We start from the raw sequence: 137703 nt of genomic DNA, 5'->3' as shown, positions 1-137703 counted from the left end.
TGGAATTTACTACCTTTGCACATTTGTGTTATAATTGTAAAGAAATAATTCAATAGGCAAATTAAATCCTATTTAGATCACACCTCACACATAATGGGGATTCACGACTATACAAAATCGTATAGGCTACCTTGTCTCATTTGAGGTTGTCGGTGTCTCCCAAATGTCTCCCAAATGTAGGCTATCATCCAGGCTATGAAATCCACGTGATGGACAAATCTTCTAACTTGTCCCATTTCAGATCGTCGGTGTATCGAAATGTATCATCCATATGAAATCCACGTGACGGACATCTGCCATTTTGTCGGTGTAATCCAAAAATGTAGGCTATCATAGATAAGAAATCCACGTGACATCTCCCATATGATCTAATAAAAATTAAATGTGTACCGACGTAGACGGTTATAACGTTGCAATTGGATATAACATTGAATAATAAGTTAAATAATTAAATAAATATTAATGATTCATGAAAAAATAGTCACGTTTTAAAAAGTCTGACGTAGCAGTTTATGACGGTTATGCCGTAGCAGTTGGATGTGGATGTCCTTCACGCTGTAATATAGGCTAATAATATTATTATTATAATTATATTAATGAAATAAATATTAATGAATCATGAAAAAAAATCCAGATTCATGAAAAAATAGTCACGTTTTAAAAAGTCTGACGTAGCAGTTTATGACGGTTATGCCGTAGCAGTTGGATGTGGATGTCCTTCACGCTGTAATATAATAATATTATTATTATAATTATATTAATGAAATAAATATTAATGAATCCACCTTATCGGCGTTAAAAAAAGAAATATCGCATGAAAACCAACCGACGTAGACGGTTATGACGTAGCAGTTGGATGTGGATGTCCATGTCCTACAGGCTGCAGCCAGACATTATAGCCCCCGGCTCCAGACGTCCAGCGCTGGATGCATTATTAATGATGCCACAGAAACTAAACCTGCCCGCCCGGGAAACCATGTGTCAGGAAATAAAGAGACAGGAATACTGCTGCCGGTTACAATCATAGAATGAAGCACAATATGATGTCAGGAGTAAGAGCATGGCTGAGGATGGGATAAAACTAAACTTAATGTTGCACTGCTGAAGGACCAGTTCATCACCCGAGTAAGTTACGAGCACGACATAGAGTGAAAACTGTAGTGTAGTGTATAGTAGTAGCCTGTGTTAGCCTACTGTATTCTAATGTCAGAATAGCATGTGATTAGGTTAAGTAGGCAACATTTACCCATGTGGTTACTGTACAATTTTGAAATATTTCACTTGAGTATTTTACATCATCTGCAGGCCTACTTCCACTACAATTTAGAACCAAATAGGCTACTTTAGATTTCATTAGGCTACATTTATTAGACAGATTTAGTAGAGGCTATAGATAATAGTGTGAATTAGGATTGTACATGCAAAACACATTAGCTTATGAAATATGAAACAGAATATCTCCCAATGGCATAGAAAAATTAAAGGCTGCCAATGTTATTCCAGTAATATAATCTACATTGACTTAACACTGGCAGAGACCATTGTGCTGCTCAATGTGTACTTTTGATTTTGAAAGATGTTGACAACACTTTTTACTTTTAATGTAATATTATAATTATTTATATTGCTACTCTTATCTAAACTTATTTGCGTATTAAAGACATCTTTACCCATAAACATCCTTCCCACAAACACTTGAAACTCTTGTCACACAAAGCTCTGCCCACACAATGGCATGATTGTTAAATAATAGACTTAAGCTTAGCACCTTTTGATCCAATGTTTGTCATCTCACAAGTTGTGTTGCCAAGTGACAAACAGGTGATGCATCCTTCTTTCCAACCCCGTCGTGTCTTTAACTCAGGTGAGGAGAGAGTGACATTTCTCTGTTACAGACAGAGTGTTCCATGGAGGGAGAAACTGAGGAATCAGATGAGGATGCTCAGGGAGAGGAGAAGCCCACTGTGCTTTGGGAGAAGTGCATTCAGCATAGCATCTTCGTGGACCTAAGTGAGGATGAGAGCTTCCACTTGAGTGATTTGGAGAGCTCTTTAGCCTTACAACTGTCCCAGGCAGAGTCTGCTGCTTCGGAGGCCAGCATCCATCTCAGTGGTATGTCCGTCAACACCGTTTAGTATTTCTGTATTTGTATTGGACAGCAAAACGTATGTGAAGTTTTAATTTAAGATCAAGCTGCAGTTTATTTTGAGAGCATCGGTGGTGATTGCACGCTTGAACTTGAATTGTAATTCAAAAGACTTTGCGGAAGGATGTTAGTTTATTACAATAGGCAATAAACTATTATTTTGGTGACACATTTTGTGTAAAAACCCAAATTTTCAAATTAAAAAACATTATGTCTATGTCTATCACAAAGTAACAGAAAAGTGCCTCTTTCTGTTGTTGCTTGTGGCGCAAACACTTTAAACAAAGTAAATGTAAATCAGTTAAAGGGATTCATGTATGGCATTTTTGGCAGAGTCACAGAGTAAGTTGGATCTGCCATGTTTAATGGTGGGCACAGACTGAGGCTTATATCTATGCAAATCCTCTCATATTGTATCTATGTTATTTCAATTGCAGGGAGCGCAGAGCTGTCAGCCTTGGACGTCACTTCCTCAGAGTCCAGTATTGTCAGCAGTCAGAGTGAGAAGGTTGTGGAGAGCAAAAGCAGCATAATGCATGTTTCCGCCCAAAGACCAAACACCATTCAGGATGATAAACACGGGCTTGAAGACCCGGGGCAAAGTACTAGTGACGAGGATCAGGAAGACTTACCCTTTGATGGTGACCTTGGAAGCCCTTACTTCAACCAGACGGCTAACTCTGAGGGCAATGTGAGCTCTGACGGGAGAGAAACCGTTCATGGAAGCCCAGATGTTCCTAGTTTGCTTGAATGCAACACAAGAAAGCGAGACCATAATATTGAACGATTAGTTTCTCTTAAATGTAATGCTGAGAAACCAGCAACTTTGTCACTGCAGGATCCCAACACTACACAAGACAACTTTTTTGACACTTCCAAGCCAAGCGATGTTGCCCCGTCCTGCCCTGCAGACATTAACCAGCTGTTGCTGCGACACTTCTCCAAAGAAGAGTTGATGCTTTCAGGCAGGCTGATCGAGGCAGAGACACTGCCAGAGGTGTCCCTGCTGGAAAGCGTGGATGACACTGTTTTTAGCTGGGCTCGAACGCACCACAGCGCAACAATAAGTAGTAACCACCCAAAGATCCCTGCTTGTAATGAAATGAATGAGAGTTTCTGCTCTGGCACGCCTCATGAAAAAAGTAATAACAGTGCATCAAAAAGTTTAAGGGTTGAAGCAGAAAGGATGGTTGATAAAATCGCATCCGCTGCTACTGATAGCATTACATCCAGCTCTGCAAGTATGGACTCCAAACAGGGCAGCTGGGATACGAGTGCGGAAAAGCAGGAAAAGGCAGAAAAAGACAATCAGGTCCAGAGAGTCCCGCTTGTGCGCACCAGATCTTTCAGCGAGATGAAGTATGGCCAAGGCCAAGTCCATTATCCACTCCCTGACTTCTCCAAGGTTGCCCCCAAGGTAAAAATCCCTAAAGCTCCAAGTGGACCAACCAGAGCTGTCCCTCAAAGCCCCAGCACCATGCACAGAGCCCAGTCCTCTCCAGGCATCTTAGAGGTGATCAGCAGAGTCCTGGAGGATGCAGTCCAGCCAGCAGAGAAGCCCTACATCTTCAAAGACGAGGACAAACGGGAACCTCCGGAACTGGTGCATCACCTGCAGGTATAAAGCATTCAGAATGTACTTAAATTGCTTATACCAAAGTGGTATAATTATTAATTTTGTGTTTAGTACTAACATTTTTCTCATTCCATCTTCCTTTAGGCTGAATATGATAAATTACTAACCAAATATGCGGAAGCAGAGAACCTCATAGATAAAATGAGAATAGGAACCAATGTAAGTAAAGTGTTGCATGGAATGAAATCAACTATAACTCATCATATTTGCAATGCAAGTTACTAATTTATGGATTTCCTTTCACAGGCTCAGCCCTCTTCCGAACTGATGCTTTATTTAGAGTGTGATGCTGATCATCAGGGAAACTTACCTGCAGCTGAGGGGAGCCATCTTGGATCCTTGGCTCCTCAACTCCCCCCATCAGGTACGGTGTCTCCATGTCTGACATCTGATATTATGACTTGTTTCGGTAACTGCAAATTACACAGTCAAGTGAAACTGGGTTCCATAGAGACAAATGGAGTCAGATGACACCATTCTAGTTACGCACACACACATCTTTTTTGTTTTGTTTTCGGAGCAATTTAATCAATTAGAAAACAATGGCTGTGAACTGGATGACCTAGACACAACAAACAAAAAAGCACTTTTGATTTCTACATAATATTTTTTAAATGAGATTAACACTAATTGTGTACATCATGTGCAATTTTAAATTGTCCACAAAACTCGAATATACAAAGTCTTTGCATGTATACAGTTGAAAAATAGTATGCACTACCAAGGATATTGATGAGGTAAAGACTGATTAGAAAAAGGAAAAAAATCCTTTGATTCCCCTTGTCCGTTACAGTTAGTTGGTATGATACACTGGGAAGTCTAGTATTTGCACACACTGTTTAACCCCAGTCTTTGCTTTTGTTATCAGAAAACTTTAGTGAAAAAGGAGTAACGACCCCCCAGAGCAACATTAAAGAGGCAGACCCAGCCTCCTCCAGCCAACCGGAACAGGGTCCCAGTGATGGGGAAAGTATGACCGCCGAGCTGAGAGACATCGTCAGCCAGTTCATGCAGAAGGTAAGTTGTGAAGCTGTGCGAGGATAACACCGGGGCCCTATCATCCTAAACCGATAATGGTCCTTCTTCTATACAGGTGGAAGAACTGAAATTCAGCGTAACCAGCATGTCAGTGAGCACAGCAGAGCAGCAAATGGTAAGTGTTGTGTACTTCCAATATGCACGTCTCTATGTAACTCACAGGACATCTCGATTTGTTTGTGTCTGCAAGATGCATTATAGTTTTTGAGTTCAGTGTTGTTCCCCGTTTTTCTTCAAAATGTTCATATGTGTAAAATGTGACAATTGTCAGATGCTCAGGAGCGTTGTGGAGGCTCAGGACGAACTGGAAAGAAAATACATCAGCAAGAAGGAAGAGCACCGAGCTCTAGAGATGCAAAACTACATGGGCCTGTCCAGGAACACTGGCACCTTTGACCCAAACAGGTTACAGAGACCCCGCTATTGGCACCTGTGTTGAGGATGCGTCAGTGAAATACATCCATTCCATTCATGAAGTACATATTTGTGTGTGTGTGTGTGTGTGTGTGTGTGTGTGTGTGTGTGTGTGTGTGTGTGTGTGTGTGTGTGTGTGTGTGTCAAAACGTGTGCAGGCTGTTGGAGGGGGACATATTCAGGATAGGAATGCTCCTTGAGGACATAAAGGAGATGATAGACAAAAATGTGTGTGAGCAGATTTCTCCACCCCACTCATCTTCCACTCCCACACCCATGAATGAGAGGCTGCACATGATGCCCAGTCCTCTCCGCATGCCCACACCCTCACCTCCACAAACGCTGCATGAGGTAATCACATTATAGACAGACCCATTGCCTCACATACTTTCAATAACCTTCACAATTGTTTGCTACAGTCTACCACTTGGTCCACATTATATTTAGTTTTTGATAGGATGCGATAAAATTGTGTACAGACATTCATGGAGATCAATATTTTTTTCTTGAGCGCTACCATGATTTTTTATTTTTTTTGCCTGTATTGAAATGTTTCAGTGGGGATAACTGGTGGTGAAGGGTGATAACATTACAGCAGTGTGTGTGTGTGTGTGTGTGTGTGTGTGTGTGTGTGTGTGTGTGTGTGTGTGTGTGTGTGTGCGCGTGCGCGCGCGTGTGTGTGTGTGTGTGTGTGGTGGGGGTGGGGGGGGGCACACCATAGGGCAGTGGGTGAGTTGATCATGAGTCTGTCGTGTTAAAAAAATATTCTGCCATCTCAGTCCATGTAATATTATGCTGACATCAAATAAGAAAAATAAGATAACTCACTGTAGAGTAGCTAAACAATTGGTATTACAGTTTCCACTACAGATACTATATGATTTATCTGAAAAAAAAATGTGGATGAAATCCCAAGCTACAAATACAATGACAATGATGGTAAAAAGAAATAGCATATCAATATTTTGAAATACGAGATTTTATTGATTGATGAACACAATTCTCCAGGTATTCTAATCTCACTATAATATTTTAAAGGGATAGTTCAGTATTATTGAAGTGGGGTTGTATGAGATACTTTTGCATGGCTAGTCTGTTCCCTTATGGAGAAGTCAATCAGATCAGTCACGATAAGGAGTTTGGGAGAGAGTTCGCTGTAGCTGTTTCACCACATACTGTACCGTATATAAATCTTTACCCAAAAAAATAAATATTGTTTGATTGTACGCTAAATGTTGGATTTTTACTGCTTTAGTGTGCCTCCAGACGGCAGTTTATGTTTGCACTTTTTTTCAATCGTAGTTGGGCCATGTATTACTACGCCAGCCTGCACCGGTTCAGTGCAGCGTATCACTCCGCAAATCAGCAGAGCTACTGCAGCTTTTTCAAGAGACACAAGAAAACAAAAATGTGTGAAAGTAACAACATGCCAATCACTGTGGACACAAGAGGATACTTTAATGAACCAGAGTAGAAGAATCTTGTTGTCGTGTGTCTATTGATTAAACCACGGTAGCTCTGAGTAGGTGTAGTCATACAGTGCAGAACTATGCTTGAAAGAAAGTGCAAAAGTAAACGGCTGTATGGCTGAAAACTGATGCAGTGAAGAAATCCTACATTTAGCGTACAATTGAACGGATATTAATTTTTTAGGTAAACATTTACATATATGGCGATAAACCATTTTTCTGCTGGCCCCCTCTTCAACAATCCCGACTTTCGCTTCAGTGACTTCTCCCCCAAACTTCTTAAAATGACTGTGCTGATCACCATGTTCATAAGGTAACAGACTAACTATGCATAACCTACTTCATACAACCCCACTTCAGAAATACCGAAATGCTTCTTTTTTTTTTGGACAAGCACATTCAGCCAAACTGTTGGCCATAGTGTTCTATTAACAAAACTTTAGCTACTATCTTATTTCAGAGGTTTAAACATTTTTAATTCAAGAAAAAACAAATTCAAAAGAGGAAAGAAAGTCATAAGAAATGGGATCAGTGCTCTGTCTGCTGGATATGTCATTATCTTGGCAGTAGGTCTTGAGACCTTGAGCACACTTTGCATTTCATCATTTTTTTGAAAAGTGCTTCCCCTACTCTAATGACCACACGTTTGTCAGCCTCTGCCCGGGCCCTCAACTCCACCTCCTCCCCGAGCATTTGACTGAGCCATAATATGTTGTTAGAGAGACCTATCTTATTATTTTCTTCCATTTTCAGCCTGATAACAAGAGTTTTCTTTTTAGCTGCATGGTTCTTGGAGGCCTTTTTCCATTTTTCAGATTCTTGGCAAAGATCTTCCAGGTTTTCAAAGTCCCTCTGGCTGTCTGTCTCCTTCTGTTCCATCAGGTGGTTTTGCTTCTGAAGCAGGTCGGTAATTTCCCGTCGGAGCCCATCCGTCTCCCTCCTCTCCACCATGTACCTGTTGGTTGCGTCCTCAGTGCTCTTCTGCATTGTGGTGAGCTTCTGCTCGGCTTCACAGGAGCACCTCTTAGAAACTTTGAGGACTCTTTTCATATCCTCTATTTCTTTGCAAAGTGCATCTGCAACCTCGATAGCCTCAAATTTGTCGGCCTCTGTCTGGGCCTTTAATTCTTTTTCCTTCTTAAGAATCTGGTTCAGCTCTAGGATTTCCTGGTGGAGGCCTTCCACCTTTGCTTTAAGCTCAGAAACGAGCATCTGGGTTGTTGTACCTGAAATGTTGTGAATCTCCTCCAGTTTCTGCCTAGGTTTGTCTGCTGTATCAACAGCCTTGCCTGTGTTGGCCTTTAAGTTCCTCTCTATCTGGATCTGGCTGTTGAGCTCTTCAATGTTTTTAGCGAGAACTTCCTGCTTCTTTTTATCCAATTGGACCTCAGATGAAAGCCTCTGATATTCAGCTGAAAGCTGAACCTCCAGGTTGTGACCAGGTGCCTCCAAGGCCAAGGAGGACACCATCTTTGCACTGTTCGTCTTGTCGGCGCTCATGTTAACTCTCAGAAACTTTTGCTTCAGTTTTTCAATTTCATGACTCAGGGCCATTTTCTTCTTCCTCTCTGTTGTGAGCTGGTTTCTGAAGTGCAGTTTTATCTCTGCTGTCTCCAGCTGGAGGGTATTGTGGTCACTGCAAAGGACCTTGAGTTCATTCTCATACATCTCTAAGAGATCCACCGTGTGCTTGTGGCTCCTCAAGTACGCCATTTTCGGGAAATCTGCAGTTAGGTCACTTGGAATGTTTGTCTTTGCTAATAACTTAATGAAAGCTATGTCTCACACGCTGTAATACATATTTGTGTCTAAGAAAGACCTGGGGGTTTCTTCTTTGGAAGTGCTGATACTAAACTGCTGACAGCAGTGACGGACTATGTGTGTTGTCTGTAGAATTCTACAACATGTTCTTTGATCATTAAGAATTCCAGAATGACTTACAATGACTGCTTTGTTTACATAAAGTCTAATATAGTTGAAAACACATTGATAAAATGTTGCTGTGTGCGGTGATTATACTGTACTTGATCATCTTGCCCAAGATTTCCACTCCTCACGTCCAAGCGTGATGGAGCTATTGTGCGCTTGAAATGCTGAATGAACACTTCACTTGCTTTTCGTGGCCACTCCTCCATAGTCATTATCGGCTCTTCATAAATATACTGTCATGCATACCCAATACTTGATTGAATTTTTTTATCAAACAATCTTTTTTTTTTTTACCTTTTTTGTGAGGATACAATGAGAAAACTGAGCCGTCAGACATGGTGACAGGTTTACATTGTGGAATTAAAGATGCAGCATTCTGCAGATTCAAAATAGATCAGGAAATCACTCGATTTACAATTAAAGGCCTGCCCAGTCATTGTAATCCAGAACACTTTTTGTCAAAATCAGCAAATATCTTCTCACCATCCGCTACCTGACCGCACTGTGTGCACGCTGAAAAAAGCTGGGTGGCTGCGTTAGCAGCAATCTTACTGTAACACAGTGGCTTAGAACAAGCACCCAACCTCGCTCTGAGTGTCAAATATTGCCGCAGTTAGTGTAAACATAAACAAAAGTTCCCGGAAAGTCCCCGCTATCAATATATTGTGAGCATTAGCATTTTAAATCTTATAATCTCCCACCTATACTAATTAATAAAATGTATTTATTTAGTTTATAAACACTTATTGACTGTATATACGTGTGTGTGTGTGTGTGTGTGTGTGTGTGTGTGTGTGTGTGTGTGTGTGTGTGTGTGTGTATTCGAACCTGTGTTGAGGATGCGCCAGTATCATGTTAATGTTAATACATCCATTCATGAAGTACATATTTGTGTGTGTGTGTGTGTGTGTGTGTGTGTGCGTGTGTGTGTGTGTGTGTGTGTGTGTGTGTATGTGTGTGTGTGTGTGTGTTTTGTTTGTGCGTGTGTGATCACACTAACCACACATCATCTGAGTGGCCTGTCTCATGTTTCAGGACCCTGTTGCAGGTTTTTCCACTGTGGGTTATAAAACAGAGACATGGAGAGAAGAAAAAGAGGAGGAGGTGGATGAGGCCAGTGCAGGTTATGGAGTTGATGGTGGTGAACTTATTACAACTGACTCTTTACTGGGAAATATTGGACACAGCAGCCTCCATTCAAGGTACTGAAAGGTGGAGTCATTCTCCAGAATCGTCGACTCCACTTTTAATATATAAAACATTTCCAAAGTGAAAATAATCATTCCCTTTTTATGATACAATACTGTATTTGGTTTGGTTTCAATCTTTTTTTTCTTCTTTTTTTATATGATATTTAATGATTGTGAAGAATGAATATCTTTATTTTTAGTTTTGGATATGCAAGTGGATCAACTTGAAATGAAGAACTGATGTGTTTCACACAACAGATCTTCATGAGAATAATGTCATCAAACAAGTTTAAATACTGTATATATTCAGACATAATAACTTATTGTCAATGCCTATTGAGTCTAGCTATTGGTGTTTTGAGTGGTACTTGCATGCGTGTTTGTTCTCATATAATGAGCACGTTCTCAGCCTTCCCATGGGCATATACTGTTTCAGGTGAAGTGAAGTTTGGTGTTAGGTTCCGCTCCTGGTTTGAGTCTCTGTGTGCTGGCTCTCTCGTCTCTCTTCTCTTTTTAGGAGCTCACAGGGCTCTTTAGAGGGACTGATAATCCAGACACCGGAGGCTGAAGAGGAGAGGACCTCTGTCTCATCAGAGGCAATAGACCACAGTAACATTTTAGCCTACTTCAGTCAAACCAGCTTACCCTCGAGACAGACGCAGTGGACACCAGACAGGTCAGTGCTGTGCTATTAAAGTCTACCCGACCATATACATAGATGTAACTTCATTGGCTCTTTTGTGGTTTCTATATACTTAGTTTACTCTTAATTATTGCATGGCTCACACAAATAATCTGTGTTGTAATCCTGTCCCAGTGTAAGTGACCCTCACCTGTCACCTGCTCTAAATACCTAAATATGTTACTTGTTGTTGCAGTAGTGGCAACCCGGAAAGTGTCCTGAACCCAGGGTGTGAATGTGATCGGCGTGATGGTTTGAGTCTGGCTGTGGAGGTCTCTTCCTCCTATGATGAACCCAGAGACGCCCACAGCCTCCCAGAGCCTCCTGTCAACACCTCATCTGTGTCGCAGCAGGTCAGTCACAGATAATAGTTGGCTTGTTTGAAAGGTTTATGGTAGTGTTTCAATAATAATGCATAGGTTACTTTATTTGAACTACGGCTCTTTTTTTGCTCACTGTTTTTGTTGGTTGCAGGGGATCGTGTGCCCAGAGACAGACAGTGGGTTTGGGAGCTCTTACTTGAACCAGTCAGCTTCTGGATCATTTCATCCTCATGTCCCCTCAGAGAGGTACAAATATTTTTCAAACAGCAGCAATAAAAATACTTTCAGTAGACCGTGACCAATCCACAGTCACATCACATACGTCTAACTTAAAGGTGGAGTAAGCGATTCCAGAGGACGTCAAAATCACTTTTTTTTGTCAAAATCAGTGAATATCTCCTCACAATCTGCTACCTTTCTGTACTGTATGAGCATTGAAAAAAAAACTGGTGTTATACACAGCCAAGGCTCTGCAAACAGGCATGTAAACAAAAGGGTCCCACTTTAGCTAGCAACATGCCAGTTTACAGAGCCTAGGCTGTGTATTAATTTTTTAACGCACACACACACACACACACACACACACACACACACATACACATACATACACACACACAGCACATACTGGTAGCGGACTGTAAGGAGATATTCACTGATTTTGACAAAAATGTATTTGGACAATGAGCATCTCCATAATCACCTGTAATGGATTAACCCAAGTGTGACCTATATTCATCTACAGTTTGCAGTCCCAGAATGATGGTTTAAGTAACTCGGACAGCGAGGGCTCCTGCTCCAACCTCCAGACCGCCATCCATTCAGCCAGCATCAGCATCCAGCGGTGGGCCAGCCCCCACCCATCTGTCCAGACACAGTCCTGTGGTGCAGCAGCAGCAGTGGAGCGCTGGGTGGAGAGCACCACTAAGGAGCCTTCTGCCCAGCTTGAGGGTGAGCAAACCTTTCTTCAGAAAGAGGTTTTATTTCATCTCATCTGGTCAGTACTGAAACTATGTGAACGCTTCTTCACCACAGATCCAACAGGACCTGAAAAACTCCATCAAAATGCATCGGAACCCGCACTCAGCACCAGCATGGACACAGAAGACAGAGGCAGCCCGCCATACTCCTGCTCTTGTAATAGGTCAGTAGATGACTGCTGAAAAACTCAAACTTTAAGCAGTTGTTGAACCAACGTAAATATAGTTTTAATCTACTTTTTCTCAGCTATTTCTTTTCATGAACATTAATTATATGTATGTGCATGTTTTCATGCGTGTGTGTTTAGTGAGGCTATCCTGGCCCTTCAGTCAGAAGTATCCAGGCTAAAACAGGACCTGCAGGAGGGCTTAGTCCAGCTGCCTCACCTAGCACAGAAGATGGACTATCTCACATCCAAATGCAAACAGGATGGTCAGGAGCGCAGATCTAAAAGCAGAACCCGGACCCACAACAGATCCGCCTGCAATAGGTGGGGAGCTGACTGATAATAGTCTGACAAATACAGATACTGAAAATGAGTTATAGGTTTTGAAAAATATACCCTTTTTATTCTAACCTTAGTGTCTGGAAACCATTGAGTAGCCGAGGGAATGTGAGCAATCTCAGGTCAAGTCAGGTGAGAATAGAGGACTGGATCTCTTCAGATGTGGACCCCAACAAGACCAAAGGTACTCCACCACAACAACAACACAGTAATAATTGAATGTCAGCAACACACACATGTCAAAGTGTTTCTGTGCATTTCTATCTGTATATGTGTTTGCGTAATGTGTATATTCCCTCCATTGTCTACCATGGTTTAACTATGGTCTCTTCAGGTACAGACAGTGGTGACACAGACAGCTCTGAAATGATGTTGCAGTTCCACAGTTTGCCTGTAGGGGGCAGGATAGACATTGGCAGTGTATGCTCAGCACCAGAGTTGCAATATAAACTGCAATCCAATAGAGGTGAGAGAGAATAGAGTGTGTTTTCACAGTGCTTTACAAAAACTAATTGTTTCTGAATTGTTTTGTTTTCTGGTATATAATTAACATGGGGATATTTTATCCAAAATTGAACACCAAAGTTTGTTATGTCCCGTAAGGGTCAAAAGGAACTGGCTCGCTGCGAACATCTGGCCTGAAAAGCTCCATTTTTAAAGGTCGCCAAGAGGAGGCTTCTGACAGCCATACCAAGCAGAGACAACAAAGTAAGGGATTTGATCAACAGATGTTTACATTATATACTATCTACATTTTGCTGTAATTTCCATTGATTTGATGAAACAATGTCTGCTGTCCAACTTATATATGGCAGATTTCAACTTCTTCCATAATTGGTTTCAGAGCATATACTAGAAAAGCACAGGAGTAACAGCCCAGACACAAACAGCAGGCAGTCAGTCATCAGTGCTGTGTTAAAGCAGGGCAGAAACAATTCACTGTCCTCAGAATCAACACCATCATCCTCATAAAAGTAATTTCTTGTAACTTAAAAACAGAAACCAGGGCTGTGTATACGTGCAGTATTTTGTTTTATTTGTGTACATACAGTAGTAATTCTCACGTTTCCACCGTCAGCAGCCGTCACAGAGAGTTTTTACTCCGAGGAGAGGTGGTCTCTTTTCTCCTCTCCATCTCTTCAGAAGCCGCTTCTCCAGGTGGGCTATGGCTCCTCCAGCAGCCTGCCTGCAAGGTAAACAGACACACCGTTTACTAGACTTTTTCCGCATTTAGAGGAATTCAATTATTCAGTACTGTTTAAGTGGAATTCTTCCCTATCTGTCCTCAATTCAAGCTATAAAGTGAGGGAGCCGCCTCTTCAGTCCACATACCACCACAGAAAGCGCTCCACCCAGTCAGACACGGCCCTCCTGCCCAGCAATGTGTACTTCCAGCGGACGCGGTCCCCGACTCCGGGGCCTTCAAACACTGGCAGCAGGCCGGGCAGATGCAGGGGAAGCAAGGTGATGTGCAGAAAGATGTCTCATCTTTCTGCATGCACATATTCTGCTGAGATCTGCTGTGTAACCCCTAAAAAAAAGAGCCTAAAAATTCAGCTCAATGAAAAGTTTGCTAATGTGTTCTAGGAGGACGACATTAACAGGACATTAGACCAGGCCATTGAGGTGGCCCGCAGCATGAAGAAGACCACAGACCGAATGGCAAAGAGGCTGTCTGCTGACCTGGCCAAGGCTCAACACAGCATGAAGCCGCTAGGGGGCAGGAACCGCCACGTATTATAGCAAAGCAGGGTACGGATCAGCTATAATATCTGATGCCTATTTAGATTATTGTTTCCTTTGTTTTCTATGATGATAAGGGAATGTTTCTGATTTATATTCAAGTTATTTAAGGACTGATTTGTTGTACATTATTGCTTTTGTACATGTTATATTTATGATTTAAAAAAATCACACTGTAAAAATAAAATGTGGATATTTTAACCATGCCTGTGTATAGTAAGATTTGTTAAGCAATGTGATACTTTTGCTGACTGACTGTGTGCTTTTTCTATTAATTGTCTCTATTCTTCATACTAACCGGCCATTTCAATCCCCCTAAAAAAACAAGATTTCAATTTACTTCAAACCAATATGCAAAATATATAACCAAACAGATAGCGTGTATCTATAAAATTCTGACATAAGATTTTTGGATTTAGGGCAAATGTTAGATCAACTTAAGTTCACAGTACTGTTCAGAACGTTGTGTATTTCATCAGTAAAGTATGCATTACTGGAAACTCAAAAGGGGAAACAATATGATCCAGTTGTGACCTTTAGTTCGGGGGATGCATAACTAACACTGTACAATGTCACTCAGCCGGAGGGGGAGGAGATACAGTTAAATCAATTTGAAACCTGGGTCAGATTGGTAATATTACATCTCAGGAAAATCCCTCTCTGTCATTTGTCTGAATAAGTATCTATTTTTTTCCTTTCAGCCGATATGCTCACTTGATGCCTCTAATGCCCATCACTGCCGGCCTGTGGGTGCAAGCGAAGCGGTTTCTTCTTACAGACGAACTGTTCCACAACTTTGGTGCTGTGTTGTGTTCAGCTTTTGTTGTGGGGTATCCACTTTCACTGTTGTTCTCAAAGCGAGTATCGGGGAAGGAGATGTATCCAAACAACATTCCTGAACTGTTCTTTCGGATTGTTTAGATGAGTTTTTCAGTGCTCACCAACGTGTAGGCCATCAACAGGGCAGACTGGTGTGAAGAAAGCAACAGAATCTCAAATACAGAATGTGAACCTATTATTTTAATCTTAAATTGACCACATATTGAAAAACACTGGAGCATTATCTGTATGGTAACCAATTAGACTTCTGATCTGGGAAATTTGATCATCTCACACACAAGAGTTTGTCCATAGCTGGTCCTTAGGGATTCTTCCCAGCCCAGCTTCATAATACACACCTGACAAAGATACTCAGCCACTGGGGAAAATAAAAGCTTCTATTGTTTGCACGTGCAGTACCGTGCATGAAATCTTTACATAAAGTGAGGTCAAGTTCCCTGTCATATAGCACACCGTATGAAGTTACAGTTAAACAAATGTATGTTGTCGGTGGACACGGAAGCTAGCTTTGTTTCTGTGCTATCCATTTCAAATGCTATCCATTATTGACACCCAACCAACATCTAATATCTGTATTTATTTACAGTAAAACATTATTAAATGCTTTTATAGATTAGTTCATGCATTTCAAATACCTAATAAGAAATGACTAATTACTCAAAAAGAAGTTTCATCTATCACAAGATATCATGGAAGAAGAAACCAGGAATTGTTTGGCAGTAACTTTAAACAGGTCAAAAGACTTCCTTCCAGACACACCAGCAACAGAAGTAGGCCATCACTCATATCATGTTATCTTTTTATGGCATGAGGCTGCATGTTTTTTTGCCAGGGATGTTTAGAGTATAGTTTCTTTGGTGATTGCAAAATATGTCTGACCGCAAGACAACAAAACGATTCTCACCATTTTTGAATGTTAAAGACATGTCTGTTAAAACAAAAAAGAAAGAGGTTCAACCCCAGAATTGCTTTTGTCTACATCTCGATATGATCTAACGAAGGTGAGCTTCCTCCTCTTGTTCGTGATAGGACACCCACACATCCCTGAGGGGAGGAGTTACAGCCTTTGAGATAGAGAAAAAAAAGTCAAATTTAAGCCTGAGCTGTTACCCTGAAGTCATTTGAAGAAACAGCATCAAACATCTCGCCTCCAGGCTTTGGCTTAGGAGAAGAAAGAAACCCCCTATAGGCATGGGAACGACACGTATGAAGATGCTAAAACATTTGCTTTTATTGACCATCATAGAGGTAAGAAATCCTATCTTAAATGATCTTGAATGGTATTTTAACATAAACGAACAAGTAATGCCTATGTATTTGTTTTTGTAGTGGTTGACATGTTTTCCTATTGTTGGAAAAAGTGAATATATTATATAAGATAGTTAGATAGTGGTAGCTAGGAAGGTAGGAAACATGAACACAGGCTCTTTTGAGTGTCACTGCTTTCAACAAGTGCGTGTGGCATGCCCAACCTTAGCTGAATAGACAAATTCATTCCGACCTGAAAGAAATACCTGCACTGACCAGTCCTGAAATCTGTGTTGAGTGAAGGTAATGTGCAGCCTGCTGCCTCTCATGCTCTGAGAACATGATACAGGGCCTAATTTGCCTCAGGATATAATGTGGAATACCAAACGCTTGCTACCCTTGGAATGATGTCCTTGTCTTTAAAAAAAACTGTATTTCCTGTCATTTTCCTATTAATCATCAAGTAATGTCTTATTCATTACCTTACCATGTTTTGTCATTTTCAGATTTGTGCGGCTGAAAATGGTAAATGATTTTCTTTTACATAAGTCTTGAGATACTTTATGATGATCTAACACCCAAACACAGCACAATTTATTTTATTCATTTAAAATGCAAATTATGTTGAAAAAAATCCCAACTAATATATATATATATATATATATAAATTCTATGAATAAAGATTAACTCTTGCTCTGAAACAACACAAACGGACATGTAATAAAAATCATTGTTGTCTTTTCCGTCTCCTTCAGACATCAATCTGTCAGTGTTTACGGTCACATCTAAGAGTATGACAGTGCAGTGGAGCCGCCTGGTCGGTGCCAGTTCATACAGGATCACAGCAACACCCCAGAACTCTCCTGAACAGCCCGTCTTTGCTCAGTTCGGTGGCAACACCGTGATGGGCTCGGTCAACTCCCTGTCACCCAACACAATGTACACCGCACAGCTGGAGGCCATGGACAATGCATTCAATGTCCTCAGCAGTGCAGAGACGCAGTGGAAAACAGGTCGGTAACAACAGCAAGGAAAGGTTAAGGAGGGTAATATGACTCCTGGTGGCGATTACATTTTTAAAGTTACATTTTTGAAGGGTATTTTGGCATTAATTACTCATCATTTTCCAATGATATGTCAACCTCCCTCTGTGAGGATTTGCCATTCTCTGTTTTATATTGTTCTAAACTAGGCCAGACAAAACATTTGAAGACACCACCATGGGCTCTGGGCAACTGTTTAAATACATTTTTGAAAAATGTCAGCTCCAGCCCTAATTTCTAAGATATATACTCATATTGTGCATATTAAATTATAATCAGTAGAAAAATAATTATTTCTTGGTAGCCTATGATAGATTGTATTCAAGATTGGTACTCATACCAGGATTCTGACTGCAGTTTATGTTGATCTGAATGTATACTCACACACAACAGACATACAGCTAAAACCAAATTCAGAGCTGAACAAAGGTGACAATCAACAGAACTATACAAATTTAAAAACCCTCAACGACCACAACATCGAAGTCTATATTCAAGTCAAGTAGCCATAACTTTTTTTTTAAAAGAAGTAATGCAGTCAAAAGAACAAGAATTCTTCCTTAAATGTATCATGTGCCATAAGAAGAAACTACTCAGTAAAGTATCAGGTTAAATTAATTTAGTTTTATATCCCACACAAAATACAAACCCATATGTAACACTAAGTTACATTCCAACACTGCATTGAAAGTATATTATTATATGTAATAGAGTGCTTGATGTATTGGTATCCTAACTGCAATGTGAATGAAATGTGTATCACTTGTGTTCTCCAGCTCCTGAGATCCCTAGCATTGCACAGGCCTACTCCAAAAACAGCCACAGCGTCACTGTGGAGTTCACAGAGGTTTCTGGGGCGACGGGCTACCTCCTGAGGGCAGAGTCGGTTAACGGTGATTTCTTTTCTGAGACCTCTGTGACCGGCTCCTCGGGCACTGTGGTTCAGCTCCAGCCCTACACCGACTACAAGCTGAGCGTCATGTCCGTCAACACTGGAGGGAGGAGCCAGCCCTCACTCCCCATCGAGGCCAGGACAGGTATGGACAAAAAAGCTGATGAGTACTAGTCCTTGATACATTTCATACTGCAGCTAGAGAATTTTTCAAATAGGGATAGAATTTTTTTTTTTAAATGTACCCACTATAGCCACGCTTAACATATGCAACAATGACCTTCTCCATCCACCTTCACTCCAGACACTAGACATCTAGACATAGAAGCTGTTTACTCATGATGGTAATAACTTATCACCATCATGAGTAAACTTATTACTAATAAGTGAATGAAGAGACTGACATGCAGTCTTGCTGTTGTTCCTGTAGGACAATAGTTTTGCTATCTCGCTCCGCCGGCCAAAAGATAGTGTCATTTCACTGCCCATTGTCATTGAATGTCTACTCTTTGCAACCAACATAGGAGGGTTGAAACGCTACCCATGCTTCTGTACTGTACTATTCTCTAATTATGAAAAGCAAAACCATGAGAACTGGGTTGTCTCCCTGCCCCGAAGGAGAACTGAATGTAACATAATCACGGGGAAAATGTTCCCATTTCACACCTCATGGGGAAAAAAAGGAAGAAAGAAATTGGCAGGGGAGAGAGTTCTAGTTAGAGATCTGTGTTTATCCATTTATCTTTTTTTTCTGTTTACCCCTCATTACGGCCTACGTGCACCCTTTCACAGTGGTAATGGCGCCCAAGTTGAAGACCAGCTCCCCTGACAACAGCACCATTGTTGTTACTTGGACCCCGGTGGAGCATGCCGTCCTCTACACGCTCTGCATCATCAAGGAGGGCTCCAACAACCGCAGCAAAGTGAACACCACTAACCCCAACATGACCTTTGATAACCTTGAAGCAGGGACCCGCTACTGTATCAAGGCCACAGCCTGGGACGCTGAGGGTCGAGCTGGAGATGACGCCCAGGTCTGCCAGATCACACGTAAGCATGATGAGAATTCTGTACAATCTCTGTGCTATGAAACCTAGTGGGTAAGTTGGCGGTGAATACGTAGATGAATATATAGCAGATCTTGTTACCCATCTCCTCCTGTTTTTTTCTTCCCAGATCCTCCAACCCCATATCTGATCGACGTCCGGGTGCTTCAGGGTCGCGGTGTTGGGCTCAGTGTGTACTGGCTGGAGGTGCAGGGAGCTGATAACTACATGGCCTTTACCACTAATAGCCAAAACTGTTCTACAAATGCTACTGGTTCCTGCTTTATCACACCTGTGCAGTGTGGCCAGAAACACTCTATTACTGTCACAGCCTATAACACAGCGGGTTCCAGCCTCCCCTCAGAACCAATGGACTACATCACATGTGGGTACATAACCACAGCCACACAAAATAGTCCTATACATTTGACATCGCACACAAATTCATACATGTTTGAAAGAATAGTTGGAATTTTTCTTTTAAGGTTAAACAACACTGACTTCATATTCATGATACTTTACCTCAGAGATATATCTCTATACCACTCAGTCGAGTTATGTCATGCATAAGAAAAAAAATCACCATAAATCACATTGTATCTATATAATATGTCTTTTCAGTCCACCCCTACAACATTTTCAATCAGGGCATGTAGACTAGTTATTTCCCTGACATATGATTGAGCCCTAGAAATATTGATACGCCGGCTACCTCTTAGCTTAGCAGAAAAACTGGAAACAGAGGGCAACAGCTAACCTGGCGCTGTCCATTGTGGTTACATCATGGCTACCACCACCTTTAAAACTCACAGATGAAAAAGCTATATCCTGTTGTTTTTTTCATCATTTGAAAGGTGACTGTTGATAAAAAAAAAATTCAACTTTTGGACAAAATCAGGCTAGTTGAACCAATCTTCTCTTCTCAAGAAAGCTAATAGGCATATTTCCCAAAGACGTCCTTTAAAAAAAAATATTATTAACCTCTCTGTCTCTTTTTACAAACAGATCCATGTCCCCCAGAGAACATTTGGGTGCAGGAGCCCACAGCCGGCAACTGCTCAGTGGTGTGGGATGAGGTGTCGCTGGTGGATTACTACATTACTTTCATAAAAAGGGACGATGGGACGGAGAAGATATGCAACACCACCGAAACCACCTGTCCGTTTTTCTGCATGTGTGGCTACACCTACCTCACCACCGTCTTCCCAACCAACCTTGCCGGCTCCAGCCCTCAAGCACCCGTCCGCAACTACACAACCAGTAGGGCCAGAAGCACCCACACATAACACAACATGAATGACTTCTTAGTGTTATGTTCTAATCCACTTGAGTGTTTAAACAATTCATCAGAATTCACAAAGACCTTCTTTTGATTTGAAATGTTCACTTGTAGCTCAACAGCACCTTTTTGATATGAGAAGTTTGCCAAATCCACATAATCCTTTACATGCTCTATGACGGAGCATCCCTCAGATGACGGAGCATCCCTGAATTCTCCACTATGTCATTCACATACAAAAAAAATCCACAAAGATATTTTTGACATGTGGAATAATGAATACGTATTATTAACTTCCTTGTTATTAAGCACTTTCTAGGATACATGGAACGGGTTATTTGTATAAACGGATCAAATGTTTGCTATACAAATAAGTAGCTGCTCACAACTGAACACAACTTAAAGATACATTTCAATAAAAAATTATAGAAAAAATATTAATTTCTAACATGTAAAACGTTTTTTTTTTTTTTTTTTTTGCATTTTCCCTCCCCACCTCTGCCCAGTTCCTTGTTGTCCGGAGGATGTTTCCATAAACCTAGTTTCTACAGAGACCCTGGAGGTCATGTGGTCAAAGGTCAAAGGGGCAGAGCTGTACGAAACCACAGCAGCGCAGACCAATGACGTCATCCACTGTAACGACACAGCACCTGTGTGTGCGCTGTCAGATTTGAGGTGCAACACAGCTTATTCTGTGACCGTCACACCTTGCAGTGACTTACGTGGATGCAACCGCACCTGCACAGCACACACACATGAGACAGGTACTTATGTAGCTTTTTTGAAACACATGATGTTTGATGAAGAGGGAAATCTCACATCATGATAAATACACACGTCCATATTAAAAACATTAAGTGCTTTTGGTATGAAATCTCCATTTTCTGTCTGTCCTGCTGCAGCTCCGTGCGCCCCAGAGATCCTGAATATGACCAAGACCGGCAACTCCACATACAGAGTCCTCTTCAGTACACCTAACACCCCCAACACAAATTATACCATCACTGCCATTGGACACTATGAATCACACACTTGCCGGGCAAGAAACAATTCCTGTGAGCTCAGTCAGCTAACCTGTGGTTCAACCTTTGAGGTCATGGCAATGGCCACCACAGCTGTGGGGAGAAGTTTACCTGGATACAGTAAACTTTTGGAGACAGGTATGACAGTATGATTGGTTATCTCTAGGATAGAATGACAAGTCAAAACAACTCTATTCATATAGCCCAAAACCAAGTCTCAGATCATATTGGGAGTTATGTATTTTAATGTTAATTTATTCCTTTGTATTTACCATCAAAGCTGTCAGGTACAAACCATTTAACACATTTTCTGTCCATTTCAGTTATTACAGATTTTCAATAAGAAAATAAATGAAAACATGCAACTTCCAGATAAAACAGAGTTATCTATGCTTCTCCTAATACAAATATGAGTTTAGATAGGTTTGTTTAACCCTGTTTGAATGGATGTGAACGTATAATTAATTAGGGCTTGCTGCAGCAATAGTTCAATATTCTTATTATGTGCATTCACACATTGATATTTCTTCTGTATTTCCTGAGGTCCTTGCTGCCCTATGTATGTGAATGTGACCCAGGTCACTCAGGCTATGACCAACGTGACGTGGTCACCTGGTAGCGGAGCTCGCTCCTACATCACCACCCTGTCGTCCTCACGCGGACACGCAAAGTGCCACACTCTGGAAAACCACTGCCTGATGGGATGCATCACCTGTGGCACCAACTACAGCGTTAACCTGGAGGCCATCAGCAGCACGGGACACAAGTCAGAGTGCAAATATCATGGATTCTCATCCAGTGAGGACAAAATATATACTTATACCTTATACACATACAAACACATACACACAAAATATACATATGAATTCATATTAAGAGCTTGAGGTCAAGGGGGAGATATAAGAATAAATAGTGTTAATACGTTTCTTAAATCTTAAAGGATCACACTGGTAGTTTTGAATATTGTAGTCCATCACTAAAAATCAAACGTAGGCCTACTTTACTGCTATATATTGTGGTAAATATACATTGTTAGCAGTAAATATACTGCTATACATTGTCTAAACAATGTACAGCTGAAACAATAAGTCTATTAATCGTAGCTTGTTGACAGGAAATCTGCAAACATTTGAATAGTAAGTTAAGTCCTTTATTAAGCAAAAATGCCAGACATTCCTGGCTTTAGCTTTGCAAATGTGAGGTTTATTTTATATCGTCGTGAATTGAATGGTTTTGGATTGTTTGTCAGACAACACAAAACACACCTTGGGCTTTCTATAAACATCTCCCATTTGTATCGATTTTAATATTAAGGTGTTGCATGTTGCATTATTAACTGACAATGTAGCTTAATGATAATGATATCCTGTCTGATATTTTCATAGGCATGATAATATTCCCTTGTCCTTTTAGTTTTGCTTTGCAATGCTTATTCAAAATTTCAATAACTTATTCATTAACTTTTAGATCTTCTTCACGATCAATCTTAACGAATGTTTTAAATCAATCAGTGAATAAAATACATATCCCATTAGTAGAAATATATATATAAATAAATAATACATTTAAAAAGACTGATAGGCAATCTATAATAATAATAATAATAAATTGTAAGGAAATCAATTGCTGCTTGGAAAATATACTGTACATGACACATAAATAATAAGACTCCAACTTATAACTAGTTTTGGAAAAGATCAGCGGTAAGTTTGTAGTTATTGGGCAAAAACATCAACACCCTATCCCCAAGCATCATCCTTGACCTGAACACCATTATAAGCTTAGCTTTTTAAAACTCATTCTCTTAGGTTCCTGTTGTCCAGCGAGCGTCAAACTCTATCGCAGGGCCAACAACTCCCTCCGGGTGTACTGGCGCTCTTTGGGCCCTCGGATCCAGAACACAACAGTGGAGCTGTACGGGACAGGAGCCAACTACACCTGTATGGCAGCCGCCGGCAGCATATACTGTGATATCCAGGAGGAAACGTGTGGGGATGTCTACACAGTGCTGGCAGCTCCAGTGGCACTGGATGGAGTCAAAGTCAGCTTCTGTCAACCCAGGACGTACTCAGGTGAGTTATAGATATTAATAATATCCCTCATTTCGATCTGTTTTCACTATTTGTGTATGATTTTTTGGAACAAACAGCATCAATGTGTTATATATTTTTTGTCATATTCTCAGTTCCCTGCCCTGGAAGGAATGCAATTAGTATGGGTAAGTATCCCTTTACTTACAAACTTCTAACATTTTGCTACAAGTTTAATGAGAAAATGTATACAGTCCCTTTCCCCATGTTTCCAGTCTTTATGCCAAGCTAAGCTAACCGACTACTGGCTGTAGTTTCACATATACTCTACAGACATGAGGATGGGATCGATATTCTCATTAAACTCTAAGAAAGAAAGCAAAAATGCACTGTTATGTACTGTTTTTTCTTTTATAAATGCACTGCACTTAAATCCCAACTCTCTCTTTTTCTCAAGTGATCTTTGGGGCGAAGGCACCACCTTAATTGAGGTAGGTTCATCATCATGCACCGTCTTTCGACCCCACAGAAGCAGAATTATGTAATGACCCGTGACAAGCACCGTGCCTCCCTTTACACACTACAGCGTTGTGCGACAGAAAAATGGATTTAAAAAAATGCTCTCATGGGAAACATCTATTGTCTTCCTTCCCAGATTAAATGGTATCTGGTGACAGCATCACGAGCACGTATAGAGTGACTTTGCTTATAGTACCCTAGTACAACAATAGGTGTAAGGGAAGAAGAGAGACATACTATACGTACAGGTGCTCACAGGGGAAGCAGATCTCTATCCGCTTTTCCTCTGGGACCTCTGGATGTACAGTACGTGTATCTATAAAACACGCGTAGAAGGAGTGGAGCGTGACACATGTAAATGAAGATGGAGATACTGCAGGAACGTGGACAGACATCTTATTGTGTCAGTGATGAGTAGCGTTGAGATGACAGACATCTAAACCATGACTCAGAATGACAGAGCTGGATTCTGCGTTTTTATATGTATAAAGTTGCACAAAGAATATTATTTCTGCACAAAACAACTTCTTATTGATTATGATCATTTGTCTCTCTATCATCTTTCTTGCAGTTCATGGCCCCCACCACGACCACCGACCAACCAACGAAAGAGGACTGACTGTGTTAAGACCAATGGCAAATGTGATGATCCAATATACCCAGATTAAATTTCACTCTTGTTTAGGAATATCCCTTCTTTTGGTGGTTAGTGCTGTTGGCAAGAAAAAGCCCCATACAGTCTGATAAACTGTTTACTCTAAATAAATATTTTATGAAAAAGAAAAGCTTAAAAATTCAATTAAAACAATACAAATATATAAAAGAGGGTCTTTTAATAATGAACTAACATTTATCCAATGTAATTGAAAGAAATTCTCCATATTGTTACTTTTTATAGTGGGCCTGCAATTCTTCATATTTAATCGATACGCATTGGCCCTTTTATAGTGAGACCTGATGTCACCTGAACATGTAATTACATCTAGTAAAAAGGAAAAAGGAGCATGAATGGAACCGTTACTGTGAACCCCCTACATAATTATGTGATGGCAAAAGTCATATAAAGAAAAATGTGACTCTAAATTAACTAAGATCTTAGGACCCCAAGTAGAAGACCTCCACATGGCAGCTGTATGACATGTCTCCAAGCTGTGGAGCTCATAGTCGGGGCGATCCAGAAGAGGGTCAACAGTTGAAGTAGGGCAGCGGGTTATCCATCTCGTTAGCCTGGAGTCATGCGTGGCGAGTCCCGTGGATGATACGTCCGATCAGATTGCTGGAAATAGATTCAATGTAACCTCAGCTTTCATTGGAATTTGTTTTCTGTCTGTTGACAGACGATAAAAATAAAGAACATCTTTATTGCATTACAACACTCTGCACTGTCCATCAATGTTTCTTTGTGAAGTAGAGATGTTTTGTTGAGGTGTGAGAGGTTGGATACATGAGCTATATTCAGACCACGAAAATAAACCAGAAAGAGGAGCATCAGAGAAACTTCAAGAAACAGGTCTTACACATGTATATCTATTATGACATTTCTGACGGGCTGACTTTCACTGACTTTAAAAGTTTTATGACTGACCCAAGTGTCTCTGCTTGAGGTTACTTGAGGACAACCATACATTTCAGTGGTGGATGGTCAGGCAAGTTGGTTGATTGACTAATGACAACCACTCTAAAGAAAAGCACAACACATTGCTTATTACTTAATTTGGTTAAATTCCAATTAATCATTTTATGGCTTAAATAATTTTATTTTCCACTCTACGGCTTTGAAGTTCAGTTGCACACACTACATACCTACATGTAGGAAGGACCTGAATATCTTGAAATACGCTCATAATCTGGGCAGAACCTCATGGCACTGTAGTACATGTTGAGGGATTGGTGAGTCATCAAATTGCAATGAAGTAAAATGAAAGGAGGACAATGCCATTCAAATTCTAAGGACTTCAGTGCATTGAGTTAGCATAGTGACATACAGTATGCCACAAAGCAGTCAACGCAAAGCATTGCTGAAGCTGATGGGAATGTCATTAGTAATGTATGTATTTCTAAATTTTGACTGGATGATGGTGCTGGGTGAAAAGTTAAGGTATTGTCAACGTCATTACAATTCATCCTGATGGGGGCATGAATGTCAGTACCACATTTTATGGGAATTCATCCAATAGTGGTTGGTACATTTCATTTGTACTCACTTTCTGTATTGTATTCATTTGTATGTGTCCACATTTACCTATGGTAAATTGGGTTGACTCTGAATTAGTATATTTATTTCTGCAAGTATGATGGCCAGAGACCCCCAAAGGTGGACTTTAAGAATGTTTACCGTATTTCGCAGACAAAAGTTACTCAACACTCAGGCTAATACCTTACATGATATGTCCGCTCACAATAGGACGTGTAGTTCTGTAGACAGACACATGAAGCTGGATAGAGCTCAGAGAGGCGACAGGTGTGGACCCATTGTCTACATGTGTCTTTGTCATGCACTGCAACATGCAACAAACTATCACATTCATTTACGTAACACCATCAGAAAAAGACACTGAGCTTCAAATTCGGATACTTGGATCTTATGAACTGGAACTGCCTGAAGGCATACATTTTGCTTGATAAGCATTCTCTATCAAGCTATTGATTAAAAAATTAAAATAAAACATCAGAAATTTTGACAGAAATACACAATACAAATTTCTAATAATTGTTTTGGGGTTTTTTTTTACATCTGGAACAACACCTTTAAGGCGTACTTACTAGCTTCAACTATTTTACATGGTTGTGTATTTCGACCCAACAGCCCAAAGCACGAGTCACTTTATATACAGTATAAGGTCATTAGCAGTATAAAAAACAACAACAAAAAAACAACAACAATATAACCATATTTAAAGTTAAATAATTAGGCTACATAGGCATAATGATAATGAACTCTGAAAGTGTGAATGTTGGCTACTCACGGAGTGACACATCCTTTTCATACTAGTTTCATATTAAATAATGTCAAGAAGTGAGGTTTTCGCAGGAGTTTTCACAGATAATGGGTGGAACCTGAGATTCATTTGTTGACATATGTGAAGCTTTTGACATGGTATGAATCCTGTACGATAACTAATGATCAAATAGAACACAGTATGAACATACTGTAATAACTGCCAGCTATCCCAATATCTTCTGGTGGGTGTGCCCCAGGGATCGATCATAGGACCTCTATTATTCTGAATTTGTGTAAACAAAAGAAGAGGTGATATTTAAATGTTGTGATCATGATACTTTTATTTACTTATCTGTTAGTGAGGGGAATTTATTTGAGATTAAATGTGACTCGCCCATAAAGAGGCTTTTTGCTTATATGCTTTATGTCCCCAATATCGAAGAAATATGTTGTTAGTCCACAGTAAGTATTTATACCTAAAAACTAGACAAACTCCTAACCCTAGAACACTAATGCTAAATATTGTAACACAATCAGCAATGTCAGGTGTTTTTCACCTGATATAATATACCCAATAAAAATGCTTCTCTTCAAAATAGTTAAAGTACAGTACAGGAATTGTATTACATGAGTATGACTTATTCCTGGAATATGGAGGAAAAGCACCCCCACCTCCACGCACCTGACACATACTTTGTGTCCTTCTCATGATGACAAGGAGCCCACAGGCATCTCTACCTGTCCTCATTTGGGGCGTCCTGATTGGTTCCCATGAAGTTGATCTACAGCGTTGAACCTGTGGAGATTTCAGAAGAGCTTTTGAGTGCAGACCCACGTATGGATGTAATTTATTGACACTCTGAGATTAACAATGGATAAGATGTGGACATTTTATTCATCAGCTATCCTATTGTCTGTCATACAGGTAATCCTATATTTTTTTAACACATTTAAAAAAAAACATTTGTAATCATTATTTTGTAATACTTTCCAAATAATCTATTTTATTTATTTTTTTAGATTCAACATGTTTTGGCTACCGGTGAGTGTTCTGATACTATTTATTTGAAGGGAAACACTTCTGGAGACATTTTCTGTTGATAATTAATAACAATGTATAACATATTTTTCTCTCAACTCAAAATATGCCAAAATGGGGGTTTGATTAAAGCCATCTTGGAAATGTTGTAAGATTACATATTCAATACCAAATGACAGAAAATATGATGGAAAAAAAATTAGGAAAGTAAAAGCAACTGCTTGTAGTTAATTGTTTAAGCTATTATGAATGCCAATTAAGAAATTCCTCTATGTTGTTCCAAATGATTGGCCTTAGCTGGGTTATATTGAATGGTTAGATTGACTGAAAAAGACAATAACTCCTTGGGAGGTTTCAACCACCAGAGGGCCACCACCTCGTAAATAAGAGCGATCCCCATTCAGTCATTGCAACCCTTAAATATATGTATTAGTGCTAAAGTGCATTTAACTTATTTCTTTCTATCTTTCTTGAACATTTACAAAACAACAAACCACTCTTGATGTTACTTAAATTAATCCAATGAGTTACATTTCTGCTTAAATTCTAAAGGTAGGTATGAAGAGACATTTTGGACAAGAGTTATATTTTGTGAAGTCATTACGATCGGTAGAGTAAAGTAAAGTAAATCTACAAAGTTCCACATTGTGCACAGAGCTTAGGGCACAGGTATACGATTCCATCTTTATCATCAATCAATTAAGGGTAAAATCATCTAATAATAACGAAGGTGGTAAACGTTAAACGAGCCTGAGATGGCTTGGGTGAAAAAGAAACGGTTTGATATCAAAGCAAAAAAAATTAAACCAGTTGAGGACAGGGGCCACCTGTTCTGTCAGTCCAAAATGAAAGAACAACTGGGATAATTTGACAAATGTCCATCAGTGGCATTTTGCCAAAACATGACAGAGAAAGTGATGAGTTCCAGCAAGGTCACTTAAAAGTAATTATTTTCATAATCCTACATTTATATTTTTCAAATTTTTTATTTTTTTTCAAATTTTTATAAGGAACAACTATAATGAAATCAGTAAACTTATATTTTATTTTATAGAAAATAGCTCTGCAAATAATAAATAACCTGAACTAAACTGTTATATGTTAATGTGGAAATTCTAATAATGCTGCAATGCAATCTTGGACTGGGAACTCAGATTTTATTTGATATTTTAATTATGACAAATAGTAATACGATAATTTATGAAGAAGAAATCGCATCAATTTCATGGTTATTCAATACATTGGTACAATGTGGTTTTAATATGCTATGCATTTAGTTAAAAAGTGTGTATGTACATTTTCCAAGACAGTCCAACATGTATCATTTGTGCGTATGCATGGTCTGAGGAAGTTAAAAATTTGTTTTCAGAATACGAAGAAATTCAGGTAAAAAACTATTGATAAATCACTGATTTGTGTGTGAAACGTTCGTACGCACGGTTTAGGCATGAATCTGTGAGTACGCACTGTTAGTAAATTAGGTCTTTCAACTAGCTGTTGCTCTTTAGTGTGTAGAAACATACCAAAAGCCTTGTCCATCTTTTTTTTAGGATGTAATATTGTGTCAGTGACATCTCCTTCAGCATCAGCACTGAAAGTGGTGTGGGACAAACACAGTCAAGCTTCGTATTATAATCTGGAACTGGCAGTAGTGAATTCTACCGATATTGCAAAAGTGTCGGTGATGCAGGCAGCCCCCAGCACACAGAGGCTAATCCAGGGGTTGAGACCCGGACGTGTCTATCAAGTCACACTGAAGGTCTTTCAGTATTTCACTGTCCTGTGCACGGACCATGAAATAACCATGACAGGTAAAGACACAATTGAAAACGTAATCGGTTAAGGAAAACTGTCAAATCACTTTGTTGGAAAATGTTAAATCTTTTATGTCCTCCATTCCCACAGTGCCTGCCACATCCCAGATCACCTATTCCAAAGTTATTTCTAGTACATCCATAAGTTTTAGGTGGTCCAGCGTGATAGGGGCGGACAGCTACATCTTATTTGTGGAGAAGTTGTTTGCTGTTCCTGCAAAAATATTCAACCAGACCTTCACAACCCTGGGTGGACAGGTGGACGGCCTGACTCCCTCTACAACTTACAACTGCTACGTTTTCTCCTCCAACAGTGCGGGAAGAGGTGCCAAAAGTACTATAAAGACAATCACAACGTGTAAGTGCACATGACATGCTGGTGTTGGTGATTTTATTTCATTTTATTCAGAGGACAGCATTTATGTAATGCAGAATTATTAGTGTGATAGTAAAATACGTGATGTATTGTGTGACCCATTCCTTTACACCATAGGATATATGACAACATGAATAGTGGTTTGTAAATTCCTTACATTAACACCTGTATTTCCTCTTGGAAGTGGTGCCACCACCAACTGGTGTCACCCTTGTACCGACGGGGAAAAGCACAGCCCGAGTGACGTGGAACCCTGTCAGTAAAGTCCTGCTTTACCAAGTGACTGTAAGTGACAACAACCTCGGCAACGCTCCGGTCATCAAAACCACTTCAACCACATCCATGGACATCAGTGATCTGGAGCCCTGCTCCAACTACACAGTGGGAGTATCCTCTCTCAATGTCTTCTTAGTTCCTGGGGAGCCCTCACATGTTATACACGTCACCTCTAGTGAGTATTTTAGTAATATAATAAATTTTTCAGATTTAATTCACTCTCACTTTAACCCTTGCAATATGCATTGGCCTCACTTCTCCATTATTTGCAGTCTAACAGACCCTTGTCACTGCTTTAAAATAAGATAATAAATCATAATATGTACAAAATTGACCAAACTCTGACACAAACTAAACTTGCACATTTGATGAAAATACCAAAATATGTCACTTTCATTACATATCTTTTTGTTAAACAGACAATAAAATGTGTAGGATGTTATCCTACATCTTGACATTACTCATGTTTGGGTCTCTGTTAGGGGGCCCGGGTCAAACAGGACCACACAGAACATTGGAGTATCGCTGAAATATATTCTGAACATGTGTATTATCTCTGTAACACCTTTCCTTCAGCCATAAACCCGGTGACAGACATATCTGTGAACTACAGCTGCTCTGGCGGCATGGTAACAGTTACTTGGAATTTGGTTTTCGGGGCCAACTCGTACAGGGCCAGTGCTGTCGATGGCACCGGCCTGTCCCTCAACTGCACATCGTCCTCCACCAGCTGCCAGATCACCATGCTCAAATGTGGTGAGAAGTACTGGGTCCATGTCACAGCCATCTCTGACGACTGCGAGAGCATCTCCAACACCTCCAAGCTATTCGAGACAGGTGAGCGGGGCGACTGCTCTTGTGGAAACTACCTACGGGTTTGTTGGTCATTCCCTTTTAAAATGCTTGCATCGTCCACGCCTCATCCCCTGTGTGTACTGTATACTGTATGTATCCCATGGGTACATCACTTTACTTCTCACTTTCTCTCTCTCACACACACACATACACACACACACACACACACACAAACACATTTGTGCAAATACCCATTACCCTTTCTCCCATGGTGTCCTATGCTCTCTTCTCATGCTGAGCAGTGCAACACACCCTCTCATTAGCCACCAAAACTTGACATCCAACACCAGTCAATCTAAAGCTCTTTACAGTGTATTGGATTCAGGGGGTTATCTCAAAGGTCAGCTATGGTATCAGTCTGGAACGTAAAAAGATGAAAACGGACACAAATACAGTCCCGCCTGCGTAAATTATATAGTGATTCTACGTAGTACATACATTTTTGCGTGTTTTTTTTACTTCAATGAGGTGGTGAAAGCTACAAAGAGGTGAAATACAAAATAACTCAGGTTTCCCAGATGATATTTGTGAAAAAAACTGGATAATTTTGTATCCCGTGGATGTACTGTAAATGCTTGCTTTTAAACCAATACTGTATATCAGTGTCGATATAAACTCCCCTTCTCTCTCAGAACATGTTATTCCTCTCTCCTCATTTAGACAGTGTTTGGGCATATTGCATAACACTGGTTGCTTTTATGTTCTCCTCATTACGGTAATTGTGCTTCTTAAATCGAACTCTCTGTCTCATTTTCCCCAGTACCCTGTGCTCCAGCTCAAACCGTCACCAGTCATGAATGCTCCAGCAATGTGATCGTCTTTAGCTGGGAGCACACCAACAATACCCTGTACTATGTGGCAACGTCTTTGGACAACACTGGCAAAACAACTGAGTGCAGGACGGCAGACACCAGGTGTTTCTTCACTGACACGGGCTGTGGTCAGTACTACACGTACACAGTGTACGCTGTCAGCCCGGGTTGTAACAGCGAGGTCAGCCAACCCGAGTTCATCCGGACTTGTGAGTAGTATTTGATTGTTTTTTGTTTACATGGAGTGCTAAAATAAAGTCTTTGTTGTGATTTCCTTTAAATAATATATTTCAAATCTCATGGAGAGACCAAAACCAGCAATTAATAAATCCCTCTTGCTAAAGGTTTTGCCAAAGCCTGATATATTGAATCCTCTGTTTCAATGAGCCCAATTTTTATCAAAGAAACATTTAAAGGTGCTGCAAGGAACTTTCAGTTTTTGTTCATTCTTGCACCCCCTTTGGACGCCAGCTGTTGTTCCTCGTTGAGACTACACATGACAAAGGCATTAAGAAAAACTATATAAAACTAGCATTATTTGCACTGATGGTCTCGTTTGCTGTTACATGTCATTTATGATCACCAGAGGAAAAATTAGACTCTTTCAGAAATATGTAAAAGTTCTTCGTAGGACCTTTAAAATCGCATGAATATATCACTGTGTTGGACTTGGTGGAATGTCCATTTATTTTGATGAACATGGGCACTGTATTCATTTTTTCGGAAATTGATTTTACACACACTGTTCTGTATGCTAGATGTGAATGATAGTGCATGTTCACCATCTGCTGAAAATAGTCCCCAACAAATGCACTTATTGCTCCTATTTTCCCACCCAGCTCCATGCCTACCAACAAACATTAAGACAGGAGCCGAGTGTCAGTCTGAAGTTTTGACCACAACCTGGGACGCTGCAGCTGGAGCTCTTTCTTACACTGTAGAAGCCGAGGGGAACACAGGAGAAACCTACAACTGCTCCTCCAACACCAACAGCTGTGCAGTGGCCGGGGTGCCGTGTGGGCAACACCTCAGCGTTTGGATCGTCGCCTCCAATGACAACTGCTCCACTCCCAAGGTGCTGGGAGAAGTTGCTGAAACTGGTATGTTTCTGGGAGCTCTGTAAGAGACTTCGTGATAGTAGTGTAGTTCCTGAGATGAGAAAGATGTATAGCTACTTTGACTTGTTTAATGAGAAAATAAAACAACTTTCCCCCTTTTCCAGTTCCCTGTACTCCCACCAATGTCACAGCGTCAGCCAACTGCAGCAAAGACTCTGCAAGAGTACACTGGAAGACGAGCATCGGTGCTGTTTTCTTCATTGCTGTGGCTCAGGATGCAAACGGAAACTCGCACAGCTGTAATGCAATGGCCGACAACTGCTTGATTGAAGGCCTGAGTTGTGGACAGAATTACACTGGCAGTGTTATAGGCACCAATCTGAGATGCAACAGCACTGCCAGTGAGGAGGTCACCTTCATGACAGGTAGGTCAGACGGCTGGATTACATTAAATAAAGATTTTTTATATATAGTTTAATTTGTGATTGTGATGGTGACTCTAGATTTGTAATACTGGAAACTCTGGCTTATCAACCTCCTTTAGAAATGTCCTTTTGCCAGAGTCCGATCCACTGTATATCTAATCGACTAAATCCTCTACCTCTCCATCAGCACCTTGCTCGCCAACAATCGATCAGACATACCTAGACTGTGATGCCAACAATGCAATGATTGTGTGGCAGGACAATCAGACCACAGGCCTCTACACAGCAACCATAGAGGATCAGAGCGGAGATCAGCTCACCTGCACCAGCAACACAGTCAACCACTGTAAAATCAACTCACTGCCCTGTGGAAAGAGATACAACGTCACTGTCAGCTACAATGATGGAAGTGACTGCCCGTCTACCTCAACACCTGTCAGCATGGACTCAGGTAGTACGCTGAGAGGGGTGAACTGTTTCCGTCTTCAAGAATAATGAACATTACCAATTACTTGTGATGTATTGTTTCCCTCTTTCTTTAGTGCCATGCAGTCCTGAGGATGTGAGGGCCAGTGTGGCTTGTGCTAGCGGTGAGCTGGCGGTCACCTGGAACGTCTCTGTTCCTGCAGAGAACTACACAGCGAGAATCTCCAGAGGAATGGGTCAGCCTCTAAACTGTAACTCAACAGGGACAGACTGCACCGTGCATGGGTTGTTGTGTGGAAGCACCTACACGGTGAACGTCTACTCTGTCAGTGGGACGTGCTCGAGTCCGCCAAGCTCAGAGGTCACAGTGAAATCATGTAAGACATGCAGATTTCTCATCTTTAAGGATGTAGATACAGTAGTTGGACTTTCTTGAATGCGGTCTCAAACGTCTCTTTCTTCTTTTTTTTTTCTTTATTAGTGCCATGTCCTCCCACCAATGTGACAGTCGTAGAGACATGTGTTCCGGAGCCTGTTTCTGTGTCATGGGTAGCTAGTAATAATGCCAAATACTACAAGGCTGTGGCTCAGAGTAGCGGAGGTCACACGGCGGAGTGCACAACCAATGAAACTTCCTGCAGTCTCCCTGGACTTCAGTGTGGAAAGTTTTACAACATTGGTGTTTCAGGATCTAGTGACAACTGTACAAGTCAACTGAGTGAAACTGTCTCTTTGAACACAGGTACCGCAACACTGACCACCACGTCAATGTCATTAATAGATGGCTTAATAGGAGATTTCTGTTCTTTCTGTCCTACAGTGGTTGATGTTTACTTTGTTCCCTCTACAGCGCCATGTTCTCCTGTAAATGTGTCCAGTCAGCTGATCTGTAGCGCTGGTGCCTCTCAGGTGTACTGGGCTCAAAGTGTGAATGCACTAAACTATACTGTGAAAGCTACCAGCAATGGACAGATCCTCAGCTGTTCCAGCTCCAGCCCCAACTGCACACTGAATAACCTGGTCTGTGGCCAGGCGTACCACATTCTTGTGAAAGCCAGTGATGGAATATGCATCAGCAACAACAGTGCACCCTTCACTCAAGACGAAGGTACTGAGAGTGAGCTTTAGAGGGGGTGATAGGTCAATTATTTTCTACATTTGGACCCCATGTTTGCAGTCTATGCTTTGCTTAGTTAACCTGTAGTTTCATATTTAGAGTTCACATATGAGAGTGGAATCAATCTGTAAAGCTATTCACAGCTATAGAAATTACAGCTTCGACTGAGAAATAACATTGTTGACTAATTCCCACAATGTTCTGTCTCTATCAGTACCATGCGCTCCGCAGAACGTCAGGACATACCTGTCATGTGGCGCCAATGACTTGACGGTTAGCTGGAATGCTTCGGCTGTGCCCCTAAACTACAGTGCCATGGCTGTGCCTCTGGATGGAAATTTGAGTTCTGTCACCTGTAAAACTAGCGGTACCAGCTGTAGCCTCAGTCTTCAGTGTGGGCAGACTTACAATGTCTCTGCCAAAGCTTCGTCTGGCAGCTGCAACGGACCATACAGCCCCCCGAAGACCATTCAGACAGGTAATGAAGATGTTGATGATGAAAGGATAAGAGTTTCCACGGGCAATATTTTGGTACTTTGACTTATTTCATGCACTGTGGTGTCTTCCTCTAGCCCCCTGCTACCCTCAGGGCTTAACAGCAGTGATGGACTGTGGCACAAACTCTCTGCTGGCCTCCTGGAATGCCTCTCCTGGTGCTACAAACTATTCAGTGACAGTCACAGGCCCCAACAGCCTCTCTGCAACCTTCTTCTCACCAAACCTCACAAGGGCTGTCTCGGACCTGCAGTGTGCCAGTCAGTACAACGTCTCAGTGACAGCCCAAGATAGCCACTGCAGCAGCGCTCCGAGTCAAACTGTTATGACGACAGGTGGGGTTGGGTTTATAAGTTTTTAGCACATTTTCTGTCTAACACAAGCATTTTCTTGACTTAGAACCAGTGGTGTGACACATTTCTTCTAACTTCCTCTCCCACCAGGACCATGTGACCCCGTCAATGTGACCAGTGTGCTCCAGTGTGATTCAGACAGTCCTGAGGCAGCCACAGTGTTCTGGGAAGCCGCCCCCGGGGCCTTGGCCTATACTGTGTTCGCTCAGGACCAAGGCTCTCAGCATTCTACTTCCTGTAGAAGCTTTACAACTTCCTGTCAACTGAACCAGCTGCAGTGCGGGAAGGTTTACAACCTGACTGTGAAGGCTGAGGATGCCACATGTAACAGCACTGGAGGCATTAGTACGAGACTGATGACAGGTAGAAGACAGGAGCACGGGACAAATTTAAGCTTAACTTGAAAGTACCAAGAGAACATATTATAGGAATGTCTTAAGAAACTAATTTACCCTAACACTAATTATCTTTCTTTTCTTGCATGTCTCCCTTTCAGCTCCTTGCTCCCCCTCTCTCTGGAACAGCACCCTGATCTGTGGCACCAACTCTTCCAGGCTCTCATGGATGCCAATGGCCGATGCCACTGGTTATGTTGTTAATGCGACAGCTACAAACGGGCACACGGTTTTGTGCAGATCAGCTACTAGTATGTGTAACCTAACAGATCTCCTGTGTGGTGAAACCTACAGGACCACAATCACTGCACAAGGAAACCAGTGTGACGGTACACCTGGAACCAGCACTAACTTTACCACAGGTGAGTGTGTGCATGGGTGGGTGTGAGAAAACCATTAAATACATGTGTAGAAACAAATTTCTTGTTTTTTCCATCTGGTAAACCCAAACCTATGTACTTTTTTCTTCTTCTTTCCTTTTACAGCCCCCTGTTCTCCAGCTATCATATCTAAGCAATACACGTGTGGCAACAACATAGTGTTGGATTGGACTGACCCTGTAGGAAGCCTCAGCTTCCTGGCTCAGGTAGCAGGGGAAGGGTATCAAGAAAGCTGCCAGACCACAAATACCAGTTGTGTGTTCCAAAATCTTCCGTGCGGCTTGGATTTCAATTTAACAGTCCAGGCTCAGGGGGTGCAGTGCACCAGCATCCCAAGTGTCAGTGAATCTCTTGAAACAGGTAATTTCCCCACAAATACCACTTAGAAGTGGTTCATTCATTCATTCACACACACACACACACACACACACACACACACACACACACACACACACACACACACACACACACACACAATAAACAAAGCAATTGTTACAGAGGTAGCTACTGAAAAAGATGTATGGCAATCGATCAATATGCCTTTTTGTTACATTAGATTTATACCACCCTAATATTTGTCCACTGCAGCCACTACTCGGTTAGTTTAGCAGAAAAACTGAAAATAAGGGAAACAGCTAGCCTGGCTATGTCCAAACGTAGCAATATCCATCAACCAGCACCACTTAAACTCAACAATTAGCTTGTTGTATGGTCCAGCATGTAATTATGCAAAATGGCAACTTTATACTTTTTTTTGATAAATATTAAGTGTGCCTATCTATGAAGGTTTCTTTTACAGAGCCAAGCTAGCTGTTTCCCCGCTGATTCCAGTCTTTGCTAAGCTGAGCGAAATGACTGCATAAAGACACAAAAGTTGTAGCCTATTCACGAAATGTCAAACAATATGTTTAACTGCTGAACCTCACATTATGTCACTTAATGTACTGTATGTAAAAAACTTCTACTGTAATAATCCCCCCCCCCCTTTTTTTCACTCCCCAGTCCCGTGTGCCCCGAAGAACATAAGCTCCACTCTGGTCTGTCTCAATAACTCAGCCCTGGTCTCATGGGTAGGAAGCCCCAATGCTAAAGGATATAATGTGACAGCCATGGGTCAGGATGGACACGCACACCACAGCCAAACCAGCAACACCAGCTATCAGCTGACTGATATCCACTGTGGTGAAACCTATGGCATCACTGTCACACCGTACTCTGAGACGTGCACAGGAACCTCAAGTGCAGTTCACAGCTTTAGAGCAGGTGCAGACCTGATGGTTAGATACCCATATTCCATCTGTGGAAAAAAAGAGAATCACAACATTAAACCTATTTTATTTCTGCCCCTCTCTCCAGCTCTTTGCGCTCCCAGTATCGTCACAGTGTCTCCAGCGTGTGTGGACAGCACCGTGTCCTGGTCTAATGTAACTGGGGCCGATACGTACATAGCAACTGCAACTGCAGATGATGGACACAATCAAACTTGCAGCTCCGACAATTCAAGCTCATGCCATTTCACTGACCTCCACTGTGGGGAAACCTATGCTGTCACTGTTGCAACTATGGACAGAAACTGCTGGAGCAAGCCCAGCTCAGCCGTGCAGCTGAGAACAGGTGAGAGGAAACTACAATGAGAAGATTCTGAATATTAAGTGGATTTAATCGCAATCAAAAAGGAAGGTCAAACATATCAAACAATAGATGAAGTAATTGTGCAGAGAGAAACATTTCTTTTCACTATTCCCTCTGTATTATCCTAGGTTTGTGTCCACCTACTAACTTGAGGGGGCAAGTGAGTTGTGATATCAACACGCTGACCCTCACGTGGGACCAGAGTCCAGTTTCCGGGGCCAACTACACTTTAAAAACTGAGAGTGTAGGAGTCATACAACCCATTTCAGTGCACACTACATCCAACACCTCACACACACTGAGCAACCTGCTGTGTGGACATAGATACGCTTTCAGCATCGCAGTACAGGATGGAAACTGCAGCAGCAGCTACAGTTCACCCACAGAAATAAGCACAGGTAGGATGTGTTTTAATGGCAACAGCTTTTGAAGAGCTTTACCCGCTGAGCAAAAAAAGTTGACCACAGTCTAAAAATCAGTTTTCTCCACCTTCAGCCCCTTGTCAACCAACCAACTTGAGGGCTCGTGTGGACTGTGGGACAAACCGAGGGAACTTCTCCTGGGCTGGGACCGGTGGAGCAGATTTTTACACTGTTGAGGTGAAAGGAGAGCATGGCCACGTGGCATCATGCTCCTCCAATGACACATCCTGCTCTGTTATACTTCACTGCGGCCGCTCATACTCTGCTACACTGGTGGCTTCCACGGAAAGCTGCAACAGCAGCAAACATGCTGACATTCATTTTGACTCTGGTAAGTCATGAGATGGTTATAGACATATAAGATATAAGACACAGATGCAGACCAGTGGGCAAAGACAATCACAGACAATACTTCTTTCTAGATTACTATTTTCGATTATGTTGAAGACACTGGATTTTTAATTTGTTTGCAGATACTTTAAAGAACAATAGAACTTCTGCATGGTTTAGTCACAAATTTATCAAATCTCACAATAACAGCTTAACCTTTCTATGTACTTTATATACAATCAATATTTTTCTCTCACCTGTCCCTAGCTCCCTGTCTCCTAGAAGATGTCTCAGCAGAGCTACAGTGTAACACAAACGTGATGAATGTGAGTTGGACACAGACCACAGGCTCCGAAAATTACACAGCTTGGGCTATCAGCACTGATGGACACAGAGCCTCGTGCAACTCAACGTCCAACTCCTGCTCCGTTCTCGACCTGCAGTGTGGAAAGATCTACGAGGTGACAGTCACCTCCTCATCCATTCACTGCGACATCATTGCTGGCTCCGACTACAAGGTTCAGTCCGGTCAGTGTGGCACTTTCATGTGCATAACTTCAACATAAATGAATTGTTAAACCTGTTTGCTGTAGAATTAATGATTGTAATTTAACGTTCGCCCTTCTTTCATCCACCTCTAGCCCCCTGTAAACCTGAGAACACCTCCGTCGACCAAAACTGTAGCAGCAATGTCATGACAGTAAAGTGGAACCAGAGGAGCACAACACAGAACTACACTGTTCGAGCCACGTCTGCATCAGGTGTTAACTCCACTTGTGACACTGCAGAGAGCAGCTGCTCCTTCCTGGACCTGAGCTGTGGTCAACTCTACACTTTCACTGTGGTGGGACACACTAATGTGTGCATGAGCGAGATGACCACCCCTATGGAGAAGCTCAGAGGTAAACTCGATTTGAATTTTGACAACCAAAAAATTGTTCATAGTTCATAATAGTAATATAATACAATACTATACCGATTTGTTGTCAAGAGCTGGCTGAGAAGGGTTAGGGGATTGACACCACTCTCATGTTTGTCATGATTATGAGCTTAGAATACTGACTGGAAACGGAGGGGCGTAGATAGCAACGACCATAGGAGGTTGCTGTACCAAATAAAGTAATATCAGTGAGTTATAACATGTCAATTTGTGAGCTTTGAAAGAGCTGGGCCAGCTGTTTCCCCTTGTTTCCAGTCGTTGTGCTAAGCTAAGCTTACTGCTGGCTATAACAGCACACAAGGAGTGGTTTCAATATCTTCATGTAACTCCTTGCAAGAAATCAAATAAGCGTATACCCCACTATTTGTTTTATTTTAGTGTTCTTCTCATCTTTCCCTCTCTCCTTTGTCTAGCCCCTTGTCCTCCTACCAGTGTGTCAGTCAAACTGAACTGTACTACACGCAAAGCTCTAGTCAGCTGGAATAATGCAGATGCAGCCACAGCCTACAGTGTCCAGGCAACCTCCACCAATGGACACAACTCCTCCTGCAGCAAGATGGGCACATCCTGTTACCTCAACAACCTGGTCTGTGGACAGGACTACTCTGTTGTTGTAGAGGCAATGCATACTGGCTGTCCGGGACCCGCCAGTGCCCCTACTGCACTCGCTACAGGTGAGTACAACTCAAGCCTTCATCCAGTCAACACACAATTACGGTGATCACTAACCCAGAATTAATTAAAATTATGCCCTAGATCCTAGTCAGTCTTGAAAATGAGGACAAATTTCCTTTATTTGTAAGCATTAAATAAAAATGAAATTAATTAAGTTGTTTCAGTCAATCATTAATGGAAAAAGACCACAATCATCATCTTTTTTTTTTTTTTTTTTTTACGAAACTGAAACTACAGTATATATTTATCCTTCCAGAGCCCTGTGTCCCCATGAACCTCTCTGTCCACTACAATGGGAGCAGCACTGCCCAGGTGGTGTGGGGGTCGGTGAGTGGTGCCAGCTCATACTCTGTTCAGGCTGTGACTGAGCAAGGCTCAACGGCCACCTGTAACACCACAGACACCAGCTGCTTCCTGAACGGCCTGCAGTGTAGTCAGATCTACAACGTGACTGTGATGGCACGAAACCTGGCCTGCAACCACACTGTGGTTTCTGAAGCCTACCGCCACATGACAGGTTTGAGACCTGAACATTTCTATGGTTATGCTCTGTACTGGTGTGGGGTTTTTAAATATATGTTTTAATGCTTTGCTTTCCCTTCATTCAGAACCATGCCCTCCCACCAATGTTCAAGCCAGTATGTCATGTGAACAACTTACTGCGACTGTGTCCTGGCAGAAGAGCAACCTGGCTGTGGGTTACGTCGCCTACTTGGACAACCAGAATGGCCACGACACTTCCTGTGTTGGCAAGGACAACGATACCCTTTGTGTTGTGTCAGGACTTGTGTGTGGAACATTGTACAGAGTCTGGGTCAAGGCCTTGGGACGGCAGTACAACAGCTCTGACAGCACAGTTGTCTCTCTTACAACAGGTGAATACATATTCAATATTATTTACACATATAACATACATCTACTCTGAGTGGACCTTTGAACTGGGATTCTCTCCATCATGTATCGTTATACTGTAATATGGCAATGCTCCAAATGTTAAAGGTGCACTATGCAGTTTCAGGGGAGGGGGGATTTGTTTACATTTGCACAGCCTGCTGTAAGTTTACAAAACATATTTTCTCCACATAGAATTCTTAGTGTTGAATAATTAAGTAATCGATAATCCAAACAAAATCATTTGGAGGCACCGGGAACCAACCGTAAGACTAGAATATGTTTGTTAACTAAACTTTGAGTCCTGCTGGTGTGAACAACAGTGAAACAGTAACTTTTCAGGTAGCTTCTAACAGTGTTCCCAGGGATCAAATTTGAGATGTTTTGAATTTTCTGTGTGGAAAGTTTGTGTATTAAGTTAAAAGAATATACCTTAGAAAATGTTTACTTCTCTGAGACCCAAAAGTCATATAGTTCACCATTATGTCTATGTTTATTCTCAAACCCACAGGACCCTGCCATACGAGCGGAATCAAAGCCATTATGGACTGTGAGGCCCGCACTGCTGTCATGTCCTGGCTGCCAAGCGTTGGAGCCTTATCCTACGTGGCTGAGCTAACAGCTTGGTCGGGCCACTCCACCAGCCTCACCACCAACAATACCAACTGTGAACTGAGCTCCCTGCAGTGCGGAGAGAACTACAACGTCACCGTTAAGGTTCTGGGAGAGACTTGCAACCACACCTCTCAAGCGGCAGGATACCTCACCACAGGTAGCCTACAGTGTGTTCACCTGTGCATGTTTCCGTAACCATGTCAGCCATTGTGTTTGTAGCTACAACTAAGTTTACCCTCTCTCATCCCAGAGCCCTGTGTCCCCATGAACCTCTCTGTCCACTACAATGGGAGCAGCACTGCCCAGGTGGTGTGGGGGTCGGCGAGTGGTGCCAGCTCATACTCTGTTCAGGCTGTGACTGAGCAGGGCTTGATGGTCATGCGTAACACCACAGACACCAGCTGCTTCCTGAACGGCCTGCAGTGTAGTCAGATCTACAACGTGACTGTGATGGCACGAAACCTGGCCTGCAACCACACTGTGGTTTCTGGACCCTACCAACACAGGACAGGTTTGTCACTTTATCAAGTAGTGTGTAAAAATATTTCATAACACTGAACTATGATGAATATTATTTAACTTTCCCTATTGGTTATACTGTACGTGTGTGTTTTCCCTTCATTCAGAACCATGCCCTCCCACAAACGTTCAAGCCAGCATGGCATGTGAACAACTTACTGCGACAGTGTCCTGGCAGAAGGGCAACCTGGCTGTGGGTTACGTCGCCTACTTAGACAACCAGAATGGCCACAGCACTTCCTGTGTTGGCACGGACAACGATACCCTCTGTGTTGTTTCAGGACTGATGTGTGGAACAGTGTACAGAGTCTGGGTCAAGGCCTTGGGACGGCAGTACAACAGCTCTGACAGCACAGTTGTCTCTCTTACAACAGGTGAAGACATAGTCCGGATATAAGTAATTTCCTGTCGAGATTAAAATGTTTTTGTTGTTGTTATGCAAATTCCTAAACTTACTCATGCTCTGTCCTCAGCTCCATGTCTGCCCAGAGAAGTAGAGGTAGAGGTTGACTGTACCTCTGACGGTGCTGCCCTTGTGTCCTGGAGCGCTACTAACGGCACAGCAAACTTTTCCCTGACAGCCATTGTCAGTGGAGGTCTTCAGACTCTGTGTGAGACTCAGCAGAACAGCTGTAATGTCACAGGTTTAAGTTGTGGCGAAACCTACAACCTCACCCTCACCTCCAGCAACAAAGAGTGCAGCCTCCCAGCACCGACGCACGCTAACCTCACCACACGTGAGTGGAGTGTTTTACAGTAAAATCCTTAAGTGCCAAATTGTAGTCTGTCTGGGCGCTATATCTTCCGTTGGATCTTACTGTCGCCCTGCAATTCCTCTTGTAGGTCCCTGTTCTCCTCAGCCTGTGACTGTAGAACTGCAGTGTGGCTCCCACTCTCCAGTCCTGCGATGGGGGGAGATGTCTGATGATGAACTGTACTTAGCAAGTGCCATCAAGGCATCAGGAGGGGCGTTGCAGAAGTGCAACTCAACAGGCGATACCTGTCAGTTTCCCGGTCTGGAATGTGGAGAGATGTACAACTTTACTGTGAAAGCACAGAGTCAAGGCTGCCATAGCCAAGCCAGTGAAAGCGTTTCCATCCGAACAGGTACAGAACATTAGCAGGTTGAAATTCCTTATTTGTCAAAATATGACATTTTTATAAAATATGATGCAATATTATAGATTATATAGAACAGTATATACATTATTAAAATGTTGCTCCATTTCCATCAATATTTCAATTACTTTGAGGTTACGTTTTGTTGATAATATTATTATGAATATAGATGGAGGCTAAGGAATGTCAGAAAAAAAAGTGAGCAATGCGCATCACATTTTTCAATGGTCCAAGGTGACATTTTCCAACATCTTCTGACCAACAGTCCAGAATTAGTTTATTTTAATAATTCTCACATTTGAGAATCTGACAAGATCAAATGATTGGCATTTTTACTTTGACAACTACTTGAAACTACTGAATATCAAACTAGTTGCAGATGCATATTTCATGCATGTAGGCCTACTGCTAAACTAAATGTTTCAGCTTTTGTAGGATTTGTACTTCTAACCCAGTAAAGGATCTACTTCTACTACTACTTGCTCGATTCATCTCTGATACTGTAGTAGACTGACAATCACCTCAATAGTATTTCAGTCTATTTTTCTCTTTTTTGCTCCTCTCAGCGCCTTGCCCGCCTGTGATTATTTCCGCTCAGGCGCCTTGTCAGAGCAATGATTTCCAGATCTCCTGGCACCGAGCAAGTGATGTTGTGAATTACTTGGTAACAGCCAAAGGGAGCCTCGGATATGAGAAGAACTACACCACAACCCAGACCAATCTATCAGCTGCTTTACCGTGTGGACAGGAGTACAATGTTACTGTACGAGTAGAAGGCTCTGAGTGTAACAGCGACCCCAGCAGCCCTGCATTCTTCACAACGAGTATGATCATACATACATACATCATACACCACCATTTCTGTCACACACTTTGAGCATTGGATTTGGGCAGCATGTGTGTATTCAACTGTGTTCACCTCCACCCTCTCTCTCCCCAGCTCCATGTGTCCCCCGCAATGTGACAACCTCAGCACAGTGCCAGTTCGACACGGGCACTGTCACAGTCACCTGGGGGCCCAGTGATGGCACTGGAACCTACGTTGCTGTGGCAACTGGGCTTAATGGCCACACCCACCAGTATCTCACCAACAACACCTTCTTCACCTTGAGAGACCTGCACTGTGGAGAGGAGTACACTGTCACAGTGAGAGCAAAGGATGCCAACTGCACCAGCCTGCCTAGCAACAGCTCTGTCATCCATATGGGTGTGTTGTCTCATAATACATGATTTTCATGTCTGGTTATTAACATTGTTCATTCCTCATCAAATCATTCTGATGCATTTACTAACAACAAACAAGATATTCCAGCATGTTAGCCCACCATCATGTACTGTATCATACTATATGTATAAACATCAACACCATACCAAGATAAACAAAACCCTTCCACAAATAACACTCCAGGATATATCCCACAATAAAAATACAAAAAACTAAATATATAAACAGAACCCCCTATACACGAGACACAATTAACTAATCCAAACAAGAAAAAGAACAGAAAAGTTGAAGAAATGTATATATCATATTTTACTTTTCTCCTCCTTCTATGCCATGCTTTAGAGACACATTTAGAAGGACAAAATAGAATGATGTTTTCAGGCATTCATATACAGTATACAATCAATGCAACATATACGTATGCAACATAAAACACAGGAAGTTCACACTTCCCTGGATATGATTAGAACCCATAAATAAAATGTGCCAAAAATGAATTTCATAAGAACATACATTTAAACTATCAATTCAATCAGTACACATTGAAAATAACTGTTGCAACACATCATTTGTCTTTGTTTATTCCAGCTCCCTGTGTGCCCCGGAATTTGGCTGCCTCTGTGAGCTGTGATACAAAAGTGGTTTCTCTGGGCTGGGATGCCAGCAACGGGACAAAGTCGTACAATGTATCAGCAGTGGCCGGAAGCAGCATAGTTACGCTCACAACTAATGACACCACAGCTAGCTTCTCTGACTTCACCTGTGGACAAAACTACAGCCTCACAGTGACACCCAACAGCCAACCCTGTCCTGGAGACTCCAGTGCACCAGCCACCATACAGACATGTAGGTTATTGAATTCAAATTGTCAAGATCTAGTTTTCTTTCAAAGGAAAACAAGTGAATGAATGACTGAAATACAATAAGTGCTATAGAAGTGGGCTGAAACAGGTCTAACCTGTTTGTATTTTCTCTCAGGGCCTTGTCCACCTGCAATAGTCTCCACCACGCAGGACTGTCTCGCTGGCATCGTCTTGATAAGCTGGCAGGCCAGTTACGGGTCAGACTACTACACAGCCACCATGCAGACTGACACTGGCATCTCAGAAGTGTGCATGTCCAACTCTACTGAATGCAGTGTCCCTTTCCTGACCTGTGGGCACAACTTCTCTGTGTCAGTCGCCGCCTCCAACCAGCAGTGCAGCACCAACTCCAGTCACATGACCAGTCTGCAGTCAGGTAAGAGGCTATTTAAAGGCAGCTGGACAGCTTTAGTAATATTTGGTACAGTTTTTCTTTTTTTCTAAGGTTGTTTACATCCTATTTATATTATGAAAATAAGTGTTTCTTTTTTCTGTGACAAGCTTTTAAAGCACACTATGAAAATGTATAAGACACAGGGATTACTTTTCAAAGCTACAACAAAAACTATATGAATATTTGTCAAAATTCATCAAACGTTTTGAATCAATTGATTTTTTTTCTGTGTTCACTGAGAGGAAATTGATGACATACTAATTTGGGTTCAAATACCTGTAATTTAAAAAAAAATTGGGGGGAATGCCTTTATTATGACTTTTCAAGATGCTTTATTTGAAAATAATTTGTAATGTTTAAATACATCACATCTATTGCCAGATTTCATATTTATTCAGGCAAGATATAATATAATATAATCACGTTTCCAATATATTTTACAAAGCCAATACATTTGTGACTGTAGAAGATTTTACATTGTGTATTTTGAAAAAAGAAAAAAAAGTAATTATATCTAGATTCTATCTTGATATATTTATCTATATTTTCAAGAATCATTTTCAAACATGTTCTAAATTGCATGAAAACCTTCTCTTTGCAGTGCCATGTGTTCCCACTAATGTCTCCATGGTGATGGACTGTGCCAACAACAGTGCTCTTGTGTCGTGGTCTGCCAGTCGGGGTGCCGTACAGTACTCAGTGACAGCCCACGGTAGTCAAGGCAACGCCAGCTGCCAGACCTCTGACCTCAGCTGTAACCTTGACAACCTCACCTGTGGCACCAGGTACACTGTTGGGGTAGTGGCAATGGATGACAACTGCTCTAGTGTCCCCAGCCAGGCTCTGATATTCAGCTCAGGTAGCCTACGCCAGGAAACAGAAAATAATACAGTTGTATACTTCTGTGTTGTGAATGCTCAATTATTTCAGCTTAAAAATGAAAAGCTCAGTAATCAAAGTGTCTCTTTATTCACAGCCTCCTGTCCGCCCCAGAACGTGAGTGCCCAGTTGAGCTGTTTGACCAACGACGTAGCGATTTCCTGGGACGCCATGAGAGGAGCTGACCACTTTTTGGTTTCGGTAACAGCTGACAACGGAGGAGCAAGCAAGTCTTGTAACACCACAAACACTACATGTTCCGTTAGCAATGTGACCTGTGGAAATACATTCACTGTTCAAGTCACCTCTGTCGTGGGCACCTGTCACCAGCACAGTCAGACCCACAGCATTGTGTCAGGTATGACAACTTCATAGGCGATCCATCCTTGAATAAATGCATCCGTCCAGTCACCAATTTAACTTTAATGTTTTACTTTTTAGCTCCCTGCCAGCCCCAGGGAATCCGTGAGGATCTCGACTGTGTGACCAATTCAGCCTATATATCATGGGAAGCGTCTGCGGGTGCCGACAGCTACTTTGTGTCGGCTGAAGGCCTAGGCGGAGAGCACTATGCAACCAACTGCACCACTTCCTCCAACACTACCTGTGAGGTTGAAGACCTGGCTTGTGGCATACTTTATAACTTCAGTGTTACTGCCAAAAACAGCAGGTGTGAGAGCAAACCTAGTGACACCATCCACTTGCAGACAGGTAACAGATTTGGGACAAATAAATATGCTGATGCCACTCCCTTTTAATGTTAATTTAAAAAAGTCAAACACTGATCTTCATGCAGGCTTCAGTGTCAGTTCATGAAATATGCCTCCCCCCACCAGCTCCCTGCTCCCTCGCTGGTATCACAGCGGTCGCACAGTGCCACAACTCCTCCATCCTTGTCATTTGGGATCTGATGGAGGACAGCCAGGGAAACACAGTGTACAATGCCACAGCAGAAGCCAGGGACCGGACCTACCTTTCCTGCAACAGCACTGGCACTAGCTGCTACCTCCACGGAGCCCGGTGTGACCTCCATTACACCATCATTGTATCTACTTCATCAGACCAGTGCAGCAGTTTGAGAAGTCGACCATACAGAATAAGCATGGGTATGTATATATAGACATTAGTTTGATTTCAGTCATGCATTATATATGTAAATATTACGTAACAGATTTTTTTAAATACGAGCTTAGAAAGACAGTATCATTTAGCTAGCCTTCTTTTTGGCTTGTGCAATAGTTCAAAATTCTGGCGAATACATGTATTTTCTTTCTTGCCAAGGCTTTGATCAATACCACATCAACGTTTGTCTTGTAAATATGGAGCTTCTTCCTGCAAGCTTAGTATATAGACCAGAAGATCACCAAAGTCAGCCTGCTAGCACCTTATTCACTTATTACAGTGTAAAAAAACTTTTGATTTTAATAATAATAATAATAATAAACTTTATTTGTATAGCATATTTCATATGAGAAATGCATCTCAAAGTGCATATATAGCAATATAGAAATTAAATTCATGCATTACAAGAGTGCATTTTATAATGGGGTGCGAGACAGCTTTTTTGGCAAGTGCAGAGACTATTTCCCAAAATGTCTATTACTATAACTATTCCTTTAAAGCCCCCGAAGGCACACTATGAAACATTTTCATGAAAATACAAAGTATAGAGTCACACAAAAATAATCCCTCTCAATGATAAGTTCTGCCCCTAGAATGTGTGGGGCTGTGTTTATCTGCACAGTCCGATATTTATAAATATATTTTAAATTAACTCAGGTTTAAGGATAAAATATTTTATTCTGCTGTTTTGAAAACCTCCCTTGACTGTCTCGCTGTTTTCACAGAGCCGTGTCCACCCAAGGACCTGGTGGTTAATGCCTCCTGTGGGGACCACCGTGCCCTAGTGTCCTGGAGCCCCTCTCCTGTCGCTGAAACCTACCATGTGGTCGCCACGGGTGATGACGGACATGTGCAAACTTGCAACACCACCTCCAGTAACTGCAGCGTGTCCGAGCTGCACTGCGACCAGCAGTACACCATATCTGTGACAGCCAGCCACGAGAACTGCTCCAGCAAGGCCAGTCAAAATGCCACGCTCAACACAGGTATTTGTCTTTATATAAATATTTTAAAAAAGACTTGGAGGAATGCCAGTGTATGTCGACCCTGCAGTTCGATCATTCTCTATCTTTCCAGGTCCCTGCCAGCCCGATGGTCTCTCTGTCACGTACCACTGTAACAATCATTCTGCATCGCTGTCATGGACACCCAGAGATAACGCTGTGGACTACTATGGCTGTGCCCGCGCTGGAAATGGAGACATGCTGTACTGTCAGAGCACCAATCCCACATGTACTATCCAGGGCCTTGACTGTGGAGCAGTTTACAATTACTCCGTCCAGGCCTCAGATGGGACCTGCAACAGCTCCTACAGTGACCCAGAGCAGAGTGGAGCAGGTAGGCCTAAAGGAAGCCACGTGTTACATATCAGGGACTATAGCTTTGTAATGTTTGCCCTGTAGTCAGCCAGTCTGGAGCAAGCTTGTTGTCAAAATCACTTTTCGTAAAAACCCATGAATATCTCCTCACAGTCTGCCACCTGTCCGTACTGTGTGGGCACTGAAAAAAAATCTGGTTTTAATACACAGCCTAGGCTTTGCAAACAGGTATGTCAACAAAGGATATGTAAACAAAGGGGGCCCATCATAGCTAGCGACATGCCCGTTTACAGAGCGTAGGCTGTGTATTAACACTGGATTTTTTTTCAGCACACACAGTACAGACAGGTAGTGGATTGTGAGGTATTCACTGGTATTGAGAACAAGTTATTTTGACAAAAAGCATTCTCCAGAATCGCTGACTCCACCTTTTAAATGCCAAACATATTAAATCCTCTATTTTTCTCTCTCAGCCCCTTGTCCTCCTGACACGTTCAATGTGCAGCTGTTCCCGATGCAGAATGAAATCCAGGTGATGCACTTTGACTGGACGCAGGTTCCCTGTAACGACACCGAGTACTCACTGGAGTTAACAGGCAGCCTGCTGGGAGATAGCCAGGCCCAGTTCCAGCTCTCTTCCTATTGGACAAACAGGACGTACTTTGAGATGCCCCTCCCCTGCGGTTCAGCTTACAACGCCACAGTGCAGAGCAGGAACACTGCTGGGCAAAGCGACCCCTCTGTGCGTCTCAGTGGAACAACAGGTAGACTGCAACCAATACTAGAGTTTTTACAAATTTTTCACATCAGTGAAAACTATTTAAAAAACAATGGAGTTAGTGCAAATGTTTGTTTTTATACTAGCATAGTATTTACTGTATTAACAACAGTATGTCGATGTGTGCAAAGAGCAGGTAACCCGAGAAAATACTTTCTCAAGACTGACATTGTCACATCAATCATGAACTTCCATAATGAGACCTACATGTCAAACGTTTATGTTACTGTTCATGTGATGATACAAAGGTATTGTTGTAGGTAAGAAAAAGCCAGTTGATGAGGTATATATATTTAATGGTGAGTATGAAATCAAATCAAATAGTTAAATGAAGTCTGATAAAACATTCCCCTTTTTAAAATGTCCTTTCTTTTGATGCAATTCTGACATCTTAATGCAGGGCAGTCACAAGTGTGGGTCAGTCAGTCAAGATTGGGTAGCGAAGCGGCATGTTTTGTATAAAAACCTATGCAATGTAATGTAACCAGGCAGGAAATATAGCTGTCAAAAAAATGTTGGGGAGTACAGGGTACATTAGGCCTACTTTAGATTGAAATTAAGTGGGAGCAGAAGTCGTAGAAAGGAGAAATACTGAAGGGAAGTACTGTAGATATTGAAGTGCAGAATGTGACTGTGAACTTACAGTCCAGCACTTTTCCACACATTGTAAGAGTTCCAGGGCCTCTGTATTGTGCATTAAAGTTCACTTCTATGGCTCACTGGGACACTTGAATGGAACAGAGACCTTATTCATCTGATTGATTACACCGTTGACAAGCCATGTCTGCCAAGCCTATGGAAATTTTTTTATTCTTTAATCAGGGAATATTATGCTCCTATCCCAACTGTATAAGCCTTGAAAACACATTTTAGTGTGAGTAGCCTACATTCAACAAAAATAAAGAGCAGTTTTGATTATTTCACACAAGAGACTGATTTTGAAACTGGTGAAATAACGTTTCTGTGTACCTCCTGAATGTAGCCCCCTTGGCCATTTTCAAGGAGCATTATTTTAAAGTAATAGTAGGAAAGACAGGTTTGGAAAATCCAGCTTTCAGATGTTTTAACTTAGTCCACCTTCTTTTCTCCCAGCTCCTTGTCCACCATCGGAGGTGGTGTACAGTGGCAACAGCTCGTTTGCCACAGTTTCGTGGAATGCCTCTGTGTTTGCCACCACATACACAGTGTACAACAACAGTGTCACGCCCAATAATGCACTGTGCAACACCACAGGGCTGTCTTGCTCTCTGTCCGACATCGCCTCCTCTCACCTAGTGATCACAGCCAAGAATGCGGCTGGAGAAAGTGAAGCAACAAATGTCACCATCACAAATGGTAGGGATGTGTGTGAATGGAGAGGATGCTTAACCCTTGTATTATGTTCACTTTTTAGACCCTCTGGTTCTGTTCGGGTCAAATTGACCTGGGACATTATTTTGGTCTTAAAAGCACTACATTCATGTAAAAAAACATTCAAATCCTTTACATATTTGGCCTTTCAATTTAAAGGTTTTAAAGTAACTTTTTCTGACTCCGTCAAAATCAGTGAATATCTCCACACGATCTGATACCATATGTATGTGCTGGAAAAAAAAAGCTGGTGTTAATATACAACCTAGGCTCTGTAAACTGGTATGTAAAGAAATGAGGCCCACCCAACACGGCAGTTATCAGAGGCTCGGCTGTGTTTAAACACTGGATTCTTTTTCAGCGCATACACACTACAGACAGGGAGGGAGATTGTTTGGAGATATTCACTGATTTTTGACAACACAAATTCTCCAGAATGGCTGACTCCACCCTTAAACAGGATTAAACTCGACTGCTCTTTTGAAACTAAATGACACATTCTGCTGTATTTTTTACCAACTAATTGATCCAAGCTTTTTCTCTAGCTTCTGGAGCACGCAAGAGGAGAGATCTCAGGGAACAAATACCAGAGGATGGTGAGTTTGTGGGAACAACATTTGTAAACCATCCATTATTTTCATGATTATAACCACTTCTTTTCCTGCCTAACAGAAGGCCTCTCAGCTCCAACGCTGGATGTCAAACAAGTGTCAGCAGTGGTTGTCCTGGAGTGGTCTAAGGTAGATGCTGCTACCTATTACAGCCTGGTCATCAGGAAACAAGGCAGCTCCGGTGAGATTCAGGAGCTCACCGTGTACGGCGAGAGCATCTTTCTCACCGATCTGAGTCAGGACTCCACCTACTGTTTCTCTGTGTCTGCCACTAACTCAGCCACAAGTGGACCAGAGTCAGAGCCTGTGTGTGCGCAAACAGGACAAGGGCTTTCCCACTGAGGAGACACTAGTGTAGATTAAGCTTAAGGTCTGCGAACAGCTCCCGATTAAAATGTGAAGGTCTCACTGTCAAAGTGCTTTCGAGAAGTCTTTATCCAGAAACTTACAACACACAATCACTTTTTTAGATCTGGTAGAACATGGGGGTTAGCATTTCTGTTGCCTTATTATGAGCTGCAGTGATTTTTTTTTAAATTAACGCAAGAAAAAGGCAAATAACAGCTGCCCAAAGATTTTTAGGTTCCTTTATTTTCTCCTTGTGTAAAAATTAAAATTAAACGGGTACATCTTTTGTCTGCTGTTGGTTGGGGTTATCAATTTAGTATCTGGGGCTTTGTTCCTGGGGTTATTTTATTTGCTTTTGTAAATTATATTTTAGTCGTCTCAAAGGTAATATATCAGGAAGTGTTTAACATGTCCACTGTATTTAGTCATTTTTTCCATTTCTGAGGTTGCGTTCCGAATCGCATACTTTATACTATATAGTATGTAGAGAAAAGATTTAGGATGTCCCGATTCTTGTGGCCAGATTTAGGATGGTTAGAAGTACCCGTATGTCCTACTTCATACGGCCAAGATTGTTAGTGTTGAAAACTGCATCCTATTTGGGCGATTCTGACCCACAATCCAGTGCGCACGTGAAGTGACGTCACATCGACGAAGCCTCCATATGAAAACAAGCGTGGATGCGACGGATATAAAAGCAAGAGGCAAGATTATGATGAAATAAGAGAGTAAAGTATGTCCCAATAGTATACCTACTGCATCCCAACTAGATTATTTTTATCGTCGGATGTAGTATGTAGAATAGAAAAAAGAAAGAGTATGCGATTCGGAACGCAACCTAAATGTGTATTTTCAAGATATTATTTTTCACTTTTCACCATTCTAATAAAACTATCAAAAACATTGTTTGCATTAAGCGTTTGTTTCAACTCAATGACTGATACATTTCCATAGACATCTTTGCTTGTGTGATATCAGAATGCAATTTTTCTTTCAAAAGAGCAAAACATGTCGTTTGTAAAAGTGTTTTATTAGAAAACAAAATGCAACAGAGCAATAACCCAAACACAGCACAGGCAGGGCTCGGTGTGTGGGGTAAATGTGCCCCTTGCAGACTGCCCTTTGGGGGATTAAAACAATCTCAGGCTGTCTACACACGATCAGAAACAGAATTGCTTTGTGCCGGCTCTGGCCCTTGATGGTCTACATCACTAGTATGCTCACATTTGAACTTACGACCCTTCAAAGCATGTTTAACCAGAAAACAGCCGACCCAAAAGGTTTAATATAAAGAGCATTGCATACATATTGTAATAAAAGTCAGATTTAAAGATAAGGGCATGGGCTTCTGTGCAGCCTGAAACTAACCATTTTACCATACAATTCCGTATAAGTTACATAAACTATATTACAGTGACAGTGTTGAACTGAGCTTCCTTCGCTGGCTGCACCCAGACCCAACAGGAAATGCAACTCGGGATACTAATCGTGTGTAGACTGCGCCTCAGAGGCATTATGTACAAACCCATATCTTTCTGGGGCAGATAGACGAACCATAGAAAATTAAAATGCCATTTTTGCAACTTTCAAAATTTCAAGTGAGGACTAACAATGGTCTAATGGGGGAGTGAAAAAAAGGCAGAAAAACATGAACGTAAAGCAACGTTACATCGGGTCAACAACTCCAGATGTCCCTGTGCTGACATTACTTCTTTAGCACGAGGGACAAGACGAGACAACTGGGCAGTAAAAAACAAAGAAAAACACAGGAGAAGGGGAAGTAATATTGCTGACGGGGGTGGGGGGGGAGAGAGACATTTTACTCAGTGCTGTTTATGGTCATTGCTGGACTGATGATGGCTCCTCTCTTTGCTGCCACTACGTTTGTGAGGACGCGCCGTCTCCGCGTCTCTCTCCTCTCGTCTCCTGCTCTTTTCCTCCGCTCCCCCACTCTTGTGTTTCCTCTCCCTGCTTCGACTGCGACTGGACCTTTTGGCCTTCCTCTCCTCTCTGTGCCTCTCCCTGTCGTCTTTATGCTTCCTGTCATCCGTCTCTGCCCTGCTCTTCTTGTCCCGGGACCTCTCCCTCTCTACACCTCTCTCCTTATGGTGCTCCCTGTCCTTTCTCCTGCTGCTCTTCTCCTCCCCGCCGTCTCTCTCTTTGTCCCTGCGTTCGCCCTTTCGTTCCCGGTTGCTGCCGCTGCGACTCCGCCTGCGCTCTCGCCGCTGCTCTTGGTTCCTGTCTGCGCTGCGGGAGCGTCGCCTCTCCCTGTCCCCTTTCTCCCCCCTGTCCCCTTTCTCCCCCCGGTCCCCTTTCTCCCCCCTGTCCCCTTTCTCCCCCCTGTCCCGGTCCCCACCACCCCTCTCCTTCTTCTGGCGGTCGCGCTCCCTCTCCAGCTCTCGGTCAAAGCTGGGCCCGTGGCGCTCTCTCTCGCGGTGGTGGCTCCTGCTCCGAGATCGTTTGGGGGACCTGCGGGGGCTCGGTGTTCTTCTTGGTGTCCTGGTGAGAAAGGGACCGTTAGCTTCAGGCTGGGCACTGCATGTGAATGGTAAACTTTGGCAATATCTAACTAATTCATACTTAAGCATATCTTTAAAAACTAAAAATCTAGATGTTGGATGAGCCACAGATAAAAATCTTTCTTTATTTCATTTCTTTAAGACACATCATTTTTTATTTTATTGATTTAAAAAAAATACTACGTACAGGTCTTTAAAAAAAAAACACATTTTCAGAATGTTTTTAATTAGAAAATATATGACGTGCGCTACAGTAGGTTACTAACGCAAATCACACAACACATTGTGTTTGGTTACAATTGTTATTGATTTCTATTTAACTGCTCCACCTTCAGTTTCACTTTCATCTCAGCATCAAACTGCTTTATAAAATAAAGCTCTCTCTGCCTCTCTCACTCTATCTGTGTGCCTTGTCTTGCTGTCTCCACTGCACACTCAGTCACACGGACAGCATCGTCAAAAAAGAAAAGGAAAGGAAAACTCCCGTTGGCATCGGCTAAATAAAAATAAACTATTGTCGATTGTGCCATCAATCGCCGATGGGCACAACGCAAGTTAACACTCAACATTAAATGGATTGAATCATTTACTGTGTTACCTGGAGCGGCGGCGTTCCCCTTGCCTCCCCGGCTCTTCGGCCACTGCCGTCTCCTCCTCTTCCTCTTCCTCCTCCTCCTCCTGCGGCTCCTTCTGAACAACCTTACGTGGCCTGGCCTTCATCTGCACGTCAATAGCCTTCTGCACAGGCACAGGGATACGTGGGAACAGAGTGGAGAACCACTCCAGTTTGGTCAAGAAGGAGCGCAGCATCTCTCCGATGGTCATCACACAGCCACCTCCAGCCTTCACGTCCAGCTCCTACAATCAAACGGGGAGAAAGATCCATAGAAAAACTCTATTAGCACACACATAGGCAGGACGCAGAAGAATCTCATTCTTTTTTTTTTAACATGTACAATTTGTGATGACCAAGCACTGAAACTTCACCTCTGTTCATCTAGCTTAATTTCTTATATCAAACAAATGTGTATGTTTTACATGGATCATTCTAAATAGAGGAAACAAAACAATTAGCGTCACAAAACGTTTGCCTCATTTTAACTGTCTGGCATTACTGGAGTCTGTATTTACAATGGGAGCTTTACTAATGAAGCAAATGGTATTGTAGTTGTCAGATCAACCCCACTTTCCTTCCCGTCATCTGTTTTAAACGGCATGTTCAAAACGTGGTTGTACCTGCCATTTATAGACCAGAAATGAAGGGAAGCGAAAGCAGTATCTCAACAAACACTCAGAGACATCCACATTGAGCCCAAGGGACACAGAGAGGGATAAACCTTGGCTTTTTTCTTCAGTCTCCCAAAAGCTCAGTGAACTCTTAAGGGCACAACGAGCATACAATTGCCCACAGTGTAAGCACAGACTGGAGCAGGTAGGTAAGTGCGCACCAGTCGATGTGATGTCAACGTTATATGGTAGATAACAGCTGCTTTGCACTCACACACGCAAACCAACAGTGCTGAGATACAATATCCAATTCACCTGCTGCACAATGGACATCTAAAGGAAAAAACAGGGGAATTAACCAGTTGCGTAGGATTTCATATGATCAATTCAAATATAATGCAACAGAACATTAAAGGAGGCCTAGTTGCACAGCCTGCGATCAGAATATATTTGAATGATATATTGTGAAAAGAGCAGATTCATAAAACAGTGTACATGTGTTTTACAACGTGTTAAGTCTGTCTGAGTGTGAGTCTGCGGAAATGCTCCAATTGCTGTGTATGTCAAATTTAGTTTTGTGCAACAAGTCCTGATAAAACCTTATCAAATATGAAGGGCATGCCTTAATATAACAACGGCTAAAGGATTTACTCAGCAACATAATGTGGTACTTACCCTTATTAAAATCAGCAGCGGAGCAGTGAGAAAGTAACTTAGCTACTGAGGTTTAGAGGACAAGAACTCTGGACAATTAAGCCAAATGAAGGCAAAGGTGAAAAATCAGCTATGAGCATCACAGCAGGCAGCTTTAACTCGTGCTTGGTGACTGCGTATTTAATAGAGAAAGAAACATTAAATTATTACCCGAGGTGACATACCTCCTCATCATCCATGAAACCATCGTACCAATCTATCAAGTCTGCTGGGGGTTGAGTGTACCTGAGGGATAAACAGAGAGCATAACATGAGCATTTGTGTCAGTCAATATGGGCAATGATTAAAGTAAACAATGTCATGTTCCAAGTCAATTATCAGAGATATAATCATAACATTACAATTCATTTTTCCTTATAAATATTAGAAAAATGTAAGAGGCATTAATAACTACAATATCTATTTTCTCCCTTTGATGTTTGGCAATTTACAGGGATCTTGCCTTATATTAATTTTTAATAATCTAGTGTTTATAAAACATCTCAGTATTATGTTATTGTAACTTAAAATAGAATATATGCACTCAATTTTTGCATGTCTACAAAAACGTTTACACAGAAGAATTAAGATCCATACATCTCACACAAAGAATCATACCTTATGTACATGAAGCCAAGTGCTCTGATGTATGGAGAGTCTGAGTGAGTGATCAGACCCATCAGCTGTTTGCGGGTCAGCTTGAGAGTAAACAGTTTGTAAAGAAGACAGTATGCAGTAGACACAATACCACCAGTCCCAACTCCACGCACCTAGTGATGATGAAGACATTATTAGTAAAGCACATAATTGAACATTATTCACAGAGAACCTATTCCTAACGACTGACACTTTAACAACAATACACAAGTGGGGAATTACTATGAAGCAAGTACTAGTGGTACACCATGTTACCTTGTCCTACTTATAAATCAACCCAGTATCATCCAGAATGTGAAGGGAAACACAGATGGGGGAAAGACGGGAATTATAAAAGGCACGTACTTCTCACTTACCCCTCCGCACATTCCAGTCTGGCCCGCAGTCTTTCTGCTTCCCTTTTCCCAAGGTTCAGCATGAGTCACCTGTAGGCACATATCGAACAATTTTATGTCAGTCATCAACAACACGCACACTTATCTGCGAGATGTAACACACCGCAAAGATTCCGTTCATTTCCCTGATGACTTATATCGGGAATGCTAAGACAACCGCGAAAGTTTCACAACCCAACTATAAACACAGCTTTACAACCTATTAACCTGTCTTAATCTTTGTACATTTTCAACTATAGTGAGCCATTTTAAACTACCATAACGATGGTTCTGAAACTATTCCTTCTGGGTGAAGCACACGTAACGTTAACATCCTTTGTTTATAGCTAAAGCCAAAAGACGCTATTTATTTAACTCAGTCGCTAGGTAACTTGAGTTACATGGCTAACCAGAATAGTGTTCAACATAAATTTAAGCGCAATGATAAGTAAGCGAATATGTAAGCAAATACCACAGTTAAGTTAGTTAAAAAAATTGCCGCTCACTTGTCTCTTGTTATTCGACCACTAACTGCAGTACACTGACACAACAATACCGCTAGCTTGACTAGGCAGTGATTATCTAACTAGCATGCGGTTTAGCAATTGCTAATGCTACCTTGAAGTAGATTTCGTCCACAACTTCATGATAGGTCTTTAGTTCATAGAGTTGAACTTTGAAATACGGCGAAGACAACACATTTGTAAGAATCATTGGGTTGAGGTTCATAGTCTTTTCGTTGCCCCACAGGGGTAACGAATTTCCATGTTTTCCTGGCGCAGTCTTGCTAACGGCCTGTGTTGGTTGCTGGTTTCCGACGTTAGCCATGTTAGCTGAATCCCACGCCGCTGAGCTTCGTTTACAGTTAGCGTATTTCCCACTACAGATCCATTAATATTGGATAGTTAAATTTCGATCGTCAATTCCGTCCGTTTAGCTGTCCCCGAATTGTGGTTTAATTGACGATATCAACTTCCCGCCGTCGTTGGCCTGAAGTGCTGCTGCGAGGAGGAACCGGAAGTGTAAAGTTAGTGGTGCAGTGAGTGTGAGCGCTTCTGTAAATTACCGTTACCTCAACCCCGTTTAGGCTTTGTTTTTAGAATAAAACTATGTATGTAGCAAATTATTTAAGTTTAATGTTATGCATGCTTGCAAAAGTACAGATAATAAATGATTGTCGTACATTTATGATTTATGTCACGGTGATTCAATTTATTTAGCTTTTCATATAAACGTCTTCAGTAGCGGTGTACTTTGAAATGTTTTTCCTTAACCGGAAATGGTATTGTTAAACTTTTTAGTTTGTTTAATGTTATTTTGGAGCGTCCCATAAAGCCCTTAAAATGTGTGTAAATCTTTATTATACTATCTATGGTGTAAATAAATTAAAATAAAATAAATAAATGTAATCATGGTCTGATTATCCAGTGTAGGAAAATGTAATGATACCTTATTTCTCTTTTAATGTTCTAATTAATTTTAGGTCTGGGTCAAATTTTCTTCGACTCCCCTTTCCAAAGTGATCAGTGAAATGCAGCAATTTTATTTTTATAATATTATTTATTTGGCCTTAAATAACAATCCTTTTACCATTTTAAAAATCCTTTTACCATTTTAAAAATAACAATGATATCTGGGCTTTACACAGTTGACTTTCAATACATAGCTCACATACTATATGAATTCTTAAGTGGCAGCAATTATACACTTTACTAAGTTTGACACTTTTATAAAATCAGAGGTAAAAATACATTCATAACTTTTTACTTTCATACAACACACACACACACACACACACACACACACACACACACACACACACACATACACACAAAGTAGATACCATAGGAACAAATAAGGAACATTAAATCAAATTCATTGTATTTTAAATGCAGTCATCGTCCCTCACAACCAGGTGAACAGAGGTGTTTTCTGTAATGGGCTTGAGCAACCATCACACAATGGTGCTGTGACCTTTATACATTTCAAAGTGTCAGTTTACCTTACTTTAAATATATGGGACTTCAATGAACGGACACAGTCCCCCTCTTCCAGCCACATATTGTACAAGTTAAATGGTTAAAACAACCAAAATATTTTTTTTAGATGGATACATAAACATACTTTTTTAAATAACAGAAAAAAATATTGAATATTATTAAGATGTATGAACAGTACGTGTACAATAACAACAGTAACCCCTTGACGGATTTCATAAAGCACCGGAAGAAATGCCAGTATACAGTCACCAAAATGTTCCAATAATGTTGCCTTCATCTCCATGTCTTGAACACTAGGGGGCTCCCCTGGTCAAAGGACACTGTAGGTCAGATCCAGAAGGATTGCATAAGAAGAATTAGAGTCCTGCAGGAGCAAGTACCGACAACACCTCCACCACTCAGTCTTGTGTCTCCCACATCAGTGTAATATGGCACCATTTATGACACCCACACATGTTTCCACATGCCTAGCGCTGGATCACCACCTGCTCGAAGGCTCCAGCTGCGACCCTGATGAAGAATGCCAAAATATTTCACATGACAAAAAATGAGGGCCGCTATCAGATCTGGCTGTGGTGCATTCTTTTACATGCAGAACCAACATTTTGTTGTGAAACCAAAACTGTGTCTTAGCATGATATTTTGCACATTAGAAACAAACAATGTAGTTGATACAATGTATATGATAGAAAGATTCCTTATATAAATCCTTATTTAGCATATTTGAAATGAATTCATATTTGTACTAAATGATTGCTGCGTGACATCCACATTCCACAATGGCATAATCTCACCCACCTTGTGTGCTGGCTTCCCAAGGCTGTACTCCCACCAGGACCAACAAACAAGCTGAGCCCCTCCTCTGCAGCAACAGACAAATACATACCATATTAGAAAGAGGAAAACTGCCAACCACAGTCAGGGTTTGAAAAAGGCTCACACTTTTTTGGAAATTCTAAAAATAAATGGCAACCAGTAGGAAGACCTTGTTGTGAAGCCCTTGCGACAACCATCTGTACATTTTTTCATTGTTTAAAGAACATCCAGGAAAGGAAGTTGATAGCTAACAACACCACACATGTGTGCAACATTAGTCTCAATGAATTGGGAGAGTCAATGTTTCTTCACACATTAAATGACTGTCCTCTACATTAAGTCTTTGGTTAAGGTCAAGTGTTTGTAACATTGCACCCACAATGTGTGCTCAGCTATCAGTGAGGTTAAATTGCCCTTGTGATATTCATAGGAGTGATATGCAACCTAATGAAATATCCTTAAGGCTGGTAAATTCAGTATGTAAGTATGGCCATGCTTGATACGATTTGCCATCATGAACATCTAATCATTAATCATTTAGCATTTGGAGTGAGTGCTTGTAGACTTTCAGTTGTTGAATTGCAACACCTCAAAGTAATTTGATCCCATCGACAGGATGCAGGCAACTTTCCAAAGAAGCATTCATAAGTGCACTAAGTTATGGATTAGGAGTACACACCCTCTGCACTGGAGTCCAAGAAGCCATGGCTGAAATCCTGGCTCTGCAGGATTTTCTCTATTATGTCATCCGCATCCACCCTGGTGGCATCAACTCTCTTCAGCTGATTCTCCATTGAGTTCTGCTTTGTCATATGTCTGATGGAGAAACAGAAACCGTGAGGAATATCACACATATGTGCTTCAAAGGGGAAAAACAACTCAAAACCAGCAAAGAAAAGATGTTAAAAGAAAGGGTGAGAAAAATATAAAAACAATGGATACATTTATACAAATATAAAAAAATGTCAATGTTTTAAAGCCGATTTATTTGGTCTAGTTTATCTAGACATTCTACACATTCTTTAAAAGTAGGTAAGTTAAGTTTTACTTAACTTTTCCCTTAACTGCTGTTGAGCTTCGTCCTTATTTTCTAAATCGGATTTCGTCTTAATTCTCAAAAATGTCAACTTAATTCTCGAAGTGCATAATAAAAAAAAACATCCTCCTCATTTTGTTCTCTCCTGTGGCCCTAATACTCTTCCGTGAGAATGAGTACAGTGTATTACCTTGGAACTTTAGCGGGGGTAGAGGGCTGTTCAGGAAGATGGGTACAGGTGGCACAGACTGGGGAAGTGATCCTGCTCTCCCCCTGCTGGTCGTTGGTTTCCATTATGCTGCCGATGCCAGTGGAGGCAGACCCTCCTGACGCGCTCCTTCGATGGCTCAGATCTGTTAAACTGGAGTGATTTGAGCTGTAACCTACAGGGAAGGAGAGACAACAAACGCTAAGGTTGAGCTTTTGATTTGTGCAACTGGTGTAGCAGTAATGTTGCGTTAGTATGAAAGGAATAAACACGCGACTCTGTGTTTGTTACCTGAGATCTTTGACTGCCCACTTGCATAGCTGGGTGTTCTTGAGTGGCCATACACTACCAACTCCTCTGGGACTGATACTGACTTTCCTGGAGTCCCTAATTGATGAAAACAAAAGCAAAAAAACACTTTTAATAAATATCATGCACTCACAGCTAGAACTTCTATTTAGTGGAGGTTTGTTTTTGTTCAAGGTCAAGCGCCAGAGAGGATTGACTCAGTTTTAGTTTCTTCATGATCCTTTTAATCAGAGGCTTGTGAAAAGAAAAAACGGATTAGACGAAATTGTGTTATTGTAAGGAAAAATTACTATTAAGCCATATAGTCTGTTTGTACGTACCAGTGAATGAAAAGGGTTTGTGCTTGTCCCCTCCCTTTCTGTCTTCAAGGAGACACTCTGCTTCAGTCTGTGGGATTCCCAGAGTCATGGCTGTAGACGGAGGCCTAAAGGGAACACAGGAAATATTGAGTTTACTGAGAAGCAGGGCGGACTCCTAAATATCACTGAGAGTTGTTGGAAACAAGCTCCCTCAACTGCTATGTATGTATACATAGACATTTACCTCAAACATGATTTAAGCCCCTATGTGTAAGTTTGATAATTACAACTGTAGTATCACTGTACTGTTTCTATTATTGTAATGTTTTTTTATAAATGTAACATGTCATTTACCTCAAGCTGATTCTTACCTCGACTTCAGAGATTTATTACATGGATTTAAGAAATTACACTAAAAGTAATAATTGTTTTGAAGGGAAATTTTGTGAAGTTTTATGAAGATGGAGCCATACATATGCAAACAAACATACTTTACATGTAACAATGCTTTAATGTTTAATGGCTAAACTATAAATATTTAAACCCATCAGCAAACTAATATCAGTCTATTTGATCAAATTATACATATGTTAATGTAAGTGGATTAGTAATATGTCTATTAAAACAGGATGATATTATTTCCGGTATAGCAGACATTAACACAGGAAACCACACTACTTCTCTGCAACTGAGAGTCTAAGTTGAGCACAGGAATGAGGGTGGAGAGGCAGAAAGAGTGACAGACAGTGAAGAAAAAAAAGAGTGTCATCATATCGTTGCACTGTTGTGTATCCACCTCACACAGTGAGTAACATTGCCTAGGGTGAATGACTAGGCTTTCCCTGAGTTTACAGTTTAGGCGTCTCCTAGGCAGCAGTGTGTGTGTGTCATAACACTAAGAGGGCTTTGAAACATGAAAGAATAAAGTGAAAGACTGGTTAAGGAAATCAAACTGTGTGCACATGGTGCAGGCTTTGCCAAGAGTGTGACTTAACATCACGTCCTTCGTGACTAACCGTTCGGTGTACAGCTCTTCACGAAAGAGAAAATAAGTCTGGGATGGCACCAATCAGCTGTTGCTCACTACTTAGGTTGGGCAGATTAATGTCTGGGTGAGGTAGTAGTAGGTGTTATTAGATAAGACTGTGATAAGACTTCAGCTACAAAATGGTTCTTCATTTCACAAGACAGGGGTGTTTTTTCAGTTAGGTGACAACCAGGATGTGTTGAAGACACTTTCCTCTGTGGTTACACGCAGACTTGTCTACGTGGGGTTTACAGACAAGTCAATATTTCATTAGTTACAAGTTTCAAATTGAGTCGATTGACTTTGAGGAGTAAGGATGAAGAATAAGGTCAATATTAGTTCTTATGGGGGGAGGGGGGCACTCATGGTGTAGTGTTAGAGAAAAAACGTACGTTTTAAAACAGACGTCTCCAGACATAAGTTGTGTAGTGATGACAACCTGTAAAAGAAGAAAAGCCGTTTAAATTTTTAGGTTGATGAGAGAGTTTGCATGTGAAGCAGAAAAAAAACTAAATTTTTTCACTCTAGTGTGGTGTCATAGGGGTGCTGTTAACTAACGTTGAAAAATAACATTTGGTTTGCCCCATTGTAGATATGTCCCCCAAGCAAGAATCAGCATATTTAAACATGAATTCCCATGGCACGGGTAGCCTATAGATCACAGGCTCAGACATGTTCTGCATCAACTTTTCAGGGCATTCTAGTTTTCCAGCCATGCCATAGAACCAACTGTAGGTCTTCTTATGTGGATGAACTCAAGAACATGCGGCTTTAGAATAGAAAGACTAGGTTGTAAGCTATATGCTTTGCCTAAATGTATTATATCTGTACAGGCATGTAAGAGGGGACTTATAAATGAATTTCAGTATTTACAGGGGGATTGCGTTTTTACCACACCTTCAGAATTGAGTTGTCCTGTCTGGTGTTCTTGGTGTCGTATCCCTCGAGGAGACAGCGTCGCGTCGTGCTGCCAGACCCAGCAAATTCAGACAGGTTCAAGTCAGCAAAGCCCAGCTAGAGAGAGACATAAGAGATTAACCAGTTTCAACCATTCGACAAGACAGTTTAAATGATTACATTTTCACTCAATACAAACTATACGGAACAGCAATGTTGTACTTTTCGCAAATAAAGTGACAGTATTAATAACTATTTTTACATAAAGAATCATCCTATGATAATGGCATGCTAGAAAAACATTCAGTCATCTATACCTGAATAAATCCAGACAAACCACAGGCCCTGAGATAGGAACTTTGATCCTTGAGAAATCAGATAACCTTATTCTTGAACTCATTCTTAAAGTCATTGGTTAACATACGGTAGGTTTTGATTAACAGATTGTTTTCAATCAGTAACGAAAGCCGGAAACTAGAAATAAAAACATTTGTAGGAAATAGACTTACCTCAACAAAAACTCCACTAAGGGCACTTAGAGGCCGACTATTATCACATTTTATGATAAGACTATTCTAATGTGTAGCTGGTACACACTCTATATTTACCAACATACTGTAAGTACCTTTGCATAGTATTACCTTTGCAAATGTTTTTCCGCCCTTCAATTCCTAAAATGACACAAAATAAAAATATTAGTTCGGGGAACATTTGGCTGTTTCATTACAATCTCATAATCATCGGGACATATGTGACTTCTTGAAGTATGACTATCTCCTACACAAAGCACTTGCTATGGTTATGTTATGGTTACAAATTAACAATACTTCTCATCTTATGTACACATACATTTTCTTAGCACATTCAGGTAACTGTCTGGAAAACTGAGACTACCCCCATAGTGTAAACAGAACAGAACTCAATAGCAAAGGAAAAAAGTCCCTTACCTTGCGCACTGACACCCGGCACCAACAAGGGTCCAGTACACCTGTCCCAGCATTGGCACTCATCTTACACATGAAAGAGAATCTCTTCTTCCAGCGAACACAGTTGGCTTGGACTTGCTCCCTGTGAGAGAAGCACATGTTGAAACACTTTATACACAAACTAAAACACATACACAGCAATACTAGATACTGAAAGAGCACAAATCTGCTTGATCAAGGCATGGATCACCGACAGAGACCATCAAGAATAATAATAATGGATTGGATTTATATAGCGCTTTTCAAGGCACTCAAAGACGCTTTACAGGGTTCCAGGTTCCATTCATTCACACACAGTCATACTGGTGGTGGTAAACTACCATAGTAGCCACAGCTGCCCAGGGGCAGACTGACGGAAGCGTGGCTGCCATTCAGCGCCTACGGCCCCTCCGACCACCACCTCAAACATACATCAGTCATACACATTCACACGAGGCAAGGTGGGTGAAGTGTCTTGCCCAAGGACACAACAACCATGACACAGGTGGCAGAGCGGGGATCGAACCGCCAACCCTTGGATCATTGGCCAACCCGCTTAACCACCTGAGCCACATGCTGAGGTGGTGCATGTTTCTATTTTTGCTCAAAACATAAAAGCAAAGTGTCTTTTTTCCTTTAGTCTATGAGCTTAAATCTTCATTGAAGCGTTGAGTTACAGAAAGATGATGGTTCACTTGTTCCTTGCAAACATTTGCTCATTTTAAAAGTTGGGTCCTAAATGTGCGCAACACCTCAGTCGCTTGTCCGACTTTATGAAAATGAAATAGTGTTATTATTGTGTACTAATGTTCACTTGATGGAATTTTGGGTTATAGTTGTAGATCTGATCTCACATTCAGAATCGACCTTGCTGATCACTAGCAGTAGCAATAATGCGGGTTGCTTTATAGTATGTTACTATAGGTTTTAGGAGATGCTTTAAAAAGCAATAGTAGCCTATTAGAAATAATATAAAGTAGAATCATGATTATGTAGGCCTACCCCATACATCATTAACATGACAGTCAATAGGTTTGTCTTCGAAAAAGAGAACAATTGGGATTGGAGAAGGAAACAGGGATAAAACTAAGAATGCAGTGTTTACACAGACAGTAACCATGGCAAAGTAATGAGGGTTAGCGGTTGACATGTGCTGTGTGTCCTTTTTTCCAAAGTGACTCATACAGACTACAATAAGTTAAACACAGGCCGAGGGTTAAGTTTGTGTGCTTCTGCTCCACTGCAACCAGATAATAAACTAGTTTGGCCCTTCCCAATAGAAACAATGGATAGAGAACATAGGCTACATACAAATGGAAGAAACAGAAATTGTTTAGCCTTTGCGTCTCTGCTTTATAATCTCATTTTACATTATAAATAGTATAGGCTTCAATCGGTAGCGAATGTATAACCTGTAGCAGCGGTTACTTGTTGCTTAGCAACTCCGTTGATAAACTTTGTAAACATGAAGTAACGCAACACATTTGTATTATTTTATAATAATAAACCCAATGATTCAAACAAACTAATTGTATCTTTTTAAATCACGCTAAATCCCATCTTCCTGGGTTCTACTGTCTCCGTAATTACAGCATGGACCTATCATAAGAGACTTACAGCAACAACTTTGGCTAGGTAAGTTTGAAAACTGGTTTGCTGCTTAGCTAGCTTTGGTTAGACGCTAGTAGCCTATAGTTTACTTTCAACGTTAGTGAACATGCCGATAGCTAACTGTGGTGTAGCTAAGCGTTAACTACACACTAGTCTCGCAAAGCCAGACCAAAACTACAACAAGTAGTATGAAACTACACGCGGACATGCAGTTGACAGAAGTAAACCTATGACAACTAATGCTGTACAGGTGTCCAATTAAAACTGAACTGGGACAAATTAAACGTTTGTTTAATTGAAGCTTGTTCGAAAAACCAGTGAACTATCGCTATAAATAGCAAAGAAAAATCTTACCGAGAGGACTCCTCGGCAAAGCCTCCATCTACGAGTCTGACTTTACAGAACAAAACTCCGTTTACGAAGGGAACCGACGACAGATCCTCCAAGTCGAAGTCTACTTTGAATTTAAACCTCTTTTTCTTGGTAAGAATGAACGACATGGCGTTTCCTACAGTCGAGAGACTGGTGCACAACCAACAGGTCCTGACTTAAGTGGTAAAGCTGACAAACAGCTGACCACTCTCCCTGCTCCGCTGCTGTTGCTCAGCTGTTGCTCGTTGTTACCGTGTAACCGCTAGTGTGAGTGTAGCCTGCTGTGGACATGATTCAAAGTTCAAATCTCCTCCTTCCCACCCACTGAAAAATATAAAACATGACGCGAGGGAAAATTCATCGTTTGATTGGACAATGCAGCTGCGTAAAAAAAATAGCCCTACTTTGGTTCTCGGGTCACAATTGTTATGGTAATAACCATCTTGGTGAAACATGAAACCAAACTCATTCAAAACGCCTATGGGGAAATACAATGTTTGCGTCACCATCACTGTAGGCCAACTGATGTGACGTTGCTCCCGTGACCACCACTGACTGTAAAAGAGAAGTTGGGGAAAATCATGGAAGAAAATATGAAATTTGGCACGTGACAAAAGAGTCATATATAAATAAGAATTACAATAGCCTATAAGCTAGCCTATTAAACGAAATTGTAGCCTGTTATTTAGCTTTCAGTCTCATTGGCAATAATACTTTAGGCTAGGCCTATATGAAAACTTTAGTTGTGCCATTATCAAAATGATGAGTTGTGTAAACAAAATATATGAATAGGTTATACTATTATTATCAGCTCATTTGTGTATATTACGAATTTAACTACAAAAAAGTAGCTTACAGCTGAAACGCATATAGTTGATTAATCAATTAGTAGATTGACAAAAAATGTATAGGTCCATTTGTTGCTATTTTTGTAATAATAAAAAAAAACATTTCATCATTCCAGCATCTCAAAAGATAGGGATGGCGTCTTGGTGTTTATTTTTTAGACTTAATTCCTCCAGTCGATGAATGGAGGAAATAATCATCAGATATATGTATTCCAGTAGTTCCATATTATTGTTATTCCCGGAAGAGTGGTAACAACCACAACCCATCAGTGTGAGCTGTATCATGGTCTGAGTTGGACATCCTTGCCAGCCAGGAGAAGGGAGCATTGTTTGCTTTTTGGGCATACTCCCTTCTAATACAATATTGCCTCATTGTTGACTGTCAGAGAATCAGCCTATACTCTAGTCTACAGTCCTGGACAAAAGTCTTGTCACTTATCAATTTTGTAGAAACAACAGCTCATAAACTGAATTTTAATTAATCCATTGGTTTAAAAAAAATGGCTCATATGAAAGCTAAAACCCTCCCAAATTATGTTTAATATACTAAAATAAATTTGCTTCACTGCAGAAATATTGATAATTTGAGGAACTTTGATGTAGATATGGAAGTATGCGATGGAGCAACCATGCGATGTAATTCAACCGAAGATTCATCTGAGAAATCCACCTTCCAGGCGAAGAAGATCAAGGTGCTCCAGGACTGGCCAGCCCAGTCATCAGACATGAACATAAATGGGACTCATCGACTGATCTTTTGCACACTAAGACACAGCAAAGGATGTACTTTCTAAAGAAAATGCTTGTTTTTAATGTCAATAACAAAATGCTCCAAATGTTTTATACTGCATTCATTGAAAGTGTTTTAACCTTCTGTATTGTCTGCTGGTTTGGAAATGCCACCGAGTCACAGAAAAAGACAATCAGAAAAACAGTTACAACTGCCAGCAAGTTACTTGGGATCACACTACCGAGCATTGAACACATTTACAAAGACAGACTGGTGAAAAAGGCCAATAACATTGTTTGTGACTGTACACACCCCCTGGCATCCCATTTTAAACTACTGCTATCTGGTCGTCGTTTCTGCGTACCCCTTATGACCAAGAACAGATCCAAATTCTCTTTTGTACCACAAGCCATAAAAGCCTTAAATCAGTCAAAATAAGCTATGTCCAGCTGGCCTGGTCATGTCCAAAGGTGTATAGTGCATTGTAGTGTGTAATGTATGTTCTTCATGTTATGTCTGTCAGTGTCTGATGTATGGACTATCTGTTTGTGTCATTTGTCTGAAGTCATGTCATGAAGTGCGACTGTGCCGCAAACCCAACTGCCCCACGGGGACAATAACGTTTTCTACTACTACTACTACTACTACTACTACTACTACTACTACTACTACATCATTGAGCATGTCTGGGGTAGAATGAAAGAGGAAGAAACCAAACCAAAGAATCTTGATGAACTCTGGGAGGCATATAAGACTGCTTTCTTTGCTATTCCTGATGACTTCATCAATAAATTGTATGAATCATTGTCAAACCGCATGGATGCAGTCCTTCAAGCTCATGGAAGTCATACAAGATATTAAATATGGATCTCACAGCACCACTACTTAATTCACTGATGTTATTCAACATATTTTTGTATTTGAAGTAAATTATTTGTTAAATTTTCACATTACTCTCTGTAGGCGACAAAACTTTTGTCTTGCCAAAATCTGACCTTCCTGTGTTCATTAAATGATCAATATTTCTTCAATGAAGCAAATCTATTTTAGCATATTAAATATAATTTGGGAGGGTTATAGCTTTCAAATGAGCCATTTTCTAAAACCAATTGATTAATTAAAAGTCAGTTTATAAACTGTTGTTTCTACAAAATTGATAAGTGACAAGACTTTTGTCCGGGACTGTAGATCACAAGGTTGGCTGACTCTTATGATGCCTCATACGAGGACTGTATTGGGTGTGCTGCTTTCCCCAAGTTTAAAGGAAGAAAAAGGCAGACCAGTATGTGGCAAGTGGAGAATATAACCAATACCTCACATGTAAAATTCTGCTTTTATATTGCAAGGGTAATATGAATCTATGCTATAACTTCTAATAGTGGACTATAACCGTCACAAGGGATTGTCCTGCCCTAATTGTATGTACAATGTAATAGTACAATTTTCTTGCTTGGTATAGTTTTATTGATACTTTTTTTTAAATCCTGTATTAAAATGTAATTTGCAATGATTTGATTTGATTCTATTTTTCACTGTGCACTGTATGAGGGTGAAGAACCCTCGGAATGGGTCGGGAAGTCAGTAAAATCAATAAATAAGTTAAATTAAACAATTCTATCATTCTGTTCAGGTTCCCAGAGATGCGTCACAATTTTCAGTCACCTTTTGTGCCGGGAAACAGCGCCATCTAGCGCCAACCAGCGGTGCTGCGCTGTAGAAAATAGTATGCAAAGTGTTTCTCTTTAGTGACACGTCCTTGTAGATGAAGAGATTAAATGTCCTCTGTAATGCAGCACCGCCACACGCAATGAGGGTAAAAAAACAACAACACACAAACCCCTGATGAGTCCACTTTTAGGAGAATCATAAACCGGATTATGCACAATTAATCCGGGGGATATTTATTCCGCCACTTTCCATTTGACCATCACTCATGTTTTTCCGTAGAAAACATCGAATAGTTGCGTCACGCTCATTGCTCCGCCCTCGACCGCTGCAGTTCCCTCTGACTGAACCTGTAGGCTACGGAATACACTCCTTTGCATTGGACAGCCTGCTAAATAAAGTGACTGAAACGCGTTTTTTTTCCACCGCCAACCTTCAGCTTTCATCTGATTTTCAAGCAGGGTTTTGTGACTGATTTTCGACATGGATTAATCATCAGATATCCTGACAGCAGGCAGGGCGACACTGCTTGGACCGCATTATAGCGCTACAATGCACCAGACGTTACGGGCGTTATTACTATCAAAAGCCCGGTGCTGGGATGCCGACAGCGAGAGGTCATACCAGAACCTGTTTGATCGGCTCGATACCAACAAAGATGGCAGGGTGGACGTCGCTGAATTGCGCGTGGGCCTCAAGGCGATGGGCATGTTCCGCCAGGGTGCCGCACAGGTAAAAAATAATACCTCAGGAGCCATGGGGTCCGTCCTGGCTGCAGAGACGCGAGAGTCTTGGCCTGCTCTGTTTTTGCATGACATTCATGACATAGTAGCCTAGCTTGACTGTGTTTTACAGTGTGTTTGGGTGGGTGTTTGACTTACCATTATAACCTACTATTACTTGAAAAGGCTAATGAACAATTGCATTGTCTCTCCCCTCTCTGCAGAAAATCGTGTCGTCTGGTGACCAAAACAAAGATGGGAGTCTCGACTTCAACGAGTTCTCCAAATATCTCAAAGAGCACGAGAAGAAGCTGCGGCTGACATTCAAGAGTCTGGACAGAAACAACGACGGTAAGGAGGAGGGGATGATGAGGGAGGGAAGTGGGCTATTGCTGCAGGAGCTGCAGCAGCATTGAAATCCTTGGCACAAGCTTTCATGCATAATGTCACGTGCCAATTTGAGTGTTGTTTACAAAACCACATATCCACTGTTTATACTGCAGCATGTCTGACTGTGTTGTGTGTCAGGGCGCATTGATGCCTCAGAGATCCAGCAGTGCCTCACGGAGCTGGGCATGGATGTCAGCAGAGAGAATGCCCGGAAAATACTGCAGAGGTTTGTAATGCACTTCCATATCCACTGTGACGTGTGTCTACTGAGAGTGTGACCATAATCATTGCCACTTGTGTGTAGTTTATTTTAGCATTATATCATCACAAATATGCGACCTTACAATTTGGTAGGCTACAACATGTTGGGTCAATAGTTTGTCTATGTGTGTTTCCTTTAGCATGGACATCGATGGGACCATGATGGTGGACTGGAACGAGTGGAGAGAACACTTCCTCTTGTACCCTGGCCACAACCTGGAACAGATCATACGCTACTGGAAACATTCCTCGGTACAGGACACTGTCACACACACACACACCAATACATCCCGTAGACAAATCCTACTCCACTCAACTGCAGTGGAATTAATCACGTGTAGCCCAATCCTCCCTCTCAGCATATTATGGATTTTCTCTGCAGCCCATATTTTGGCAGCGACAAGACTGTCCAATATAATTAGGTCTCAGCAGCACTACCCTCCTCCCTTCCTCTCAGCTCACTCCTCCACACATAGTGCACATAAGGAGGTCAAGGACTCATATTTGTTCTGTCACGAGCAAAACACAGCTTCACTCGATAGGCCCTGTGTGTGAATGTTTGGATATGTATTGTGGCTTAGGTAACAACACCAGACTGAGCTGCATTCTCATACTGAAAATGTGTGATAATAGTCACTGCACTTTTTCCCCCAGCGCTACGTTTGTCACTGACGCCTTTTCCTGCTATTGGGAAAACATTGGACATGTTTATCTGAAACGGCTAAAGCGCGCAAGATCAGGGTTCATTTGGCTAACTGATTATGATTTCACAAGTAGTTTGAGCTCAAGGATAAGGAGCTCAATTGGTTGGTTGTTTGTTAAAAAAAAGACAACTGCTGCAGTTTTGTTTTAGCATTTTCCTCACAAGGTGACCTTTTCTTTACACTAGTTTTACCAAATAAAATACAGTGGGAAAAAAAGGGTGTCACTTCCATGAAACTTTTTCATTCAAGGTTTTGTAAATGTTGCCCTCTATCCAGTGTGCTGCTGTTCATTTGGCAAGATCGAACAAAATAGTGGCTGCATCACTGTTAAAATAGACGTCAAAAGGAGAAGTGCTTGTATGCTGAGTTCTTTATTTTAAGAAAAATAAGTTATATTGACACATTTACAACCGCTCAATCAGATGCTATGTGAGATGTTCAGTAGCTTCTTGAGAGGGACGCATTTTCAAATGAATTCTTGTATAAAAAAATACAATACAGCTGTTGTTGTGGCCGTAAACCGACACATCGTTGAGTAAAAGTGTTTATAGCTCTGGAAAGAGCAATTATACGGACAGAATTGTCTTTGATTTTAGAGGTGTCTATAAATAAAAGAGATTTGAGTAAACCTCTTTTTTCATTTGCTAGTTTCTAGACATAGGCGACAGTCTCGCCATCCCAGATGAATTCACGGAGGAGGAGAAGAGCACGGGGTGCTGGTGGAAGCAGCTGGTTGCAGGTGCGGTGGCGGGCGGCGTCTCTCGCACCGGCACTGCCCCTCTGGACAGAATGAAGGTCTTCATGCAGGTAAAAGTGTGTGTGTGTGTGTGTGTGTGTGTGTGTGTGTGTGTGTGTGTGTGTGTGTGTGTGTGTGTGTGTGTGTGTGTGTGTGTGTGTGTGTGTGTGTGTGTGTGTGTGTGTTGTAAAACTGTCTTGCCAACCTTTTCTATTTGTACTGCAGGTTCATTCTTCTAAGACCAACAAGATAGGCCTGGTTGGGGGCTTCAAGCAGATGATCAAGGAGGGAGGTTTAAGATCGATGTGGAGGGGGAATGGGACCAATGTTTTAAAGATTGCGCCAGAGACGGCAATCAAATTCATGTCATATGAACAAGTAAGCCCCAAAATCACAGTTTTACGTCGTAACAGATATTTGGAATATCGAGCGCTTATTTTCCTGCCCGTTGTATAATTATTTTTCTAGTATAAGAAGTTGTTAACATCAGATGGCCAGAAGATTGAGACACACAAGAGGTTTATGGCTGGCTCTCTGGCGGGGGCTACAGCACAGACAGCCATCTACCCAATGGAGGTACATGTTGCATCATCATTTCATCACATTGTGTCATTCACGGGACACTTTGTAGTCAGTCGAAACCACGAGATAATGTTATTTTGCTTCCTTTCTTCAAGGTATTGAAAACTAGACTGACCCTGAGGAAAACTGGCCAGTATTCAGGAATGTTTGATTGTGCCAAGAAGATCCTGAGGAAGGAGGGAGTTAAGGCTTTTTACAAGGGCTACATTCCAAACTTGGTGGGCATCATTCCCTATGCTGGGATAGATCTCGCCGTCTATGAGGTATGCAGGCACTGTGATGAATTAGCGCTATTTCACAACAGACTGCACTGTGTTTAATTAACTCAACTGTGCGAACGATAAATTAATCTTGGATCTGCAAGACTGCATTAGACCCAATCAGAGTAATTGGCTTTTTTGTGCATTGTGTGCAAACTGTGGTCATTTGCATATTTTGGATTCATTCTCCTCACTCTGCAGTCTGAACAATTTTACAGCTCTGCTTTTTAAATAATGAATAATTGGACTTTACTCTTGTGAATAATATTTTTTATTGTGATTTTTTGTTTGTATCTTTGACTTGCTCTTGTTCTGATTCTGATGCCTTCCCTCTCTCCTGTCACGCTTCCCCTGTGTCTCAGAGTCTGAAGAACGCCTGGTTGTCGTACCACTCCAATGAATGTGCTAACCCTGGGGTTCTGGTGTTGGTGGGCTGCGGGACCATCTCTAGTACCTGTGGCCAGCTGGCCAGCTATCCACTGGCACTTGTACGCACACGGATGCAGGCACAAGGTAACCCCAGTCTGACAATTGATAACAGTGATGACAGAACTTGCCTAAGTACACAGCTAGTGCACAATAGTATACTGTACATGATAGGCAATATGTTTATGTGGGGACAAAGCTCTATATAGGTACCCAATATTTTTTTTACAAACATACACTTGCAACGGAGAAGGGCATCCCTGTCTGAAATCATTAATTACCTTTTACTCCCAAGCATTCTGGGTACTGAGAAATTTCATTTTCAATAGTTAAAATGTAGATGCATATGTCCTGTATAGCTTCCTGTAGCAGACAGCACAATAATAAAGAAGCCCCTTTTCAGATTCAACACTGACTCCTTAACTTCTTTTCCCCCCACCACAGCGTCTCTGGATGCGTCAGACCAGTCCTCCATGAGCGGTCTGATGAAGAAGATTGTAGCCAAAGATGGCTTCTTCGGACTCTACCGAGGACTCATGCCAAACTTCATGAAAGTCATTCCTGCTGTCAGCATTAGCTACGTGGTTTACGAGTACATGAAGTCCGGTTTGGGAATCTCCAAATGATGCCGCAAGCAAACGAACAAAGGAACATTTTACTGTACTGTACTTTTTTTTACTATACTGTACTGTACTTGAAAAATGCCGGAAAGAACTCCAAAAACAAGAGACAGACATCAGACATACAGAGCATGATTTCCACCAGCAGGAGAAGTTGTATGTTTCCCTCTAAAGGGTGGTCTGTCAGTAGCTAAAGCATTTATCATGTGCGCTAAGCATGCTTTAATTATTATCCAAGTCTTAAACACAACGCACTCCCAAAATAAACACTGCCAAAAAAGAATGATTGATGCAGAGACAGCATGGTGCATGAATAGATATGTAACAATCGGAATAGATAACACATAATTAGTTGTTTAATTTATGATACTGTTTACACAGCACTAGCTCAGTAGGATGCCCTGTTGTGCTTTTTGGATAAAAGAGAAATATTTTGTCTAGAGAAAAGTGGCGCTTATCTTGTGGGAATACAAATCAGAGGAAATAGTCTGATTATAAATGAGAATGAAAGGAAAATGACACTATGGCTGTTCAGGTCCAGAGCCTTTAGAGGTAATTTAACACTTTTCTAGGTTGGTTAACACCTGCCTTGGGGACAAACAGTGCTCCAGTTAGCAGCTGTCGACTAAAAATAAGTGTCCCTGAAAGATACATAACTTGTTAACACTGGAATACTGAGTGCATGAAGACAAACGCATCGTGTGCAATGAGTGAAAATCATTAATTCTGTGTTATTTCAAAAACATTGAAATGTGCCTTGCAGCCACTCGATGTGAACTTTGTGACGTCAACAGATGTGTGTTTGTTCGAAACCTCAAAACCATCCCCCCCCCCCCCCCACACACACACACACACACACACACACACACACACACACACACACACACACACACACACACACACACACACACACACACACACACACACACACAAACCCACTTTCAACAGAATGATGTTGCATGTAGCATTTTGTTTGTTCTACATTGCCCAGGAGTCCGAGATCTTCATCTACCATGTATGATGACAATCGGCCTTTTGTCTTTATTACACTGTAAATTGCATTAGTCTGGATTTTTAGAGAACTACACCTTGTCTTCTTTTAAGGGCTGTTAACCTGAACATGTGGAAACTCCACACAGAAGTTTATAATGGTGTTTGTTGGAACCTACGTGAGAACAATGGTTCAGTGGTAAAAAGTTCAGCTCTTCAGAGAAGTGATCACTGGTGTAAAGATCACAGAGCTGTTATCAGCTCCACCCAGTGGTTAATAAAGACTAAACATTTCAATGCAATGCAATACTGAAATTTTTATTTGTTATTGTGGTTCTCGCAATTTGATTTAATTCCTACTAAAATGGGTCCTTGGCCTAACTTATGTGACAAGTTAAGAGTGTGTAGTATTATACTGCTTGATTAGATGTTCACTAAGCTCCAAAAGAAGACTGGGGCACAGTAAGCATGGAAGGCCTATGGCCAGTCCATGGATGTCCCAGTCTGCTTTAAACAGGGCCTCGAAAACATCACCTGCAAAGATCAACCCGAACAAACTCATACTTGTCAATTAAGAATTTCCCTTTTTGATAATGACCACCAAAGACATCCATTATGTTATAGTTTTAATAATATATTTATATGGTAAATTATGTATTTTATATTAATATTCTTTACTTGCTTTTACTTATCTTCTCTGCACCAACAGACCAAGGCATATTCATTCTTGCTTCTTGCATGAAGTAAAATACCGTAGGGACATGCAATAATGTTATGTTACCGTATACTGTATCTGCAATGCATCCTTACAAAATCGTCTGAAGTCGTTCGCCTTGCAGATAGGTACATTGTTGAACTATTTTTGTCCTCGCCGCGCACCGTAGCTGGGGCACCGTCTCGTTGTAGTTGTTGGTAAAAGGTGAGCCCTCTTCGCTAAAAACAAACTGCACAATAACACCAGTTGCTGTCAGTGACTTTGTCCGCTTTTTTCTTACTAAACTGACACATTTTCGCCGCGTCTGTTGCAGTCGACGTTAACGCCGTGAAGAGGACAAATAGCTCACCAGTTGTTCAAAAGTGACAGCTAGCAGCTAACTTTAGCTGAACGTAAAGCAGCAGCTAAAAATATTCTGTTGCTGAAGTGATCTGAGGCGGGCACAGCTGAACCTCCAGCAGTGACACTGGTGGGTTTCTTTTTCTTTATAGGCCCATGGTAACAGCCAGCGAGCCTTGTGCACAGACACAGTGCAATTACTGTTATTAATAAATGGCATAAATGTGCCTGTTATTTAGTTTGGGAAGTTAAAACCTGTTGCTCGTTAAGTAGGTAGTGGGCGTTAACGGACGGTGATGTGTTGTGTCTGGCAGGATGATTGTATTAACGTTAATCGGCTGTTTTTGTCTGACCTCTGACCTGTAGTGTTAAGTCCAAAGAAACTGCTGCCAAAGCTACCTTCTTGTAAATAAGGCTTTCTTACTATGGTAGAGCCACACCGCTGCTTAGCATGTATGAATTTAATGGATCTGGAAAGAAAGTGTTTGTCATTATTGATTGTGTTCTGCTGTCACTATTGCCTGAGGCCCCTAGTGTGCGTGATGTTTTCTGTACAGTACAGTCTCACCATAATGCATGAGGGACACAGACTGGGCCTTGGCAATGGCTATTACCATTATTGCTTTCTACCCATTGATATTTTTTCATTTAATATAACAGGGTTTCTACAGATCCTTGAAAAGTCTTAAAAGGCCTTTAATAGTTTAATATAATAATGCCTTCATTGGTTTCTTAAATGTCTTAAATACATCTTTTCAGCAGTCTTGAAAATGCTAAGACAGACAAGGGGAGTAGGATATTATCAAAAAAATGTTCACACTGTAGTTGCTCCTTATCTCTTTCAATGGCCTTATAAGGTAACGCGAACAACAGCAGTTTATGTTGTTCAGGACTGATTCTGCCCCACACTCTACATTTCCATTTTTATGTTTTTCTAGTTTTCAAAAGTAGCTTAATTCGAATAACATTTTGACTCCTTTATAACGTTTATAGTATAGCTTGTGCCCCAGCATGATGTATGAAGTTGTCTTTTCTCTCCAGAAGCAACATAAACAGTAAGGCGTTATGGGTAACACAAGCGACAGGGTGACAGGAGATCGGCATGGAGCCAAGGCCCACCGCTCCGACAGCAGTGGCAGTCACAAAGACCAGGAACCCAGCGGCAAGTTGGTGGACAGCACGGACGACCCCAACATCTTCAACACCCATGGGTCAGAGTCCAAGGTACTGCAGGAAAAAAACTTTCAGATTTTAATATGCCGTTTGTTACGATATGATTATGCCAAAAAGACAACAAAACAAAAACAGCTTATACTTGAGAAATCTATGAATTGCTTTTTAGACGTCAGGAGAGAAAGAACTCACCCCCGATCTGGATGATCTGGTGAAAACTGGTCCTCAGGCTCGACCCACAGTCATCCGCTGGGCCGGAGGAGGGAAGGAGGTCTACATAGCTGGCTCCTTTAACAACTGGGGCACCAAGATCCCACTAAATAAGAGGTAAACACCTTTTTTCAGTGCACTCAAATTTCGTACCCTCACAGTTATATAGGGATCCCAAGCAAAAGATCACAGCCTATACAGCTCCAACCGTGTGTGTGACAGTTGTTGAGTTTTAGTTAAGAAGCATCTCAATATTGCACTAATACTAATACTTGTTTCCTGTCTCCACAGCCACAATGACTTTGTAGCGATCCTGGACCTGCCAGAAGGAGAGCACCAGTACAAGTTCTTTGTAGATGGACAGTGGGTCCACGATTCCTCAGAGGTCATTATTGTATTCTTGTCAAATTCTTTTTAAGATAATAATTATTATAAACTGCTTGAATTTTTGTCTCATTGTACAATTTGTCTTTTTGCAGCCAGTGGTGACAAGCCAGCTGGGCACCATCAACAACCTGATCCAGGTGAAGAAGTCAGACTTTGAGGTGTTTGACGCCTTGCAGGTTGACTCTCTGGACTCCATGGAGCCATCAGGTCAGCCTATGTGCAGCATGTTTTATCACTGTGTTTATACAATACTATTATTTATTTAGCCAACCACATAAACAGATAAAGCTATAGTGCGTTACTTTTTCATATTAATTAATGTCGGTTACATTCAAGCCATCGCCAAATGACTCGACACAAAGTTGATTTAGCCTACCAGCTCCACAAAACTCTGTCTGTATTTCTCAGTTTGGCAGCGTTTCCAAACTGGTGTCACCCCTGACACTGGCGCAGAATGCCAAGAAGCGCCAAAGAATGTTTCAATGTTGATTATTCAGGAGAAATCATTACGTACAGCAGTAGGAATAAAATACTTGCACAATCACCGAAGGCTTTACTTGTGTAGATGCACAGACAGTGTTGTTGTAATTCCTCAGAATTCCTCATGGGGGCGACAGTAGTTGCGCACTATAGCTTTAACTACAGTAGTTAATTAAAAGTGTATTTTCAGTTTTGTTTTTTTGGTTAGCCAGCCATCCATTCAGTGATCTGTAGTAAACATTGTTTATTGTATTATATACATTGGAAAATTAATTTGGTTTCTGGGCAGAAACTGCCACATCACTGTTGCCAGATACAAGTTATATTATCATTCAAGTGTTTGTTTTTCATTTTATCAATTTACTACAGTTTGGTTTGTAGTCATCAACTTGTCTGTGGTAAACACTGATACAAACTAATAAAGAGTGTACTTTGCAATGGAACATTTTTACAAGCCTTGAAACCTTGTGTGTCATGTGATGGTGACTGCTGTATGTTTGCAGATCTGTCCAGCTCCCCTCCGGGTCCGTACGGGCAGGAGCAGTACGTCTTCAGACCTGAGGAACGGTTCAAAGCCCCACCTATACTCCCACCTCACCTCCTTCAAGTCATCCTCAACAAGGACACCAATATATCTGTCAGTGCATTTACCCATCCACAGTACCCTCGGACCTTGATTTGATTTGTCTGTTGTCATTTTAAGTTTTTATTCTCATTGTGTCTTGGCAGTGTGACCCTGCCCTGCTGCCTGAACCCAACCACGTCATGCTCAACCACCTCTACGCTCTCTCAATAAAGGTAGGTTCACCTGAAAAAACAGCTGAAATAATCCTTCCAGATGCTACTGACACCACATTAAGTATCATACTAATGGAGGGTAGTACAGAATGGGTGCCGCCCCCTACCCCCAACTCTTTTAACTTTAAATCCTGTTGGCAACTGGGTGTTCAAGTCAATTGCACAATAAAAGATTTCATAATTTTCCACCATTTTGAATGCTTTTGTTTCTGTTGTTTCACAAGTGACTCTTGTAACATTTAAAGTGTAATACACCAGAATTTGAACCTGCTTAACTGTATATACACCCTTTAAGCTACCACATTTGTGTTAACTATGCCAAAACTTCAGAACAATACCTTTTTAGTGCTAGTTAAATACCTTCTTGGATGCATGTTTTGAATCATATTTTCACAAATCTCCGCTTGCCTGTATGTTTTGTTTCTTTCTGTGCAGGATGGAGTGATGGTGCTGAGTGCGACTCACAGATACAAGAAGAAATACGTCACTTCTCTGCTTTACAAGCCTATCTAAACCTCAACATTGGGTGCTCCACAGTGCTTTTTTTTTTAGAGAGCAGTTTGTATTCTGCTGTTTTTATTTTTCTCAGTATCATCACGTTTAGCCAAATCTTGCACTGAAAAGAGTTTACAGGCGAGCTAAAGGCCAACTGCTAAAGCCTGCACTCACTTCTGTCTACATAGGGCTCAGAACAAACAGTAGCGAAGTGTATGTGTGTGCGCATCGGAGATAATTGAGAACCATACGGTGGCTTTTACCTGGGACGTCTAGAGACAGATAAGACACTGACTAAATCACTGTGTGTATTTTGAGTGTTTTCTGCACCTGGTGAATGTATGCATGTCTGTTTGTTGAAAACCCTGACCTGCGAAGGATCCGCTCCTTTCACAGCGTTTTTTTAAGGGTCGCTCTCTTAAAGCAGAAGCCTTCAGAGTGCTATCGATGTGGATCAACAGTTTGATTTTTAAAAGTGTTGTGTTGTCATAAACCCCCACCCCCCACTTTGAACTAGTTTGAATTAAGTTTTGAACTAGTCGATTTGACGTTATTTATGGCAAGTTTATGCAGAATAATGGGAGGGCTTAATCTGACCCAGTCAGGGTGTAGGCGCTGAAGAGAGCAGCTGACTGGGTGTGGCTTGAACATGGAGTACATGTTACATGCAGTATCTCACAAAAGTGAGTACACCCCTCACATTTCTTCAAATATTTCATTATATCTTTCCATGCGACAACACTGAATAAATGACACTTTGATACAATGTCAAGTAGTCAGTGTACAGCTTGTATAACAGTGTAAATTTACTGTCCCCTCAAAATAACTCGACACACAGCCATTAATGTCTAAACTGCTGGCAACAAAAGTGAGTACACCCCTAAGAAAAAATTTACAAATTGGGCCCAAAGTGTCAATATTTTGTTTTGCCATCATTATTTTCTAGCACTGCCTTAACCCTCTTGGGCATGTAGTTCACTAGAGCTTCACAGGTTGCAACTGGAACCCTCTTCTACCCATTCATGACGACATCAAGGAGCTGGTGGATATTAGAGTCCTTGCGCTCCTCCATCTCCCGTTTTAGGATGCCCCACAGATGCTCAATAGGGTTTAAGACTGGAGACATGCTTGGCCAGTCCATAACCTTTACCCTCAGCTTCTTTAGCAAGCCAGTGGTCGTTCGGAGGGGTGTTTGGGGTCGTTATCATGTTGCAGTACTGCCCTGCGGCCCAGCTTAGGAAGGGAGGGGATCATGCTCTGCTTCAGTATGTCACAGTACATGTTAGAATTCAATGAACTGTAGATCCCCAGTGCTGGCAGCACTCATGCAGCCCCAGACCATGACACTCCAACCACCATGCTTGACTCTAGGCAAGACACACTTGTCTTTGTACTCCTCACCTGGTTGCCGCTCCACACTCTTAACACCATCTGAACCAAATAAATGTGTTTTGGTCTCATCAGACCACAGGACATGGTTGCAGTAATCCATGTCCGTAGTCTGTTTGTCTTCAGCAAACTTTTTGTGGGGTTTAATGTGCATCATCTTTAGAATAGGCTTCCTTCTGGGATGACAGCCATGCAGACCAGTATGATGCAGAGTGCGGCGTATGGTCTGAGCACTGACAGGTTGACCCCCCACCCCTTCAAGCCCTTCAGCAATGCTGGCAGCACTCATACGTCTATTTTCCAAAGCCAACCTCTGTGTACGACGCTGACCATGTGCACTCAACCTTCGTAAACTGGGCCGCAGGGTGGCATTGCAACATGATAACGACCCCAAACACACCTCCAAGATGACCAGTGGCTTGCTAAAAAAGCTGAGGGTAAAGGTTATGGCCTGGCCAAGCATGTCTCCAGACCTAAACCCTATTGAGCATCTTTGGGGCATCCTCAAACGGAAGGTGGAGGAGCGCACAGTACATTTACACTGTTATACAAGCTGTACACTGACTACTTTACATTGTATCAAAGTGTCATTTATTCAGTGTTGTCCCATGGAAAGATATAAAGAAAAATGTGAAGAAATGTGAGGGGTGTACTCACTTTTGTGAGATACTGTATATATTATTGTTTGTTATGCTTCTAACAGGTCAGCTGTAGTTCAACAACATGAGCTAGAACACCAACATGTAAGTTTTGCTGTTGCCTTTTATCGGGACATCATTTTGTGAGCACTTAACCATCCTGTGAGCAGGAGTGTTGACATAAGCTTTTAACTAAGCAGCAGACAAACTCTTGTCCTGTAGCTTCACTGGACTCTCAAACCCAATTTCTTATTTTTTTTCTTATTTAAGATATGATTTACTTGCAGTGCTTTAATGTGTTTGCATCTTTATTGAGGTCTACTAAATAGGATTGCACTATGTGTATCTGTTAAATGTATAATCCTGCACAGAGGGCCGCAGCTTTGCATGTGTTGAATGTCTGAAACATGCAATGGATTCGACACATTCACTGAGTGTAGTACCCGTTCAGGAGCAGATCAGCAGTATATTTTCAGAGGAATTTGCAGGGCTGTGAGGATAGATAGTTTGCCTTGAATAAATGTCTACGCCAACAGTAAAGTATTGATTCACTCCTCAGACTTATAAAAGGGTCTTTTCATTAATCCTGTTGGTGTTCAACAAGACGCTCTGAAATGATTTTTTTGTGAATGCCGAGCTTAGCCATTAAGTTTTATCCAAAGAGATTTAACAGATAACATAAGGGAGTATGTGGAGCGCCGTGGACGTGTTGTTTTAAGGACAAACCCAAAACTTGAATTTTTACAACCGTTTCATGAATGTTTTAAAATGCTTTGCAATACCAGTCTAATGATTCACTGTACAAGGTTTTACTTGTTTGCAAATAAAGGGAAGACATGCTGGTCCTTACTCCTGTCTTTTTGTCTTTTTCCTTGTCTCTGGTTTAGGAAGCCAATAACCCATATTGTGGGTAAAACTTTTACCCACAATATGGGGTATTGTTGGCTTCCTAAAAGACACAGGTATTTTCTTTATAGCAGTTTCACAGTTATTTGCCTATTATCAGTTTGGTCTGTGAACCCCATACAATTAAAGGTGCATGTGTTGTAGGTTTGTGTTAAGTCAGTTAAAAAAACAGCTTGGTGTTAAGTTACTCTTTAGTAAACCAATGTACAATTTTCTTTTTTATACCGCAGGAACAGCCCAGCAGTCAGAAGCTAACAGGGATCCAAATCTAAAACATTAATCAGACGTAAACCAAACAAGTTTTTCAAGTGTTTTATTCATTATTTCCCAAAATCTTTTATTGATAATACTTTTCTCAACACAGCACACTATTAACTGTGATCAGAGACAGGATCCAAATGTATCCTGTATCGGCTTTCTAGTTCATTATGCACAAGCTCAGAAAAAAAGCTGCTTTCCAACCAAATAAAAGCTGCATCAATCAGATACACTATATACATACGCAACGCAGGACCAACGATACATTTTTTTTTATAACGTCATTTAATTCCTTTCTTAATAACAAGTAGCAAAAAGGCTTTGTTTACGCTCTAACAAGGTGCTTTGTGGATCCAACGTTTCACAGTCTTTCCATTCGTTGGCTTTTTTTCTTTTTCAAAGTAGAGAATTCTTCCAAAACTTTTTTCTTTAACTCCTTTCATTTCAAAAGGAAATATCAAACTTTTCGCGTCTATTGAAATACTTGGCAACTTTTGTCTTATTCCCGAAGACTCGAGCGCAAACAAAACCTAATCTGGACGATCTCGGGTAGACAAGCAAAAATTCAAGGCCATTTCTACAACTGAGTGCAGATTGAAGAAGCTCTCTAGCTAAATTTAAAGGCAAGCGAAGCAACATTTATCAGAGCTTTGTTATAGGTGGACTATATTGTGACCAGTGACTTGGATATCATGAAGGCATAGTTTGTGATGTCTTATCAGAGACAACCTATGTGGCAAAGTGACACAATCCTCTAAAATACACTGCATTTAATTCATACATTGCAGGAGGTGAATGCAGCAAACATACTCGTAATACAATGATGTTTAACATCAAAATAAAAGATATAGAGCTATTGCACAGCTACCCAGAAAATCAACTTTGCTAAAGCAAATGTTGGATGTTTTTTTTCACACACACACACACACACACACACACACTAAAACGCACACACACATGCACGCACACAAAAGTGAAATTCATACACAAATAGCAGGTTATGTACAGCACAAAATGGCAATATGTACAGCAATAAAACATCAAACTAAATGCGAACTTGATTATGAGTGAGTGAATTAAAGAACAATGGTCCCACCAGTAGCCTGCCAAAGTTTGTATCATCTGTATGAACTTGATAACCTGTATTGCCATTGCCATGGGAATGATGAGTCGGCCGGAACCAAGAGGAATAACATCAAGACAATAGCCTATGGCCTTGTGGTAAAACAAATCCACTCTGATTGATTTTTGGTCCAAAAAAGAAGAAGGAGCTTATATATGTCGCACAATTTGAAATAAATTCTAGCAGCTGTCTAACGGTTACCGTCTCTGTGGTTCTGGAGGCCCTCTGTAAGAAGACACCTCGGTATCCCAACGGTCTGATCAGACCGAGTAGGTTTTATTCATTCTCATGGTTAAGGCAAGTCAAAGTGAAAGTAAAGACTTCAAAGTTCAAACTTTGGCAAGTATTGGCAATCCCCTGTTCCGTAGCTTAGATTTTACCATTAACAATCTCCGTCATGCATCAACACTGCAGACAAAAGTACAATCGTGACATTAATCGTGTCCTACACTTTGTTATGAGTGTGTATAATAATCCAGTGTCAAGCTAAGAATTAATAGTAACCCGGTGCAGTATGATCATTCAATAAACAACATCATTATTGCACATGCTCGTATGAGAACTCCTACAGAGGAGCTTGAATACGCGTGTTAAGCCTGGTTCCATTTCAGCACTTCAACCTCTTTTTTAAAATATTAACTTTTACGTATTGTATACATCCAGCTTAAAAATCACAACCTGATTGATCAAATCCATATAATTGAAATGTCCCTACACCCGCTTTATTGACCTTTTTATAGTTTATATTAATTGCCAAAATGAGAGGTACTGTTTGGACCTCAAAGAAGCGGCTCGTGACAGAAATTGAACCTTTCTCCGGCTTTTATTCTGCTATTCATAACCCTTGGCTGATCAATGGCTGACAAACCATTCATACGATTCCTCAGCGAATACAGACATAGCTGGTACATGACTATTTAGCAGTGATCACCTGCCTCCTCTATACATTCCTCCACTGTGTGTCGTGATACATTGTGGAGTGTCACTGTTCTTTGCATTGCATTTGCCAAAAAAATTAAATTAAAAAAATATCCTTGTTACTGAAAATGCCACGAGATGTAAACTTGCATTTCTGTGGCAGTCAAAGTTGGGGTTGTCTTGTCTTTGAGTGAGCTGTTTTCGACCACACACATAAAGATATATATCAATACATATATATACAGTATGTGTGTACGTGTGTGCAGAATTCCTCTCACAAGCCACAATTAAACATGCATGACCATCTATTCCATCCACAAGCTGTCTGGCTCTCAGGAGAAGATGCTCTTAGATCCAGATCTAAGGGGTTTGTCTACACGTTCTCTAAACTCTACAGTTCCTTTTTTTTTATCATTCAAAATGTTCCATTGTAAATTATTTTTTCGGAATTTCTAAATCTGGTAAAATGATCCTCAAAGCCTCTGTGATGCAACCCTTGAAACCAAATTACCTTTCATGAAAACTTACTGAGAACACAAACCCGGTCTGAGATGATTGTCTAGGAGCATCTTCAACCAGCTCCATCAGTAGGACGCACGTCGCTTAAACCACCAGAGGCACATTTCCAACACTTTCTTCTGTCACACACTCACGACAAGGCAATCTGCTGACTGAATCACTCAAAGACAACACTGCATGTGGTGGGAAGGGGGTAGAGAGTGACTGAAAAAATGGCGAGGGGAGTTTGGTAAGGCTCAAGGTGCGGACTTTACTGGGCACAAATTGCCTGGGCAGGATGGAAGCACTCTCAGGGCTGGAGGAGGGAGAGGTCAGGCTGGTGCAGAGGGCAGGGGTTGGTGGGGTCTTGGCTGTTTCAGCATAGAGGTTAGAGGTGGTGGTGTTGAGGCTGGTTCTTTGTATAGTCTAAAGCAGGCATTGGCTGCTGCGTTTCCTCGCTGCCGGGCGTTGATTGGCTGTGGCCCAGGCAGCTCCGGGAGCAGCGCTGGTCTTCAGGAAACTTGGATCAGCAGGCAGCTCTCTGGCAGCGCCTCCTGGGTCCTCAGCTGGAATTAGGGACCAAAGAGAGAGAGAGAGAGAGAGAGAGAGAGAGAGAGAGAGAGAGAGAGAGAGAGAGAGAGAGAGAGAGAGAGAGAGAGAGAGAAAGAGAGAGAATAATAATTCAAATTAGAATTCAACTATCCTTATACAGGCCGATGAAATTGACACACTGCCGGCGAGGTATTTGTCAGAAGTTTTGGATAACATGCTTACCTTGAGTTGAAAGAGAAGACGGATACCACTTTTGTGTCTGTTTACAAACATGATAAGCCAATAGCTTAGTTAAATTTGTCATAAAGACGAAAAGAGAAGTTCTCAGCAAGATTATTTCTTGGTGAAGTACATTTTTTTACTTTATCAGGCTAGCAGTTTACCCCTGTTATGCTGCTTTATGCTAAGCTAGGCTTATTGACTCCTGGCTGTAGTAGTTTTGTATATTATTGGTACAGACATTAGAGCGGTATCAGTCTTCTTAACTAAAGATGGCAAATATGTTTTTTGTCCAAAATATCAAACTTTTCCTTTAAAAACATTGCGGGAAGAAGTAGTTTGCTGTGCGTGATGTTAGTTGTAATAAAATTCCAAACATCGGCCGGTTTCAAATGAAAAGATTAGTGAATTATTAGAGAATAAGCAATGTTTTCACTCAAATCTTCTGCCACACACACACACATACACACACACACACACACACACACACACACGCGCGAATTTAGGCGCCAGCCAATCCTAGAGTGAAGGTCAGCAGTACAACATTTTTGTCTGAAGCTGTCACACACTTGTTTTTGTGTACACACAGAATGGAAACCATGCAGTGTGGCTGTTATTTTGGCTCTAAATGTAGGGAGGTCTGAAGATATGAATAGACTCAACCTTAATACAGGTCTTCTACAGGCCTGTAGAAGTAAACAACATTTCAAGTGCAGTGGCGGCTTAGTATATGTGTGTGTATGCCATTTGGCGTCTGTGTTGTGGGCTCAGGAACAACTTATGGTCTTTCTAAAATTAACATTCAACCACCATTACTTAAAAATACAGATATTCACAATCTACTCAGGATTTTGGCATGACATTGCCTTCATTATCTCCAATATTTGATTTCTAATGAGCACTGTAATAAAGCAGAAATGTCATAAAAATAAAAAAATAAAATTGAGAGGACCGTGGACGGAATGATAAAGCAGTGATGTCAGCAGCATGGTTAGAAAAAGCAAATCCACACAGAGGTAAAGGCTGTCCCCTGACCACATAGTCCCCACCACATTTACTATTACGCCTACAGTTTAACCAGTATGGATGAACTACCACAACCGTCACATTATTGGAAATTCAAAGTCTTGGACAACGTCAACCTATTTGCAAGATCACAACATGTCAGACAGTTACCAGCATAAGGAGAGGAAGAGGAGGAGCTTAGAGAGGAAAGTCTCAGCTCGTTCTTCTGAGGGGATTTAAAGGAGAGGAGACAAATGCAGGACGAAGTGAAAAATTGAGACAGAAAAAGACAAAAGTGGGACAAAATACAATACTGATGCACATACAACTGTGAACTATGGAGTGTGCACACAGATACCTGCATAATGTAGTGAGGTCCCATGTCAAGCAGGGATTTTTGTTTACCTCTAAATTTGTCCTCGCTTTCTTCAGCACATCACGAGTCCTTGACACTGCAATAAAATGTGAAAAAGAAGATCAAAAGTTATTCCTGTAGAGGACCTGTGTAATACAGATCAGTGGACTACAAATCCCCTGGTTCATGGTTTCTGTCCAAGTCCCAACCTAACATTTCCCTACACTTCCGAGAAGGGATGAGCAATGTTGTAAGGCTGAGTATATGTCTTTCCTACTTCAAGTACTTTGAGTGCTAGTTTCAACCTGTGTGTTCATCCAAACAAACTGCACAAAGGAAACACTTACACTGGTTGACTATGAAGTGCTCCATGCTCTCCTTGGTGCGGCTGGTGCACCTCAGTCTTTGAATCGTCCCCTTGAGAACCTCATCCTGCTCTGATATACGCAGTTTCAGGGACAAGATCTCCTCCTGCATACACTGTTCCTACACACACACACACACACACACACACACACACACACACACACACACACACACACACACACACACACACACACACACACACACACACACACACACACACACACACACACACACACACACACACACATTTGTCATTGTTGAAGCACGACTTTCTCTAAAAATTGGATCCATCTAACAAGTATTGCCTGTGTAGCCTAATATGACGTATTCCTCTGTGAAGAATACATCCATTGTTGTCCAAAAACAATAAAAAACAAATATCAGATCAATACTTAACCTCGTTTGAAAATGAAATGATATACTATATGTGTGACCTTACTTCTTCAGTAGGAACAAATATGGATGTTAGGGACATACAGATAGACTAATACGTTGTCAGTTTTTGGTATTTTCATGGGAATTGTTGGCAATAACAAAAATATAATATATCACCAGCCTTATACTAAAGATCACTCCAGTGATAAAAGCAATCATACCTTCTTAAGGTTGTGGACGGTGGGATCAGTGCTGGGCAGAGCTGCCCTCCAGAACATCTTCAGCAGAGACATGGCTTCCTCCAGGATCTGCCTCAGAGTCCTGGTGTTGGACAGCAGACTCTTCACACATCCATAGTCCAGGACCTGCACACAGAATCCAGTCAGATACTTGTTACTAATGATTTGATGTTATTATTTGGTTCAAAAAAACAAAAACAAATCATTTTCTCTCACCAGCTCACTGCTCTGTTTCTGGCTGCCCTCCATCAGTGGTGGTGGGCCGAGGTAGGCCTGCAGGGTCGTCTCCATGCGCTGCACAAGGCTCCGGCCCTCCAGCACTTGCTGCTGAAGTGCACCAAAGTCATCCACGTGGCCGATGGTGTGACGGCCATTACGGTTGGAGAAGGATCCGTCGGGGGCTTCCCCTTCCAGCTCAGAGTGATGGTCCAGAGGATCTGTCGGGAGATAAAAGAGCTACAATGTATTTTGGGAAAGGACTTAAGTGATTAAAAGTAATATTCTGTCAGGCACATTAGTTATTAAAGACCTACTTCACCGGTGGGAATATGAAGGTGTAATGAACTCTGACATCCTATGTAGTATAATGTTCAAACATTTTCGAAATCGGATAATCCTAGCCTGAGAAAAGGCAGAACGAGTGTTTTATGGTCTCACTGTCTAACCCTACATTTTACTAGTGTGACATCACACCAGTTAAAATGTAGGGTTAAGATTAACAGGACAGCTGGGCCAAGGGAAGACTAAGGAAAGACTGAGGGAAGAAAAACCTAATTCCTTATATTATAATAGCGATTTTATAATGATAGAACGCCGGTTCCGTATGGGTGAAGTATTCCTTTAATGTTACAGAGCAATACAATGCCTTTAAAAACCAGTCAACAAGTTAAGGGCGACTCTAGTCATGCAGGGCAGTTCAAGTCACACCATTGGCAGTGCTATGGCTGTCGTCCAGGTCTGAGTAGGGGGGACCGGGAGATCCACAGTTAAACAGACCAATGTCCCTGACAGGTGGAGACGGGGCTGGGTCTGCGGAGCACACAGATACACAAAAAAAACAGGCTTGGACACACAGCAAACCACAGCACACTAAATAAGCCTCACAAGCATTTTGTGAAGTGTGAATGTGTGTCTCTTATCTAGCGTTTTCTTTGCTTGCGTCTCTCTCACCGTGCAGCAGCTGTCTCCTGTAGAAGTTTTCCCTCTGAGGGCTGGCAGTGAGTGCAGAGAGGGAGGGGGTCCGCGGGGAGGCCACACCCAGCTTCTGCTCCAGCTGCTTGTGGAGCTCCAGTTGTTTGAGGGCGCTGTTCTCCTGGACACTGTTCTGCAGCTGGGCTCGCAGACTCCTCACCTCGCCCAGCAGCTCCCCCAGCTCCACTGGCAGACCTGGGAGCTCACACAGGTAACCTGAAGACAACACACAAAGTCAATGGAGAATCTGACTGGGTTTATGCGTCTGCTTCCAAGCTCTCTTTGGAGTTTGGAGAGAAAATAAAACAATTAAAATGTCACATGCTTATTAAAACTTGGGTTTTGGTAACAATAGCGACTTGGAAACTGTTCTGTTCGCGTTCATGTTTTTAGAAAATTAAACATTTGTCTATCTTGATTCTGAACAGCGTCACTAGATGGTGCCAAAGTAAAGAATTCCATAAGAAAATTCAATGCATGGTAGCTTTATGTAAAATGGGAGCAGGCAATGAATAAACTGACCTTTGTTGGCCTTTGAGCTGGAACACACTTGATCGTACACTTGTAGTTCACTCTGCAGGGAGTGGATGAGGTCTCTGCTCTCACACAGCTGCTGCTGCAACAGAGACACCTCATGCTGGAGCCTGAGGACACACAGATACAGCGCCCTTACAGTCGGAGAACAGATATCTTTACACATGAAAAACAAACACAGCTTTTTGTTTATGCATCACACTTTAAGCAAACACACACACACCTGTTGGTTTTCTCCTGACTGGCCTGTCGCTCCTGCCTCAAGATGTGTATCTGCTGTCCCTGCTCCTGACTGTGAGCCTGCAGTCGCCTCAGCTCCTCCTTCCACTGCTCTGCCTCCAGCTCCGCTTGTTTCAGGCGAGCGTGTGCTGTGAACACCGCCTCCCGCAGCTGCACCACCTCCTCACATGTGTCTGAAGGCAGAGAGGGTGAGTCCAAGTAGCTTTTCATACATATACCAGAGGGAAAAAAATCATCCAAACTTTAAGTTGTCTTAAAGAAGGAATTACCTGTGCTGGCCTGCAGACGTGACTGTAGACCCAGGTTTTCTTCCTTCAGGACTCTGATCTCATTGGACAGCTGAGTGACCGTGTCCAGCCCCTGAATGTAGATGTTTGTCTGTGCCCCTGGACAAGAATAAAAGGTATGTAATTATTTTATGTAATTTCTTAACAGAGAAAGAAGGGACTGTGTTTGCAGTGTTACTCCTGTGTGTGAGGGCTGCAGTACCTCTATCTCGCCCAACCGTGCAAGCCAGTCTCTCTTCAAGCTGCTGTCGGAGCCTCTCATTGGTCCTGATGGACTCCTCCAGGCGCTGACGGAGACACCTCACCTCCTGCAGGTGCTCCTCTATCAAAGTCACCCCTAGAGATAAACAGAAAAACAATCAATCATAATAATGATAATCGCAAGCATTTTGGTCCCAGGTTGAAGGGCAGTATTGAGGAGAGTATCAAGAAGCGTTTTACTAACAGACAACAGTATAGACTAGACGTGGTCACCAACACAGTGCCCGCGGACACCAGGTAGCCCGCAAGGACCATATGAGGCGCCCGCAGGCCTGTTCTAAAAATAGCATAATAATCTGTTTCCCACCTTTTTTAAGTCATTGTTGATCATTATTGTGAGAAATCATTAACATGATCAGTGTCTTCACATAGATGAATATCATTAATCATTAATAATAATATATAACTAAAGGCAAATTTGTTATTTCAGAAGAGTGTATCAAACTGGGTGCCCTTCGTATGACTCAGTACCCATGAAGTAGCCCTCAGGTTCAAAAAGGTTGGTGACCCCTGGACTAGAGTCACACCTGCATGGCCTTGCTGGTTTCCAGTTGATCCTGCATAGCCTCCTACTGGCTGAGCAACGTTCTCGCTGTCCCACAGAGTCCCTCCCGTCCTTACACCTGAATCGAAGTGGCCTTCAGGAATGCCACCCAGCCGGGACTGTTGAAAGGCATGATGGGATAGCGGACTGTAGCTGGAGAAGTTGTGCTGGTTGTGACCCCCGGGCGAGATTGTGAAAAGAGCCCTGTCGTGGGGTGGAACTGGGAAGCCTGCAGTCACACAGAAAAGTGAGGAAGCAGAGTGTGAAATATGGTGTGAAAGCATTTGTGTGGTAACAAGAGGAATTTTAAAGGTGTTAGGAGTCATCGATTCTGGAGAACGCTTTTTGTCAAAATCACTTTTTGTCAAAATCAGTGAATATCTCCTTACGATCCGCTACATGAAAATAATGTGTATGTGCTAGAAGAAAATGTGGTGTTAATATATAGCTAAGGTTCTGTAAACTGGTACGTAGACAAAGGGGCTCGGTATCCCAACAGGCTAGCAACATGCCCTTTTACAGAGCCCAGGCTGTGCATCAACAATGGATTTGTTTACAGTTCGCACACAGTACTTCGGAGGTGATCAAATTAACAAAACGTTGACGCTTGTGAGGATATTCACTGATTATATCCTCATTCTCGAGAATATTATATTACAAGCATTCTCGAGAATCGCTGTCTCCACCTTCGATCTGTGAGTGAGATGGTCGATTCAAAACAGGAGAAATTGTGATAGTTATGTCTTTGATTTGCACTTCATGAATGGATTTCACACGCCCTCCCTTGGCCCCTTTACCCCTGTGCTGCTCATTCATCTGTTTGTACAGCGTGTCCAGCTCTGGGCGAACAGCGATCACAGACAGGGCCCTGGGCCGGGGGTCGGAGGTCACTCCATTACCCCAGGCGTCAGGGACAGAGGGGACAGACAGGGAGTAGGAGAGGGGCTCACTGAAAAAGGCTGGGGGGAAACCAAAGGAAGTGACATGAGACAGGAGGTGGAAAAATAAAAAAAATGTTTGCACGTCATAGCCACCTGTGAGTCCCTTACCTCTGGAGCAGTGGCTGGTCAAACCCACAGGAGCGGAGCATTGCATGTTGGGACAGCTGGCAGAGGACTTGAGGAGGCCATGAGGAGGGACAGATGGATGGACTAAAGGAAGGGGGAATGGCAAGTTGAAACGGATGGATGGAAGAGGCATTTCACAGGACAGGAGAGGTGAACATACAACAGGAATACACTTTGACGGTACCGTGTTGGTCTGATCCATGTCCTTGCTGCAGCAGCCGCTCCTCCTCTTGATATTCTCTGGCGTCCAGATCAGAGCACAGTTCTAAGTCCTCATTGGTTCTGTACTCGTCCGACACCAAGGAGGTCCTGTCTGATTGGTCGGTAGTCTCGGACAGAGCATGGCAGCTGGACGGTGTCTCTGGACGCTGCTGCAGCTTGGTGTGGAGGGACTCGATGATTTTATCTTTCTGCTGAAGCTCCTTGCTCAGCCTACACGGGGCACACAACATCATCTACCATTATAGCCTGAGATGACATCCATAATAGGCTGCTTATAGGTGGTAGGGTTGACGATGGAAGGAAGTTTAGCCAAGAGGAAAACCAGCTGCCATTTTTGTTATTCAAACAATTATATTATCCATTTCATCCATGCTACAATGTGTAAACCATTAAGTATAATATCATGCATGTTGTTAAGTATAATATCTATCTACATCTTTGTCTCAGTGATGAAGTCTGTTTTCCATTTAAAGTCAGCTCTCTTCTGTAGATGGACAAATCTGCGACCATAGTAATTGCCTTTTCTTTTCCTTTTTTCAAAAGTGCTCTTACGGTAAATATTGCTATGTGAAGATGGAACTGCACACATATTTGCCTTACTCTTTAAGTTTTTGAAGCATCAACTCCCTGTCCCCCTCTGACTGCATCCTAAAAAAAGCTGTCTCTCTTGCTTGGCCTCGAACCGTAGAAAAAGACCAGAGTGAGTCCCTGTATATGGAGCCGTTCTTAGAAAACATAGATTTCCAGAGAGGAGCCATCGTACAATCAGTCCAGTCCAGTCCAGTCCAGTGCAGAAAAAGCAAAGACAGAGCTCTAGACTACCTTAATTAACATTTACAAAGTTACATTTACACAAAAGCTCAAAAGAAATTGCAGTAGTTAGCTGCTGTGTGAAAATAACAGAAATCCATAATCGAGTGTCTTTTCATGTAGATCCGACAGTGTCTGAATGAACAGTCTTCCATTAAGCAGGGTGAAACTGAATGAGGCAGCACAAGTTAAGATGGATGAGGCAACACAAGTTAAGGATTTTAACACAGTGAGCCTCTTAAGAGCAGCTGGTGGGACACCTGGGAGTCTATTCCACCAAATCAACTTAAGGGAAAAGGCTCCATAGGATTAACAGCAACCTTCTGTCTGTCTGCACCACGTCGCGTGGGACAGCGTGTCACATGACACAGTCAATCGCCTTAATCACTGGGACAGTCCCAAAGATCTAAGGGCTGCAGCTGACACTACCATTGACTCTGTTATTGCAAAAGGTTTAGAGGTTAAGGGATTCAGCTTTGACACTGGCTGACTCACCTTAGGGCAAGCAGCTCATGGCCTGCTTTGTCATCGTGGCTCTCTGCACGCTCCCCTATGGGAATAGAACAGGAAAGGAGACATTAAATATCAAATTTGGGCACAGAATGTGAAGCTTTATTTTTGTGCAATAAAGGAGGTGGGAGATTGTTCCTTACGTCCACTGATCTTGGTGACCACTCTTTGTGCAAGGGTGGAGCTTTGTGACAACTGCTCTCTGAAGCTCTGTCCCATATAGTAATCAATGTCATTAGCCCGCAGCAGCTCTTCGAAGGCCTGTGCGTTTGTTGAGAAATTTAGCAGGTATAAGAATATACTCAACACTCGTCTGGTTCATATCATATGGGGAAATAAAACTGACCTTGGTGGTGTCGCTTAGGTGCTGGGTGAGGATATGGCAGACCCCTTGCCCCTCTCTCATCCTCTGCCTCAGGTGGGACAGCTCACGAGCTTGTGTCTGGATCAGAGAGTTGTACTTCCTTTAAAGGGAGGAAGGGCAATGGCCAGAGGGACACAAGGAGTTTTATTAGTATGTTTTCAGAGCACTAAGGGAAAGGTGCCTTAGGTTACACAGGGACAACAGCTAAACCTTACTCTTATCTTGTAGCACTACCATCTCTGTCTGTGTCCACTCACCCAGGCCAGGTGGCACATTTCCCCTCTTCTGCTTTGCCTTTGCCCTCCAGTCTCGAGCTTTTCAGCTGCGACTCCAGCGATGCAACGCGTGCCACCAGTTCCTGCAGTTCCCTGCTGGGCTTGGGCCCTGAGCGAGTCCCTTGGGTGTCAGACATCCAGCCTTCGTCCTCCTCCACAGCGCTGGGGCCTGCTGACGTCTCGAAGGCCCAGTTCACCTAGGAGGTACGGATAGAAGGGGCAGAGTTAGGAAACTAAAACCAACCTCATAAGACCAGTCAGTCGATGTAAATGTTTTAGTACCTTCCGCGGGGTGCGCTCCAGGCTGGAGGCGTAGTCGCTGGTGGTAGACAGAGAGCGCACACGCAGCTGCAGCCCACGGATCACCTTGTGACAGCGGGTCAGCTGTGAGCGCAGATCCTGGACCAGATTCTGCAGAGAGGCCGACTCGTCCGCCATTTCATAATCACCTCGGTTACTGCCGCAGCTCCCGGCGTACCAGCTGCCTCCCACGCCCTCGTAGTCCTGCTGATTGGACAGTGACGTGCACATCTCCAAGTCGTCAAACTCTGAGGGAGGGAAGGGTGAAAGAACACATGTTAATGCAGAGTTTTTAATGATTAAGGATTTCTTACCAGAGAGGGAATTCAATTAAATGTTTCTTTATTGTCCCCTTGCGGAAACTGGTGTTGGACACCGGCATTGAATAACTTAACTGCACTTCAAAAGATGATCAACAAATAAAAACAATAAGACATAAGTCAATGAATATAAAGAAATAAACAAAAATGAAATTGAGATTATCTAGTTTTAGAGATGTTTTGTCACCTGGGCTGCTGGCGTCTTCTCTCTCAGCTTCGTTCTCACTGCGACCACATGTCTCATAACCCAGATCCTGGAGATCCACCTGCACCTGCTTACTGGCCTGCTGGACAGAGTTCTCTGCTGCAAAGACAATGAGAAAGAAAGAAAGAAAGAAAGAAAGAAAGAAAGAAAGAAAGAAAGAAAGAAAGAAAGAAAGAAAGAAAGAAAGAAAGAAAGAAAGAAAGAAAGAAGAAGAAAGAGTTATTCTATGTGTCCAACAACATGCCTGCATGCCTTCATACGTGTTACAGAGAGAGACTCACTGAGCAGGTCTCTGTATTCCTTCAGTTGTTGGGCCTGAGCGTGGACCGTGGCCTCCGACACCATCAGCCTCTCCTGCAGCTCCCTGTTCTCCTGCCGGCTGAGTGACAGGTCGGAGCGCAGACGGGCCGCCTGCTCACGGAGACCCTCCTCTATATCCTGCCACAGCGCACCCACCTCGCTGCTGTCACCAGCTAGCTCCGCCTCCTGCAACTACAAAGTGAGGACTCCATTACCCACAATGCACGATTCAGGTTCAGTACTAAATAGTTTAACACTAATCATCCTTTAAAAATGAACTTGCACACAAACAGTATTAATGACTAAAGTAGTAGCAAGTAAGTTAATGATTTGAGGATGTATACAATTTTATTTTTATTCCCCATAACTACCATTAAAATCCCATTTACCATCCTTCACACTCACCCAACCAAACAATAAAACTATTTAAGGCAAATTATATTCTCCTTTACAGAGTGGCCATGCAATTTTAAGGTGATCTTAGAGGACATAGATTGTGGTCTTGTTGTTCCTATGTTGAATCACATGCTGTTGCACGTTCTACATGATGTCATGCCTACTTCTATGCATCATGTGTTACCGTCTCAGGCCTCTGTGGGTGGTGATAGGAGCTGGTCAGCGAGCCCGGCCTGGTGCACTGCCTCTTCCCTCGCCCGTCTCTCACACTGACACACGGAGGACCTCTCTTGCCCAGCGGCACTGGAGATGTTTCCTCCTCTTTGTATTTCTCCTCAATCTCCTCCTCCTCATCCTCCTCTTCGTCGTCTTCTTCCCAGCTCAGACTACTCCTGCTATTCTCCTCTGTGTGTTCCACCACATCACCCCTGGCTCCGACTTGGTTGTCTTTCAAAGCCTGGTTCTCCAACTGTAACCTCTGCAGTGCACTTCTAAAGAGAAGCCAAGTAGACATGTGCATAATAGAAACAGGTTAAAACTCTGCCGGGCAGCATCAACAGTCAGAGTTATTCACGCCATCCATGCAATCAATCATGTCCTCTTAAGACACAGAGTTTGCTGAGGATCTCAAGGGACGAAGCTTTACCTCATCTGAGCCACGGAGGTGTATCCATCCCTCTCCAGTTGTAAGCCTATTTCTTCGAGCGTCTTCTTTGCTTCCTCAAGCTGATTTACGTCAACAGTCTGGGACTCTACCCTCCTCAGTGGTGCTCCGGTCACACCCTCAGGCCCACAAGCCTTTTAAAAATGAATACAGAAAGAAAAGTTGGTTTGTTATGGTGCTGACTTCTTTTTCAGATGACAGTGGATGTGTGGTCACAAACTGAATTCAAAAGGGTTGAACAGTGAAATGTAAACATAAGTGTCTTACCTGAATGGAGGCTAAGCTTCTGGCTGTCACTTTGTCGTCATCCTCCTCTATGCTGTCCGTGAACTCTTCACTGCTGCCGTCTTCATCGTCCCCCTCCTGCTCCTCCAACCCCTCCTCTTCCTCATCCGTGCTGAGCTCTGGAAAAACATAGCAACCATATAAGGGCAATGTCCACTTTCTTAGTCCTCTGTTATTCTCTTTTTCTTCTTAATATATTGAAGCATCTCTCTCTCTCTCTTTCTAGCGTCCACTCTCTATGAACACTCTACCCGAACACTGATTCGCCACTTTGTGAAGTCATGGGACTAAAAGGGGAATGTGATGGCACACGTTGCAGCAGCAGCCGGCCAAAAACAGACTCTAGGCAGGAGTGTGTGTGTGTGTTCAAGAGAAAGAGGGGTATGCTTTAAACTGAGACGAAAGGATTTGGATCATTTTCGTTCCCTCACATGAACGGTTGGTGGTGATTGTGTGCCAAGTTTTACATAATAGGCCTGAATGACACACATGCATAACATACTTCATTCACTACAGTGTGTTGTGCCACATGTGAATCCTCTGTGTATGGGTGTGTATTTACAGATGTCTGCATTGTTTGGAAGTGTTATGGTATTAATACAAACTCAGGGGTAGTTCAAGTAATGATAAATGTCTCCACCCTAAAAGGAAATTGTATAAAATATATACTGTATATTTTATACTATGTCTTTGTGCCACAAGTTACATGACTGGCGGGATATTCATGGTAGGAAAGTGCTGGGTTATTATTGATTGAACAATGTGCTCAGTAAGCTACGCAGGCTGAATGAATGTGGGGCCCTGTTCACACACCGGGGCTCTACATATCAACACCACTCTCCTACCGGGAACATGTAGGAACTGTGTATGTTGTTGCAGTAGAAACTGTGCATGTCGTATGATATTTGAAGGGATGTGGATTTTACATTTTTATTATTTTTTTTTTCTAACAGGGACGTTCCCATGAGCTGGCCTTGTTTAGTGAATTTTGCATTTTAGTGGCACTGCAGCAGAACAGCCATGCAAACATGAAAACCATGCCACAATCTCATGCATGAGGGAGCAAGGACATGATGGGAACACACTTCTTTGGATGGGAAATGTCTGGTTATACAAGTTATAGCATTATCTCAATGTTTATATTATACATTAAAACTGAATTCTTAACAACAATATGTAAGATGTTTTTGACCATATTTCAGTTTGTGACATTATTTCACATTTATAGAATGTGTTTTTATGGCTAAGTATTCATGTTAGGACAAACTAGAAGGCAGACATGAGGAGGTTGAAGTGGACTAACTATATGACTGGGTGGATTTCTGGGGGAGTAAAGGAAGGTATATCAAGGACCAACTGAGGGATATCAGGTTTGGGATATTCTTAATACAAATTCCCAAATATACACAACAAACATAAGTGCTTTTGACAAAAAGCGAGCAAATTTTTTATTTGTGTTGCATTTAAAAATACAAAAAAATAAGTGGTGACAAGGATTCCATCCATAAGGGCTTGATGAGAGATCAGGACACAAATCCAAAGAGAAAATGTAACTAATATAAATATTGAATTGTATCTGGCATTCACATCTCATGTGATTTTTAGAGAGCATAGTTCAAACAATAAAAGGTACTCAATTGTATATTTTCCTGCTTTCTTACTATGAAGCTGAACTTTAGTTCAACAAGCAGATGAACTTTAAAACAACACATATATTAAATAACCATGACAGTACTTTAAAGTTATCACCTGCCACCTGATACCTACTGCAGCTGACCTAATTGTTCATGCATATCTGTCATGCTAAAATGTATCTAGTGCAGAGCAGGTTCACGCTATAAAACTGTATATGAAAGCAATCAAAGGTTAAACTGGAATGGAACTACTTGGCCATCTTTTCGGCCTTTGTATCTTGGGCGTCGGTAAGTGCACACATCCTGCTCACAAACAGATGATTTAAAAAACAAATGGTGGATGGTGAGACATTTCACTGTAAGGCATGAGCTTGAGTTTCTCCACAAGACGTGACTTCACTGTGACAGTAAGGCTGGAAGAGTGACACCGGTGGAAGACAGTACAGAGCAATGGCAATACAGAACAGAACAATCTCACCGCAAAGCAATACGCAGGCAGTTTAAAAAAAATAAAACAATATAAACACATATTCACACACCACAACATATTGATAAATAGATAAATAAGACTCTGGGTTGCACACGTTGCTGCTTCATACCATTGAGGTTAGTCTGAACAGGCTTATGCTACTGTGAGTAGTACTTGTGCTATCTGGAAGAAGCTGCCGGAAGCCTGACAGGTCAGATTTTGATTTTTACTCCCAATTAAGACTAGAATTTTCCACACAAAGAAATTCTTAAAACTGATAATCAGTGGCTACTGGCAGCTTCTTCTCACATAAATAGTGTCCATGTCACTCAACAGTGCTGTGTTCATACAAAACATCAGAGAGCATTAGTGTTAGTGACAGTGCCCCCCGCGGCCATGGAGGCTGGACCCTGCCCATCCCCACCTCCAAAGTCAGGCTGCCTATTGGCTGCCCTTTCCAGCAGCAGGGCCATGTTACGGGTCCTGGCCAGCACCTCCTCCAGCTGTCTGCGGAGTGCTTGAACCGAATCCAGCTCAGTGTGCAGGGCCTGGATCTTCTCCGAGCTGAGGAAAAGGGAATAGAAAAAGGTAAAAATCTAAAAACAAAACAATAGAAAACTGCAACTTACTGTTTGCGGAGTAAACCGATTGGTCACACAAGACCTGGGTGCAGCTTTCCCTACCTGTCACTCTTGGAGTGAATGTGCGAGAGATTCTGGTACAATCTCTTCTCCACCTTCAGGGCATCGTTCAGCTTGTTGTACTCGCACACAAGCTGCTCCAGCACACACTAGATCAGAGCAACAGGACAGACACAAATAATACATCACTCTTAATCAGAACAAACAGACAAATACTGTCCACATGGCTGAGAAGAATGAAGCCAAATCCTACTTGATGATCCTTAGTCTCCACTCGAGAGGCCTGCTGGTTAGCCAGGGACGAATGCAGAGCAGAGAGCTCCTCCTGTAGGGATAGGACATTAACATAGAACTTGTCAGATACACTTTCCATTTTTTTGATGGATCATATTTTGTTGCATCATCACAGGATCCACACACTGATACCTGAGCCTCCCTCTCCTTCTTCAGAACCAGCTGAAACTCTTCCTGGAGTGTCCTCCTCTCTGCCTCACTGTCTTTAGAGGACGTCTTCATCGCCTCCTCTTGGCTCTGCATCAGTTCCTGATGAGTAAAGTATTCTGTGAGGATCGGGTGTACAGGGGATAAAGCTATGAAGAAAGCAATGGCTGATATAAATAAGTACCTTGATGAAGGCTTCTTTCTCTTTGAGCAGACTCTGCAGACGCTCCGTCTCTCCTCCCATGTCTCTTTCCTTGTCCCTGCGCAGCTCCTGCTCTCCTAATGACAGCTGTCTGCGCAGCTCCTGCAGCTGGACGGTCTGCTCACTAATCACAAGGGAGAGCCTGTAGGAGTAGTCCTGAGAAAAGAACAATTAAATGGTTGAGGGCATTCTGAGCTGATTTATTGTTTTTGTGTAGTTGCATTTGTAGGACCAGCAAAACATGGGCCTACCTGTAGATACTGGTCTTTGGAGCTGAGAGTGTTGAGCATGTCCTGGACCTGTGCCTGGTGTTCACTGGACTGGCGGCTGCGGTCTGACAGCAGTTCCTGGAACAGTTTCTCTTTAAGCACCAGCCGAGCCTTCAACTCCTCCACGACCATGGTGGGAGCAGCCTGAACTCTGGCGACGAGGGCGGCTGTCAGATCCTGTACACACACACACACACACACACAAAGAAAAAAACATACACCCACATAAGTCTGTGTCAGCACTACTGTTGTATTTATGAAAGTGAAAACAAGTAGCACAGGTTTGGTGACTTTGAGTCTTTTTCCCCAAAGCTTTCAAAATCACACAGCAAACAAATAGGAGCCACATTGCTGTGTCTTCTGATTGACAGTGTAATTTGGCCTTGATGAGCGTGCGTGTTACCTGCGTCTCCTGGCTGCGTGCCTGCAGAGCGGCCTGTAGCTGGCTGATGATGGTGTCTTTCTCTCTCAGAGTGTTTCTCTCCTTGTCCTCACTCTGCTGCTTGAGCCACTGCAGGTTCCTGTAGGCCTCGGCCGCCTGCTCCAGCTCCAGCTCTTTGCCCCGCACCAGGGCGTCCAGACTCTGATGGACACAATAGCAGGGTGGTAACCGCACACAGAGAAAAATGAGAAACCTCATGTATGTTCACAAGACAGACCCACATCCCACTGTTTGTCAAACAGTTATGGAAAATTAGCAGCAGTGACCCGCCCTTGCAACGATGTTTGGCCATGTTTGTTGACCGATATTTGTGACATTTTGTACACATGTGTATTTTATTCCCCCAAGACAGTTTACCAAATTTGGTGATGATTAAAAGTTCATGACACATGACTTTATTTCGGTTTATGAAAATTGGATCAAATCCACCATGGCAGACGTCTTTGGTTCAAGAGGCTTTTTTGAAGAGCAAATTGAGGTGAACCTGGGCGTGGTCTTTCAAACATTGCTTTATTGAGAGAGTCTACTGTGTGTGTCGTGGGCTTACCGTGATGGTCTCCTCGTTGTTGGACAGGATGCAGCGGAGTCTCTCCAGGTCTCGTTCCTTCTCCCTGAGGGCCAGCTGCAGCCTCCTCACCTGATCCTCGCGCTCCTCCACACAGCGGAACTTGTCATCAATGGAGCGCTGCAGGCGCAGGGGGAGAAAAGAAAAATCACACTGCTGCTATTCTGGGAGCGCTCAACTGTGATATACATGTTCCAATGAAGATGGGCAGGTGACAAGATGAGATATGCAGCATTCAAAGCTTCTGCTCATCAGATTGTGAAGACATTTTTAATCCTTTTTATGGCAATTATATAAGGTTAGGCTATATGCAGCGTGCTATTTTATAAATATAAAATAGCACACTGCATACTGGCAACTAAGCAAGTCTGTACCACTGCTGTATGGATTGAGCAGGAGTTTGCTTTACTGCTGCTGCTGCAAGAGGCATACTTCGCTCTATTCTGGTGAAAAGCTTCTCTATTCCCCATGAACTGAATGTACAGGAAAGACTGTCGCATGAATCACACAGTATAATGGTGCAGCGACCGACAAGGAACAGTAGGTGAGAAGGGTAGTCTTAAGTATCAAGGGCATCTTTCCCTGCCCTGTGTATGAATATGAGTGAGTGTGTGTGTTTGTATTTTACCTCCAGAGCTTTGTCTCTATCTTTTATACGCTCTTTAAGTTTTTCCAGCAGGACATCTCTTGGCTTGGAGCTTCCTGTTGAATCCAAAATCTCAGAATACTCCTATTGAGAAAAAGATTTGATCAGACACGATCAGAAATATTTGCCTGTATGTGTGTAACTAGATGAAGGCGTGTGGGATTATGTATGTCACCTGTAACTGCTCTTCTTTGTCCTGCAGAGAGCATTTGAGCTGTGTGATGCTCCTGTCTTTCTCCTGCACCATTACATGTCTCTCTGTCTCGCTCTCCTTCAGTGCAGCTTCTTTAGCCTGGAGCTCGGAGCGAGTTTTCTGCAGGGCGCAGCGCATGTCCTGCAGACAAGAGGCAACCCACAATGCGTCAATCATTGTCTCCGAGACCTCTTTCATGTATATAGGTTAACTCGCACATTCACAAACACACCACTGACCTGGTTGTGTTTTTCAGTGACCTCCCTGTGCTGCAGTGCTTCCTGTAGGTCCGAGGTGAGTCTCTCCTTGAACCTCACCAGGTCGTCTCCTTGCCGCTGGCTCTGTCTCAGACTCCTCTGACTGGCCTCCAGCTCCAGACCCAGGGAGAACAGGGAGCTCTGCACCCCCACCAGCTCACCCTGCAGATGGGCCAACGTCAAGGCCCCGCTGACCCCCTCTGGAGACTGGAGAAAGAATGAGTACGGACCAAGGTCAGTATGTAAGGAGGTAAGATTTACTCACACTCAATAAAGAATTATCCTGGATCAGGGTTTGCACCACTATACAGGTACATGTTGATGTTTACGGCTTACAGCACATGAAAGGCAAAAGTCCAGTATCTCAAAATATTAGAATAGTGCGTAAGACCAATCAAAAAAAGGATTTATAGTAGAAAAATTTCGACCTTCTGAAAAGTATGTTAATTTATGCACTCAATACAGTTATGGATAGTTATGGAAGCCTAGTTTGCTTTGTTAGATTTACATGAACTGTAATCCATTATCATCAAAAATTAAAACTAAATAAATGCTTGAAATGTTTCACTTATATGTAAATAGTGAGTGCTGCATGTCTCACCTTGCATTGAGCTAGCTGGTTGCGATGGGCCATTTCCCTCAGCTTGCAGAGTGTGGTGTTCTGCCCTTCAATCAGCTGGTACAGGTCCTGGGCCTTTTAAACAGAATAAATCCTAGGTATGAGCGCCTTGGCAAATAAAGGTATCATCATCTCACACTGGGTGACATCTCTTCATCCACTACTTCATGTGCAACAATAGGCAAACCCTCACCTCAGTGTCCTTGGTGCCAATGGACTCTGTGAGGCCCTGAATGGTTCTCTCTTGGCTCTGGGCAGCTTGGCGAATAGAACGCAGCTCACACTCCATCTCGTTTAGCTTCTCCTGTAGCTTCTACAGATGGAGTCATGCATCACCGTTAGGCTTTCATGGGATGTGGATCCAACAAACACATGCATATGTAATGAGGTGTTGTTTATTCACTATACCATGTTGTTGGCTTCACCCTCGTGGATCTTGGCCTGCAGGGATTGGACCTGGAGCTGGGCCTTCTGCAGCTCACTGACGCACTGACCGGCCGCACACTCATACTGGTTGAGTTGACTCTGCTGCTCCTCAACCAGGCTCTGTAGTGAAGAGAATAACGGTTACAAGATTTTAGGTCATAAGAGAAACACGTTGTAGACGTTAATCCAGCAGCTACTTCTTTGTTGGGAAGATATTTAGTTTGTTTCAAATTCATGAAAAATGCATCACTTTCACAGAGGATTGTGTTATATGTGTACAACATTTAAATACAGTGCTTATTCATGTGTGTACTGTAAAAAGCTATGGCGGGGAGAGGGCCTGTGAAGTGGTATGATAGTGTCTGCATGCATGAGTTAGCACGAGTGAGTGTACTCAAAGCCACTACTATGTTTACATAACCAGCCTATAAATGTTTCCGACCTTTACTATAGTACAGGATGTCATTTTGATTATAGATTTTTATTTTATTTCTTCAAATAGAAAGCATTAAACTAACATCTCATTTAAAAACCATGTCATTGTACTAGCCAACCAGTGTTGAGATGACTGGGTGGTCCGACATTGTGTGAATCACTTTGCCCAAGGGCTCAGCGTGAAAATAGGCCAGAAGTGGAGTCACTTTGTCTTAATGTCTCCCCCCCCATCTAACCTACTTCGGGTTAGCAGCCCCGGCTCGCAGATCACACACTGTTAATACAACTGGAAAGGCTTGGAGACCATGGTCTGCAGGCTGTGTTCATGCCCCTTATTTGCACTCACTAAATTGTAAAACAAAACTAAAATTGGCTATTCTCTCACTATATACTCCTAAACTTATTGACTTGAGTAATGACCTCGTTGTGCTTGCACACACTCTCACACTCATTAGGTAATTACTAATTAGGCCATATCGTGTGAACTAACCCACACCTGCCTCATTAAGACAACTAAACTAAACCAATCACACACGCACACACACACAAAAGCAGCAGCAGCAGCAGCAGCAGCAGCAGCAGCAGCAGCATCAGCATCAGCAGCAGCAGCAGCATCAGCAGCAGCTCACATCCTCCTGAGTAAAGGCTTGTAGGAGATGCTTTGGGTAGGATTCACATGACTGACAGCTGGATTATGAGACTAATTAAAGTTAAAAGTGTAAGAAGAGAATATTCGTTTTGTGGGCAGGCTTTGCTGTCTGTCAAACATCAAAGCCTGTTCACTTTGCTCACACATAGTGCTGCAGATCCTGCCAAATGAGCAGTGCATATGCCAAAACTCAACTGAGTGCCCTCATCCTGCCCTAGTAAAATTCATGGTTTTCCGCACCACCACCGCCACCATTCTTGTCAAAGTATCATACCTGGTGGGGTTTTGGGGGAGGATACTCTTTGTACAAATCTCTCAATAAATCTTCCATGTCAGCCAGGGTCAGCTGCTGATCCAGCCCGACATCCAGCCTGATCAGCGGGGTCTCCAGCTCAGGCGTCGGCATGTGGTTGTCTCGCTCGCCATCTGGAGTCCCACAAGACATTCCCAGGATGGGATCAGGGAAGGCCAGAGCCATGCCTCCATTACTGGAGCTCCGCGGGGGGAGCAGCACTGGCAGCTTGCTCCCCTTAGAGCTCCGGACTGGCCGGTAGATAGCGTAGCTCTGCAGCATACACAGGGCCAAAGAGAGGCTGGGTCGGGAGGAAGCTGGGCTATGTGGAACTCCCATGTGCTCATCGTATAGGGAGTCAGATATCAGGTCATCTGCTGGTTCCCTTGAGGAGCTCAGCAGTCCATCTGTTATGGCTCCAGGCTGAATGTATTCCTCTGTGGTCTCTAGGGATGCTACAGAGGGGCTGGAGCTGGCTCGTCCAGCCAGGGTACGGTCGCTGTCTGATGTCCTCGAGGGCTCCTGAGAACCAGGGATCAGAGTCAGAGAGGAGGGCGCTTCTTCTGTATCTTCGAGGTGCTTCTCTTCTCCAGCACTTCCACCTCCTGCTCCTCCAGCCAGACTCCCTCCAAGAACACTAGCCGAGTATCTGGTCGACGGCCCACAGGAAATACTCCGTGCCAGCTTCCTGGGCACTTTACAAACAGCTTCATAGTCAGAGTCTGCCACCCGCCAGTACGAACATCCCCGACACTTCCGCGGAGTGCCGGGAACGCAACGATGTGAGCCTGCAACTGTGACCTCTGACCCTGGACCAGCAGGACACTGAGGTTGTTGGTGGTGGTGTTGGTGGTGTTGACAGTCCAGACCGTCTTCAGCCCAGGACTCGTACAGAGAGTAGACCAGGTCGTCCTGGAGGAGGGCGCAGTACTTTGCGTGGGTGAGACCTGAAATGTCCACCATGCCATCTCCTCCCTGTCCTTCATTGTCCTCGTTTAACATGACAGCAGCACCCTCCTCTGAGTTTGTTTTCCGGTAGAGCCCGCCGATGCACTGCCTCAGCCGATGCTTCTCCTGCAGGAGCCGCTGAAGCCTCTCGATAGACAGGGCCTCCACGCGGGCGATCACCGTGTCGAAGCGGTACATGCGGTCCAGCATGAAGATGCACTTGGAGCAGGCAAACTCTCCGCGGCCGTCCCGGGCCAGCTCTCGGCCCAGGGCGTGGGACAGCAGCACCTGCAGGTTGAGCTTGGCGGTGGGGTGGAAGATCCATCGCCGCTGGTTGCCGCAGAGCTCGCGTCCACAGATGCGACACGTCTCCTTCATCTTGAGATCAAGCATTCCACAGGGGGGCAATTGTTATCTAGAAGTGGTGGAATAGGCTACCCTGTTAACTCTAACACCAGCACACCTGAAGCCTTAATGTGATTTTGCGGTTACAAAAAAGTGCTAAATGTTAAAGCTGCACCATAGTAAACACAATTTTCATCTGAAAAAGTGCAAAGCTCCTTGTGACATCAGTCCTTGCAATGGCATCAAATTCAATGGCTTAAAAAAATTTATAATGAGGTAAACAAGAAGAGACAATCGTCATGCCTGCACAGAATGGCATATGAGGTTGTTGGCAGGACTGAAAACAATGAGGCAAAAACAGACGAATAGATATTGTGACCATCACTCAAAGATCAGCCCAGGATCCCCAGTCCTTTGCTGTAGGTGCAGCAGGTGTATCGGTAACATTGCAAACACTCCCACAGACAGGCGCAACGAATAGTCATGATAATGTCTCATTACTCAGATGACGTATGTAGCCGTATCTGTATTTCGTCCTCGCGCTGTATTCGTACCGCTATTTCCTATTTCTCCAACAGTTCCGCACGCGCCTCTGCGCCATCAGTCGGTTGTCACGGAGACACGAGCCGCACCGCTCGAGCGTCAGGTTAATCATAACCGGTAATAGGTAATAATCCGCTGCCCTTTAAGCACGGACACACCACAGTGACAGGCGTCCTGGTGCAGTTCCTTTGAGTCTTTCCCCGGTGTATGTGCCAGGAGAAGGATGGGCTCTTTATTCATTTCAGAGCATTAAACGGCAGCTAGCGAGGCAGGCACGCGCTCACTGGGCTCGGTCCTCCGCGCAGTCCGAGATCCTCCGGGCTGATAACGATGTGTCTGCCTGAACCAGACCTGCAGCGGCGGAGCGCACCATTCACAGAGTAAAGGGGGTGGAGAAGCCCAGTGCAGTCGCACAGAAAAGCTCACTGTTTTATATTTGCTATTATTCTGATTCAAAACCGTGACTTTTGCTTCCAAACACAAAACTAATAGTAAAGATAGCGATTTTTTTCTTGTTGTTATGTTTTGTGGTAAAGAGACAGAGAGATGATCCCCTGGGAGTCTGTTAGGCTACTTCCTCCCGTCCGGGTTTTCTAGGCTCTGTTCGCCTGACTGATCAGGTGAAATGCTCAGTAGCGCTTGGTAACATTAGTGACGCTCTGAAAAATGTAATAAAAGTGGGAGCGAGCGAGATTCTATTATTTTCCCTGACCATACAACATTGCAATGGCATGTTGTAGCCTACAAGGTTTACAAGTCAATGTGTAGGATACAAATGATTAGTATTACTTACGAATTATCATTGTGTAGCCTTCAAGGTGTATCAATGTAGCCTAGGTATATGTGATAATGAGATTAAATAATAGTATAGCCTAGTATAGTAGATTTTATTTGGACATGGATGGACATGACAATGTCATTGGACGAACCAGATGCATTGTTTACAGTGTGTTAGCATAAATGCTAGTTTACAACACCTGTCCACAGGAGGCTTTTTTAAAAACAACAAAATAAACTAAACAAAACAGAAACAAGATCAAATACTGATAAAACAATGATAATTAAAAGATTAAAAATGCTGTATACAATAGAGTACAGAGCAGCAATATAATGAGTCAAATATATAGGCTACGTAGAGTAAAACAAAGGCAGCATGATCAAACAATAAACCAGTTGTAAATTATTTGTGTGAGCACTGTTGATTTGATTTGAGCCGTTGTTTAAGTTCTCTGTTAAAAGTGTTGCTATTAGTCTCTAGTTTTAGACTAGTGGGCAAGAGGTTCCACAGTTTTGCCCCCTTTGCAGAGAAAACAGACTGACCGAAAGATGTCTTGTGCATTGGAACAAGACAATCACCATTGATGGAGGCTCGTGTATTTGCCCGACGAGAGCTCTGACGTCTGATGGCCAATTCAGACAACAGTGGTGACACATGGTTATTTACACACATTTTTCAATATCCTATAGCCTATAAACACTCAAAACAAACACATGTTCCAGTAATTTACTTTAAAATGCACTGTAGCCTATGACATACAAAAATAAGAAAAATAAATCATTGTAGGCCCTACTACATCACTATTAGCATTTGTCATTTATTTTTTGCAATCATTAGCCTATATTACCTTTTGTATTGTGCTATGAGTGGTGTATAGACAACTTCATACAGTTTTAAACCACAGAGCATACCAATGATGTTGATCGTTTCATTGTCATGTTCTTTCTGTTTGGGTTCATGTATCCAGGGTCCCCTGAGTGACCTTTAGCCATTCAATAGTATTTGATCAGAAAAGCGGCTCTGTAGAGTAAAGACATAGAGATGTGTTTTTGTCTCTACCACTCACAAAATGATGATTGAGCAATACAACCGGTTACTACCACAATACATATTTACAGCAGTTATGGATGGCTGCAGTGAGGTGAGGTTAAGATTGCCTGAGGTTACATGTAGAAATAAGCCAAGCATAGAGGTTATTATCCTACTGGAAGAATAGCAGTCAGTTCTTAACAGAGTATATCATTTTTGTATCAATATATTTTCATATAGAAATGCAAAACAGCTTTGGTAACAATTTCATGATTTCATTTACGACTTTTATTTTAACCCTAACCCTAATAAATGGAATAAAGCATTTCTAAAAATAAATAAATAAACATCTTAAAGTCATTTTATTATGCATTATCAATAGATTTGCTGTTGATGATAAGCTCTCTCAGTTGATTTGCTAACCTACAAACATATTATTGAACTTTTTCTATACTAATAGTATAATAATACTGGTGTTAAGGTTTTGGTCTTTTAATCATCAGACCAGTGTAACTGAAGTCAAAACATGCTATTGCCTCAAGACAAATGTTATTTATATAACTGTTGCCATGGTGCAGATATTTCAACAATGACTTGACTGTAACTTTCAAACAACCAAGCCTTTCTCCTCGACTGTGCATGTTTGTCCCTACAGTGACCACAATTTGTGTTTTCCCGAGGGCGCACAAACAGATGGTCAAGCTGTCACGCAGTGACTACCTAGCAGACACGCAGTGTTGAAAAATCCTGACGATATTCTTTCATCATCAATGCAATTTTGTTGCTTCAGGACAGACTGCAGAGCCTGTATGTCCTCATTTGAGTATGTTATGTTAGAGTTGTGCAATCTTGTTAGTGCCTCAAGGTCCTTGTTTGTCATTTTCTCTAAATCAGATGTTTATTAGAATTTGCCTTAAGGAGCCAGTAGACAGCCAACAACACACGACAGAAGGACCATACTGTCAGTCTGGACTTGTAACATTTCCTCTTTTTGATCAGATGTTTTGTAAAATTGGCAAATGTCAAAACGTTTAAAGTAACCATTTGGCTGTTTAGAGTGCACCAATTATTACAGCTTTTTACGAAGTTTCAGATGATAATTATTTCCTGCCGTCCCCCCTCTCTCTCTCTCTCAACATTGATTAAATCTAAATGGCTGTGATATCTTGGGAACTAATTAAGTTGAATTAAGAGCTCCTATGGCGGGTTTCTGTTTGAAACAACACAACCTGATATCAGTGTCATGGTCGCTGAGCACTCAGAAGTCAACCTGACCTATTGACAACCCGGCTGAAACCAGACCCGCTAAATCAGCGACTAAGCGAGATGCCTAACCAGCGAGATGCCTGCACGAACACACGCAAGGGGGCAGCTCATGGGAATTCACACACACACACACACACACACACACACACACACACACACACACACAACGTGCAATTCCTCCCAAAACACTGCTTCAAATTCAGCCATCAAATGGTAAATGGACTTGACTTATATAGCGCTTTCTAGCCGATACACCGATGGTAGAAGCTGCCATGCAAGGCGCTCTCTGAACCATCGGGAGCAATTTGGGGTTCAGTGTCTTGCTCAGGGACACTTCGACATGTGGCGGGGAGACGGGGGATCGAACCTCCGACCCTGCACTCCAGAGGCGATCTCCCTACCTACTTCGCCACTGCCCCCCCTCAAAACAAACACCCACTCATTGTTGTACTCATATTAAAGTTATGTCTCTTCTTTCCTATTGAAAGTCTCTTACACGTTTACGCCCACATGCAGCCTGTGTGAAATCTGACTAGAGAGCGTTGCATGCCAAGCACATTTGCATCCCTCAACCGAAACTGATTTACAAGTTAAAATGATTCCGCAGGTATCACCAAAATGACAGCTGGTTGTGAGAAATGAACCAAACAACAAGTATGTTTGCAAAAAATACTGTAGTGTGAGGAATTCATGCTGCAGCCACCTCAAAAGCAGTTAAGCAGCACAGAACAGCACCAACAACAGGAAAATCTAAGCAGATTAGCGTTATGGTTTTTATTATTTGGTAGGACTACAAATAAAATAAAATAAAAAACCCTCTCTGGGTGCAGGGAGCTGACATCAAGGTACTGGTCCCCTGCCATTTGTAGTTTAATTATATACCAAGAGGGAAATGTGTCCTCAGGGAAAGTGTGTTGAAAGCCTGTAAATGTAATTAGATTCTAGCACTTTGTGTGATGAGCTCAACCCTCTGTAAAATGGACTGTACGTTGCTGGAGGCCTCACATGATGCTCCATTTGCAGTATTACAGTAATAAGCATGTTCGTTTTTGCATCATGTTCCTCACCTCTTGATGACTTGTGAAACATTCGGGGTCAGATTGCACAAAAACAAGCAGAGTTTCAGCACACTGCAGGATGGTTCACTGTATGTTTACTTACTTTTTGCCCTTACAGTTGGTTCTTTCAGCTATAGCATAATTACATTTCTGTCCTTGTATCACAGAGAGTAGATTTATTGATTTTTTTTATTTGTGTATTTTTGCACAAAACATTCTGTAGTAGACTCAATGCATGTTGGTTGGTTTGTTGTTTCTGTACCACAAAGGGTCATTTTATGAAAAACTACTTGTGAACGGCAAACGATTCAAATATGTCATGTTTTACCAGCAGTCTTTGGCTCTTGTGTGAAAATGCTATGTGTCACTTTTCCATAAGGAGGCAGAGTCTCTCTGACATTTAGCAATGAGAACTGTGATGCTGCTCTGACACTTGGTGGAGAACTTCATAATAGCACGTGAAGGCTTATGAACCAAAGCTGTTTTTAAATATTACATTCAATTGCCAAAATTTTACCAATGCCTTGTTGTTCCATAAAAATACAGGGTCTCCACATACCTGCATCTCCTCTTCGATGCGCAGCCTCTCTTGACCAAGTTCCTCCTGATAAAACTGTAATTTGAAGACACAGACTGTAAACCTACTGTATTTACTCATCAAAAAATAATCCAATTTTAAGATTAAAAAAAGACATACAGTTACAAGGAATTGAACAAATAACCCTTCACAGAAAGCTCTCATTCTTCAGATGACATCATGCTCCATGGGTGTGTACAAGCATGTCAACAATTGCATACATGTGCACCTGTGTGTGTTGGTTTAAGTAGTAGTTTGTGTCTGTGTGACTGGCTCATGTGACCAACATTAATAGCTGTTAGAATCAGCTTTCGGAATGTCACACATGCTGCTTCAGGAGCCTCTTTCTAGAATAGAAGTCTGACCAGAGGAGACATAGTGGTCCAGAGGAATGCAGTAATATTAAGAGGCTCGTACAAAGTGTGCAGGGTTCGACTGCTACGCCTCCGGTTAGAGAAAGAATATGTCAAAGTTTGAGTCCTCTTTGTTGCAAGGTGTCATTCAAAACAGCAGGAAAATGTGTGCAGCTGTATGTGTATGTGTGTGTTTACCTCCACATCCTTGTCCTTCTGTAGCAAAGATGAAGACAGCTCCTCAACCTGTCCCTCCAGCTCTCCCACCCTGAGTGTGAGAGTTGTCTTCTCACCGCTCAGTTCTGTGATGAGGGCCTCCTTGGAGCAAAGCTCTTTAGTCAGCTCATCTATTATTCTGAACACAGACAGAGATGTACAGTAGTCAGTCAGACAGGCAAGGTGGATTTGGTATGTTTTGTACTGTGTATGTTTTAGGAGATTTCTTATGATATTTGCACCTGTCTTTGTTGGTATTGGGAGAGGACATGATGCTCGGAGGCCTCTCGTCCTCCGGCATGTCCTCCATGGGGGTGTCTAGGGAGAGGAGGGAGGCGTGGGAGTGTGACCCAGCCAGCGAGGCCGCCCGCCCAGCCTCACTGCGTGCCAGCTGGGCTTCCTGGGAAATGCACACGGGTAGAAAACTGTTAGGATTTGTTAAAACCGCAGCAACTCCTGTGTGTTTGTTCTGACTAGCTGTATAGTTTGCGAGCGGACAAACCTCCTGCAGGAGCTGGATCTTGGTCTCGAGCACTTGCTGCATGTGGTCGATTTCCTGCTGTCTCTCCTGACACCGTCTCTGCAGCTCTGCCTCATTGTGATTGGTCAAGCTCTCCGCTGTTGTGCTGTGCCACGCGGGGAAAAAAGCAAGACAGAGTTGATCACCACATCCATAAAGTACCACACCCAAAGCAACTCAGTTTGTACGTGTCGCACACTCAAATGTAGACGGAGGGGTTCCCTTTAGAACATGATGGAGACTTCAGTGAGAGCCAACAATATGATGTCATCCCTGTCCTGTCTGCAAACGGCGCTCATGGGATACCCAACACCCTTCCACTTATAGCAGAGATGAAATAAGCTGCCCCGCCTGTGGTTTAGGCCTTTATCCCCATCGTTAATGCTAGCATATATTTATTGCAGAAGTGATGTTTACAAGTCTGAAGGTGGTGAAAGATGATGTTGATACAGCAGTGAATGTAGCCTGGGTCATTTTGCTTAATGCAAGAAACCTTGACTTTAGCAATTATCTAAACACTGGTCTGTGGTATCACACTCAACTGGTACACAGTGTAAAGCCAGGCATGCAAGAAACATCTATGAACATTTGAACTCAAATCTAAAATGTGAAATTCCTCACACACATCCTTGTTTCTTTCTGTTCTCCCACCACCACTCGATTAATTGATCGATTGATTTTGTTCTATTATTTCATCAGTGTGCCAGCCCAAAAAAGACATACCATGCATCATTATTAACACAAAAAGACCAGAAACCAAAAATATTCACTTGACAATACTAATAATAACAAAATAAACCATCCTGGCTTTAGCGATACAACTTATACACATTGAAAGCAAAAAACCATTCCATCCTGTCATCATCAGTGCTCCTAACTATTTCAGGATTATGAGCGAACATTGCATTCATCAAAGGTATTCTCAGCTCATAATAAAGGGGACAATATAAAAGAAAATGAGACTACACTATGTGGTTCATTATGACATAAGTGTCTCCCCTTCACTCCATGGGTCCCAACTGTTCCAGCATCTGTCTGTATCCCTTGGTCAGTCGAAAGCGCCATCCAAGAATCTCTGCTCCCAGAATGGCACACGCCACTGTGTCGCCGCGACTCCTGTTTTTGGACCCTCTATACATACGTTTTTAGCTCTGTCCACCGCATGCAGCAGCTCAAATATCTGGGATATTTTGAACCAGTCTGAGTAATGCAAGGGTCTGTCTCATGGACAAATGTCCTTTATGCATCATGGATGAGACCTCCATCTTTAGCAACATGCCTAGCTATAAGAGGTCGGAAGAAAGATGAACTATAGAAATGACAAAGCAGCCTAACTGTTTGCCGGGAGTCAAAGTGGTGCAAAAATAACCCGTTTACTGTAAGAAGCATCTTTTCTTGAAACAGAACAGTGGTTCACATCATATTAATATACTGAAATCACAAAACTAAGTGGAGGCGGGAGTTACAACAGCAACAAAAATAGAGACCAGTTTGAAGAATCAGTGTATCCTCTCCAAGAGCACCAACAGTTGGCCAGTGATTAACTATTAAAGGTTAACAACCCTGAACTTTAGGCAGCATCAATGTTGATTTCAGAAGCAACTGTTACAATGTGTTAAACATAATGAGTGGGAGCTGAAATGCCCCCATTATGCTAACAACCCGGTGAGAGCTCTAGAGGAGGCCATCTGTTTTAAGGAATCAACAGCATCTTCCCTGTCTTAAACTATACATGAGCTCTCAGAATACCAGGGTCTCTCTCACATGACAATAGAAGACCCCACCACGTAGTAAAAATTAAAGGTGCTGTAAGCGGAATGGTTCTTTTAGCTAACTTCCTGTCAGTTACTGCAGTTAGCAGTCCCCTCGCTCGTCCCTACGTCACCACATTAATGCACTGCGGTCTTCAAGCAGCGAGTTATCTAGCATCATCTCAGATCCATAAGTGTGATAAAACATGATAAAAACCATCAAAACAGACATTGGGAAGGATTTTTACCTGCTCCGCCATTGTAGGCGCATAAACATTCAACCATGTGTCGCTCTGGCGTGCACCGGCAGTGAGACCATGAGTGAGACGGGTGTCGGTTTGTAGCGTTCTCTCTTGTGATTGGATATAATTTCGGGATCCCCGAAAAGTTTATTTGCCGATTACATGCAGAGCAGCTTACTGAGAGATCGGCTTTATGAAATGCTCACATTATGTAAGTGATCACTGTATGAATAAAGAGCGATTTAACACTTATATTAACATAAATAAACCGCTTACTTCACCTTTGAAATTAAGCTTTTTTTGTGAAAACCTGGTTTAATTTGTTCTTCTCCACAGCACTTCAGCAGGGTGGACACTTGCTTTCACAGACGCGTCTAGCTACGTTCCTAGGTAACAGACGGTCTCTCTTATCATTATGTTACATTCAAACCAGCATGTTTTCAGCCTATCTTGTCTACAATAATCCTTAACAAGACGTTTGTATCAAGTCAGGGGGTTTAGGCTGTGGGTTGCATTCGCCTACCCATGAAAGTTTGCATGTGTGTGTATGTGTGTTATCTCTCACAGCTGCTGCATGACATATGAGCTGTTAGAGATATAAGTTGTTACCACAGTTAAGACAGGACCATGTAGAGAATCACATCTGATATGGACACACACTGGCAACTCACCAGCCAACACCCATAGATGGGGGAACATCTGCCGACTAGTAAACGCTATGTACTGTATTAATCAAAGTATGTAGGACCAATGATAACATTAAAATAATTGGATCTTATTACAGGCTGTTTATGAAGGACATTTCAATAAAGCTAGGCAGTAGGTGCCTGCCTGTCTAGTCTGCCGTCCACTTATATGTTAAACAGCAGAAGGGACCTTATAAGTTCAATCTTCTCTTAGAAAAAAAATAGGGACAGAAACTGTTGTCACACCAACATTTACATTTACAAACGGTGAAACATTAATTTATTTAGGCAAAGGCTGGACACACACATTAATAAACAGTTATTTCTATTTGTGGACTTACAGGGCTTTGTCCAGAAGCTGCTGTTTCTCCTGGAGCTCCTGCTTCAAGCTCTCTACTTCCACCTTCAGCTCGATGTTCTGCAACAGACGAAAGCAGCAAGGTCAATGATCATTACACATCATAATCATAATCATAATCACCATCACATCAAATCTCCTCTACCAATCTCGCCAAACAGATAAATGACCCTTTGTAACTATTCTGCATTATCAGTGAGAGCGGATGTTAAAAGGGATTGAGAAACCCTTTTAAATCTTGCAAAACTGACCAAAACACATTGCCAATATTCTGCAAATTCATAAAATTGATTGGACATAGAAAACAAAAAATATGGCATACTAACATGCCATTTGTGGTCAGTCAATTCTTAGCGTATTTGGCTTGGAACTTCCTAAATGTTGGTTATTTATACAGACTTTTTCGTTTCTTATGCCAATTAGTTTTCAATGGTTCTTCTTCTTTGTGAAAAAAATATTTCAATTTCTATGAATTACCAACGAGGCTGAAACAGTAAAACTGACGAGGATGGTATATAGAATCTGTATTTGTCAGGTGTCTTAATTAACTCTAGAAGATCTGTGTTTTTATTACAGTATATTACAGCTACTGCAAAGCTACGGCCTATAATAAGAATATTTGCTTATAGACCTTTAGCAGAAAAGGCACAGGTGTGATTGATGACATTAAAAACGGCTGTGTTCTATGTAGGTTAGGTGTGCTAGTTCCGGGGACCTCTTTGGTGTGCACGCTGGCTCTCACTGTCAAGAATTACAGTTTGAACTGAGCTGTCATTAACAAAAAAAATTGTGCTTTTTCGGCTGTGACAAAATGTCTGCAGTAAAAAGGTCTATTTTTCAACGGAAAGTCATCATTCCTAGGTCATAATGCAAACTTTCACTGCTCAAATATTAACTTGTATTATTCTTCTCTCCCTGCTCATCGAGTACCATTTTGTCATGTTTATTCAGCCATCACACATCTCTTCATGGCACCCTTATCTCACTCAATCGCCACTGTGTGAATCAGGGATGGTGGGTGTTGTGTATCATCGGAACAGGACATCTGAGCGTGCTGTCGTGGACGTTATATTTAGAGCTGGTGAATTCAAGTCAGCTCAGATACTCAACACTGGGGCCAAAGGGCTAAACTCCACGGTTTGTTTACCTGCTACAGGGTACACAGGGGACATTTTAGGGGACATCTTATGTTAGGGGTCACGGGATTTAAACAGCAGGGATTGAGGGGCCCATTCTTCCCATTCTGACAGTAGAGAGAAGAGAGAGGACAGTTTATCTGTCTGTCTGCTGGACTCTGATCAGAGAGCTTCTCACTGGTTTTATCGACTTTATCACTACAGCTAGGCTCATGCTCATCTCAACATTGTTTACTTTCTCTTGTCAGCCATCTTGTTTTTAACTGCTTCTCTGTCCCTATGTCTCTTGCTTGTCTCTCCTCCCCCTTCCTTTCTGTCATTCTGTTTTGGTGCCTCTGCGTGCAAGTACATGTCTGCTGACCTTCCCCTGTTTCATGCCATTGAGCTTCATGCTCTTAACACTTGCATAGTGGCGAGTCTACACGTGCACCAACACAGCCTGAAGCCTGCCCATACACAGACACACACAGACACACATACACTGCTGATAACTACACTTGCAAACATTCATTCTGCACGTGCACTCTGTCATCTGTCAGATATACTGGTCACATCCAGGCAGAAGGTGACAAAACAACAGTTTTAGTATCAATTCATCTGTCAATTTTTCCCAGCTTGCCAATTTCCCATCAAAGCCCAAGGCAGAACATATCCCCATTCCTTGCTTCTTGATTGATTTTTCAAATTTTTTATCAATGGGGAGACTATTCAGGTTGTTACAAACTACAAATACCTTGGTATTGTACTGGACAACAAGCTTAAATGGGACTCATGGACTGATCTTTTGCACACAAGACACAGCAAAGAAGGTACTTTTTAAAGAAACTGCTTGTTTTTAATGTCAAAAACAAAATGCTCCAAATCTTCTATACTGCATTTATTGAAAGTGTTTTAACTTTCTGTATTGTCTGCTGGTTCGGAAATGCCACAGAGTCACAGAAAAACAGTTACAACTGCCAGTAAGTTACTTGGGATCACACTAACGAGCATTGAACACATTTACAAAGACAGACTGGTGAAAAAGGCTAATACCATTGTTTGTGACTATACACACCCCCTGGCATCCCATTTTAAGCTTCTGTTATCTGGTCGTCGTTTCTGCCTACATGACCAAGAACAGATCCAAATTCTCTTTTGTACCACAAGCCATAAAAGCCTTAAATCAGTCAAAATAAGCTATGTCCAGCTGGCCTGGTCATGTCCAAAGGTGTATAGTGCATTGTAGTGTGTAATGTATGTTCTTCATGTTATGTCTGTCAGTGTCTGATGTATGGACTATCTGTTTGTGTCATATGTCTGATGTCCTGTCATGAAGTGCGACTGTGCCCACGGGGACAATAAAGTGGTCTACTACTACTACTACTACATCTTCACTGCTTGTGGAAAAGATTTCAGCTAAGATCAAGTTTTTTTCAAATTTAAATTAAATAACGTCTTTTGTCGTGTGAACAAAGTATAGTCAAGGACTTAGATACCAAACAAACAGTTATTATCAATTGTATTTAAAACCATTTCACTTCTTAAGAATTCTACTGTACAGTACAGTAGAGTAATGCACAAGCAACGGGAACAACGTATGCAACATATGACCAAACATGTGCTCTGAATAGCTTATGACGGTAAATGATTCGCCTGAATGCTTTAATAATAAATAATGTAAGACACCAGTAAGAGGAACATGTATTGCTGTGTGTAACTGACTTGGCACACAGTAAGAGAGTCCTTTTCCCATCCTAAAAACAGCTCTATATATAGACACCCATCACGGTGCACCTGCTATTCTGGCCCCTACTGGCTTGCTGGCCCTCAGCAACAGATCCCCTAATAACCATGGCTGTGCCAGAGGAGCAAGTGGCTGCACTTTAACAGGAGAGTCACTCATAAATCAAACACACCTGTAACACTGTGACTGACAAATGACCCATAACCTTCCTGAAAGGTATTATTATTTACTGTAAATTAATCTCTTGATGACGCTCTGGAAGTATCGCTTTGTTAACATGAATGAAACGTTTCAAGATGCTAAAATATGTAACTTAGGGTTATTTTCATTATTTGATTAATGTGAAGCTCATTCGTTTTTTGACTATAAAATACTGACAAATCACAATTGAAAGCCCAAGATGTTGTCCTTTAAATAGCTTGTTTTGCCCCATCAATAGACCATTGCCTCAATAATGTCAAATTAATTATTGAATAAGATGAAGCTGGAACTGTATACATTCAATTTCTTAAGTTTACTGCATATTGCACATATTGTAAATAATGTTCCTCATATTGCACATTTCAATTAATTTACTTTTTCTATACTGTTTTGTTTTGCCTTATCTTTTGCAATATTTAGAATTAAATTATTGTATGTATTACTTATCTCATCTTATCTTATTTTATCCTTTTGTTCTTATTACATCGTGGGTCTGAGATAAACATAATTTCGATTCCTCTTTATGTCTGGCACATATTGAAGAAATGGACAATAAAGCTGACTTTGACCGAGGGATTTGTGGCGAAAATGAATTATTACTCAATTGTCAAAATGGTTGCAGTAACTTATTTACTCTCACTCAAATCACATCAAATAAATCCCATTTTACAATATTGTTGAACTGACGTGACTGAAACTGAAAGGCTGTGAGTGGTGAAAAGAAACATACAAACAGGCGTTATGAGTACATGTGATGAATAAATCAGTGTACTCAAGCATGCTCTATAAATAGAGTCTCTGGAGCTCTGAGAGAAATCCCTATGCGCCCAGGAGCAACACACCTAGTCTGTCCTGTATTACACTGAAATGCTTTGGAGAGAGGCCGCGGGAACGCTGCCACTCTGTCACGATATCAACAGAGCAACGGACAGCTCATGTCTGACAACAACTACGGAACAAAGATTTAGTCTGCAATAAAAAAGTGATTAGACTTATTAAACTTTAGCCAATGAGAGTGAGAGATTGTGAAGCACCAGGATTAAAAAATCCAGTTGGATGCCTGTGTGACATGGGATCAGTTTACTCAATCACTGCCGGTATGCAGTAATCGTGGAGGATAAGTGGCAGGACACTCAGGTCTTGCTCGGCTGGATCAAACAGCCGTTCAGTTTTTTTCTCCTCCGAGTTGTTGACCAGCAGAAGGGATTTTGAATGAAGGGAAAACGAAAGAGTCGAGTTTTAAAGGCCGGCTAGCTTGTGTAAACAGACAACAGCTGAGCTGAGTCACCTTAATGTGGGCTCACACTGCACGCACAGAGTGCAAAAGCCTACAGATACAAACACATATGGCACACACAGAAACTCAGACTGGGAAAGATGTTGCAAAATATGAAACTTACTTTTCATTATCCATTTTCCTTTTAATCGGACAGTTGTTTAATCAAGAAAATTGTTTAAAATGCCTGCATGTAGCAATGACAAAGTGAGATTTTTATATTTACCTTTTTTTTTGCTATGTGACTGAAACATGAAGTAACAACAAAATAATTCCGAATCCACAAATGATAAATGGTTTCCAAACACAAGCTGACATACAAGAACTTTATCTTGACAATTACAATGTCAAATTCAAGTCAGAAACTTGGTGTAAGCAGGGATGCAGTGATCCAACTTTTTAACTCTCCATACTGACTCCAATACCTTAGCCTTTTCTCTTTTTTTAGGTAAAATAAGTCCAGATACTGCTGTGGCACTTATGATTCAGTCAGTGGCAAAACTTGACTGAAAGAATGTACCTGATATTGACATCAACAAAGAAAATGCCTTAAATGTGGATTGGTCAATCCACGGGCTATACCCAATCGGATTTAAAAGGGTCAGTATTGGCACATTTGGCAGTAATACTGATCCAGTTTATCGGTTTGGTACATTCAGATGAAGACACAAACACAGTGATTTTTATGTCAACTGTCATAACTTTCATATTGTTGATACTTGGTACTGACACATCTTGGTCTATACCAAACACACACTAGGCTGGAGCGATAACATCTTGGCATCCACATACTGCATCAAATATAAGTTCCTGAGCACAGAGCTAGTTAAGTGTTGTTCTTCACAGGGCAGTCACATCTAAAAACTTGGTAAAGCAAACACATGGCATGCAGGTCACATAAGCTCAACCAGATCAGTGCGACAGCTGGGTCAACAAACAGTGGAAGTGGCTCCATAAAGCAACTCTTCAGGATAGCACACCTGTAAGCTGCCAAGATAACAGACCAAATGAACTCACTTGATTACCTACTCAGTGCAAAATCCCTCTAATAAATCAAGACACAGACAAATCTATTTCGATGATTGTAAACATGACCCTTAGCCCCTCTATCATCCCATTCACCACGACTCAAACAGGTTTACATCCTGTGAGGCGCCCCACTTACCGTGCGGTAGACATCTTCGCTGCTCTCCTCATACTTCTGCTGTATCCTCTCCTCCAGGAAGTAGATACGGAGCTTGAGGCTGAAGTTCTCCTTCTTCAGGTCATTCAGGTGCTGTGACACAGTGCGGTAACCGTTAGACATGACGGTACCAACAGTGTTTGACATGTCCGTTAAATGAGTAGTCGTCTTGGACCTCTCCGTATCATAGGGTAATACGGGATCCATTTTAAAAGACAGCAGCGATTGTCAAGACATGTCCTTGTGTAAGAGTCCGGTAACCGTTAGACATGTTACTTCCTTCTCCAAAACAGCATCATTTTAAAATAAAAACAACTTATTTACAAAGTGGCATCCTGGCCTCTAACTAACACACACACATTCACACAAGCAAGCACACACACACACACAAACACATACACACACTGGAGGCTATAGGGGTGCTTGCAGTGTCGAGGGCGACCCTGCAGCACGGGCGGTCAGACATGTAGCCATGTCAGCTCCATGGTGTGTTCTGGTCTGCTAGGGGACGGCACAGGAGCTTATTTTACTGGAGGAGATATCCCTGGAATCCCAGACTGCCAGGGGAGATGGGTGGAAGAGGAGAAGAGGGGAGGGACACCGTGGATGGGGAGGGGGGAGATCTCACGGGCAGTTGTGACATGAAGTGAAATCTCACCCCTCTGCAAAACAGGAGTGCCAATAGGGGGGGGGGGGGGATGAAGATATAGGACGGGGCTAAGCCTTAAGTCCACCTCTGTTCATTTAAATGTGTTATTTTTCAGACATTAGTCCAGGATGCCTTCCTTTCCTGTTTTTAATACATTTTTGGTCAGTAAGGTTGATCCCCATTGAAAGAACAGGTGAGGCTCGCCTTAATCGTCTCTACTAAATAAGGGATGTGACAATCTCATAATTGTTGTATTTTGGTATTGAGCATATTCATTTGTAGCCTACTATGTTTTAGCCTACTAGCTTACTCCTCAAGGGAGATAGCCAACTATACAATTAGTCACTCTTTGATTGAAAAAAGTGCACATTTTTGCTGTTTATTTAAGTAAAAGAACCATTAAGGTAAAAAGATTTCAAGTAAAAGTCCTACATGTAAGTCCTATGTATCTCAAAATTGTACTTATGTACAGTAGGCCTACTTGAAAAGCTATGAAAAGTAGCCCATAACTAGCCTTCTAATAGGCTAGTTATGGGCTACTTATAACGGTCTTATCTATCCAAAAAATAACAATATTTAGCCTAGTTGAGAGTAGCCTAGTTTCAATGCCTATAAATGAGATAGAAGTCAGACCAACAGCACAAGAGTCTTTTATTTAGAAATAGATTATTTTTATATGTTCATGACAAAGTCTAATGTAAAAAGAGTCCTTCATAGTGGAGACCACACAGAGATTAATCAAGCAAATGCAGCTTTTTTGTTTCCCTTTGCTAATTGTTTTAGAAGCTAGTAAAGGTTTATAGCTTGTTTTGGTGTTTATGCTCTCCCTATTGGCAATAAACAACTAATGTGGATTTTCTTTCTCTGTCGTTGCAGGTATAATATTATAATGGGATGAGTCCCACGTATGCCTCACCCTAAATTTACCGTAGGCGTATGATAGTTAGGAAGTTGTGTTAAAACCAGAAACACCCCTGACAAAGGCTAACCAGCATTCAAAGTCATGGGAGCTGATAGGAACAGGACAGACAGGTGAGTGAAAAGAAGCTGGATGAAATAGGAGACCAGGGAACTGTTAGCAACCCTGCTATTTATAGGGACGTGTTATAAATCTCACACAGCGGTGAATCCCTGGAAGTCCCTCAAGAGATAAGTGAACAGAAAAAATATGAGAAGGAAGACTCACTAAATCTCAGACTAAAAGCAACAATCTATGCTGTGCTAAAATAAATGTTCATGACAAATGTCCAGTGCATGCAAAGAGCGTCTGTAGTAAAAGGGCTTAGACATGTTACCAGCACATTTAGTTACGTCATTATTAGATGTGGATGTGATCAGGGTTAGTGAATGTGCCCATTAAAGTGTCACATTACATGCTAAATAATTCTGAGCGAATCCAGGACAGGGCGCAAAGGGTAGTCTCAACATTACATCAGGGATGACATCATGTACACATTGTGTGTTTATTTATTTTATTTTTATTTTTGCATTTTTCATGCTTTATTGATAGTGTTTAAGAGACAGAGGTGAAATGGGGCAGAGAGGGGAGTGACATGCAGAGAACGAACGGGAATCGAACCCGAGTCTGCTGCTGGGCCCGGCCAACTGAGCTAAGGGCGCCCCGACATTGTGTGTTTTTAACCTCAACACATGATACAACTTCTCAGCTGCTCATCGAAGACAAATAAATAGGAGTGAATGAGTGTGTGTGTGTGTGTGTGTGTGTGTGTGCCGTGTCTGGCAACGTGTTTATTTCAGTGTAAAAGTGACACGTCCATGAACTTTCAGCCATGTAAGTGACTCCAGCTTTACAGAGAGTAACCTCCGCTATCGTGACTACTTGGTGACACCTCCTGTTTTAACAGGGCTCAGCAGCAACTTCAGGATAACATTAACGGACTGTCACTGAGGGTGAGATTTTAGTGTAGTATAGTGATTGACTCACATTTAATTCTGATCTGGTGTCTGTCACACAGACAGTGATAAAGATGAGCACTGAGGCATAGTTTGAAGAAAGTGTGTTGGACTTGGCAATGAATTAAATACTGTGTTACACAGTCTGGGTATTTCAAAGGAAAATAGGCCTGAGTCATAGACTATACTTGTGTAAACCGTTTTACAAAGAGCATAAACCTCATATATTATTGGTATCCACAAGAAAAGAAAATGGACAATATACACCCATAATACTATACTAGTTGCAGGACAGCTGTTTCCACCTGTTTCCAGTGTGTATGCTAAGCTAAGCTAACTGTCTACTGGCTCTAACTTATTATTATCATGTTAGTTTTATCGATCTTCTCATCTAACTCTTGGCAAGAAAGCAAACAGGCGTAAACCAAAAATGTCAACCTATTCCTTTTCATTTTTATCTGTGTATGGAACACGCCTTTACACCATTATCCACATATAACCATATATCTATATTAATTCAAACACATACGTAAGTACCACATAAAATGAAATGCTGTTCTCGGAGCAATAAATAGTTGATCCAAAATCTGTCTGTCAAAATCAGAACAAATTGAACACAACATCCGAACATCTCATATAATCCTTTTACATTAGATCTTCATGATTTTATCAACAATTTGTCAGTGACCTTTAAGAAAAAAACTGGCTATTGGTTATTTCTCTGAAACTTCAAAACCTCGTAGTGAAATTTAAATTCAATTTGTTTTTAAAACCAGGATAATCCGACACATAGATCCAGCAGTTTGTAGGGAATCAGTGCCTTTTTAAAACAACACCTCAGCAGGATAAATGATTACATCATATCTGGGTTTGAATTTGGGTTTGTAATATTCTCCTTGTCCATTGTGACACCCTGCTGCCTAACATCAAATGAACATTTTAATACAGTCTTTCTGTGAAATGCATTTGGTACACTGTCTAATAATAGCGCAGAAGAGAGACTGAGGAGGAGGAATCTCCTAAAGTGGGCCATCCTGTAGCCAGAGGCAGACTTAAAGCACCAGAAGGGTTCAGGGTGATTTCCATCTGATGTCATTTGCTACAGGTGTAAAATATACATTCCAGACAGTTTACATATGAGCAATGACCATGTATTGCTTACACTTTTATCATGTGGTGTAATCCCATTGTTAGGATAGGACACTGCACCAAGGCAAACCAAATCAGCTAATTACTTTGTATATGATGAGGAAGACCACCAGATGGCACTGTACAGCATATTGCATTAGGCTGAAGGACATGGAAGAGTCACTCACAAGCTCAATGAGAATTCAGAATAAATGGCACTCACCTGTTCAAACTCCCTGAGTGTGTGAAGCTGGAGAATGGGAGAGTTGTCTGTTCCATAGTTACACAAATCTAAACAGAAGTGGGCAAAAAAAAGGAGTTAGCAAGCCATGTCAGCAGTTTATGTTTTAACACTTTTTTTTGTTTCATTTAAATGACAGCTACGTACCTGTCATGTGATCTGTGCCCTTGGATGAAGTCTGCTCTTCTGGAGCACTGACGGGAGAAACCAAAAAAGAAGGTAGCATTGTCAGCATTGGTTTCGTGTCTCACACACACACACACACACACACACACACACACACACACACACACACACACACACAAGAGAGATAGTGATAAATACATCTATGAAATCAAAACCCTACACGAATGCCACCAATCACAACAACGCCAGATGTGTGAATGTCATACAAAATGAGCGTTGGGATCCTGAGAAGCAGAGAGCTCTTCTAGAAATTAAAAAAGCCACCTAGATCTTTTAAACTTTTCATCCTTTTAACAGCATGATCTCATTTGCACCTCTGTGGGGAATTGGGGGGGGGGGGTCACTGGTGGGGTCCCAGCAGGGGAGAGGAGAGATTTGGAGGGAAAGGATGAGCCACTGTTAGGGGTCAGGGTTCCTCTGAGCCTCTCAGGCCTTTAAACTGGGGGTGCTTACTACATGACTGTTGCAATCAATGCATATACTTCTGTTTATAACCAAACAGGAGATAGAAGTGCATGTAAACACAATTGAAAAACACTAACAGCAGCAATACAACAATACATTCAAATACCATGGGCATTACAACAGCATGCATTCTTAACCCCCACTATTTTGCCTGCTAATACCACAGCATAGGCCTACATACAGACAGGGCCGCATTAGTATTCCCCCCATTCCTCTGGCAGCTGCTTGGTCAGAAAATGTAAAGACAGTTGGTGCATGCCATAGGTTTAAAAAAGTTCACTAGGTGGATAAATAGTCTACACGCTGCATTATTGTGCTGGGCAGGGTGTCATAACCACATTTCACTGCTGTGTTCCTACGGACTGTGCAGATATCTGAGGGATGATGATCATCCATGGTTACACTGGGTTTCCCTACATGTAGGAGGGATGCAGTTACCTACACACAATGACACACTGCAGGGATGATTTGAACTGTGTGGGACAGAATGAATACACAAATCTTCTTTACTGTATTTAATGCATATAACCTGGGTTGTGATTAGTTACCTTTCGATTATTATATTGAATTGAAATATGTCAGTGTCTGTCGGTCAGCACCTGAGTACGTGAAATAATGTAATCATATGTTTCTACTGGGTCTGCTACATTAAGTGTCTATTACTCCCATAGCCTTATATAAATGCCCAAGTTGGCCATTTAAATGTTTGCTACTATAAGGCAATGCACGTGCATTTGTGTCAAGTAGGCCAAAATGAGCCTCAAGAACCTGAACCGCGTCATTTAGCCTACTTATCTATAGCTTTCATCAACTACAGTACAATCTTATTTGTATATATTCCGTGCAATATGGCAATACAAGTCAAACATTTGCATCGCCAGCAGCTAGTGTCCTCAAGTGTCGCGATTCATGAAGCATACTATCCGCTATTGTACATGATCTAGCCACGTCTTGTGTGGAGATGAGGCCTTTATTGCATCGGAGGGTGAGCGACTGCTTTATTACAGCAGGATGAAATCAACATTATGACAGAAATAACGGTAGGTATTTGTTGTCAGACAAGACCTCTGTTTATTGCCCGGGTAGAGTTTTCCAAAAATGCCTAATGAGCTGCAGTGTCCCCCCGCGTACACAATCGGCTAAACGCAGCCTCACCTTTCAGAATTCCCCCAGATTTGCTCCGGCGGCGATGAGCTCCAATCCATATAGGCTACTCCTTTAGTCAACGGGCATCCATGCCAGTGTTACATCTCTTTCTTCCAAACCCCCGTCCATTAGTCATTTTACAGAGGGAATACAACAACACTGGACAGGACCATGTCAATGCGCGCGGTCGACGCACCGCTTCACCGCTCAGGTTTGGAGGGGGCGTGTGTGTGAGGATGCGCGCCCTACAGAATGAAAGCTCCCAAACCAACACAGAGAGCAGACCTCCTGCTGTTCAGGCACTACCATCAGATAAACTGGGAGGAAGAATATGCTGCTTCAAAATTAAAAACGTTTTTTCTAAGGTTTAGTAAGTCAGAATAATGATATAGCCTAGACGTTTCCCAATCTAACGAACACTGCTGTACCACAACCGTGTTTTGGAGGTGTAAGCTAACCATTGTTTTTAGATGGGTAGCGGTCTCCGGTCACTTTTGTCCTTTGAGTAAAACAAATATATAGGCAACTAACAACTTCTCTGGGTGTTAGTCTATCTTCATTTAAGTATGGCCAATATGCCAACACAGTAGGCTACACGCGACAGTTGTGACGTGACGTGCCCTAGTGCCCGCTAGCCGGTAGCTCAATGTTCCCCACTTAATTGTTCCCCCCTCAAACAAAGGTGGGTAGGAACAAATACCTGTCCAACACAAGGATTCAAATGTAACCTAAAAATATATATACATCATAGAATGCTAAACTGTGATAATACAATGTATTATTATTATTATTATTATTATTATTATTATTATTATTATTATTATTATTATTATTATTATTATTATTATTATTATTATTATTATTATTATTATTATTATACAGTAAATACAATTAAAATTAAACAAAGCCATGTGAATTGTAAGGTTACAGAGGCAAAATGTAGCCTACTATTTAAGATTTCATACGTGATGCCCCCTCCATTACTGCCTTTAAATCAAGGCTCAAAACCCATCTGTACACCCTGGCTTTCCCTCCCCATTAGCTATCTGACTTCTACACTACTATATATGTTTGTGTGTGGAAGTCCGGGTTATATGTATTTTGTATTTTTATCTTTATTTTTTCTATTGTTGTTGTTGTTATTTTACCTTCATGTTGGCATACTATGTACAGCACTTTGGTCAGTGAAAACTGTTATAAATGTGCTTTTATAAATACATTTTACTTACTTACTTACTTACTATTTCACTCTGAAAATTAATAAGCTATCATTTTACAGCACATATACTGATTGAATAACAGAATTATAGTCTTTCATGTGTTCACATCCTGTATCATCAGTTATTAGCCAAATGCCCTTAAGAAATGCATTTCAGTAAGGTTTTATCAAAATGCAAATTACTAGTAGGCCTAGATGATTATATTATTCTAATATGAAGAAAAAAAATACTCAATACAATGTTCTCAAAACTGCAAAAGTAGATCTAGAAGTAGCATTTTCATGATGCCTCTACTTTCTAATTCTAAGGAAACATATTGCAAAGTGTTTCAACACAAACTTTGCTTTCAAAGGATATGTCCTTTAAGATAATGTTGATTAACCTGTGAGCCCTGAGAGCCCACTCAGCTGTTATTTACATCAAGCATGCAGATGATGCTGATGACTCAGAATGTGACAATGACATCTGGAAGATAAGGGGGATACAGTTAAAAAGATTATGCCATTGTTGGCTATAGCAGTCAATTACAGCATGCATGACTCTGTCTCTAAAAATGAAAAAAAAAAAGCACATTCATATCAGCTAGAAAAGGTTCCTGGTGTCATGTGGATAATGGGGATGTTTTCACTATGACGCGCTCTCCTGGAGCCATTTAGTCACTCAATCCACAATAGATGGATGATGTGTACGAGCTGGAGCACTAGCAGGGTGCTTGAGATGCAGCACACAGAATACACTTCCTCTTATGTGTGACCTTGTACTTGACCTGTGTGACCACAGACAGTTGCTGCTTGTGCTGTAATGAAAGCCAAAGAAGAAAAATGTGAAGGGACTTTCTGATTGTTACCATATGTACTGTACATACATTTATTCAGATATTTGTTAAAAGGGGTGTCTTACAGTGGCATTGCTACTTTAACTTAATTACTTAAAAACGCCTTACTCACTGTGCCTCTTGTCTGATTTTAACAGAGGTGGTGGTCTTTAATCTTAATCTTATTTAAAAAAATGAAGCACAAGTTGAAGGATGTACGCATTGATGTCATAGCCTATTTGTTCTGGTTGTGTTCATTTAACTCCAGATATGTGGACTATGGAGCTTTTACAAATATTGAATAGTTTACAAATATTGAATAGTTATATTAGTATAATTAGAATTGGCCATCAAAGACTCCCAGAACCCTTTAGATATACTCATCACAGAAAAAGAAGTGGAAGAAAAATGTAACAAACTCAAGCCAAATAAATCAAGTGGAATTGACGGCATCCTAAACGAGATGTTAAAACACAGCAGTAGAAAATTCAAATTGGCTATTCTAAAATTATTTAACTTGATCTTGAGTGTAGGTTACTTCCCAGACATCTGGAATCGTGGTCTCATCACACCAATTTTTAAAAGTGGAAATAAATCTGACCCTGATAATTACAGAGGCATTTGTGTGAACAGTAACCTGGGGAAGGTTTTCTGTAGCATTATTAATTCGAGACTCATAGACTTCCTTACGAAACACAATGTCCTGAGCAAAAGTCAAATTGGATTCATACCAAATCACCGCACATCAGATCATATTTACACCCTACACACCCTAGTAGACAAATATGTCAACCAAAACAAAACCAAAATATTTGCTTGTTTCATTGATTTCAGAAAAGCATTCGACTCAATCTGGCACATTGGATTACTTTATAAACTTCTTCAAAGCGGTGTAGGGGGTAAAGCATATGACATTATAAAATCAATGTACACAAACAACATGTGCGGCATCAAGATTGGGCACAAGAGAACAGACTTTATTTCTCAGGAGCGGGGAGTGAGACAAGGCTGCTGTCTATCACCTGCACTGTTCAACATTTACATCAATGAGCTGGCTTCCATTCTGGAGCAGTCCACAGTGCCTGGTCTCATTCTCCACAACACCGAGATCAAATTCCTGCTTTACGCAGATGATTTAATCCTGTTGAGTCCCACAAAAGAAGGACTTCAACAGAGTCTAGACCTACTAGACCGTTACTGTCAGACCTGGGCCCTGGCAGTTAACATTAAGAAAACAAAAACAATGATATTCCAGAAAAGATCCAGATGTCTGGGAAACACAATGCACTTCACAATAGGAACACATACAATAGAAAACTGTTTAGAATATAACTATTTAGGCCTGAAAATAAGTTCCACTGGAAGTTTCAACCCAGCAGTCAATGAACTGAGAGAGAAAGCACGCAGGGCTTTTTATGCAATCAAAAGACAAATTTACATTCAGATTCCAATTCTAATTTGGCTCAAACTACTCCAAGCAATTATTGAACCCATCCTGCTCTATGGAAGTGAAGTGTGGGGCCCACAAACAAACCAACTTTTTGACCAATGGGAAAAACATCCAATTGAAATTGCAAACACCGAATTTTGTAAAAGCATTCTGCAGGTACACAGGACAACCACCAACAATGCCTGCAGAGCTGAATTAGGCCAATATCCACTACTACTAAAAATCCAAAAAAGATCAATTAAATATTGGCTACACCTAAAACAAAGTGACCCCCACTCCTTCCAGCACAAAGCCCTGCAAAGCCAAGAGATGAACAGGAGTCCCCTCACTCAGCTGGTCCTGAGGCTCTGTCCACAGACAGGTTCCCCCTCTGCTCTGCCTCAGGACCAGCCTGAGAACATATCAATTAGACTCAACCAAATTATAACACATCAGAAACAAACCTACCTCACCCATTGGAACACTAAAACACAAACACAGAGCAAAATGCAGTGTTATCTGGCCCTAAACAGACAGTACACTGTGGCCCCCTACCTGACCACAGTGACTGATATTAGACACAGAGTGATGTTGACAAAGTACAGACTGAGCGCTCACAGCCTGGCCATCGAGACAGGCAGATATAAGAAAACATGGCTGCCCAAAGAGCAGCGGCTGTGCCAGCAGTGTGGAGAAGCTGCTGTCGAGACAGAGCAGCACTTCCTCCTGCACTGCCCCAAATTTAAAAATGTTAGAGAAATATATTTTAACAGATTCGGCCAAATACACCAACATTTTAGAAGCTCCCCTGAAGAGCAATTTAGATTAGTTATGGGAGAGCATAAAGAGAGCTCCGTCCTTGCAGGACAGTTTATTTCGGCTTGCCACAAAATTAGGACATAATACACCAGGTCTCACTCACACACGCACGCACGCACGCACGCACACACACACACACAATATAATATTCATACAGATGTATATATCGTTCATATTGTATATTGTTTTATTTTGACACATTGTGTATTGTCTGAATATTTGTTCGAATTATTTGTTATCTGATGTTTGCTTTGGCAATATTGTTTTTTAAAAAACTGTCATGCCAATAAAGCCAATTTTGAATTTGAATAGTACTGAAAGTGAAACATTCAAAAATGAAAATGATTTCCCCAGTGGTATTTATTAAAATAAGACAACTCTATCTAGACTGATCCTTTTCATACATGCAGTACAAAGGACATAAATATTTAAATACAATTTCTCATCAACCACTTTCTTTAAAAAAAGAAAAAAAAGCATCCTAAGCTTTTCAAGCTATCTTCAATCGGAGACAATGTGAGGCATATACAGTATTATAGCTGTTTTTTCTTTGTGGTGTTTTATTTATGAATTACAGCTGCAATGACCTTAATAGACACTAGATGTCCTCATAAGACAACCGTACACTCAAGCATCCGGCACTACAAGTTAAAGGCAGGAGATACCATCTGTATCTTCAATATCACATACAGCCATTCACTTCACTTTACAGTATATAAACATGCACACTAGAGAAACAAAAGTCTTCTTCAGCGACAATGCTCTAGTCTGACAACATCCTGCATCTAAGTCCTCATCCCAAACACCACACGGGGTCCCGTACTACTATCCCGACGTTCTGCAGGGAGGATCCAGATAGCTGGGGCTTTCCTGAAGTCCCTGTCGACCAACTTTATCTCCTCGGCCAGGGCCATGGCCTCTAGTTCGGGGGAAGTTTCTGGGCACCAGTCTGCCATGAACTTGTCTTTGGACTGGCAATAATTCACCACCACTTCCTCTGGCTGCTCCCCATAAAGCCAGTCTAGAGAACATGGAAAAGAAGGATGAGGAAAATGTGTATGGAGGAATACAAGAGAGAAGCACTGTGACGATATGTATAGCAACAATATGTAGAATTTCGGTTTGGTGCACTTTTTGTATCTGGAAAAAACTGTTTGTATGTCTAACATTATTCAACTAGAAAATCCCGCAGAGATTTTAAAAGTAAGGGCCCCTGGCACCGACCGCGACCCCCACATCGGCAGCGCCCCACCCGTCGGCCCGGCTCAAACGCTTTCCAAACTCGAGTCCCAAGTTTTGGCCAATTGAAGGTTGCAGTCATGGCAAATCAGCAACAAAGGCCCACTCATGCGAAGACGTTTTGGTCAACAGCGGTCATGTTTCTCGAGCTATCTTGCTAAAACTATTCACACATGTGTATGTCGGTCCCCTAAGGCAGTCTAGACAATTTGGTGATGATAGGTTGGAAATTCATAAAGGAAATGTCATGTTATTGTTTTTCAGGTTATGCAAATTTGGGATGAAAAAAAAATCATGGCTGACCCCTTTGGTCCAAGAGGCTTTATTGTAGAGCACCATGAGCTGTACATGTGTAAGAAATTTCAAGTCAATTAGTTCGGGGAAAAGGGGCGTGGCCTTTCAAACATTGCATTTTTGAATTATGGTTTTCGCATTTGTGGCGCCCCCTATGGGTTAATCCCGACAAGCTTTGCGGGACATGCTCCCACATGTCTTTTGCACATATCCAGCAAGTTTTATGATGATAGGACCTATGGTCAATGAGTTATGGCCAATTTGTTGATAAGCCCCGCCCCTGCGTAAACGTTTTGGTCAATGGCGGCCATGTTTTTCAAGCTATCCAGCTGTGTCTGAAATCACGCACTCACGCAAGTGCACTTACATTGAGTGCACTTTATTATCCCTACAGTACACTTACTTATAGACGCAGTGCTCTCATTTCTACAGTGCACTGTCCAAACTGCAGTCGCGCACCTACCGGAAATGACTTCGCATTTTGAAGGTTCTTCTTCAGTGGTATTTTTTTTTTAAACGGTCGGATACAGTCTAAAACAGTGTAGTTGTACGGAAAAACTAAACAAATGTGTAATTTAACTTTTGTAGAGCGCGTCCGTCTCCACAGTTGCTTCAAGCTCCTCTATTTTGATTTTAATGTCCCGTCCTCTCCGCTACATAGGCAAGATGGCGGCCGTTGAGTGTGGAAAGTGTCCATCGCTCCACACTCAAGTTTTAGACCGTTTTGAGTGCACGACCGAGGAACTTACAGTGCACTGCATTTTGGCACACTCTCCGGTTTTGCGCAAAGTGCACTCAAAAAAGTAAGTGTAAGTACAGAAGTGGGCGATTTCAGACACAGCACAGCTAATATTTTCCGGACATGTGTGTCTTAGTCCCCCGAGGTTTCGTGAGAAAATTCGTGTCCATAGAGGGGAATTTGACAAAGTCAGTTTATGCTAATTATCAAAAAATATTTCCAGTCGGACTTATATGGTCCCAGAGGCTTTTTGTAGACCACCCTCAAATACACGTGTGAGAAATTTCAACTCAATCGGTCTTACAGTGTGAGGGGCGTGGCCTCTCAAACTTTTTCCAGTCGGGGCCTAATGACAGCGCCCCCTTGTGGAAAATCAAAAAACTGAATAATAGCACACCCAGTGGGCTGGGGACGGACGTTCTGTGAATTTTTTGCGTTTCTACGTGCAACGGTGTGGAGGAGATAGAGCTAGAAAATGTGGCGGAAGAAATAAGAAGTAAGAAGAAGAAGAAGTATGGCGGGTTATAATAAGTTACGGGCCCTCAATACTTGAGGGGCTGTACTTAATAACAATAAGTTACGGGACCTCAATACTTGAGCGCCCGTACTTAACTATCGCCATGATGTCCATTGGTTGTGGCTATGTGGCTAACATTACAGTGGAGAGGGTCATGTATTACATGCTTGTTAGTAGAGATTGATTGTAAGGTTCAAAACCTATAAAGCTAACTAGAAGATTAAAAGAGACACTTTTTGGCCTAAGATTGACTATTTATTTGATTTGGTGAAACTCCGTGGCCCGCTGCCGAAGTTACACAGTGATTAAAGCATGGGAGGCGGACACCATTCTCCCTGTTTAAACTTATTGGACCAGAAGACACACTTAGAAAAAAAAATGTAAGGCACAAAAGTTGCATATTGTTGCTATATTAATAGTGGAGCAATAACATAGAGTAAAGTTACTAACCTGCAAAATCATGGATGAGGTCTTTGATGAGGTGGCCGATGATGGCGTAAAGGACCCCCAGCAAGATAGAGATGGCCATGAGCAGGTAGAAGACATATGTGGGCAGGTGGATAGCATCCCTAGAGGGGGGTATGTAGCTTTCAAATAGCACCGTCCCATCTTCTTCCTTGTAATGAATGTTTAAGCTCCCTACCGGTACATCCATTGCTGTGTGGGAGACTCTGAAGCTACTGCCGTCAGCAAGGGAATCCACTTAATACCTCAGTGTCGCAGCAGTAAACAAAATCAAGGGGACATACTTAAGAAATACTACAGATGTCTTCCATAGATCTACAGAAATGCTCAAATTGCTTCACATAGTGTGACATAATGTAAAAAACAAAACACTTTCAACAACTGTTCAGCAACTATAGCATTAATAAATATGTTTACACACGACAAGGAAGCAGGCACCAAACCTCCAAATTGCTCGATGTCTTTACATTCCTGGCTAGACTTAGACATTGAAAAATAAGACTTGCAGTAAAAGCACAACTATATTTCTCACCCTGACAGATTTTTCATTTTGTTTCCAAGACGAAGTCACTACCTGTCTGCATGTGGCGCTACGCAGGGGGAAACTAGATTAGCTGCAGAGGCTTGAGGTACTCAAGGTCAGAGGAACAATGCTGAGGTAGAGCTTTTACCTGAGGCGTATAGAAAAGCATGCATGTTCTCTCAACCTGTATATATCTGTATATCTATCTGTATATCTATCTATCTATCTATCTATCTATCTATCCATCCATCCGTCCATCCATCCATCCATCCATCCATCCATCCATCCATCTATCCATCTATCTGCCTGTATGCCTGTCTGTCTGTCTGTCTACTTAGATCATTATAGAACAGTATTTAGCGTGTATAATGTATACTAATCCTTGGCTTTCACAAATAAGGTCACTGACCCTGACACAACCAGGTATAAGAGGAAAGTGAGATGGATTAACGAAACAAAGACAAGACATGACAACACTCTTGTATCATTCTGTTGTTTACTGGAGAGAGGCTTTGTCCAACACCAGGACAAGAAAACACTTGAGTATTTTTTTTTAGTGACATGTGTGACATTTTGGATGGACAACAAGGAAAATGCACAGAAATGGCAAAACACATGCAATT

At 41.9% G+C, this 137703-nt stretch overlaps 7 protein-coding genes across 7 annotated transcripts; 4 read left to right on the top strand and 3 right to left on the bottom strand.

Moving 5' to 3' along the window:
• Positions 1-1907: 1907 nt before the first annotated feature.
• On the top strand, positions 1908-14053 carry aknad1 (AKNA domain containing 1; the record flags this gene model as incomplete). The annotated part of the gene is made up of 21 exons (XM_080034071.1): positions 1908-2112; positions 2584-3764; positions 3867-3941; positions 4029-4146; positions 4651-4799; positions 4876-4935; positions 5092-5225; positions 5393-5585; positions 9668-9834; positions 10340-10498; positions 10701-10857; positions 10982-11073; positions 11570-11775; positions 11869-11968; positions 12113-12295; positions 12388-12518; positions 12645-12776; positions 12914-13018; positions 13389-13503; positions 13606-13774; positions 13898-14053. The coding sequence occupies 21 exons, from the start codon at positions 1908-1910 to the stop codon at positions 14051-14053; spliced, it is 3987 nt and encodes a 1328-aa protein (XP_079890197.1).
• Positions 14054-16084: 2031 nt separating this feature from the next.
• fndc7a (fibronectin type III domain containing 7a) lies at positions 16085-24113 on the top strand (the record flags this gene model as incomplete). The annotated part of the gene is made up of 11 exons (XM_080034070.1): positions 16085-16097; positions 16897-17154; positions 17961-18221; positions 18869-19126; positions 19253-19507; positions 20128-20382; positions 20908-21165; positions 21304-21561; positions 21967-22221; positions 23232-23495; positions 24109-24113. 11 exons carry the CDS (start codon positions 16085-16087, stop codon positions 24111-24113), a joined length of 2340 nt encoding a protein of 779 aa, XP_079890196.1.
• Positions 24114-53783: 29670 nt separating this feature from the next.
• Positions 53784-59239, bottom strand: prpf38b (pre-mRNA processing factor 38B). Its single transcript, XM_080033620.1, has 6 exons — positions 58855-59239; positions 58219-58287; positions 57824-57975; positions 57391-57451; positions 55884-56143; positions 53784-55265 (listed from the first exon to the last, which is right to left on the bottom strand). Exons 1-6 carry the CDS (start codon positions 59062-59064, stop codon positions 54590-54592), a joined length of 1428 nt encoding a protein of 475 aa, XP_079889746.1. The 5' UTR covers positions 59065-59239; the 3' UTR covers positions 53784-54589.
• Positions 59240-59776: 537 nt separating this feature from the next.
• On the bottom strand, positions 59777-68022 carry LOC307254915 (EEIG family member 2-like). The gene is made up of 11 exons (XM_080033479.1): positions 67759-68022; positions 65776-65896; positions 65470-65499; positions 64829-64945; positions 64324-64370; positions 62926-63029; positions 62588-62683; positions 62279-62471; positions 61732-61868; positions 61035-61098; positions 59777-60746 (listed from the first exon to the last, which is right to left on the bottom strand). The coding sequence occupies exons 1-11, from the start codon at positions 67902-67904 to the stop codon at positions 60704-60706; spliced, it is 1098 nt and encodes a 365-aa protein (XP_079889605.1). The 5' UTR covers positions 67905-68022; the 3' UTR covers positions 59777-60703.
• Positions 68023-71370: 3348 nt separating this feature from the next.
• Positions 71371-76521, top strand: LOC307255011 (mitochondrial adenyl nucleotide antiporter SLC25A24-like). The gene is made up of 10 exons (XM_080033607.1): positions 71371-71751; positions 71966-72092; positions 72270-72357; positions 72533-72644; positions 73745-73903; positions 74058-74210; positions 74301-74408; positions 74510-74677; positions 75037-75187; positions 75545-76521. The coding sequence occupies exons 1-10, from the start codon at positions 71572-71574 to the stop codon at positions 75724-75726; spliced, it is 1428 nt and encodes a 475-aa protein (XP_079889733.1). The 5' UTR covers positions 71371-71571; the 3' UTR covers positions 75727-76521.
• Positions 76522-77612: 1091 nt separating this feature from the next.
• prkab2 (protein kinase, AMP-activated, beta 2 non-catalytic subunit) lies at positions 77613-84173 on the top strand. The gene is made up of 8 exons (XM_080033610.1): positions 77613-77894; positions 78806-78988; positions 79107-79264; positions 79439-79532; positions 79627-79741; positions 80518-80651; positions 80744-80812; positions 81248-84173. Exons 2-8 carry the CDS (start codon positions 78830-78832, stop codon positions 81323-81325), a joined length of 807 nt encoding a protein of 268 aa, XP_079889736.1. The 5' UTR covers positions 77613-77894; positions 78806-78829; the 3' UTR covers positions 81326-84173.
• A 484-nt stretch (positions 84174-84657) lies between these two features.
• On the bottom strand, positions 84658-123415 carry LOC307255879 (myomegalin; the record flags this gene model as incomplete). Its single annotated transcript, XM_080034690.1, has 46 exons — positions 84658-87603; positions 88985-89039; positions 89219-89265; positions 89516-89654; positions 90131-90274; positions 90365-90585; positions 91076-91177; positions 91319-91555; positions 91862-91983; positions 92097-92286; positions 92383-92499; positions 92603-92737; positions 93189-93434; positions 94003-94164; positions 94255-94356; positions 94457-94704; positions 95800-95854; positions 95958-96075; positions 96161-96278; positions 96436-96650; positions 96736-97001; positions 97261-97377; positions 97560-97770; positions 98159-98465; positions 98621-98772; positions 98906-99042; positions 101451-101590; positions 101710-101816; positions 101921-101992; positions 102094-102210; positions 102293-102466; positions 102562-102756; positions 102983-103162; positions 103569-103706; positions 104215-104316; positions 104408-104566; positions 104665-104889; positions 105284-105376; positions 105495-105614; positions 105710-105847; positions 113630-113683; positions 114199-114355; positions 114459-114616; positions 114719-114842; positions 117757-117833; positions 123275-123415. The coding sequence occupies 46 exons, from the start codon at positions 123413-123415 to the stop codon at positions 87464-87466; spliced, it is 6774 nt and encodes a 2257-aa protein (XP_079890816.1). The 3' UTR covers positions 84658-87463.
• Positions 123416-137703: the final 14288 nt, after the last annotated feature.

The sequence above is a fragment of the Ammodytes marinus genome, assembly GCF_949987685.1.
Source record: "Ammodytes marinus genome assembly, chromosome: 9".
NCBI classification, from domain to species: Eukaryota; Metazoa; Chordata; class Actinopteri; order Uranoscopiformes; family Ammodytidae; genus Ammodytes; species Ammodytes marinus.
Note: the sequence above shows the minus strand (reverse complement) of the source record. Positions and strands in the feature narration are given on the sequence as shown.

Bases quoted from the DNA above. Each gene is read 5' to 3' on its own strand.
- prpf38b (XM_080033620.1), bottom strand. From the start codon at position 59,064: ATGGCTAACGTCGGAAACCAGCAACCAACACAGGCCGTTAGCAAGACT. The intron at 58,288-58,854 runs GTAGCATTAGCA...ATGTGCCTACAG, and splicing joins TGGACGAAATCTACTTCAAG to GTGACTCATGCTGAACCTTG. The intron at 57,976-58,218 runs GTAAGTGAGAAG...CATCATCACTAG, and splicing joins AGACTGGAATGTGCGGAGGG to GTGCGTGGAGTTGGGACTGG.
- LOC307254915 (XM_080033479.1), bottom strand. From the start codon at position 67,904: ATGTCGTTCATTCTTACCAAGAAAAAGAGGTTTAAATTCAAAGTAGAC. The intron at 62,684-62,925 runs GTACGTACAAAC...TTCATCAATTAG, and splicing joins CAAACCCTTTTCATTCACTG to GGACTCCAGGAAAGTCAGTA. The intron at 61,869-62,278 runs GTAATACACTGT...TTTCTCCATCAG, and splicing joins ACCCCCGCTAAAGTTCCAAG to ACATATGACAAAGCAGAACT.
- LOC307255011 (XM_080033607.1), top strand. From the start codon at position 71,572: ATGCACCAGACGTTACGGGCGTTATTACTATCAAAAGCCCGGTGCTGG. The intron at 74,211-74,300 runs GTAAGCCCCAAA...TTATTTTTCTAG, and splicing joins AATTCATGTCATATGAACAA to TATAAGAAGTTGTTAACATC. The intron at 74,409-74,509 runs GTACATGTTGCA...CCTTTCTTCAAG, and splicing joins CAGCCATCTACCCAATGGAG to GTATTGAAAACTAGACTGAC.
- prkab2 (XM_080033610.1), top strand. From the start codon at position 78,830: ATGGGTAACACAAGCGACAGGGTGACAGGAGATCGGCATGGAGCCAAG. The intron at 79,533-79,626 runs GTCATTATTGTA...GTCTTTTTGCAG, and splicing joins GGGTCCACGATTCCTCAGAG to CCAGTGGTGACAAGCCAGCT. The intron at 80,652-80,743 runs GTCAGTGCATTT...GTGTCTTGGCAG, and splicing joins ACAAGGACACCAATATATCT to TGTGACCCTGCCCTGCTGCC.